Source organism: Artibeus jamaicensis, unplaced genomic scaffold (genome assembly GCF_021234435.1).
Source record: "Artibeus jamaicensis isolate MK-2021 breed Jamaican fruit bat unplaced genomic scaffold, CSHL_Jam_final contig_700, whole genome shotgun sequence".
NCBI classification, from domain to species: Eukaryota; Metazoa; Chordata; class Mammalia; order Chiroptera; family Phyllostomidae; genus Artibeus; species Artibeus jamaicensis.
Window position 1 is genome coordinate 5853580 of NW_026521930.1, and position 140312 is coordinate 5993891.

Sequence of the window (140312 nt, forward strand, 5' to 3'; positions counted from 1 at the left end):
TCTGGTACTGATTCCCGTGTGGGTGGGCTTGTGTGCATTCTATGTAGGATCCTGTGGGTCTTTCCAACTAATTCTCCTGTGAGGCTGGAAGTTTCTCTCTGCACCTCAACCCCACAAGTGTTTTCAATCGGTGTTTTGAGGCTTTATTTCCCGGCCCTAGGACCCTGTGTTTCGCCATCTGTCTCGCTCCCCAGTTATCTGCATGGGAATGTGTGACCACTGCACAGTCAGCCAGCCACCGCACGGTTCTCTGCTTCTCAATAGCTGCCTCGCTGGGTCTGCCCATTGCCACCCCACGCCCGGGGCCTGCCTGGTGCCATCTTGCAGGCCCAGGGTGCCTTGTGTGCCCGGTGTCACCACTTCCTGGGCCACGACCTCTCTCTGCTGGGCTGCTTGACTCTGCCCCGCCTACTGGTCTGGATGAATGTGTCTATTTTAACTCCTTGGTTGTCAGGCTTCCATACAGTTCTATTTTCTCTGTTTTTGGTTGTTATTTTGTTTCTAAATTATTGTCCTTATTTTGGTTGTTCGAGGAGTCACAGTGTGTCTGCCTGTCTCCATTTTGGCTGGAAGTCCTCCCATGGGAACCTTTATGTCCCCATGTGCATCCTCCCTCAGAGGGATTTGTAGTCATGACTAGTATGTAAAAGCCCAGTTCCTCCACCTGAAGTAAGACAAACTCCAGAGCTGCTCACACACTTGCTAGGCTTCTTTGCACACTTGCTAATGTGCCTATTTCACTCCCTTGTTGTTTGTATAGTATTAAAACTAAGTTGACAGTAACTACCTAAACTATATTTTTATAAGTTTAAGATGGTTATTGTAACCCCAAAGTAACTACTAAAAACAATAAAAAATACCTGGCTGGCGTAGCTCAGTGGATTGAGTGCAGGCCTGCGAACCAGAGTATCGCGGTTCGATTCCCAGTCAGGGCACATGCCTGGGTTGCAGGCCAGTTCCCAGCAGGGGACTCAAGAGAGGCAACCACACATTGATGTTTCTCTCCCACTCTTTCTCCTTCCCTTCCCCTCTCTCTAAAAATAAATAAATAAAATATTTTTTAAAAAATTAAAAAAAAACAATAAAAAATATATACATAAAGGGAATCAAAATAGTACACTATCAAAAAATCAACTAAATACCAAAAAAAGCAATAATGGAAGAATTAACAGAAAACATAAGCTACACATAAAACAAGTAGCTGAATAACAGAAGTAAATTATTTTCATCAACAATCACATTAAATGTAAACAGATTAAACTCTCCTATTAAAATATAGAAACTGGTAGATGAAATTTTTTTATAAATCAGCAGAATCCATCTATATGCTGTTCATGAGGTACTCACTTTAGATATAAGGACACAAAGAGATTGAAATTAAAAGAATGAGAAAAATTTTTCCATCCAAATAGTAACCAAAATAGAGCTGGTTTGGCTATATTGTTATCAGACAACATATGCTTTAAATAAAAAAGATAACAAGAGACAAAGGACATTATACATCAATAAAAGGTTTAATACAACAAGATATAATCACTATAAACATATACACACACCTAATAAAGGAGTCTCAAAATACATGAAGCAAACATTGACAAAATTGAAGGGAAAATAGATATTTCTACAATAATAGTTAAAGCTTCCATATCCCACTTTCAATAATGAATACAACAAGGAAGAGAACTAGAGAACAAAATAGAGAACTTGAACAACAATATTAACCAACTAAATCTCACAAAAATATATAGAACACTCTGCCCCAGCACACATTCTTCTCGGGAGCACTCTCCAGGGTAGATTATACATTAGGCCATAAAATAATTCAATAAACGGTGCAGCAGCTATGAAAAACAGTTTGGCAGTTCCTTAAAAAGCTAAACATAAAGTTACTGTATGATCCAATCAGTCCACTTTTTCAGAAGATTTTATTTATTTTTTTTAGAGAGGGGAAGGGAGGGAGTGGGGGTGGAGGGAGAAACATCAATGTGTGGTTGCCTCTCACATGCCCCCTACTGCGGACCTGGACGGCATCCCAGGCCCTACATTGGGGATCCAACCCGCCAGCCTTTGACTCAGGCCAGCACTGAATTCCCTGAGCCACACCAGCCAAGGCCAATCATCCCGCTTTAAATGAACTGAAATCAAGGGCCATGTGAATGTGTGACTGCCAGTTCCACTGGCCACAGCTGCCACTGCCTCACGGCAGCACACTGTGTCCTCGCCACCTCTCCTACCGGTCAGGAGGGATATTTCTTCTTTACATCCTTGGTTGTCAGATTTCCATAAAGTTCAATTTTCTGGCAGTTCTGGTTGTTTTTTGTTTTTAGATTGGTTGTTGTCCTTCTTATGGTTGTGGGAGAAGGCGAAGCAAGTTCACCTACGCCTCCATCTTGGCTAGAAGTGCCTGTTTTTCCATTCATATAGATCTTCATTGATCTCTTTCATCAGTGTTGTGTTTTCAGCATACAAGTCCTGTACACATTTAATTAGATTTACACCTAAGTATTTTTTGGTGTTTTGAGAGATTATAAATGATAATGTATTTTTAATTTTAGTATCCGCATGTTCATTGCTAGCATATAGAAGTACAACTGACTTATTAAATGTTGATCTTATATTCTGAGCCCCTGCTGGTCTTATTAGTTCTAGGAGGTTTTGGTAGATTCCTTGGTATTTTCTTCATAAAGAATCATGTTATCTGAACCAAAAGAATGTGGTTCGATTCCCAGTCGGAGCACATGCCTGGGTTGCAGGCCAGTTCCCAGCAGGGAACACATGAGAGGCAACCACACATTGATGTTTCTCTCCCTCTTTCCTTCCCTTCCCCTCTAAATATAAACAAATAAAATTTTTCTTAAATGTTATTCATCTCTTACCTGCTTTCATCTTTTGTCTAGTTCTCTATGTCTTTGTGTACTTACACCTTTAAAAATTCCCTTTACTCTCGCCCTGGCTGGTGTAGCTCAGTGGATTGAGCGTGGGCCTGCGAACCAGACAGTTGTAGTTCGATTCCCAGTCAGGGCACATGCCTGGGTTGCAGGCTGGTTCCCTGCAGGACAGTTCCCAGCAGGGGATGCATGAAAGGCAACCGTACATCGATGTTTCTCTCCCTCTCTCTGTCCCTTCCCCTCTAAAGATAAATAAATAAAATCTTTAAAAAAAAATTCCCTTTACTCTCATTTTATTTATTATTATCATCATTTTTTATCTTCATCCAAGGACATTTTTTCATTGCTTTTTTAAAAAAGATTTTATTTATTTATTTTTAGAGAGAGGGGAAGGGAGGAATAAAGAAAGGAAGAGAAACATCAATGTGAGAGAAAAACATCAATTGGTTTCCTCCTGTGGGCCACTGACAGGGGACTGAACCTGCAATCCAAGCATGTGAACCCACTAGGAATTGAAGCGACGACCCTTCGCTTTGCGAGACAACACCCAACCAACTAAGCCAAACCGATCAGGGCTTTATTGCATTTTAGGGAGAGAGGAAGGGCAAGAGAAAAACACTGACACCAGAGAGAAGCATTGATTGGTTGCTTCCACTACTGTGCACCAGGTCCTGGGATCCAACCCACAACCGAGGTATGTGCCCTGATGGGGAATCACACCCACAGACTTTCCATTATGGAATGACACCCCAACCGACTGAGCCACACCAGCTCTACTCTCATTTTAAAGAAATTTCAGGAAAAGTAAGAGATAAGCAAGTGTCTATGAATGTCTTTGTTATGTCATTTTTATAAATAAAAATGTGGTTAAAAGAATAAAAATCTAGGTGCTGATGATTCTCTCTGGTCCTGTTACTTGAGAACTGATTTCCAACTTGGGGAAAATAGTTGTTCCATAAGATGAGCCCTTTACTACATACCCTTCCCTCCTCCTCCTCCTCATCCTCGGTCCTCACTGCTGCACTGACTACACACACTGTGGCCGCCACTGCTCCCACCACCCCTTCTCCCAGCATTTTAGGGAGTACAGTGATCCCTTACCTATTTGGGGAGTTATGTTCCAGAGACCTCCTCGATAGGTGAAAATCTGCGAAGTAGTGGCGTTGTATTTATTATTTATATATATTTTAAGGCTTTATAAACCCTTCCCACACTCCTATAAACCTTTCCCACAATCTTATAATCACTTCATATGCTCTTAAACACTTTCTACACTCTTAAACCTACAAAATTTTAACAATATAAAATTCTGTATGCGTACTCACCGGTGAAATATACAGTCACCCCTTGCTATATGGTGGTTCACTTATTGTGGCTTCAGTTTCGCAGGGTCCCGAGATACAGTGAAGCCACAATAAGTGAACCGCAATATAGCGAGGGGCGACTGTAAAGATCGCCTCCGTGGTTTACTTATTTTTCCCAGGGGAGAGTGTGAACACAGTCCCCCACCACCACAAATCATGCAGTCAAGTTTCCCACATTTGGGGAAATTATAGGGGTCAGCACATCCAGAATGCAATGAATAAGGCTTGCACTGGGAAAAACCACCTTCTTGATCATGGTATCTCCCCTGCCAGGTAAGTATCAGTGGTGTAGATTGGAAAAACTTCACAAGTGATCTTGATATGAACCCACGTTATTCACTAGAGTCACTGGAGTAGCTCTTCGTCCTTATAGAAGTACCGCTGATGTTTTAAGTGTTGATCTTATATCCTGACTTCTGCACCCTGTTATGTGCTCCAGTCATATCTGTATTTCTCTCACTGAAAGACTGCACTTGTACATGTTGATACGCCTGAGACTCCCAAGCCTGCTCCACCCCCAGCCTTTTTTTCTACCTCAATTGATGGCAACTCCTCCTTCAGTTGCTCAGGTCAAAAACCTTAGTGATTCTTAACTCCTGTCTTTAAAGCATAGCCAATTTCTAATCTGAGAAATCCTGTAAGCTCTACCTTCGAAATAGATCCTGAATCTGCCCATTTTTCACCACTTCCATTACCACTACTTCTGTACAAATTACCATCTTCCATACACTGTGGCACGCATTACTACAATAACCTAGCGGGCCTCCCTACTTCTATCCTTGCCTCCTGGAAGCTTCACTTCCCTCTTCTGCACAGCAGGATAATACCTTCATACATAAGGATTCAGTGAGATAAAATATAAAAGCCTCTCAGTGCCTAGAGTCGTGAGTGTTTAGTCCACTGCTGCTTTCCTTCTGTGTCCTTTCTTTAGGAAGCTACTTCTCCCTCTTGTGACTTCCTCCTATGGGCACAAACTCATTATTCAAGAGTTTGAAGTTACATGTTGGTTTGATTTTTAAAAATCTGACGTCTTCTCCTTGGACTTTTTAAAAAGAGTTTATTGGTTATGAAGATATATATATATATTTTTTTTTAAGATTTTATTTATTTATCTTTTAGAGGGGAAGGGAAGGAGAGAGGGAGAGAAACATCAATGTATGGTTGCCTTTCATGCGTCCCCTGCTGGGAACTGGCCTGCAGGGAACCAGCCTGCAACCCCGGTATGTGCCCTGACTGGGCATCGAACCTCAACTGTCTGGTTCGCAGGCCCGCGCTCAATCCACTGAGCTACACCAGCCAGGGCTTGAAGATATATATTTTATTTTTTAAAAAGATTTTAGAACTTATTTTAGAGAGGGGAAGGGGGGGGGAGAGGCAGAGAAACATCAGTGTGTGTTTGCCTCTCGCGCGCCCCCTACTGGGGACCTGGCCCACAACCTAGGCCTGTGCCCTGACTCAGAAATGAACTGGCAACCCTTTGGTTGTCAGGCTGGCACTCAATCCACTGATCCATACCAGCCAGGATGAAGATTTACATTTGAAGTCCTTAGGTAGAAAGTTAAAGAAGGATATAAGAAAAATTAGCATAAAGGCATTGAGGGTTGGCATTTGCATTAGGTTTACCACTTGCCACATAACCTAGAACCCAAATTAGCTAACAGCTGAGTCTCTGGTCTTCCCCAACATCCCTCTTCAGCCTTGTATGTCCAGAAGGAACACAGTACTAAATTCAGGGGCCCTGGAATCATTTCACATTAATTTGAACTCTTGGTTCAGCCTGTTACTATTGGCCTTAGGCAAGCTACTCAGGCAGTGGAGACTCAGCCTTCTCATCTGCAAGGAGATAAAATACACATATTGATTCCAGGATAGTGGTGAGGCCGGATGGAGGCCATGGATATGAAGCATTTGGCAGTGCCTCACTACATGTGAACTACTGTTATTCTAGAGCTTGGAATTCAGAAACAGAATCAGGTTGGGCTTAAGCTCACAAGGTCACATGGATACAACTGGATCCTGAACAGGACCTCCAGGTCAAGGTGGCTGCAAAATGCTCCCCACTTTTAGGACTGAGTAAGGCCTGTGCTCTCTGGGGCTGCCACTCCCTTCCTCTGTACCATCCAAGCTTGGGGGATAAGAAGGGTGGATGATGCTTCTGGCTGTGGGATGCACATCTATTACTTGTCTGAGGCACCTCCTTATAGCACATATTTTCTCAGACTATTACCGAATTATCGGTAGCTATGTGCCAGGCACTGTGCTAGTTTGTTCTAGTTTGCAAAGATAGATACAATTTCGATGGCTGCTCTCAAAGATCTTAAAATCTAACTAGGGGGATAAGATGTGACTGTGCCACTTACCAAGTTGATAATTATTTATTGATCACCTACCATGCATAAGACGATGACTGATTCAGGCACAGCCTTAGAAATCCAGAGACGGGAGAGATGGTGGTGGCCTGGTCATACCCATCTAACCCAGTGCCTGACCTCCCAAAACGCTGATGAGATGGATGGATGGATGGAGCTGGTTGGATGGTTGCTTGTCAGGGAACGTTTCAAAGTAAAACTAGTCATGGCTCTTATTGAACAGAATTCACTCTGTAGAGAAGATGGTGCAATGATACAGTCCTTCAGTTCATTTGAGGCTGTCAGGCAATCTAGCCATATGTAAGGGTTTCGGTAGGGCCTGAGTGGAAAATTCAAATGGCTATGAGGTCCATAAAGAAAAGCAAGTAAGTCAAGGAGGCTGGGTGCTTATTCTCTGTTGTCTTTACACATGCATCCCTCTTGGTCTACTTTCCATTTCTGCACTTTTAAATTTTCCTTTTTTTTTTTTTTTTAATCTTCACCCAAGGACATTCTTACTGACTTTAGAGAGGGGAAGGGAGGGAGAAAGAGAGGGAAAGTAACATCGATGTGAGAGAGAAACATCAATTGGTTGCCTCTTGTACATGTCCCAACCGGGGACCTAACTTAAAACCTAGGCATGTGTCCTGACTGGGAATCAAACCTGTCACCCTTCAGTTTACAGGATGATGCTCCAACAAACTAAGCCACACCAGCCAGGGCCATTTGTGATGTTTGACAGAGTTACCAAAACCAAAAACCTATTTCTCTACTTCATGAAAAACATCTGTGCAAGCACAACACCTGATCCTCAGGCTTAGAGACAAGGAGTACCTGGGAGGGGGAGAGCGTATAGTGAACTGGGCACTCAGCCCTACGTGAGAGAGCAGCCACTTCTCAGTTTAAACCAGTTTCTGAGTGCGAGAACATGGGCCAACTGTTTCCAGCTCCACTGATGTTTCAAAAGAAGCTCGAAATATGGATTTTTAAATGAACTCTTCCGATTTTAAAATAAGTATTAATTCGAATTTTAAGAAGGCATTTGGTGGACCAGCTGAGACACAATTTCCAATGTAGTGACCAGTCTGTACCCTCTATTTAGGAAATCAAGAGAAATCAGGTTAGAAAACTGGGCTGAAGCCAAGTTTCACACAATCTTAAATGCCATGCTAAAAAATTGTCACTTAAGCTTACAGTTTTAAAAACTATATATGGTTTATCAAACAAGGGAGTGGCAGATGCAAAGGTAGTGTAGTGGCATATGAAATAAACAAGGAGACAGTTAGGACTGTAGGTTACTGCAATAACACCCGTTTGCTGACAATGAAGATGAAAGATGTGGCAGTAAGACTAGAAAGATGGACTGGGCAAAAAAAAAAGCCTAAAAACTTGGTAAGGATGATAAAATTAAAAAAGAGAGCAGGAGAAAAGATAACTGAGGTTCCAACTTGACTGAGAATGAGCCATCTCTCTTGCCAGAAAGGCCAGGCAGGTCACTGTTAGGCCTGCCAAGTTTAGAGGCGTTAGCCTGATGGTCAAGTCATCACCGCAACACGGGAAGAGGTCTGACCTGAGCAGCTGCAGTCCTGGCTCTGCTCCTAGAGCGCGGGCGTCTCGAGGAGCCTGGTTAAAATAGGCTTTATAAACAAGTAGCCTATAAAATGGGGATGATGCACTGACTTCTCAAGGAGATTGTGGGGAACAAGGAAGAAGCGAACCAGCCAGCACTAAGGAGGGGGAAGATGAGGGAATGCTTTCTTTCCTGGGGCTCTGGAAGGCTCAAGGCCTTAGGGAGGGGCCGGCAGAGGCCCACTTTCTGCAAAGGACCGGTCTGCCGGCGCTTCCTGGAGAATCGCCCGCGGCCACGTGCGGAGGTACGCTCCGCCGGCCGGTAGAAGACCAGAATGCACTGCGGCAACCAGGTTCAGGGACACCCCTCCGCTGCATTCCCCACGCGCTCCCGGTCTGCGGGGCCGGCCCTCCCCTCCCCAGTTCAGGATCCACCCTTTCTGGAACTCAGGAGGGCAGGGATGCCTTTATGGGGGTCCCTGCCCCTCGCCCCGCACCCTGCACTGGACGGGAACCTCTCGTGGGGAGGGCCAGGCCAGGTTCACCGCTGCGAGCCGGTCACTTTCCCTGAGTCCTCACACTCGCCGGAAGTGCATTTGCCTCCGCCCACTGCAGCGCCTCTCTAGGAGTCGGGGCGCTGGCATCTCAGTGGGAATAACCCCTTCGGCCCCAGTTGGCTATAGCTATTGCTGGAGGAATTCGTTCATTTTTCTCCCTGAGCCAGGTTGAGCTGTCTTGGGTTGATATAGAGGAGCGTTCTGATGAGTGAGTGTTGCACCTCTATCTAGTTGGCAGACACCTACCGCCTGGGTTTCCATCCCAGCTCGGTTGAGATGGACGAGTTATTTAGCGTCTCTGAGCCTCGGCTGTCCTGTCTGTAAATAATAACCTTATCAACCTCAAATCCTTGCTGTAAATACTCAGAGAATTAATACATGTAAAGCACTTAGAAGAGTGCCTCATAAGTGCTTAATGAATGCTAGTTATTATTTTTACTGCTACCTTTTAAAAAAGGACTACTGGTGGACCGTCAGTTTTGTGATATGAAAACAAGGAACTTGATAGAAATGATAGTAAACGCTACTATTATTGAGGACCTTCTTTGTGCCAGGTTCCTTACATGCCTTATTTCTATTTCCTTAGGGAAGTTCTATATTGTTACCCCCATTTTATGAAGAAAATGAGGTGAATTACTGAGTGCAGGTCAGAGTCTGATTTGAACATAAGGCTCTCTGATTCCAGGGTGCATGCCTTTCCCTCTCTTCCACAATAAATCTCTGATTTTGGAAATTTTTTTTTAATTTCTAACTAAAGCTTCAAAACCCATGACAATGTCATGGGCATGGCTGTCTAGTTAGTTAGTCCAGAGCTGAGGACACTGTGCAAAATCACCTAATTCCTACAACAGGATAAAAATCGACAATGAATAGTGCTGCCCGAGAATGAACAGCATCCTTGCTTAAAGAAGAGGATCGTGTGACCTAGTCGCAGACATCCAGAGACAAAGGCACTGAGTATATGTTTTAAGGATAAAATAAAGCTACATTTTTATGTACAAAAACTATTACCATCTAGCCCAAACTTTCACACAACCTGTGGCAGGAAACCTCAGAGGCCAGTCCAACTGGCCATTTCTTCCTAATTCTGTCCTCAGGGTCCCTCTGGGCAATTTCCACATGGCTCCAGCATTTAGTACTAAAGATCTTTGGTTTAGAATGTGGCCAGGGAGAGCAGCCCAGGAGAGTGTGGACATGGAGAGCATGAGAAAAAGGGGTGGGGGCAATGGGAAATGAGGAACTGGAGTTGGTGGACATGGACTTTCTCACCTCCATGCCCTTGGCCATGCTGCTCCCTCTGCCTGGTTTAAGCTTTGAGAGAGCAGGACGTTGTCCATCTTGTCATTTCTGCACCCTAACACCAAGAAAGGTGGGCCTTCCCAGGATCACTCCACCAGTTAGTGATTTAGTCAGGACTGTTGGGTCAGAAAGGGTCATTGAGTGACTCTTGTAATGTACCCACAGGCAGGAAGAGGAGTGTAGTGCCACTGCTTTTCAAAGACCATACACGCTTTCTCCAGCAAGGAAATAAAGCCCGTACAACACAGTGTAGATGCTTTCTTTTTTTTTTTTTTTTGGAGTTTATGATGGAACTTTATTGGCCAAAGTTTCAGAGTTTTACCTGCGCAGGGGCGAACTGTCGGGGTGTCTCCGGAGACACGGTGCCAAAATGGCTGCAGATGAGAGTCGCGCCTGGCGCTTACCAGATGTTTTCTAATAAGATTTGTTTTACGTTTTTCTTTTTCACTTCTTTTTATATTTTGAAAAAATTCCAACAGTATAAAGAGAGAACAGTGAAAAGCAAGCTGCCCTCCTGCCTCTGTTCAACCCCAGCCCCTATCATCACCTCCCAAGGTGAGCACTGTTGCCAGTTTCTTGTGGAGCCTTCTAGAAATAATCTATGCATGTGCATCTTGCGTCTTTCTACAAGAAAAACACAAGATGATAGCACACGCTAGTTACTTGCTTCCTCCTTGCTTTTTTCCCATAACATATTTTGGAGAATGTTTCATGTCAGTTTGTACATATCTGCTTTGTTTATTTTCACAGCTGCTGAGTGTTCCATTATATGGCAATGCCATAATTTTTTTTCTTTTCAATCCTCACCTGAGGACACATTCAGTGACTTGAGAGAAAGAGAGAGAAGCATCAGTTGGTCGACCCCCACTCCCTGCATGCACTCCAACCCGGCATCCAACCCACAACCTTCTTGGTCTATGGGATGATGCGCCAAGCAACTGAGCCGCCAGCCAGGGCAATATGCCACGCTTTATTTAATCAACTCCCCTACTGGTGGACACGTAGGTTATTTTCAGTCTTTCGCTACCAAAAGAATATGTCAATGCAATCACCATGCACGCATCTTTGGGTGCCTGTGCCACTGCGCCTGTGGGATCTGGAAGCAGACCTGTTGAATCAAAGGGTGTGGGCATTTTGAACTTTGACCAGCACAGCCAAATGTTCCTTCCTCCAAAGAGGCAGTGAGGATGCATACTCTTATGAATCATGTTTGAGAGCGCCTGTTTCTCTGTGTAGTATATATCTCTTTATATTTGATAACCTTAGATTAAAAATATTTCATGGGGTTTTTTTTTTTTGCATTATGAGACTTGTTTTATAACAAACACTGGTAGGAGGAAATTGAAATCTAACATTGGAGGTGTGTAATTTTAAGAAAGCATTGTGCTGCTTTGAATTAACTCACATATTCTGGCCTGACATGGACACATAAAATGAGAAAATGTCCCAATGAGCACTCCAAGCCACCTGACTCCTTGGAGAAGAGTTGCAGAAGGCTGGAGCTAGACAAGAGACATTCCAATTTTCAAAAAAAAAAAAAAAGTCAGGGGAGATACTAATAATACAAACTGAAGGGGACTTACAGGAGAACTTTCTCCCAAGCCTCATGTGAATTATGTAACAAATATTTGCTTGGGCCTCTGGAAATTTCAACAAATCTATAACCTACTTTCAGCAGTTGTGTAAGCAGAACTTTGTGCCTTGTGTTTGTGTACCAGCCTCAGATCCATGTTATCACTGCCTCCTATTTTCCTTCTACCATTTTATTCTTTTTTTAAATTTTATTTTATTTATTTGTCTTTAGAGGGGAAGGGAAGGAGAGAGGGAGAGAAACATCAATGTATGGTTGCCTTTCGTGTGTCCCCTGCTGGGAACTGGCCTGCAGGGAACTGGTTTGCAACCCAGGCATGTGCCCTGACTGGGAATCGAACCGCGATTGTCTGGTTCGCAGGCCCGCGCTCAATCCACTGAGCTACACCAGCCAGGGCCATTTTATTCTTTTTAGCTTGTTAATGATACTTTGTTCCTTTGGCTACTATCATCAATAATAGCCAACAGCTAGTGGCTATGAGTTTTACTGGATGCCAGGCACCTGTCGCAGAATATGTGGCCCTATAAGTGCCTCAAGTCCTTTTTGAGACCAAACAAAGTAGAAATAAAGAAGCAAACAACGCAACTGCCAGATTCCCTCACCTCCTTTCTGTTACCCACCTAAAGGTATCTTTTTTATATCCGAGGCTATATGTATTGGAGAAAGACTCCACATCGTTGACTACATAGTTCTCCTTATGAATCTGTATTTGAAAACAAACAAACCTACAAAATGATACAAGTAACACTTAGCAGTCAGAAGCCATTAGTCAAGTGATAATAACCTCACGAAACTTAACCTCTAAGTCCCCTGTAAGGAAGGTGTTGATCACCAGGAGCCCACGAAAAGCCACAGTACCAGACAACACTTGTGTCATTGATTCCATGAGAACAAGTACAGAGATTGACAGTGACTGAGTGCTCACTCATGCTAGACCCTGGTCTAAGCGATTTTGCATTAATATGTTTAATCCTCACATCTGCCCTATGAAGTGGGAAATATTTTCTTTTTTTTTGGTTCTTTTTAATTTTTTATTTCTATATTTATTTTTAATGGAATTTATTGGGAGTAACATTGGTTAATAAATTATATAGGTTTCAGGGGTACAATTCTCTAATACTCATCTGTGTATTGTATTGTGTGTTCACCACCCCAGTTGGGAAATATTTTCTACAGTTATAAGATTACGAGTTTCATAGACAAAGGAACCTAGATCTAGTTTAGATGGATTTCAGCAAGGCAGGTTCTAATATCTGTACTCCCATCCTTTAGATAAGATGAACAGATATCGGCTGTATATCCTGCATTTAGAGTTACAAGTAATTACAAGATTATGTACCACCAAATCCAGAGAAATGCTCACAGATTTGACCCAATAGTTCTATTTCTGGGACTGTATTTTAAGAAAACAATCAAACCGTGACTGGTGGGGCTCAGTTGGTTGGGTGTCTTGTCTCACAAAACAAAAGACCATTGGTTTGATTCCCAGTAAGGGTACATGCCTGGGTTTCAGGTTTGGTTCCCGGTCAGGGCTCATGAGAGAGGCAGCTGATTAATGTTTCCCTATCATATCAATGTTTCTCCCCCTCTGTTTCTCTCTCCCTTCCCTCCCTCTAAAAAAATTAATTTTTTTAAAAGAATAAAGAAATTGATAAAAATTTGGGAGACACATATGAGGTCTGTCCAAAAGGTATCCAGCCATGTTATATGAAAAATAGACATTTATTGAAGAAGATACAAGATACTTGTACATAGGACAATAACACCTCGGTTTCCTTCAAAGCAGGCACCTTGGGACTTCACACAGTTCTCGCAATCGCTATCAGTTGCCCTGTTGTATTTTCCTGAATCTCATAGATAGTCTGAACTCTCTTCCCTTTCAGAGATGATTTTAGTTTTGAGGAAAGCCAGAAGTCCCAGAGCACCAAATCTGGGCTGTAGGGGGGCTGAGTCACCTGCATGATTTGCTCTTTCACAAAAAAAACTCTGCACGAGACATGATGCAAGAGTGGGCATGTTGTCATGATGACGCTGTCAATCACCGGTTGTCCATAGCTTCAGCCTTCTGAATCATCCCAATAGTTTCCATGGAGGAATGGTCAAGTTTAATGCAAAATTTAATGCAGAATCATTGCTCTACTCAGTCATTTTTAATGCAATGCCACTCAGTACACATGCTCAACTCAATGGTGTCTACCACCCCCACTGACAGTAAAGTCATCATTGTTCACGCATGTGCATTCCAGCCCACTCTCCTTGGCTCCCAGGTTACACTGGTGTCATGCAAACTGTTCTCATTATATTAGCAATGGCTGTACTTTTTCTGGACAGACCTCATCATATTCTCAAAGATTTTCATCAAAGTTTTATGTATAAGAGCAAAATATGGTGGCTGTGTAAATATTTAACAAGAGGGGAAAGACTCAGCAATATATGGTAATTGTGAGCCCTGACTGGTGTGGTTCAGTGGCTTGAGCATGAGTCTGTGAACCAAAGGGTCGCCGGTTCGATTCCCAGTGAGGACACATGCCTGGGTTGCAGGCCAGGTGTTGGGGCACATGAGAGGCAACTGTACATTGATATTTCTCTCCCTCTCTTTCTCCCTCCCTTCCTCTTTCTCTAAAAATAAATAAGTAAAATCTTTTTTTTAAAATATGGTATTTGTGCCTGGCTGGTGTAGCTCAGTAGATTGAGCATGGGCTGCGAACCAAGGGGACGCCGGTTCAATTCCCAGTCTAGGGCATGTGCCTGGGTGGCTGGCCAGGTCCCCAGTATGGAGTGCATGAGAGGCAACCACACATGATATTTCTCTCCCTTTCTTCTCCTTCTCTTCCCCTATTCATTTTTATTCTAAAAATGAATAAATAAAATCTTTTTAAAAATATGGTATTTGTTGAAATTGTGTATTCAGCCATGAAAATTATGCCTGTGAAGACAATGAAGCAGCAAAAACCTACAACTGTGCTTCTTTAAAAGCTTAGAGAAACAACCAAGAATGCATAAATAAACAACAAATCAACGTTTCTCCTTTCCTTGCTGTCTTTAAACCCAATTTTTAAAAATTATAAAAGTTTTGAAAAAATATGGAAAGGAAATACAACAAAATGCAAAAATAGTTGAACTTGAGGTAGGTGAAAAAGGTGTTATTTAATTTTTTATCATATTTTCTTTTGTATAGTTATATTATATTTCTAGCAAAAAAAAAGGATTTAAGCCAAAATGAAAGCTGCGGTTAATTAGTGGGAAAAACAGCAGAAGAAGCAGTCAAAACTCATGATCAGTGTGTACACACACCTCTTATAATCTTTATACTCTTCTGAGATATTTTCCCCATTTTACAGATCAGCAAATAAAGATTTAGGGAAGGTCCAGTACTTAGAACAAGGTCTCACAGCTGGAATGTAATAGAAACAAGAATTGTGACAAAGCCTTATTTGTTTTCTAGTTCATACTGTTTTCTATACCAGGTTTCCCAAAATATAAAGAAGGGCTCAGAAAGGTGCTCCTCAGGCGGACAAATACAGGAAGACTCCGACTCCCTCCTCTGGGCAGAAGCAGGCCCTGCACCACAGCTTTCAGCTTAAGGATTAAGCTTCGGTTGAAATGCAACCATATCTGTCACCATAGCCAGCACCTTTTGCAGTATGTGAACTATACCAGTGCTCACACAGCGTGCACCCAAGGCACTGGTGGTACCTCGGGGGTCTTAGGTGGTCTCTGCCGGAGCGCTGAGACAGCCCCATGGGAAAAGTGGTGCCTCCGGTTCTCCTTTCAAGCCAATTGACTCTGCCCAGGAGAGAGTCTCAGGTTGGCGTTAGGCCTTTAGCACCTCCCACCTTTCTGCGTCTTGCCTCGGTCACTCTCTCTTTCTCACACATACACACGACAAGACCCTGAGACCCAGAGCCTCACCTTTTTTAAAAAAAAAATTTGTTTTTATTGACTTCAGGAAGAGAGAAAAAGAGGGAGAGAGGAACATTAGTTTGTTGTTCCACTTATTTACGCATTCACTGGGTGATTTAATATCTATCGTAGTTTTTATAGTGGTAATATTCATATAACATTCATAATTTCAACATTTTTTAAAGATTTCATTTATTTATTTTTAGACAGAGGGGAAGGGAGGGAGAAGGAGAGGGAGAGAAACATCAACCCATTGCCTCTCACACGCCCCCAACCAGGTACCTGGCTCCCAACCTAGGCGTGCCCTGACTGGGAATCAAACCTGCAACCTTTCAGTTCACAGGCTGGCACTCAATCTGCCAAGACACACCAGCCAGGGCTCAACATCTTTAAAGTAAATGATTCTGTGACATCTAGCACATTTATGATAATGTGCAAATCATCACCATTTTTTAGTTCCAAAATATTTCATCACACCCCCAAAAGATTTCCCAAAGGAAATCTTTTACCCATCATCAGTCACTCCCTATTCCTCCCTTCCCCTAGCCCCTGGCAACCATTTATCTGCTTTCTGCCTGTATGGATTCTCCTATTCTGGATATTTCATATAAACAGAATCATAAAATATGCAACATTTGGACCCGGTTACTTTCACTTAGTATGTTTGCAAGGTGCATCCATGTTTTAGCCTGTATCAGTGCTTCATTCCTTTTCATGGATGAATCGTATGGATACAAACTGCATTTATAAATTGATGGACATTTGGGTTGTCTCCACTTTTTATATATTAAGAATAGTGCAACTATGAACATTTGTGTACAAGTTTTAGTATGAACATTTGTTTTTACTTCTCTTGGTTGTATACCTGGAATTGCTGGTTTTATGCTAATTCTATGTTTAATTTTTCAAGGAATTGCTAAATTGTTTCCACAGTGGCAATTCCACTTTATATTCCCACCAGCAATGTACAAATGTCCTAATTTCTACACATCCTAACCAACACTGGTTCTTTTTGGGTTTAAAAAAATTATTTCTTAAAAAAATTTATTAATCTAGGCCCTGGCTGGGTAGCTCAGTTGGTTAGAGTATCACTCTGATACACCGAGGTTGTGGGTTTGATCCCCAGTCAGGACACATACAAGAATCATCCAGTGAGTGCAGAAATAGGTGGAACAACAAATTGATGTTTCTCTCTAAAAAATATTAATAAGTAAAAATATTTAATTATTATGATAACCATCCTAGTGAGTGTGAAATGGCATCTCATTGTGGTTTGAATTTGCATTTCCCTAATAACTAGTAATGATGAACATCTTTTCATGTGCTTTTGGCCATTCATATATCTTCTTTGGACAAGTGTGTATTCCAGTTGTTTGCCCATTTTTAATTCAGTTATCTGTCTTTACTGTTGAATTGTAATAGTTCTTTTTTTTTTCTTTAAATGATGGGTTCAGGAGGAGAAAGTGATGGATTGATTGAATTAGAGGGGAAAGGGGAAAGAGAGGGGGAAACATCCACGTGAGAGAGAAACACTGATAGGTTGCTTCTCACATACGTCCTGACTGGGGACCAGACCCACAGCCTAGGTATGTGCTGACTGGAATCAAACCCGTGATCTTTCGGCCCAAGGGATGACGCTCCAACCAACTGTGCCACACCAGCCAGGACTGTAATAGTTCTTTATATATTCTGAATCCAAGTCTCTTACCAGATATATGTTTTGCTAATGTTTTCTTCCATTCTGTGGGTTGTCGTTACTTTCTTGATAGTTTCCTTCAATATACAATTTTCTTTTTAATTTAAAGTCCAATTCACCTATTTTTTCTTTGGTTGCTTATATTTTTGGTATCATATCTAAGAAACCATTGCCAAATCCAAGGTCATGAAGATGTACCCCTATGTTTTCTTCTGAAAGTTTTATAGTTTTGGGTACTAAATTTAAGTCTTTGAACAATTTTGAGGTAACTTAGCATTGTATTTCTTTTTTTTTAATTTTATTTATTTTTAGAGAGAAGAAAGGGAGGGAGAAAGAGAGGGAGAGAAACATCAGTGTATGGTTGCCTCTCACATGGCCCCCACTGGGGACCTGACCCACAACCCAGGCATGTGCCCTAACTGGGAATCGAACTAACAACCCTTTGGTTAGCAGCCCACGCTCAACCCACTGAACTACACCAGCCAGGGCCCTTCTCCTCTACTCTTGTCCCTTCCTCTCTTCTTTTCTCTTTTTTTCTCTCTCCCTCATATCTATAGCATGGAAAGCAAAGCAAATTAATGAACCAGTAAATCACTAGGTTTTATTTAGATAGTCTATTCTCTTCTTCCCGTGAGGTATATATTTTCATTATTAGAAAAATTTCCAAGTAATGGGCAGGGGTTTTTCCTTTCTTCTATATGTAGTAGGGCATTTTCTGGACCATAAGATACACCTAGATTTTAGAGGAGGAAAATAGGAAAAAATTTTTGAAGCAAAAAATGTGGTATAATATTTAATAACATGAATAACATATGTTATTAATATTTAATAACATAAATAACATATGTTAATAACATAAATAACATAATATTTCATTTGCCCTGACTGGGGCGGCTCAGTTGGTTGGAGCATCATCCCACAAAGTGACATGACACTGGTTCGATTCCCGGTCAGGGCACATACCTAGGTTGCAGGTTTGGTGTCCAATTGTGGCATGTACGAGAGGCAACCAATTGGTGTTTCTCTCTTACGCTGGTGTTTATCTCTGTCCCTATCTCCCTCCTTTGCCCTCTCTCTAAAATTAGATAAATGATTTTTTATAATTATTTTAAAAAGTAATAATATTTCACCAATGTAAAGGTAAACAGATCTCAACAGCAGCATTAATAACCATTATTCCTCCTAAATTGGGGCAGGAGGGCATCTTATAGTCTGAAAAATACGGTACCTTTTTTTTCTGAGAAAAACATAAAGGTTCATTATAAGCAGTTTGCCAGTTGATGATTAAAATTCATTTAGAAAGTAAAAAAAAAATCAAATAAGTAAAAGTACAGAAGGTACCAGGTATGGCAAAGATGAGTAACACTTCGGAATCCCTGCAGCCGGCTCAGGCCAAGGCCAGGGCGGTGATCTAGGAGGCTCTGTAATCTGAGGAGGAACCAGGCGGGTGTAGCTGGATTCTGAGGAAGGAAAGCACTAGACCTGGAGTCAGAAAACCCAAGACCCCCAGGTCCCAAAACCTCACAGTTGCTCTGTGACAAGGAATATGTTACCTGACCTGTCTGAAGTCTGTTTCCTTGTGAGTAAAAAAGATGGTAATTCTTGCGTTTCGAGGGTGTCAGGAGAAACAAATGCCTTCATGTGCATGAAAGTAAAAATTGTAAAATGCTTAACCAATGTGAATTAATATCAGGGCCTAAACTCTCATAGGTTGGAATGTGAACAGGACCCTGAAGACAAATAAGTGTCTTGCCTAAGTGGAGAGGACAAAGGGAAGTATTCTAGAGGCGGTGTCGGGAGTCACAGCTTAGTGAAAGCCCCAGAAGCAGGACAGTCTTTACTGTGTTGCGGGAGGCCTGGGGTGGAGCCCTTGGTGGTGCATGAGAGTGGGAATCACCTAGGAGGGGACTGTGTACAGAGGCAGAAAGTTTGGTTTCAGATGCACAGGCCCTTTAGGAATTTGGACTTCATTATTCTGCAAACACAGTTCTAGTTTCCTTGGGATATGCCAATGGTGGAATCAGATTTCAAATGTCTTAAGAGCAGACTGATTTTTTTTAAGTATTTTTAAAGTAAATAAATAAACTTTTTTAAAAGTATTTTAATGTGTGTGACAACATAATATTTTCCTCCATCTATCTTCATTCTCCATGTCCAGGCCTATAAGCAACAGGAGAACATTTGTTCCTAGGGATGTCAGTCCCTGCTTTACCTTGGGTAGGAAATAGGTTAAATTTGATTTAACAAGACTCAGATCAGTGCAAACCTGAAAAGAAAATCAAACATTGTTTTAATCCTACAATCTCCCTCCCAACTTTATAACTAGTTATCTCATTTAACTGGAAATCATCAAACAGAACAAAAGTTTACAAAGTTAAATCTCCCTGTTACCCCAGATCTTCAGACTTACTCCCCAGAAGCATTTATGTGTCCGCCCCCAAATCATCAAATATATACAAGTTATTCATATGGAGTCAGACCCTAATGTAAGTGAAGATATCTGATCAGACCCTGTCATTTTGCAGATGAAGAAACTGAACCCCAGGGAGCTTGGCGACTTGGAATTATTGCCAATCACACCTTAACACAAATATTTGGTTACAATAGTATACATATATTTTATTTATATTTAATATACATCTCTGGCTGGTGTGGCTCACTGGATTGAGTGCTGGCCTGTGTACCAAAGGGTCACTGGTTTGATTCCCGGTCAGGGCACGTGCTTGGGTTGCAGGCCAGGTCCCTGGTTTGGGGCATGAGAGAGGCAACCAATTGATGCATCTCTCCCACACTGATGTTTTTCTCCCTCTCTTTTCTCCCCCCCTTCCCCTCTGTCTAAAAATAAATACATAAAATCTTTTTAAAAAGAAGAAGAAGAATGGGGGGGGGTACAGTGGCCTGGAGCAAGGGGACCTAAGAGGTAGGCAGACTCAGCAGGGTCAGAGTAGGCCTGAGGGTCTACTGGCTAAGGGGTTGTCAAGGACGCACCCAGCCCCAAGGCCTTGGGGAGCAAGACGACTAGGCATTGTGCAGGGAAATGAAGGTGGTGAATCTGGCATGATTTCGGATGGACGGTGTGTTAAGCAAATGAAGAGAAAGAACAAGGCCCCAAGGACAAGTGGATAGCTTATAACAAAGGGTTTGGGAATTGACCACATTGAGCAGAAGATATTTTTTGAAGATTTTAATTATTTATTTCTAGAGAGAGGGGACAGGAGGGAGAAAGAAAGGGAGAGAAACATCAGCGTGTGAGAATGTGAATTGATCGGTTGCCTCTCGAATGCCCCCATCCGTGGACCACTGGCCCACAACACAGGCATGTGCCCCGACTGGAAATTGAACCAGCGGCCTTTCAGTCCATAGGCCAGCACTCAGTCCACTGAACCATACCAGCCAGGACAACATTGAGCAGGAGATTTTTTAGAAGGAGAATGCAAAGAAAAGACTTGGTTCTGAGCCTTAGAGAACATGTTAGCTGAGAGGCACCAGAGAGGTAAAACTCCATCTGAGAAGCCTTGGGGAGCCACTCTAGGTTCTTGAGCAGAGAAGCGACTGACCCTGGAATATCAGACTCCAGAGGCAGAAGGGAACTCCCAGGTCCTCAGATCCAGCTCCTGTTCCACCTTTGAGGATTTCATTCCTGAAAAGAAGTCTCCAGTATACCTTGTGGGCATGGACATCTCCAGGAAAGAAGGTTCCGTTCTTTCCTGGTGGCAGTGTCTGAAAGCCTCCCCTGCCTGCCATTAGATAAGCTGATCTGGTGAGATGGCTGGTCGGCTTCACCTCTTGGCCTTTGCACCCTGCGCTGAAAGCGTCCTCATCTGTACAGCAAAGGATCAGAGCATCTGGTTGTGGCCTGAAGTTCCCCCAGTTTACTTGGGACATGGTTCCAGATTCCTGGCTCTCCTGCTTACTAGAGAAAGGGCTGTGTGCTCTGATGAAGAAGAGGCAGACCCAGCTAGACTTCGTCTGCTCATAATTCTTGCATCATCTCATTTAACCACCCTGTTTCTTGGAAACCAAGGTTTATCTTTCTTTCTTTCTTTTTAAGTACAAATTTTGATTATGCTATTATAGTTGTTCCATTTTTTTCTCTCCTTTATCCCACTCTGCCCTGTACCCCCTTCCCTCCATCATTCCCCCCACTGCTTAGTTCATGTCCACGGGTTGTACACAAAGTTCTTTGGCTTCTCCATTTTCTTTTTTTATTTTCTGTACTATTCTTAACCTCCCCCTGTCTGTTTTGTACCTACCAATTAGTCTTCCTATTCCCCGTACCTTTCCCCCATTCTCCCCCCTTCCCTTCCCCACCGATAACAATCCATGTGATCTACACTTCTGTGATTCTGATCCTGTTCTAGTTATTTGCTTAGTTTGTTTTTGGTTTTGTTTTTAAGCTCAGTTGTTGATAGTTGTGAGTTTGTTGTCATTTTAACTATATGTATTTTTATCATCTTTTTTCTTAAATAAGTCCCTTTAACATTTCATATAACAAGGGCTTGGTGTTGATAAACTCCTTTAACTTGACCTTATCTGGGAAGCACTTTATCTGCCCTTCCATTCTAAATGATAGCTTTGCTGGATAGAGCAATCTTGAATGTAGGTCCTTGCCTCTCATGACTTCGAATACTTCTTTCCAGCCTCTTCTTGCCTGCTAGGTTTCTTTTGAGAAATCAGCTGATACAGTCTTATGGGCACTCATTTGTAGGTGACTGTCCCCTTATATCCTGCTGCTTTTAAGAAGCTCTCTTTATCTTTAGCCCTGGCTCATGTGGCTCAGTGGATTGAGCACCAGCCTGCAAACCAAAGGGTAGCTGGTTCAGTTCCCAGTTAGAGCACATGCCTAGGTTGCAGACCAGGTCCCCAGTAGGGGGCATGTAAGAGGCAACCACACATTGATGTTTCTCTTCCTCTCTTTCTCCCTCCCTTCCCCTCTCTCTAAAAATAAACAAAATCTTTTTTTAAAAGATTCTCTTTATCTTTAATCTTGAGTAATTTAATTATGATGTATCTTGGTGTCCTCCCTGGGTCCAAATTATTTGGGATTCTCAGCGCTTCCTGGACTTCCATATCTATTTCCTTTGACAGACTGGGAAGTTTTCCTTTGTTATTTTTTCAAATAAGTTTTCAATTTCTTGCTCTTCCTCTTCTTCTGGCACCCCTATGATTCGGATGTTGGTATATTTAAAGTTATCCCAGATGTTCTTAAGTTTCTCCTTTTTTTTTGGGGGGGGGGTTCTTGTTTCTTCATTCTGTTGCAGTTGAATGTTTATTTTTTCCTATTGTTCCAAATCATTGGTTTGAGTCCTGGTTTCCTTCCCTTCACTGTTGGTTCCCTGTATATTTTTCTTTATTTCACTTTGTATAGCTTTCATTTCTTCTTCTATTTTTCATCTGTACTCAATCTTTTCTGTGAGCATCCTGATCACCAGTGTTTTGAACTCTGCATTTGACAGGTTCGCTATCTCCTTGTCACTTGGTTGTCTTTCTGGAGTTTTGATTTGTGCTTTCATTTAGGTCATATTTCTTTGTCTTGGAGCACCAGTCTAGATGAATGTTTCTTCTTTAACTCCTTGGTTGTCAGACTTTCATGCAATTCATTTTCTGGCAGATCTGCTTGTTTTTTTTTGTTGTTGTTTTTTTTAAGATTTCATTTACGTATTTGTTTTTAGAAGGAGGAGAAAGAAAGGGAGAGAAACACACACCCCCAACTGGGGGCGCAACCTGCAACTCAGTCATGTGCCCTGACAGGGAATCAAACCAACAACATTTTAGTTTACAGGGTGGCACTCAATCCACTGAGCCACACCAGCCAAGAGTGTTTTTTGTTTTTAAATTGCTTATTATCCTTCTTTTGGGAGTATGAGGAAGCAAAATGTATCTACCTATGCCTCCATCTTCGCTGGAAGTCAAGGCTTATCCTGTTTCGAAAGAGGAAACCAAATCTGCAAGAGGCAAAGTGAGTTGCCCAGGATCACACTGGTAGCGAGGATGGAGCAGGGTTTGAGCCAGGCTCCACCTCCAGGACCTCACTGCTCCTGTAGAAGCCTGGGCCTTGACACACAAAGGCCCATATGAAGGGGGCCATATTGGAGGCTGGTGAGATGTGACCAAGAAAGAGCATAGCGGTGGGTTTTACATGAAATACATGATGGTGGTGGGGAAGGGGTCATCCTCATCCTTCCAGGGGTTCCCCTGGCAGGAGAGCCTCCTTCATTGCCACTGTGCCAGCCGATTGCAAGCAACAGGACAAATGGCACACTGCTGCCTATAGTCAGAGTGCCCTTTGTCTCCCTCAGAGCAGGGCACACAAACTGTTTCTGGAGAATGCTTGGCCCAAACGGGAGTGTCCTGTCTTTCCAGAGCCCTCCGTCAAGTTCCCGGAGCAAGATGAGGGAGAGAATGTTGGGGCTGGGGGGCTTACCCTGTAATCCCAGACACACATGAGCCAATCAGAGAATTGTGGTTAGGAACCTTGGAAGCTCTGGAGTCGGCATGCTTGGGTTTGAATCCAGCTCTGTCACCAGTAAGCTGTTTACAAGTCACTTACTCTATCCTCAGGATTATAGTAACAGTATTGGTGTCACAAGCTATGAAGTTTCAAGGAATTACTACAGTCATTTGCAACTTAGCAACAGGGATACATTCTGAGACAGGCATTGTTAGACCGTTGTGGGAACATCATGGAGTGCACTTACACACACCTACATGGCATAGCCTACCACACACTGAGTCTGCATGGTGGAACCTACTGCTCCTGGGCTACAAGCCTGTAGAGCAAGTTATGGTATAAAACCAGATTAAATCAGGGCCAAGAAAAAATGATGCCATCAAGAGACATGGCATATACAAGATGTTCACCACGAGCTGTATGTAGTTGCTGCCAGCCTAACACAATACACTGTTTTACAGCAAACTTGTTTTTATAAGTAGAAAGAGTACACCTTAAAATCATGATAAAAATATAGTAAATACATGGACTTGCAATATAGTCATTTATTAGCATTCTTAAATATTACGCACTATACATAATCATATGACTGGCAGTCTTTGTTTATACCAGCATCACCACAAACACGTGAGTAATGCATTGTGCTATGATATTTTCATAGCAATTGGAATTTTTCAGCTTCCTTACAATGTTATGGGACCACCATCATAGATGCAGTCCATCCTCGACTCCAACATTGTTATGTGGAGCGTGACTGTAAACCCCTGGAATGGTGCCTGCTGCACAGTGGGGCTGTGTCAAAAGATATCACCCTCATTTCCTGCTCACTCTACACCCAGAGGGCACAGACAGTGGGGTGCAGAGGTAATACCTGTAGTTGAACAGGTGTAGGAGCACCAATGGTGAAAGACTTTGATATACTGAGACCACCTCTTGGCCTCACCTTGAGGACACAATCAGAGGGGTAGAGACTGTGATAAACTGGAAAGCCAGTTCTCTCTACAGAAGGAAGTTACTGTCCCACTAGTTGCCATGTGAAAGTGTGGGTCATGTTGCCACAGCTTTTGATTTTCCAAACAAGCAGGAAATGTGGATTTTTATATGGAATGTACTGATTTTTAAGTGTGGCGGTCAATTTTGTTTAAAACAAAATAAAACTCTGTAGGCCAAATTAAACTCACCTATGAGCCTCCAAGGCACAACTTTCCCACAGTCTCCCTGTCCCGGGGCCAGGCCAGGCTTCACAGCCCTTGAAGGGCCGGAGACATTAGCGAGGGCTGGATCTGCCTCCAAGTCCATCCTCTGATCCTAAGTTGTCCTGCTTCTCACTTGTCTCTCGGGGTGAGGGGTGAGAGGGTGAGGATGTCGGTGAATAAGTGGGATTGTGCAGCAGAACCCAGCGGTGGAGACTCTGGGCAAGTTGGCCTGGAGATTGCTCTGGAGGCAGATGGGACAGCACATGAAGACAATGCATCACTTCATTCCATGCACTGAGCACCTACGAACTACATGCCAGTCACTCCAGTCACTGTTCTAGGTGCTACTCTAGGAGACAACAGCAAGTACAAGAGGCCAAGCCCCTGCCCTGGTGGAGCCGACATTAATGTGAGTCCACTGGAGGGTTGGGCAGAGACTGGTGGCGAACACATGGATATTCTGTCAGGGTGGTACGTGCTGTGAGAGACACAGTAGGGTAAGAAAGACCAGGAGGGGCAAAGGTCCTGAAGCGACAGTGAGGTGTGGAAGGTGATGGAAGCCAGGATAAGAGGAGAAATGCCCAGATGAGAAGGAGAGTGAGGGAGATAGCGCTGGGACGTGAGCAGAGGCCACCCCGGCAGGGCCTTCTCCTCCCGGTGGCCTCACTCCCTGGATCCTGGGTGTAGGCCCAGAGGAGCGGCACCCTCTTTAGCAACGTCTGACATTTGTTTGTTCCTCTGGCTCCCTCTTGTCTCCGGACAGGTAGCCCTTTCCACATTCTCCTGTAATCCCTTTGTCTGTAACACACACAATTAAACTTCTCAAGGGTAGAAAGCCTGATTATTCTTCAACTATGAGAGCTTCCCATCTCTGTGATCCCTACCGTGCCAGGAATAATAGGACTCAATACACAAATGTGTTAAATTAAACTAATGACTTGGCTTGAGGCACCTTACCCCATTTTTTTACACCTTGGTTTCCTCTCCTGTAAAATGTGGATAATATGCTGTCCTGTCCCAGTGGACTGTGATGAGAAAATGAGGTGAAGGATATAAAAATTAGGATCCCAGATACTCTGGGCCTTGGAAGGCTGCCAGTGTTCCCAGGTTTTTAAAGGTTTCTTTCGTTATGAGCCGAGCGCCCCATGAGCTACTGGGAAAGGTTCTTGCCCTCTTTTTTGGTCGGGGAACTCCCACTGACTTCCCTCTTGCGGCCAGCCTCCTCCTCTGGGGGTAGCAAATGGGCCTCAGTTTCCTCCTCTGAGGGTGGCAAATGGCAGAAGAGGGGCCAGCACACACTTCCCAGTGAGGCTGGGCCAGGAGCATAGGCTGCCAGATTCCTCCCGGCCGTGCTTTTCCCCTCAACCCAAACTCCTGTTGCTGGGACTTACTATTTCATTTAAGTCATTTTTAGCCTGTAGGATATTCCCTCTCAAATCTGCCCTGCCAGCCCCTGCTCCCACCCCACAACCCAGGCAAGGGTGGGGGGGGACATCCCTGGGTCTGAGTCCCAACAAAGGTAGGCCCCAGGGGACCAGCAGCCACCAATCTGCTTCCCGGGAGCAGCTGGCAGAGCCCCTGCAAGATGCAGAGTGGCCAGAAATCCAGAGATCCTCACTGGCACTGGGTTTCACGGAGAATCTGCTCCTACTGGAGACAGAAAGCAGGTCATCGTCTCAGCCACCTCCCCGCTCCTCGTCCTCTATTTTTCCCAGGCTGTGGGAGGCAAAGGGTTAAATCCCATAGAGCTGATGCTCTGACTCCAGGCTAGAGGGACCCGGGAAGCTGGGGTCACTTCCTGCTCCGTCCCAGTCACCCTGAACTGGTCCCCGGGTCCTCAGCCTGGGATCACCCCTTGAGAAGGAACCCAGAGTCCTCGGCATCAAGCCCGCCACCCCCCCTCAGGCAGGGCATTTAAGGGGTTAAGTCCCCTGGGGCTGGATTCTGCCTTCCACCTTTCCCAGACCCCAGAGTCGTGAGTTGGGGACGCCTGGGCTCCCGAGGGGTGGTCCGAAGGGCCGAGACGGCCGCCCGGGAACAATGGGTCAGGGAGGCGGGTTGCTCCGGGCTTGAGACCCCTGCCCGGCCCCTGGTCGCAGGGGCAGGGCTGGGGCCGAGCAGGGGGGCAGAGGCCGAGGATTCTGGGAAGAGCGCGAGGGTCTGGCTGTGGGGGAGGGGAGGCATGAGCATTCTGGGAAGAGGGAATTCGACCGCCAGGCCAGGGCTTGGGGGCTGTGGGCCAGTGGGGAATCCTGGGGGCTCGGAGGCGGAGGATGCCCGGACCCGGGAGTTGGGGGCCGAAAGAGGGTGGAGGGCACCAGTCGGAGCAGGAGTCCAGGGTCTGGGCCGGTGCGGCGGTGGGGGGCCAGGGGCCAGGGCGGTTGCGAGCCCTTCGCTGCCTCCACTTCAGGGTCACCTGGGTCGATCTCCACACCTCTCCGCGAGGCAGTCTTTCTCCCCCTCCTCCCTCCGCAGTGGGACTGCTCCGAGGTCCAAGGACTGGGGCTGGGGCCTAGGTCTGCTCCGAGCACTTCTTGCCTCTTTGGGTCCTACCACTTTAGTACTCCCTGGTGGCCTTTTCATTAACCTCTTCCCTCTACTGTGGAACGCTGAGTTTGAATTTCTCGAAATAATCAAGGTACATAAGTTCTCACCTGTCCTCAGCAAACAGCAGGGCAACCTTCCAAGCTTCCTCAGAACAGGCAGCCTCAGCTTGGCGGAGGTGCCTGCTTCCACCTCCCCAAAGACACTTAGTAGGGGGAGGGGAAATTCTCATGCCTAAGGAGCTACAGAGATGAAGAAATTGTTACTTCCTAAAATCTCCTGTCTCCCCTGCTGCTATTTACCAGGCAGGGTTCAGCTAGCTCCTGCTTCATTTGGGTTACCTCCCAGCTGCCTCCACGAGAATCCTGAACATGTCTGCTTGTTTCCCCTGCCCCCATACACACAGTACCCATCCCAAACAGCCACCCAAACCCCAGGCTTTCCCCAGGGACTGTCTTGAGGGTCTCCACATTGTGGGAAGTTGTCCTAGCACTTTGCTCCTGTGGCCCTGTTCCCTCATGCTGAAATCATATCATCCTTTTTGGAATGAGCTGGCCATGTTTTACCAGGAGGCCGCTCTGAACTGTTTCTTTGCTGCCGTCCCCATACAAACTGACTTTTAAAGGCATCGTACAAACAGGTTTTCCAGGAACAAGGGGCATCTCATTCATTTTTCGTTCATTCAAGAAAATGTATGGAGCACCTGTTCTGTGTTAGTCTTCATCATCATCCTAGGCACAGCTTATAGCAGCAGCAAAGCAGAACAAACAGTATGGAAGAAGGGGCACCAGAATGGGGTTGATATGGAAGGCTTCACTGGGGAGGGCTGTTTGGAGTTTAGTGGTGCAAATGGTCAGGCCAGTCACTAGATCCAACCCCTGCTTTTATAGCCAAGGACCTTTTGGTCCCAGGAATTTCTGCATCCCACTCTCAAGGCAAGTAGGCTCTCTTGGAGCTTTCCTCATCACCCATCCCTGCCAAAAGCCCACTTTTAGGAGTTTCACAGGACTCCCAAGGTTATCTTCCTCTCTTAGAGACTGGGACAAGCTAGACACAGAACCTTGCATTTCTGGTCTCGACAACTTCCCGTCCTGTGACCTTGGAGAACTTTCCCTGAGGGTTGATTTCCTAATCTGTAAAGTGGAAAGTGTGATTCCTGGGTCTCCTGACAGGGACCATGGGGAAGATTAGGTGAGGTAAGGAGGACACCACCACAGGCACTGTGTCAGCTGCAGATGGTCTTCACACACTTCTTTCACCTCTCTTTTCCTTTCCACTTCTTCTCAAGGTCATTGTGGCACAGGCCCCTAGTGGCTTTAAAATACCCCTTCCCCCCCACCTCTGGCCCAGTCTTCTTTCTGTGCTTAGATGGCCCAGTCCTTTCAGAGGGTCCCTCTTGCCTCAGAAAAATCAGAGCGGTTTTTCCCTTTCTTCCTGTCTCTCTCTTTTAACTCTTTAAGTGTTCTAGGCAGGCTCAGTTCTCCGTGAGGCTCTCAAGGAAAGTTTATTGGTCCTAATTAGCAGTCTCATTAAGGAGGAAAATTAGAGTCTTAATGAGCTTCTTCTGATTAGTAAAATAACAAGTTTCCCAGCCTCTGGGCATCAGAGGAGTGGGGTGAGAGGCTTCCTCTTCTGTGGGTGTCAGACACCTCTCCGGCCCCCAGTCTGGGTTCAAAGGGTTATGACTGATGAGCTTTTAATGACTCTTAAATTCACCTACTTATTTAGTTGTGATTTTAAGGTCTGGAGTAAGGCCTGTGGGGGTGGGGTGGGTAGGGATGATGAGAACTAATGCCCAGAAACACGGGTTGATAGGAAACTGAAGTTTACATAAGGAGGAATGAGAGCTGTGGGGGGGGGGGGGCCCAGGTAGGGATTAAACAATAGTGAGATCAGCCCCCATTGTGCGCTCCTCTCTTCTCCCCCAGGCTCCCTGGAACACTGGGCAGTCCTGAGCTCCGGGATGGAGCCTGAAGCAGTGCTGTGGGGCCCGCATCCTCGGGGTCCTGTACAGAGCCCCAGCGATGCTCACAGAGGTGAGGGGCACAAGAAGGGACTGCAGTTCTGACAAGACAGTGGCGCTAGTTCAGGGAGGGGCCCAGACTCTAGGGGGAAACCCAGGGCAGGGAAGAAAGACCGACCCCATGTTCTGAAAGGAGATGGGGGCTGGAGACTCCCTTTTTCTCTATAGGTACCGAGAGTGGGAATGAAGAGGAGAGCCCTCAGCAGGAAAGTTCTGGGGAGGAGATCATCTTGGGAGATCCAGCTCAGAGTCCAGAACTCAAGGACCCACCAGAGATGCCCCTGGAGAGACCCTCCCAGGATCCCTCAGTCTCCCAGAACTCCCCAAGTCCACTGGGTCACCCCAATCCCTTGGATGACCAGACTCCTCTTGACCCTCCAGCCCCCGAGGTAGTTCCTACCCCGTCTGACTGGACCAAGGCCTGTGAGGCCAGTTGGCAGTGGGGGACTCTGACCACATGGAACAGTCCCCCAGTGGTCCCTCCCAATGAGTCCAGCCTGCGGGAGCTGGTGCAAGGCCGCCCCTCCGGGGCTGAGAAGCCCTACATCTGCAACGAGTGTGGCAAGAGCTTCAGCCAGTGGTCCAAGCTGCTGCGGCACCAGCGCATCCACACAGGTGAGAGGCCCAATACCTGCTCCGAGTGTGGCAAGAGCTTCACGCAGAGCTCACACCTGGTGCAGCACCAGCGCACGCACACTGGCGAGAAGCCCTACAAGTGCCCGGACTGCGGCAAATGCTTCAGCTGGAGCTCCAACCTGGTGCAGCACCAGCGTACTCACACGGGAGAGAAGCCCTACAAGTGCACTGAGTGCGAGAAGGCCTTCACCCAGAGCACGAACCTCATCAAACACCAGCGCTCACACACGGGCGAGAAGCCGTACAAGTGCGGCGAGTGCCGGCGCGCCTTCTACCGCAGCTCTGACCTCATCCAGCACCAGGCCACACACACTGGCGAGAAGCCCTATAAGTGCCCAGAGTGCGGCAAGCGCTTTGGCCAGAACCATAACCTCCTCAAGCACCAGAAGATCCACGCTGGTGAGAAGCCATACCGCTGCACTGAGTGTGGCAAGAGCTTCATCCAGAGCTCGGAGCTGACCCAACACCAGCGCACACACACTGGGGAGAAGCCCTACGAGTGCCTCGAGTGCGGCAAAAGCTTCGGCCACAGTTCCACCCTCATCAAACACCAGCGAACCCACCTGCGTGAGGACCCTTTCAAGTGCCCCGTTTGTGGCAAGACCTTCACACTGAGCGCCACGCTGCTGCGGCACCAGCGCACACACACGGGCGAGCGGCCCTACAAGTGCCCCGAGTGCGGTAAGAGCTTCAGTGTCAGTTCCAACCTCATCAACCACCAGCGCATCCACCGTGGTGAGCGGCCCTACATCTGTGCCGACTGTGGCAAGAGCTTCATCATGAGCTCCACGCTCATCCGCCACCAGCGCATCCACACAGGTGAGAAGCCCTACAAGTGCTCCGACTGCGGTAAGAGTTTTATCCGCAGCTCCCACCTCATCCAGCACCGTCGCACCCACACGGGTGAGAAGCCCTACAAGTGCCCTGAGTGCGGCAAGAGCTTCAGCCAGAGCTCGAACCTCATCACCCACGTGCGCACCCACATGGATGAGAACCTCTTTGTGTGCTCCGACTGCGGGAAGGCCTTCCTGGAGGCGCACGAGCTGGAGCAACATCGGGTGATCCACGAAAGAGGGAAGACCCCAGCCCGGAGAGCTCAGGGTGACACTATGCTGGGACTTGGGGATCCAGCCTTGCTAACCCCGCCCCCCGGAGCCAAACCACACAAGTGTCTTGTCTGCGGAAAGGGGTTCAATGACGAGGGCATTTTCATGCAGCATCAAAGGATCCACATTGGAGAAAACCCCTACAAAAATTCAGACGGCCTCATCACACACCCGTCCCCCAAGCCTCCGTTCCGACCTCCCAGGCTCCCTTTTGGAGGGAACTCCTATCCAGGTGCTTCAGAGGGCAGAGCTGACCCCCCAGGACAACCCTTTAAAATGCCTGAAGGGCAGGAGAGCTTCAGCCAAAGGCTGGGCCTGCTCTCCTCCAAGTCCTACATTTGTTCCCACTGTGGAGAAAACTTTCTGGATCGAGCTGTGCTCCTCCAACACCAGCTCACCCATGGCAACGAAAAGCCCTTTCTCTTTCCTGATTATAGGATTGGTTTAGCAGAAGGGGCAGGGCCTAGTCCCTTCCTAAGTGGAAAGCCCTTTAAATGCCCTGAATGCAAAAAAAGCTTTGGCCTCAGCTCTGAGCTGCTGCTGCACCAGAAAGTCCATGCAGGTGGAAAAAACCAGAAGAGTCCAGAGCTAGGGAAGAGCTCTTCTGTCCTCCTGGAGCACCTCAGGAGCCCCTTGGGAGCCAGACCTTACAGCTGTTCAGATTGTGGGGCCTCCTTCCTGGATCGCCTAGCCCTCATCCACCACCAGGAAACTCACACCCAAGAAAAGTCCCCCAGACCTGAAGACCCCCTTTCAGAGCCGGTCACCCTGTCCACAAGCCAGGAAGATGAAGGAGAGGCCCCCACCCCCGCAGAGAGCAGCATCCATGGGGACGGAGAAACGCCCAAAACCCTCTTGGAAGAAAAGCCCTATTTGTGCCCTGAGTGTGGAGATGGCTTCACAGAAGTTGCAGCCCTCCTCCTCCATAGGAGCTGCCACCCAGGTGTCACCCTGTGAAATGGGCCTGGAGACCAGGGGCCTTTCTTTCCTGAGAGGAACACTGGATCTCAAATGTTATGCGAGAAAAGGAAGAAAAACCCATCAGATTATAGAGATGCGAAGGAGAAAGGACCCTGGGTAAAAGTAGTGCTTTTACATCAGTGATGAGAAACCCTGTAAAATTGTTGGTGGGAACCACTTACAGTGCAGTAGACAAAAACTTTTGGGTTAGAAACCCTATAAATATGTAGGAAAAAAAAGCCTTTTAAGTCTATAGCAGAAAATCCCTATAAACCATAGTGGATAAAAGCCCTATTAATTGTAGGATGAGGTCCCAATATGTCTCTAGACAACCCTATAAAACTGTACCTAAATCCTTGTGAAACTATAGGGTTGGGGAAGTGCAGGGAATATAGCAATGGCATTGACTTGGGAGCAGTGACCCTCAGAAGGTGTAGAAGACCCTCCCATGGACTTGTTCCACAGTCTTCTTTCCTACTGGCGGTTGAGAGGGAGGCTCATTCCCAGAAGGCTTGGACAATTACACAGTAATTGCTCAGAGGGAAGCAGTTTTGGGAATTGGGTGGAACTGAAAAGGGAAACAAAGACAGGGGAAAAATAAGTGATGAGGAGCCCTCGGACCCACAGAAGAAACATAACCTGGTAACTAGGAAAAGTTCAACCTGTGGCACTGGGGGTTCCCTGGGGCACAGGGCAGATCTTAGGTGAATTATGTGTGTTGGAGAGGCCCATGGGACTCCTTATCAGAAAGAAGCCAAAAATGGGGAAGGAGTAAAATGATGTTGCGCCTTTTTAAAGGCTGAAGTTTGGGGTGCATAAAAACTTTAAGAACACTGGGAAACCACCACAAAAATTTAGGGGGGGGGTGGAGATTCTGTTAGAGCGCTTCGAGGGAAGGAAACCAAGTGGAGACTGTTCAGGTGGAACCCAGCAAACTCCAGGCTGTCTACCCCATTTCCGGGAGCTTGTTAAACTGCAAGTGCAAGCAGATCCCAGTCAGACTGCCAGGGTCCTTCCCTAGCCCGGCAGGACAACCCTTTCCTGGGGACTTCTGAGAGACCTCCAGGGATGGAGGGCCCCTCCTGCTGCATCTCAGGTCTCACTGTCAGGAGGTCTCTCCTGAAATCTAACTGCCACCAGTCTTGCTGCAGCAGCAGCAGCCTGTTTCCTCAAAATCTGTCCTCAGTGGAGAGGGAGAACTGCAGCTAATCGGCCTCCAAAGAATAAAGCCCTTCAGAGACTCAAGGCCTATGTGTGGTTAAATCCTCTTCTCCAAGTCAATGAGTGCCACAGGTAAGTTCTCTGTGGCAACAAGGGACAGCAAGTTGACAGAATAGAGAGCTCTGATTAGCCAGCAACCTACTTTTAAACCTCACTCTCTCTCTGAGCTGATAGCAAGGCTGCTGTCAGGATGAGCCAGCTGCACAGTGATGGGTGTCCAAACACCCGCAGAAGGGACCATGGGTCCTTGAAGAGTATATGGAAGCCTGACCACCTTCCTCACCCCGGCACCTGAATCCCTCTGAGGTTGTGACAACCCACCTCGATCATGGTCTTGGGAAAGTACAGATTCCATCCATTTGGCTCCTCTCCTCCTTAGTCAGAAGCCTTCAGAGGGAAATGGAAAGATGAGAACCACAGTACCCTGCCAGCCCCATCTCCTGTCCTCACACACCACACCACACACAGTTCCACACTTTCATAAACCCAGCCAAACCTGCTAATGTGACTGGGTGTGTGTGGCAGGGGAGACTGTTGCCATCTAAAATGATTGGAGAAAACTTTTGAGACATCTGTAACAAGAACCCCATCCCCTAACCCTGGAGATTCTGTCTGGTGCTGTGTCCAAAGGAAATGCCCCCTGGCCCCACGCTGGCACCAGTAACGCACTGTGGCCCTGGAGTAAGAGAACCAACATGCCAGGTGGGGTGGCCCCTTTCAGAGTCACAGCCCTGGAGAGGGTAACCTGGATTCCTACAGAGCTGTGGAAAAGACCTCTAATTTCATTACCTGAAGTTCAAAAGTCCTTCATCTACCCTGCCCCCAAAGGGATACCCTCAAATTCAAAGGATCAAAATCCAGAACATTGTAAGAGGAAAAAACCCAAGCCTGCTGGGAGGAAGGAAAAGGCAGGCATTGTTTGATTGTGGGGAGACCCTTTTTAACATCTGCATTACAGCCCCACCCGACCCAAGTGCCAGGTCGGAAAGCACTACTGAGGGGAGAAGGAGCCTGCCTGCAAATCTACTGACAGAAGCATCCACTAAGGGGGTGTCCCTATGAGACTGAGGAAGAGAAGACAGTCCTTCGAGTCAAAGCAGACCCCCCCATCAAGATGGTAACAGAAAAAAACTCCAATTGTAGATGAACCCCTTTTAAAGCTAGAAGCAGTTTCCCTTGGAACAGGTCTGAGAAATTTCTCCAGAAGAGTCCTGGGGAGCAGACTGAGGCTCGGGGACCAGTCCAGGAAGGGGTGGTCAGTGTGGTTAAAGGCCAACTGTGGGCCTATTGAGGACTTGGGTGTAGCATATGTAGTAGGTTGTTCGCATGTTAGAGGAACGGGTCAGGGCCAGGAGTTTAGGCTCCAGTACTTGAATGGATGATGTGGGCACAATGAGTTGCTGTCTGGGGTTTTGTAGCAGGAAAGGGGCAAAGTCAGAGACCTCTGGGGTATGACCTGTTCTCTCTTCCCCACCCCCCAAATTCCTTTAGCCAGGTACTTCCCTCCCAGAACAAGCTCCGTCTTGGGAGGAACTAAGCAGGCAGCTGGTTGAGGGAGGTGGTAGTGTCCAGAGACCCTCTGACCAGCTCTGGCAAAGGCACTACTCAATCTGGAAGGCCTCTTGTCCAGTCCCATGGAGGCCTAACTCTTCAGAAGTGTCCTGGTTGAGGAGCCCAACAGATAGGGTCACAGAGTTGTTGGTGAAAGCAAAGAAAGAGCAGAAACTGATCTGAGCTTAAGGTGAAACTTGAAACTGCTATAGATATGAAGGTCAGATGGGAACTCAAAAGAACTGGGCATGAATCCTGAGTGATGGGGAAACGTGAAACCACAACCAAGAGGTAGAATTCCATGGCAACTACCCCTGAAGTGAGCAGTCCCCAGACTCCTTTGCCCCCATTAGGGAAGCCCCACTCACCTAATTTGTCCCCCTGGAGTGAAGAAAGGCCCCACTTTTTGAGTGTTGTGTGTCAATAACAGTGTTGTGTCACCGGTGGTCACGTTGATTAGTTGAAGAGAATAAAGGGAATAAGATTTCCCAGGTGTTTTCTGTCTTCTCTTTCAATCCTAGAGCAAGCTGAAAGATCTTGCCCTCTCCCAGAGCCAGGGTCCATATATAATCTCAAAAGCTCAGCCCAGCTCCAGGCCGCGCTTGCATTCTTTTCCCAAAGGCCCTAAAGTCCCCACCCCGAGTGTGCTGGTGAAGGTTTATTGAATTTTAAAATCCATTCCCTTGGGAGAAAGGGGGAGAAATGTTCTGAGGTGGTGGCAGAGCCAAGCCGCTCTCACTGATGTCTAGCTTTGGCACCAGCACAGCCTGCTGACTACTCGGTGGCTGCCTGGTGAGTGCCTGGCTCAGGTCCAACTGTGCAGCTCCTGGGAGGCCTCTCTGGCCACAACACCCACACCCTCCCCAGACTGCCACATGGAAAGCCCTGAAAATCAAGTTCCAAAAACAAGTCCACCTTCTCTGGTTCACCTGGATCCCAGGTCCTGGACCTGGCCCAACCCTTTCTCTGGAACATGGCTGTGTAGATCCTAAAGAGAGGTGGGTAGAGGAGACCTGGCCTGTCATCTCACTCTCAGTATGTTGTCCACTTGCCCAAGATCCATAGCAAGACAGGGAGGGAAACTAGAATGGCCAGAAAGGCCCTATACCCAACCAAGCCTCTCTCCCCTCACTGGGCCTTCCTAGCCCTGTTCTGGGCTCCACACTGGGCCAGGCAGGGCTGTTGGGCTCTTGATGGTTCCTCAATGCCCAGCTTACACCTACACTATCCGCTGGGCCTAAACCTGGCCATGGCCCCTGAGACTGACTTCAATGTTTGTTCTACCTCTGGGGCCTACCTCTGCCCAGTCTGCCAGGAGCCTCCAGCCAGGAAGCTGTCTCCCCACCTTTCCTGTGCTCCCAGGGCAGGTTCACTGCTCCTTTCCTTTCTGGAAAGCAAGAGGTGGGGTAGGGTGAAGGAGGGACTTGATTTTCATGGGGAGGAAATGAAGGCTAACCTACATTCTCTGTGTTCCCAGCCCTGGGAACAATTGAGGTATATCAGAACCGGTCCCACCACAGGAGGATTCCTCAGTAATGTGAGAAGACTACAGGGAAAGAAAGATCAGTGATTTGTTCAGATTTAGGACTGTGGACCCAGACATGGTGCCTTCCACAGCATAGGATCAGGAAACTGGCTGGAGGAAATGACCCAAGAAACAGGAAATAGTATGTGTAGGGGCTGGAGGTGGGATGGGGATAGAAGGTACATAACAGTTGGGTGTGGGCTTAAAATATAGAGGGATGGGGATTGAAAGAAGGTAGAGAGCAGAGGCCAGAGTGAGGAGCATCTTGTTTAAGAAACTTAGAGATAGGGCACCACTGGGGAATTTTTAAGGATAGTGACATGATCTTACTCCCCAACCCCACCCCAAGGTTTGGAGTCAGGAAAGAGAACTGGGCTGGATGAGTTGGGCGTTAGCAGCTTAGCTGTAGCCATGGCCATGGATAAATATACTCAGGAAGAGTGGCAGAATAGAAGAAGAGCAGCAGAAAATCGTGTGATAAAAACGGAGTGTAGCACCACAAGGCCCAAGGGGAGTTTTGAAGAGTGGTCAATGTTAAATGTGCCACTGGACCCTGTGGCCAATCAGACAGTGGCCCTAATTCTAGCTAAAACAGGCACATTTGCCAGGAAGCCAACATCTGCTCAACCCAAGGAGTGAGTCAAGGTCAGTTTTGGCCTGCTCATCCCAAGGAACCCAGGATACCACTGCCACTGAAGCCACTGGGGTTGTTAGGTCAAAACTGGCTGGAGGGGCCTGACCAGCTTCTAAAGCAGATTCTCCCTGCACTGGGAAGGCTCATTGCAAACCAATGTTTGTGGAGTTTATTCTCTTCTTCCTGTGGCATCAGTGTTTACGCCTGTAACTAAAATTCTGGCATCTTTATCCCATTCATTTGGGCTTGAGCTTGAGAGAGTAGTGTGATGCCTACTTTATTAGGTGTGAGGACCCACAAGGAGTTTTCAGCTCCTCTGGATATGGAGACTGGCCTAGGGGAGATTCTTGGGGAGGTGATATATAGTAACTTCCATTTATTTAAGAAACCCACATGACGGTAACTCCTGTGAAAGAGGGTGGTGCTCATAGTATTGGCTGACCCCAAACCACTCTCCAGCGCCATGCTCCTCTCAGAGCCAAGCAGCCTCACTATGATGCAGTATGCTGCGTTTTCCCACACTTGCCATGGCTGTCCCCAGGCCACACACACTTCAACAGCTCGATGTCATCTGTAGCAGCGGCCGCACCTCAGTGAGAGTGCCCATCCCATCACCTCCAAGTTCAGCGCAGGCAGTCACCGTAGCCCGCAAGCATCTCCAGTCCAACCTGCTCCAGCAATTGCAGCCCCTGGGCGCAAGGTGGGGCCCACAGACAGGCAAGGTTGCAAGTCCCTGTGAAGGTACGACCGCCAAGCTGCAAGACAGCGTGGAAGTCGGGCCGTGGTCGCTGCTCTGGCCATGGCCCCGACCTCGGTCAGTACCAGCCTTACTGCGAACCCCAGTACAGCTTCAGTGATGGTTCCTAAGACGACTCCACAGACACACTTAATCCAGAAGTACCCCATGACACTCGAAATGGTTCCCGGAGGAATACGGCTAGAAGCAATGAAGAAAGTCACCCACTGAAGTGTCCGAATCTACTAGTCTGAGATGGGTCTGGTTAGGAGTTGGAGACGGAGGTGCACAGCCTGCAGGTCGGATACTGGTCCAACTTTGGCCAACCAGAAACTGGGTCTCCCCTCCAATGACCTGGTCTCCCGGGTACTTATAAGGAACTACATTTCCCAGGATGCAGCTCGAGGTTTCCCAGAATATCAGCGGCCAATGATACGCTCCAGGGCTGTAGCGAGCACACGCGGTAAGATCCAGTAGGGTCAGACCTTCCCAGTGGGAAAACAGACCATCTGGTTTCAAATAAGCGACCAAGATGCTTTCTCCTGAGGTAATGTTCCTCACACAAGTCCAATCCGGAATCTCTGGCAGCCATTCATCTCTTAGCGTCAGCTGGGTGTTGGAGTGGACAAGGCCGAGTTGGGACAGGGGTAGCAGCTTAAATGGGGGACCACGTTTGGGGCAGGACATCTGGCTATGCAGACCACACACTGAAGGCTGGACATTTATTCATAGCATACAGCCTATACATCTCTAGAGCGGGAGCTATGGGCCTGAATGGACCCTTGACACCTGTCAACTGCTCCATCTTCCAGACCCTGCCTACTGCCTTCATAGCCCAGTTTGCTTGGGCAGGCAGCAGACAAGCATTGCGGGTACAGGCTCAGTCAGAAGCTTTTTACCTGGAATGATTGGAAGTTGGCCCATTGTCTAGTCTGGCCCTTCCCCCCTGGGAAGTTCTGCCTCCACTGCAGTTAAGGCCACCAGGATGAAAACAGGATCAGGGCTTGAGAACTCACTGGAGCCTTGGGAAGCATGAGGCAGGGGTTAAGAGGGCTTGGGAGAGTATATACTGGGAGGGGCCTGATTAGAATAGAAACTGATGATCTTGGTTCAGCATTTCCAAAATAAGGGCAAGGTGACTGCAGCAACCATAGAGTTCTCCACTGGAGAAGGAAGGTTCCCCCCTCACCTCCCCAGCCTCAGTCCCCTAGGACATAAGCACAAGAGCCAGACCAAAGAGCCCAGGGAACTCCACAGAGGTGAAGCCCTGCCCAGGCCCAGAAGGCAGGGAGTGAAGAAGTCTCCAGGGCCCCATCTCAGAGCTGGAAGCTGGGGACCTGGCCCACCCCTGGTCCTCACTTGTGGTTGTGAGCCTCTTTCATGGGAGGTCACGGCTTAGGGAATTTCCCCTTTAGGGCCAAAATGGGCCTGTGGAGACAGAGAAGGCTTGAGGTCAGCTTCCAGGGAGCTCAGTGAGAGGCTCTGGGCTTCTTAGGTGTCTCATTGCAGATCTTTCCTACAGGCCAGGTGCCTCAGCTCTAACTGGGGAAAGGTGGAACTGAACTTGGCTGATCCCACTCCCACTAACATGCAATGGGGTCCCCAAATCAACTAGATGGGGAGGGACTGGGCCCACAGGGTCCAGAACAAAGGGTAGGGCCACTGGATGTGGGGTGGAGAGGGACTGGGGGCACAGCTCCCAGGGTCCATGGGTATTCCAAAGTCCCGAGTTATGGGTTCAGCTGATGTAGACACGGTGGAAGTCATGGGCACCAAAGGCTGCGTTGCACTTGGGGCACTTCCTCTGGCGGGCCTCATAGCGGCCCCGCACGCATTCAAAGCAGAAAACGTGGAAGCACTTGGTAAGAACTGCATCCTTCTTGCGGGTGTTACAGCAGGGACAGGTCAACCGCGCCTGGGGCAGGCAAAGGTATCAACTTGGGAACAATCCTTACAGTGCCCAGACCCCAAGCTGATAGCAGGAAGTGGTCCTGGCTATGCCTTCCTACAGCCAACTGCATCTAACTCTTCTCATAACCCTGGGAGGCGAGATGCACACTGTCCACATCAGGAAACAGACTCAGAAGCTGGTCTCAAAGTTTCAAAGTAGAGTCTGGATTCTAACCTGGGCAGTGATGTCTAGTTGTCATGTGTTGCCTCTCAAGGCCAGTGACCCACAAGGTTCAGCCTCTGCCCTTGGCCTTCATCTCTTTCCCCTTTGGCCTACTGTGAAAAATCCCCAATCCTGGCTTAAGCAAACCGTCTACTTCACCTATACCTGCTAGAGTCACAGCCACTAGAAATTTGCTGTCTCCACCCTCCACTGGGCTCACCCCTGGTGCTGTCCGGAGATCCTGGTGTAGATCCCTAGAGGTAATCTCCACTCTTATCCTGAAACCTGCCACCTGTCACCAGGCCCCTCCTCCAAATTCGGACAGGAATCCCCTCAACTCAGCATTCCCCAACAATCCTCTGCTCCGCCTGAAATCCCAGCCCAGCCCAGCCCATCACCTTCTTCACCAGCTCTCAGAACCCTACTCATCAGTATTTGACAGGATCCAAAGTCTGTCTCCCCTTGAGAAATTTTTCCCTTCTCCAACATGGCTGCCTGCAACTGTCCCTGACTTTTTAGGGCCAAACTGTTTCAAAGGTTTACTATTTACTGACCTACCCTCCACCTCTTCAGTTAGTGAGTGTGCAGATTTTCTGACCTCCACCTCTACCCCTGCCCAAGAACCATTCCCACCCAAACTGCATCTCTCATTGCTCACTTCATTTGCCTTCTTGGCATCTCTGATTCAGCTTACCCTTCCCTCCCTGAAATTCTTCCCACATCAACTCCCTCTACATCACTCTCCTTCCTCCCAATCCCCAGGCTTCTCTTCCTCTGCACATCATTTAAAGGTTTGAGGTTCCTAAGAGAGAATGACCCCCCCTGTCCGTTCTCTTGGCACAGGCCCTCATTTCCACTTCTGCCTCTGCAGACAACTCCCCAGGACTGTTCTCCAGACCTGTCCTTTTGCTGTGACTTCCTGGACAGCCTCCCAAGATGTCCTATAGGTGCCTTATTCTCAACATCCTTGAACATTGTCCACCAATCCCTACTCTTCCAAATTCTTCCTAATCCTACTAAATGCCACTTGTCACCCACCCTGTTTCTATGGATCTGACAACGCCCAATGCTCCCAGCTTGCCACTCACCACAAAACCCACATTCTGTCCTCCAACATCCATCTCTCCACTTAGGGCCTCACTTCTGCCTTCTCTTTTGCCAGAATCCTCTTGTTCCCAATTCCTCACAGCCAACTCTGACTCATTCTTCATGTTTCTTTTGGATACCATTCCTTCCAGGAAGCCTGCTGACCCCCAAGGCTGATTTCAGGGTGTCCCCTGAGTTCCCACTGCCCCTCTAGCTTCAGCCACCACATTGCTCTCACTCAGAATTACTTTGCTGCCTCTTCTAACACTGTCAATTTCAAGAAATCTGAGACTAGGTCTAGTTCAAAGCCCTCCCACACCTAGCCAGGCTCTCTTCCTGGCTTGCAGTATGTGTACAATTCTTGGTCAGCTGTTTGATTCTCTACAAGTTCTACCCACATCTTGCTGTCCTACCTTATTTCTGGGGTCCCAAGACTAAAGCTCTCACCAACCCCTACCCTCCAGATTCCTAAATTGATGGGGCACAACATAGCCCCAGAACCCCACCTTGTATTCCTTGATCTCCTCCTGGAGGATTTCATCAGCATCTGCATAAACCTCCACCTTCCTTTGCTTCTCCAGCTTGCGCCTCAGCCGTGAGATGTCCTCCTGAAGCAGGACAGGGGCCAGGCTAAGTGTAAGGGTCTGCATCCTGAACCACCTGCCCCCAGCCACACCATTAACCCTGGACCACCCTGCCCCCACCGTGCGCAAACCTGAGCCCTCTTGAGGTTGAAGCTCTCTTTCTCTCGAGCGGCCCGGCTCTCTGCCAAGCAAGGCTGGATCTCTCGCAGTCGCGTCTGCACATGCTCCAGCTGCACCTTCAGATCCTCTGCCAGCTGGGCTGCTTCCACAGCCTGAGGCGGGAGAGACAGGGAGGAGGAGCATCATTCTCCTGAGCCTAGGTAGGCAACATAGTCCACAGGTGCTTGTGTCAGATATTCCAGTGATTCTTGCTCTTGGGATCAAGTCCAGTATCTTCACTGGAGCTGGTCCTGCTCCCCAACTTCCACCTCCTCCTATTCTCCCTCTCTCCCAACACTTTCAGCTCCTTACCTACATGGTGCTCTCTCCTAACACTAAGCTTTCACAGGACTTGTCCCTCTGCTACCAACCCTCCCAACACACACTTTTCTTCTGCAACTCCCTCAGCTCAAATGTCACATGATGTTTATTTTCTTTACAATAGCACCTTAGTTTCCTTCATTATCTTTACTATGATCTGTAATAATACTACTTTTTAAATGTCTTTTTTATACTCTTTTAAAAAAGATTTTATTTATCTATCTTTAGAGGGGAAGGGGAGGATAGAGGGAGAGAAATATCAATGTATGGTTGCCTCTCATGCGTCCCCTGCTGGGAACTGGCCTGCAACCCAGGCATGTGTCCTGACTGGGAATTGAACCGCGATACTCTGGTTCGCAGGCCCACGCACAATCCACTGAGCTACACCAGCCAGGGCCTGTAATAATACTATTTTACCTGTGGGATTATTGGCTTGCTATCTGTCCCTCAAAACTGGAAGTTCCCACTTGCAATAAGACCCTCTTTTTCCCATGGTCTCCCTAGCACTCAGCACAGGGACTGGTAAATGGAGAAAGAACATGTAAAATATTGCTTGAATGAATGAATGAATGAATGAACGAATGAGGGAGAAAAAAAACCAGTGGGGAAAGAAAATGAAACTGAACATCAACCTTAAGCCTTTACCATGCACTAAACATGTCTTAGTTTTATACAACTATGTGACAGGAACCCCCACCCCCATTTTACAATACCCAATGAGTGGTAAGGATATGGGTCCTGGAGCCAAGGAGAGCTCTACTCTTTTGTGAGCAAGTCAGTTGACCTCCTGAGCCTTAGTTTTGTCACAGATAATAACAAAAACCCTCACAGGATTACAGTGAGACTGAAATTTGACAAAGTACAAAAAATTCCTCAGCACAGGGTCTGGCATGTAGCATTTAAGATGGGAGCCAGCATCCTACATTGCCTTCCCCTCAGGCCTGGCCTCACCTTCCTCTTATTGAGCTCCAGGGCCTGGCTGCGCAGTGTCAGCTCCTTCTCCACACCTCCAAGGCTGCCTTGCAGGGCCCGCTCTTTTTCCTCCAGTTTCTGCACAGTCAGCAGCTGGGCATCCACCTGAGAGGGGCGGAGATTCAATACCAGGACGCCCCTGCCTCTGCAGCTCCGCCCTATAAGCTCAGGGTGACCATACCTGAGACTTGAGGCCAAGAACCTGCTCGCCCAGCTCATCCTTCTCCTCCCGAAGCAGCTTGTGAATCTGGTTGGCCTTGATCCGCTCTGACATCAGCTTAAAGTTGGCATCGTCCTTTTCCCGCAACTGCTGCAGCAGTCGCCCATTTTGCTCCTGCATGTCCTCAAAAGCCTGACCTGTTACATCCATCTCTGACAGCAGAGCCTCCTCCTCCTGTAGTGAGTGAGGATGAGAAGGAATGTGGCAGATGGACTGGATAACCACAGGTAACCACAGGAAAACATGGCTGAGCCAAGAACTACAGAGTGGGACCAGGTCATCTGCTAGATGCCCCCAAAGGGGGTGAGATAAAGGGAATCCCAACATTCAGAAGAGGACCACACGGGTTCACACCTGCTTGGTAGCACCCAACTTGCGCTGCAGGTGTTCTATCTGTTCCTCTGCCTGCCGAATGCGCCGCAGGGCATCCTCATCTGCAATCTTCTTGCTCTCCCTTCGATCCCTCTCCTCCAATTCTCGGATACGACTCCGTAGCTCATCAACCTACAGCCACCAGAAGGATGGAATTCTGCTGTCACAGCTTCCTGCTGATGCAAGAAGGCTCTGCTTTGCTCAGAACCCCCTGGGGTAACCTCTCTGCATGTCCTACAGGCCCTACCTCACCTCACCTCGGCCTTGGCCTTGCGTTCAGCTGCCATGAGTTGCACCTTATCCCGCTGCTCCTTGGGTGCTGATTTGTACATGTCCAGCAGCAGCTTCATCTCCTTCTGGCTTTCCTGGGCCTTCCTGGGAGAGGAGCAGGAAGAGGATGTGATGAGTAGGGCTGGAGCCACTTGGCAGTGGTGGGAAGGAGATGGGAACAGGGCCTCACTTGAGTTCTGTTCGGAGACCTTTGAGGAGTTCTGACTCCTTCCTCTTGACCTCCTCCACCTTGGCCTTCTCCCGATCAGCTCTTGAGAGTGCTGAGGCAACAGACTGGGATCCCAAGCCAGGCCCTTCCCTCTCCCGAAGCTCCCGTTTGGGCCTGGCCTCAGGTTCTCGGCTGCGGGAGGAGGGGCCCTGGGACCCAGGGGTTAAGGCCTGGGCATCTTCCTCAGAGGGGACTAGTTCCTCCTTCTTTGCTGAGGAGGTAGTCACAGTGGCACCAGGCACTGAAGCCATCTCCTTTCTGCCGTCGTGGGCACCAAGAGGGCCTGGCCCAGCCTCTTCTTTCCCTGGGGCTGGGGCACTGAGGCCAGAGTCCTCCGAGTGGCCCAGGTTGGGGACTGAGTGTGTAGAGCCACTGGCCTGGGCCCGAAGCTGCAAAGAACAAGATATAACAGGGCTAAGGTAAGATGATACTCACTGGGATCTTGCCAAGGCTTCTCCCAGGTAGCCCCTCTTTACCTTGCCAATCTCAGCCTGCACTTCCCGCAGCTTCCGCTTGTATCGCTGGGCATCCCCCTTCAGCTGGTGGTTGTGGTTTTGGAGGCTACTTATCAGGTGACGCATCTCACGATTGATAGGCCCTAGGGGAGGGTCAGGAACTAAGGTCAGACTGCCTCCTGGGTTAGGGGCCAAACTCCTCAGTGGAAGAGGAGGAGCCACAGCCATCTCTTCCATTACAAAGAAAAGAAAAACTGAGGCCTTACCCAGTGTGATCTCGTCAAGGCAGATGTACACTTGAAGGAAATTCACCCCAAAGTAACTTGACACTGCTTTTGTGTTATTTCTGCTATTTTCTACTTTTTAATACTTCCAAATTTTCTTCAAAGAAATATGTTTAAGCGTAAATTCACAAGTCAGTCTACTTCTTAAATTTTAAACAAATGTCACCTCAGTTATACACTTCTCTGACTTTCCCATCCAAAATTGTAACACCCTTTCTCCTAACACTTCCTGTCTTCTCTCCCTGCTTTATTTTTCTTGGCATTTTTGTCACTATCTAAAGTACATTTTATTTTTTCTTCTCTACTGCCGGTCTTCCCCCATTGTAACACTGTGCTACACCACCAGGAATTCTTTGTTTTGTTCCCTGGTATTATCCCAAAGCATAGAACAGGGCCCAGCTCACAGGTGGTATGCAATAAATCTTTACAAAATTATGATTTATCCCAGAGAGATACCAGGACAGAACCACAGACGAGACTGACAGGTCATGTTCTAAGCCTGCTCTATCAGCCACCTCAGCTGGTTATGACCCTCACTGTGCCTTTTGAGACAGGTGGTGTGGTACCTATTTTCCATAGGGAGATGAGACTCTGTGAAAGGAAAGGTTAAACCTCCGGTATCTAGATAAGCAGTGGCCCCTCACCAGGGCTCACCAGTCACAGATAAGGCCCACCTCCAGCCTATCCTCACCACATACCTGCCTGCTCGTTGGCTGCCAGATTCTGTTCAAACTCGATGCGCAGCATCTCGTACTCCTTGCGTACCTGGGCCAGCGTGTCCTCTAGCTGTATAACCTCTGTGCGCAGCTTCTTCTGCAGCCCCAACTCATCACTCTGTGGGTTGAGGCATTAAGAATCCATACAACTCCTCTGCCCCCCGGCAAGCGTCCCCACCTGAGTCCTTACTGGCTTAAGAATTTATTCCCAAGAACCCCAGGCATGCATACAGGGGCTTGACCCAGGAACACCTTGACCCTCAAGGTCTGGCCCTACCCTCAACCCCCACCCATTCCAGGGCCATACCTCCATGTGCTCAATGTGTCTCAGGTGTGAATTTTTGGTGGCCAGCAGCAGTCCCCGGGCCTCATCCAGCTGGGTCTTTACTTGCAGAGATTCATTGTAAAGCAGTGAGAACTGGGCCTGCAGCATTCGGTACTCTCCTGTCTCCCGTACTACCTCCTCAGGAAGGCTCCGCAAGGCCACCTAAGGGCAGGGATACCCAAAAGCGATCAGCAAGAGAATTCAGGGCTCAGCCCCAACTTGCGGTCTCAGGCCCTCCCAGCCCTAAACACAGCCCACCTTGAGGCGCTCATTGGTCCGCACAGCCCCCTGAAGTTCAGCCTGTAGTTTCTCCAGCTCTGCCATGCGGCTGTTGGCCAATTCCTGGTTTTCCTCTAATTCTGCATTCAGCATCTCAAACTGTGGAGTAGAAAGGACTGTGGGAATCTGGGCCAAGCCAGCAGGCATGCTTCCTTCACACATCCCTCCCTATGTGTAGCAATGATGTATTCTGAAGCCTCGGGAACCAGACAGATCTAAACATTTTTCTAAGATATCCAAGGCAAGTGGAAAAAACTCAATACTGCATGGTCAATGCCAGAAATCAAGGCTGGTAACTGACAGGAGAGTGGTAGAAGTCTTCCTGGAAGCCCTGAAGAGCAAACTGAAGGAAAGGGAAACAGGGCAGTGTGATCCCCACAGCACCAAGAAAATGTGCAACAACCAAGAGATGAGACAGCAAAGGTAGGATGATGAGATAGTGTCTCAGCAAGGCTCTTCTTCAGCCACCCAACTAAGAATTCCAATCACCTCCAACACTTCCATTTATCTCTTTTCTATGATCTTTCTTTGTGGTACTTAAAACTAACTGATGTGTTATTATTTTTTTTTTTTGCTTGTTTCTTGTCAGTTTTCCCAACTAGAACCTAAGCTCCATGACAGCTTTGATTTTTGTCTATTTTGTTCTCCAATACACCTTCTTCCCAACACAGTGCTAGCACTCAGTGTTTAGGAACTACTTACTGAATATTTTTGTGTGTGAACACAACAAAGAGCAGTACAAGTGTCAGAGAAGGGTGTCAGAGAGACCATAACTGGATGTCTGTCCTTAATTTTGGGGGGAATTTCAAGGGTAAAGACAATGACAGGGACTGGGAAGGATGATGCCTGCTCACCTTCTGCATGCTGAGTGTGATCTGGCCCCCCTGAAAGCCTGAGGAGCTCCCAGACACATAGTAGCCAGAGTTCAGCTGTGGGGATAAGGGAGAGAAGCAGATGAGTTTGGAAGACAGAACCTTGGTCCCTAAGTACCCAGCCCTGGGCCCTGGGTCCATCTGACATCCCACCGTAGTCTCACCTGCTCCAAGGCCTCTGCCAAGTGCTTATTGAGCTTTTGCTCACGCTTGCGCAGCTTCTCAATGTCCCACTGCAGGTCCTCTACTGTTGTCTCCATCTCCAGCACTTTGGTCTCTGCTGATGTCACTTTATCCTGGAGCTCAGAATACTAAGAATAATGAAAAGGGCAGATGCTTAGATGAGACGTGGTTCCCTGAGACCCCTGGGTATCCACCTAACCTAAACCTAATCCCACCACCCAAATCCCAACTCCCACCTCCAATGAGATACGGTGGTGCTTCTCCTGTAGCTGGGTGGCCAAGTCCTGAAGTCGCCGGTTCTCGCGTCCCAGCTCCCGGGTACGTGCCCGAGCTGCCTCACTGGGGGGCTCACTGTCCCCTGGAAAGTGAGGGCTCGGGTCAGAGTCAGGTTCAGGGCAAAGGGAAAAAGTAGTAACTCATTCTGGAGTCTACTATGTGCCCACTGTGGTCCACCAGCTATCTTGCTAGTTTCTCACAACAAACCAGGAGTCTTTAGCCTCTATGTACAAAGAAGGAAAACCAGCTCAGAAAGGAGAGCCATCTGCCCAGAATGCCAAGGCTAGCATGACAGAACTACAGCTGGGAGAAGGCCTGTTTTCCTACGAAGCCTGGGAACTTACTATGTCTTGTGGATCAGTAACTCTCACCAAGATTTGTGCAAAGTGCTCCAAAAAAGATATCCAGCCCAAAGGGGGTGGCTTTACCAGAATCAACAACTCCTCTCACCCATCTTTTCAAAGCTCAACTCCAGAAATCAAAGCTAAAGCCCCCATCTACAACCTAACCCTTTCCCTGAGAACATGGCTGATTCATTCCTTGGGGGAACTGTGGCTACCTCTGGGCTAGAGGCATTGAGGAAGGGATATCATAAAGCTGCAAATTGGTATGGACACCTCTGAGGTGGGCGCACAAAGAACTAACCTCGGCTGTATACTCGCTGACAGAGTTCCTCCACCTGGTGCTGTAGGCGGTCTGAAGCCTCTACAACACGGGACACGGCTGCCTTGGAGAACTCCATACGGCCCTGCAGCTGCAGCTCCACCTCCTCACTACTGCTGGCACCCAGTGCCACCACAAAAGCCAAGGCTGGCTCACTGAGTGGGGGCCGCAGGTGCACTGGCAGGGTCTCTGGGAAGGATGAACAAAGCCTCATGAAGATAACAGCAGCAGTTACCACAACTCTGCGCCACATTCCAGACTGAGCCCTTCTGCACTATATAGCTCAATGAATCAACACAAGGAACACCTACAATCCAGTGTTATTCCTAACCTGAAAGCAAAACTGAGATTCAAGAGCATTTCCTCAGGGCCACAGAGCTCCCAATTACTTCCTTAGGAAAGCCTTCTCAAAGTAAATTAGAAACACATATGAGTTCACACATGAATTCCTGTTCAGGAGCCTCTATGCTTTTAACTTATGGTTTATAATCACTTCTTCCCTAATGGTAAGACGGTACTTCTTTTTGCTTATCTATGTTTCCTCTGAGTCTAGATCAATGCCAGGTATATAATCAACACTCGATATTAATACTTTTTTGAACTAAATGAATGCCAAAACATGAAATGAACTATGAATGAAGTCATTCAGATTCCAAAATCTGTGTTTTTGCCCATTGTACTATGGTACCCAAAAATAAAACCAATTTTGTGTGCATGTGTGGGAGGGGAGGCAGGGAATTCAGGAGCCTAATACCAAAGTCCCTTCCTCTTCAGAACCTTTCCCAGAACTTAATCTCTGGTCCTACCCCTTAGTTCCGATGTCCCTGGCTCTGTAAGAGGGATCTCATCACGTGTCAGTCCCCCCTGAGTCCCAGTCGCATCTGTCCCTGAAGACAACTCCCTCTGGTTCTCATGGTGTCGGAGAAGGGCTTCCACAGTTTCATCCAGCTGAAGGGAGAAAGCACCAAAAATGTTATGGATCCCTCAGGTGCTTCCCAGCATGATAATCCTTCCCAGCAGAGGAGGCTGAGGACCGGCAGCTGGATAGAGGCCAGGTCTTAGAAAGCAGAGGGGCATCCACCTGGGCCCAGTAGCGATTGACAATGAGGAGTGTGGCGTCATCCGTGGCCTGCCGCTTTTCCAGCTTCTCGATTCGTTCTCGGAGTTCATCTTCACAAGCCTGACGCTGTTCCAACCGCTCTGCTAGTTTCTTATTCTTGAACTGTAAAACCTTCAGGTCCATCTCCTCCTACCAAGGAAGCAAAGGACCAAGGAGAAAGTCAAACAGAGCCCAAGACACCAATCACAGAGAGAGCAGGGGAAAGCAAATGGAACGGGTGGGAGAGGGGAGTATCCCCAAACTAACTGCTAATAGGATTTAAAAGAGGCTCAAGACACCCACAGACAGCATCCTGGTTGTAAGGAGGGTCTACTTCTGTCTCTTCCTAACTCTGCAGTCTTTGAGGCACACGCCCTCGAGGAGCCTGCTTTCCTATGTGTAAAGGGAAAGTAGACGACGTGTTCTTCGTTTCTTTCAACAGAGTGCCGATCCTGCTAAACTTAGGGAACTGGTAATAAGGTTCCAGTCGATTTGAGTGGAGACCAGTTGGAAATCTGGCAAGTTATGAGGGCTGAGGCAAGAACCCACGAACCGTGGAAGAGATGCCCCCGAGACGAATGGGCTCTATAAGCGTGGTTGTGGTCTTCTCCTCCCGGCTCAACTTCTCTGGGGGTCCCGAGCCCCCGTCGCCGGCGACGCGTTTGTTGCCGGGCCCAGACATGGCCGTGGCGGCAAGGGGTGGCACAGGGTCTCCCCAAGGGACGTCAGGCAGGAGTCGGCGGTACTTCCGTCACCTGCAGAAGACAGAGAGCATAGACGTGGACGCGACCAGTACTCTGCAGTCCCAGCCCTCTCCCGCACACATCTACACCTGCTGCATCCCGCCCCGCTCAGCCCGGGCCCCTCACCAGCCGGAGCAGAATCAGCCCAGGACCGCCATCTTGAACTTCACCAGACGTCACCGGCCTCCCTACCACAGAGCGCAGGCGCTAGAGGCTGTGCGGGGGATGTAGTGGAACTGCAGTTCCTGTTTCTATTGGTCGCGGTCGGTCCCTCCTCTCCAGTCCCGTTCGTTACTTCTTGAGCACCTCCTCTTTCTCTCGGTGATTGGCCAGTAGACAGTGCCCATGGTAACCGACACCACACTGCCCCTCCCGAGTCCTGAGGACAACGCCCGCCCCCCTATTAGCAACTTTAGAGAAGCCGGGTGAGGCGCTTTGCAATTTATTACGCATGCGCATTCTCTTCTCACTGATTGGTGAGCGCATTACACTTTCTTTTCTCTTTCCCCGAGGCACTTCAGCAACAGACTAGGTGGAGACCCGCGGCCCCTGACAGCGTAGATTGGCTGAAGCTCGGTCAGGCCTTGGAAGGGCCTGCCGAAAATCCGTTGTCACAGAACACAGGCAGGATAGAGCCTGCGGTGACCGGTGACACTGAGTAGTAACGAGATGATCCATCAGAAGTCCAGCCAATTCCAAGGACTGAGAAGTCAGTCGGAGCTTGAACAACACTCCAAACTGCGGCAGGAACCCGAGAAGGACCTCAGCTCGGTGGACGAACCAGCCACGCGTGAGGGAACAGGTGTGCGGACCGAATCCGGAACCGCGGCATCGGAAGAGAATGAAGATCCTGCAGCCAGTTTGTTCCCGGTGAGGGCGGGAATGAGTAGGCCGCTCATGTATGTTTACAAAGGGCACCCCGCAGAGCGCTACTCATCTTTATGTTTACTGATGTTCAAGAAGTTTTCTGGGCTGCCTGGTGAAGAGGCGGGTGTGACCCCGAATGATAGTATGCTCATTAATGTTAGTATTTGGGGCCTGCTAAGCCCAGCCCACCCGCGTTGCTTGATCATTGTTAGTCCTTAAGGCCAGAAAGCAATTAAGAATTTCTCAGGTCCCCTGGAGATTCCCCACGGGCCAGGGACTAGGGCCCTGGTTCAGTCTGCTTTCTCTCCGCAGCCTCCACTGCCCCAGCCCCGGATCTGCATGTGGTGAGTGTGAAGAGCAATGGGAAACAGTTGTATTTCACCCTTGCATTATCACTTATGGGCCTCCCCAGCCATCCTGTCAAACAGCCAGGGCATCCCCATTTTACAGATGAGGAGACTGAGGCCCAGAGATACAATTACCCAAGGTGACTAGAAGCCTGCTCTCCTGCCTCCGCAGTGCAAAGAGCAAGTGTGGGAAGAAGGGAGCCAAAGACTGAGGATGTAAATGGAATAATACAGCTGCCATGGAGCATTATGCAAATGGAGACACTGAGGCCCACAGGGGAACTTGCCCAAGGTCATACAGCAAGTGAATGACAGTGCAGAGACAAGAACTCAAGTCTCCTAATCCTAGGCTTTATAATGAAGAGAATCATGAGTTCCTTTAGACCACACTGGTATTTACAGATGCAAAATAAGGCCCAGATAGGAAAGTGCGTTGCCTAAGGTTACACAGCAAGTTCATGGGAGGGCTGAACCTTGAGAGAATGTGTGTGGTACCACACACACAGAATTCGAGTCTCCTGGTTCCCAGTCCAGTGCTCTAGGCCTGCTATAAGATGAATGCACAAAGCTTGCCAACACCTCTTCTCTTTTCCTATGACAGGAAGTACTTGGACATCCATTCCATGCACAGGCTAGAGAAGACAGCCAACGTTGAGGAGATGAGGGAGTATGGGGGCAGGGAGAGAAACAGGGAAGGAAAGATGCATGAGAAAGGCTGAGGAGGGTGGACTGGGAAGGCGGACTGGGAAGGCATGAGGAATGCCTGGCTCCAAAGCATGTCATACAATAGTGTTAGGTAGTGACAGGGGGCTTCTATCATCACTCACTCCTTTCTCCCTCTCAAGGGTGCTGGCCAAGCTGCTGGGACTAGGGTGTCCTGAGCAGAGCCTGCAGGATGCCATCACCCTGGACCTGTTCTCCCACACACTCATCTTCTGCCGCCAGAAGGGGTTCTCACTGGAGCAGACATCAACAGCTTGTGCCCTGCTCCAAGATCTTCACAAGGCCTGTATTGGTAAGAGGAGGAGGCTACCAGGTTTGAGCTCAGGGAAGAGGAAGAGGCTGGATGGCACAAGTAACCATGGGAAGTAGGGAGATTACCGCTTGGGGACTGCCATTACTAGCAGTGTTACCACACACATTATTTCACCTTTGAAATCCTCCATTTTCTTATCTATAAAATAAGAACTCACTTTGAGACTTCTCTGAGATATATGTAAATATATGCACAGTGCTCAGTAAAGTAGCTCTTGCTTTTCTCCCTTTATTTCCAGAACTGGTTTTCTTTAAAGTGTTTAATAAGAGCTAAAATTATGTATTTTTTGGTTTACTGTATGTCACTTCCACTAACGTAGCCTCTAAGGGCAGGGGCCTTGTCTGTCTCGTTCAGTGCCAAGATGCATCATAACTCACTCAATATTTCAATATTTGAGTTAATAACAAGCCAGTACTCAAACCTAGGTCTGTCCACTTTTACAGTTCATGCTTAGTAAGTAGCTGTTGCATGAAATGAATGAGTGATTATGAGAGGTAACTCAGTGAAATATCTTGTTTTCCATCCCAGAAACCTCCTTGGGCAATGTGGAGGAATGTTACCGCTACTTCACCAGTCTTCTTTTTTGCCATGGAGTCAGGGTCAGTTCCCCTGAATGGGACCTTCACTCTTCCCCAGATAAACCCTAGCCCAATCTCCTGTTCTCTTATACTCATCTTTCTCTGAAGGCCACAGTAGGCTCTCCCTGCTTCTGGACTGCTGGGCACTAGGAGAAAAGCCCAGAGCTTCAAGAGGTAGTCAGTTCTATAATTCCCAATCACCCCCACAGCGGCCCCCCTTCAGTATCAACCTTTTTAAGGAGGAAGAGCTGCTGGCCCTGGCAGATTATGTGGTCAACACCTACTTCCGCCACTTCAAGCTCTACAAATATGCATTTACACCCCAGGTACTGGGCCATGGGCTGTAAGAGACCACCCTTCACCTCTCCCTTTCCATCAGTGCAGGTGCCCTCCTCTCAGCTGCCCTCTTCCTCTTCTCAGGTGCGGCTGGATCTGTCTTTGACTTATGTGGGGCTACAGCCACCTAAGCTCTGGCCAGAGGATGAGACAAGTAAGGGAGAATGCTGGGGCTAGGGCTGGGCTGGGGCTCAAGTCTCTTCCTTCCTGGGGCTCAAGTCTCCTGCTTCTGGCTTGCAGAGAAAGAAGGTGAAGAGGTGGAAGAACAGGCTGTCACCCTACAAGAAGAGGAGCCAGAAACAGTGGTCAAGCCAGAGCAAGAGTCAAGTAAGAACCTGGTAGGGTTAGGGCCCCCTGGGACTTTGGGCAGGTGTAAAATGAAGGCTTTAGACCACATCAAGACTTCAGAGTTTTTGTTTTAGTCATGGTGTCCTTTCTCTAAATGATTCCTTATGCAGAAGTCCCAGATGACAGATAAAACTATAGCTGCCTGGGGTGAAGCAGGAGCTCCAGAAAAGGGTTATAAAACCGATGACAATAATAGCCAGCACTTACGTGCTTGGCAAGCCCTCTTTAAAGCATTTTATTTTTACAAAGATTTTATTTATTTACTTATTATTTATTTTCAGAGAGGGGAAGGGAGTAAAAAAGGAGGAAACATTGATCGGTTGCCCTTCACATGCCCCCAACTAGGGACCTGGCCGGCATGTGCCCTGACTGGGAATTGAATTGGTGACTTTTTGGTTTGTGGGACTATGTCCAACCGACAGAGCTGCACCAGTCAGGGCTGTTTTAAGCATTTTACATATATTAAACCATTTAATCCTCCTTCAATCCTAGTTGCTAGGTGCTGTCACTATCCACATCTTACATAGGAGGAAACCTAAATTCACAAAGCTACTAAATAGCAATCCAGAAAGTCCCGTACAGCCTTTCTGTCCACCTCTCTCTCACAGAAAGGCTGGTTGACATTTTCTGAATTGAAGCAGCATTGCTACCTGTGTAGCCCCAGAGAGACCTTGGAAATTGTATTCCCAGCTTTGGGCAATCCTTCAGCCCCCGGAAGCATCTCTCCTGATCTGCCTCTCCCTACCTGCCCCCGCAGGCCAGGTCTCCATCCTTCGAGCCTACATCAAGAACCAGCTCAACAAGGAACTGGGGCAGCTCCAACAACTGGTGGAAGAACGGCTCAGAGCCAGTGAGGAAAGGCTCAGCAGCAAGTTGAACACACTAGAGCGGTCCTTCCAACCACTTCCAGGCAAAGGCAAGAATAAGACCAAGTGACCCCCCCCCCACATTTGCCCCAATAAAAACCTGGGCCAGACTGGGCCCCATCCCCCTCTGGGCTTGCCCACCAAAGCCAGACACCAGACACAGAGCACTGGCGCTCCCTGGTGTAGATTTTATTGTATATACAGCACAGGCAGTACTAACAAGGACAGGCACAACATTCTGAGTGGCTCCTTTCCACCGCAGCTCTGATCTCAAAAGGCTTGGCCAGTTGGGGTAGGTGTATAGGGCTGGTCTTTATGACAGTATGATCAGTGGTGGGTTTGGCCAGGCAGTAGGGCCTGAGGCCAGAGCTCAAAGGGGCTGGAATAATAAAAATCCTCCTGGAGAGTCCTGCTTTCTAGGATTACCCAGGGGCTAATGTGCTAACCCAATACCAGCATGGCCTCATCCTCCATGATAGCAGCTGAGTCCCCCTCCTCTTCAGGGCCCATGATGGGAAAAGGTCCAGGGGGCCGGTGCTGGAAGAGGGCTGCCCGGTTCTGCTGCTCGCCCTTCTTTACCCAGTGCCCATACAGCCGGAAGGCACAGCTGTCAATGAGGCGCCTCACTGGCCGCAGTGCGTAGGGATCCCTCAACAGTGCACCCTTGGTCAGCTGCCGTGCATTATGGATGCTTAAGGCCACTCGTCCAGCAGCCAACACTGTCCACACTGCCACCTGAGAACAGGGAGGAGAGTGAGCTCAATGTAGCATCCTCTGCATGGGACAGAGAAATAGCCCCAGACTTGACACTCTCAGGCTTACCCGAAACCGCTGTCGAGGGGTGAGGTTCCAGGCTTGGCTGCCTTCACATCGTTCAAAGAAGGGGTGCTGTAGCGCTTGCTCAGCTGTCAGGCGCTCCTCAGGATCCACCTGCAGCAGTCTCGAAATCTAGAGGAACTCCAGAGCATAAGGGGCAACTCTTAGACCTCCCGCCTTGCACCCTCATGGCCCCAGCTCACCAGGTCTTTTACTGTATTTGAACGGTCATCCCACTCGGGTGAACTGAACCGGTACTGGCCTTCCATGATCATGCGTAACATCAGGATCTGACGCCGGTGCCAGAATGGTGGTGAGCCAGCCAAAAGTGTGAACAAGATCACCCCACAGGCCCAGCTGGGAAAGAGACCAAAGTCAGGTAGGACTGGGTGCTGGGTAAATGTACTGAAGGACAGTACACAGGAATGGGGCAGGGGATACCAGAAACTCACAGGTCAACCTCCTTGCCATAGCCTGGGTGGGTTTCATCCATGGAGCATTTAAGGATCTCTGGTGCTAGATATCCTGGGGTCCCACACAACTCTGGAATGAGAGCAGAGATTGATGGGATGCCACCAGTTCCCTCAAGGGCCCTAACACCAGCCCTCTCCTGGAGCCTCAGAACTGCCAGGGCCTTCCTTATTGGTGTGGCTCAACTAGTTGGATGTTGTCCCACAAAGCAAGGGGTTGCAGGTTCAATTCCCGGTTAGGACATGTGCCTGGACTGCAGGTTTGGTCCCTGGTTGGGGTGTGCGTGAGAGGCAACCATTTGATGTTTCTCATATCAATGCTCTTCTCCCCCCCTCTCTCTCCCTTCTCCTTTCTCTACAAATAAATTTATACTGTTTTTTTAGTATAAATGAATTTATACTAAATTTATTTTTAGTATAAATTTATACTATTTTTTTAGTATAAATTTATACTAAATTTATTTTCTCTACAAATAAATTTATACTATTTATTTGTAGAGCAAGGGGAAGGGAAGGAGAAAGACAGGGAAACATCAGTGTATGCTTGCCTCTCATGAGCCCCATACTGGGTACCTGGCCTGCAACCTAGGCATGTGCCCTGACTGGGAATCGAACCAGTGACCCGCCCCCCCACCAGCTTGCAGGCCCACGCTCAATCCATTGAACCACACCAGCCGGGACTCTAAAAATTAATTTAAAACAAAAAAGGCCCTGCCAGGGCCATAAGTACTCCTGTTCTGCTCCCGACTGCCTCTGCTAAGTCTCAGTACTAGATCCTGACCCTGCTGAACAACTCAAATATCCACCAAGCCTCTGGTGGCCTTGGAAAAAATTAAGGAAAACCTGATTTTGGGTTTGACTTCCAGGTCCCACCCCATTGTATCACTTGCCTCCAGCCTTCTGGCCAAACCAACCTACCCACATGTTACCACATTTTTATATACCTAACACACATGGAAAACAACTTTTCTGCATTCTTTTCTGCCTAAATCTACTCTTCTTATAATCTCTACTCTGGTCAGTGGAACCACCACTCAAAACCAAAGGGGAATAAGCAGGAGTATGGGATTCCTTCAGGCACAAGCTGTGTCTCTTGTTTAAAGCCTTTCCCTAGGTCCCCATTATAGCCTCAGGATCAAGTCCACTCTTACAGTACAGAGCCCTCCATGACTTGATCAAAGACTATATTTTTAGTTTCCTCCACCATTTCAGGTACCAATTTCCTCTAGAAATTTCCAAACTGTATTCCATGGCATACTTCTAGGATATCTTTTTTTTTTATTTATTTTTTTATTTATTATGCTGTTACAGTTCTATTCCCCCCTTCATTCCCCTCCACCCTACCCCCTGTCCCCACCATTACCCCCCTTTAGTTTCTGACCATGTGACTCAAGTTCTTTAGATTCTATATTTCCCATGCTATTCTTGCCCCCCCATCTATTTTCTATCTACTGTCTATGCTACTTATTTTCTGTACCTTCTCCCTCCTTCTCCTCCCACTCCCCTGTTGCTAACCCTCCTTGAGATCTTCATTTCTATGTTTCCACTCCTGATCTAGCTGTCCTTTTAGTTTGCTTTTGTTTTAGGTGTGGTTGTTAATAACTGTGAGTTTGCTGTCCTTTCACTGTTCATGTTTTTTTTACCTTCTTTTTCTTAGATAAGTCCCTTTAGCATTTCATATAATAAGGGCTTGGTGATGATGAACTCCTTGAATTTGATCTTATCTGAGAAGCACTTTATCTGCCCTTCCATTCTAAATGAAAGTTTTGCTGGATAAAGCAATCTGGGTTGTAGGTCTTTGGATTTCATGACTTGGAATACCTCTTTCTAGCCCCTTCTTGCCTGTAAGGTCTCTTTTCAGAAATCTGCTGACAGTCTGATGGGGACTCCTTTGTAGGTGACTGTCCCCTTAGCTCTTGCTGCTTCTAGGATTGTCTCCATTTTAATCTTGGCTAATGTAATTATGATGTGCCTTGGTGTGTTTCTTCTTGGGTCCAACTTCTTTGGGACTCTCTGAGCTTCCTGGACTTCCTGGAAGTCTATTTCCTTTGCCAGATTGGGGAAATTCTCCTTTATTATTTGTTCAAATAAGTTTTCCACTGGTGGCTGTTCCTTTCCCCCTTCTGGTACCCCTATAATTTGGATGTTGGAGCGTTTAAAGATGTCCTGGAGGTTCCTAAGACTCTCCTCATTTTTTTGAATTCTTGCTTCTTCACTCTTTTCTGTTTGGCCATTATTTGCTTTCTTCTGGTCCACTCCATTGATATGAGTCCCAGTTTCCTTTTCATCGCTATTGGTTTCCTGTGCAATTCCCTTCATTTCAATTAGTTTCGCCTTCATGTGTTTGTCTAATTTGTGGCTATAATCAACCAGTTCTGTGAGGATCATGATTACCAGTGTTTTAAACTGTGCGTCTGAGAGTTTTGCTATTTCTTCATCGCTTAGATTTATAGGCTCTGGGGCTTTGAGATCTTCTTGAGCCATTTTTGGTCTGTTTGCGCCCATTAAGTATGAGGAGCGGAGCCTTGGACTCCCAGGTCGCTGGGTTGTGACTCTGTATGTGGAGGCAGGGTTAGAGCGGGGAAATGGCGGCGCCCTCTGCTGCCACTCGCCACTGGGGCCTGCTGGCTCTCGTCCAATCACCCACTCCCTCGCTTGTCTATCCACACACGAATGGGTGACCACAGTCAACCCGCAGCCCTGCTCCCTCGCTGTTTCCCCACGGTCGCTTGCTGAGTTGCCCACCAGGTCCAACCCTGAACCTGGATTCTGCGCGCCTGAGTCTGTCTGAACAAGTTTTCCTGTGTTACCCCGCTCTGCCAGCTGCTGGTTTCGCCCCTCTTACCGGTCAGGCTGAAGAATTTGTTGTTATCAGACTTCTGAAAAGTTCAATTTTCTGTGTGCTGGCTATGTTTTCTGTTGCTATTATTAAGTTGTCTCTAAACTTGGTTGTGTGAGGAAGCATGGCGTCTCCACCTATGCCTCCATCTTAGTGGAAGTCTCTAGGATATCTTGATAGGCCTAAACTAAAAATGACTTTCTTGGGAAATTCATTCCTAAACCAAGTATTTACTGCCTTCCATGTGCCGAACACCACACCAGACACACTGGTAAATTAGATGTGCTCTTACCAAATTCAGTGTCTACCAGAAAGCAAATGAAAGCTAACAAAGACAGGAGGTGCCATGAAGGAAGTAAAGAACAAAAAGCAAGGGATCTAACCTGACCTAGAGCTTTCAAGTGAAACCTGAATTACCCAAGCCAGGGGAGAGGGTGGAGTAAGGGCAAAGGTGATTCCAGAATGAAGAAAAGTGTATGTGGAAGTCCAAAGGAAAACAAAGCACAACATCCATAAGACATTAAGTCCAGGGGTGACGTGGTAGAGGTGAACAAAATGGAAAATAGGGGACATTAGTAATAAAAAGTAGCTCTGGCTGGTATGGCTGAGTGGATTGAGTGCCAGCCTGTGAACCAAAGGGTTGCCTGTTTGACTCCCAGTCAGCCCACTGCATGGGTTGCGGGCCAGGGTTCCAGTAGACAGCACATAAGAGGCAAACACACATTGAAGTTTCTCTCCGTCTTTAAGAATAAATTTTAAAAATCCTTAAGAAATAAAAAAGTATAACACACCCTGGCTGCTGTGGCTCGGGATTGAGCATGGGCCTGCAAACCAGTCGACTGCGGTTCGATTTCCCAGTCAGGGTACATGCCACATGCCTGGGTTGCAGGCCAGTTCCCAGTGGGGGACCCATGAGAGGCAACCATACATTGATATTTCTCTCCCTCTCTCCTTCCCTTCCCCTGTAAAGATAAATAAAATCTTTTTTTAAAAAGTATAACACATAACAGAAAAACTAGCATATTGTACCTCATCAAAAAAACCCAAACCCTCAAATCTCTTTAAAAAAAGAACAGTCCACAGAATAAGAGCGTGAGTCAGAGTCAGACTGCCCAAGTTCAAATTCTAGCTATAGGACCTTTGGAAAGTCAAAACACATCTATAAAATGGAGACACAAATTCTCAGAGTTGTTCAGAGGATCCAGAGAAATAAGCCATGTGGAGACTAAGCATGGTGCAAAGCTCAAAGTAAGCTCCCAGTGTTAGTATTAATTAACTCAGTGCAAAGCCACTGAGGGAGAGAAAGTAGCATATTAAAAGCTCTGAGGAGTCTCGCAGTTGAGCTTTGTTTAGTTTTCCATCTGTACCATAATTATTTCTGTCACAACAAATGTATTAGCACTGGGTGAGTCCCAGGGTTCCAGGTGAGAAGAGCTGTCTGGCCATACCAGATTCCTCATAGCACCTAAGCCACACACTGTAGCCCTTCCTATCTCTCCTAGTCCCCAAGTGTGCAGCAAAGTCCTGCTATCCTCGTCTTCCTCCTGGGAAAAGCCAGCCTCCCAAGGCCCAACTCCAAGCCTCTGCTCTGTATCCCTCCAGCTAAATCAGGTGCTTCTTTCTCCTGGCTTCCCCTACATGGCCTCTAGAACCTGCTGTGCACCACTTATCTGCTCACTTGCCTGCCTCCATCTTCCCCAGGTCAGGAAATCCATTCTGAGCAGCACATACGGCTTTGCACCTAAAGGCTACTTGGGAAGTACGTACTGACTTCCCTTTACTTGGTACCTGGGACTCAGTTCTCAGACCCAGCCAACCAGCCTCAGGTCTGGGCCCTTTCAAGCCTCTTAAGGCACCAGGTCCTCTCACCTCGAAGCTTCTCGCCAGGTTCCAAGTGGCAGGAGAACCCAAAATCTGAAAGTCGGATCTGCATATTGTCATCTAGGAGAATATTCTCAGGCTTCAGATCTCGGTGCACAATGTTGTTGGCATGGAGAAAGCTCACTGCTTCCAGCAGAGACCTCATGATGGACCTGGGGAAGGGGCAGTCTCCTCTACTTCTCCCTGCCCCACCCCACTCCCTGCTCACCCCAGGGGCTGCAGGTTTAGCCATTACCTTGTTTCCTTTTCTGAGAGGGCCACCTTCTCTGTGAGATAGTCAAACAGCTCTCCCTTCCGCATCCTAAGGGATAGGAGTGGTTGGGAGGTAGGTGCACCTCACAGTGAGGGCTGAGAAAATAAGCCAGTGCTCACAGAAAATGCTATGGAAGGGGCCAGTAAAGAGAGATTCCTCTGTAGACCAACTGAAGGGTCTTAAGACAGAGTACTCCAAGAGCAAAATGAATGCCAGGGGCAGTTTTTCCTAGTGGGTTGGTGGTTAAAATTTCTGCATTATACCTGAGGGGACTATTTTAGCATGAATGAATACCTTCTTGTGCCAATAATGTACAGCAGGTCCTTGTTATCTGATATCCAAAAAAGGCCCTTTACAGTGAATCTATACTGCCGACCAAAATTTCAATTCATAGTGGCAAAAAGTTGAATAGGACTTTATTTTGATTTTGCTTATTTTGCCTCCTTCTCTTTAAAGAGTGGCTATAATTGCAACTCTGCATCAACCATTGAAATATAAAGAATATATCAGGTATTATTTTGGGGAGTATCAATGTTGTACAAAGTTGCATAATAGCAAATAAAATGGACACTTTCTACCATCCCTCAAACTTCTGCAGAGGGTAATTTCTGTATGAAAACTTAATTTTTTCCAAGGGCCTCACTTAAATATTTGGTATTCAAATGCTATCTTTTGAAGTACCTTTACAACTGGTTTACTGTATATACTATATAACATGCGACATTCAGATTTCACAGTGACCAGAAAAAGAACTGATAAGGAGAGATAGAAACCAGTATAGGCTGTTAAACAAGAGACAACAGGTGAGCACTGTATAAGTGGTTGACTCCTGGACTCTCTCAAATCAGCCCTTTCTTCCCTAACTTTATAACCCTGGAGAACTGGGATAGTGGGGGACTTGGGTCATGAAGACCCTTTGTATTCATGGTATTCAGGTATTTGGTCATTATTACTCTTGAAGAACTTGCTCAGGACACCTAGGAAAGGGGCCAGCACCATGGACCACCAGGCAGGCCCCAGCTGAAACAGGAAGGTGTGAGCAGGGTGGCCTTCAGCCCACTGTGCTGTAAGGCTGAGGCCATGCATGGAAGTGAGGAGGCTTCTCAAATCTGGGCAGGGAGATACTCACAGGTCAAACACCAGGAACATGAAGCTAGAAGACTCGTAGGAATCGATGAGAGTGACTGGGGAAAGAGGTAGAAAGGCAGAGAGACAGAGATGGAAAGGAGTAGATGCATGTCAAAGGGGCTTTCCACCCTGAGGCAACAGTGGGCTCTTACTGGGAAGGAAGGAGAACCAAAAGAGGCAATAGGGACCCAAAGGCTAGCCACACTTTGAGGTGGAGCAGAGCCAGAAGGAAGGGAGCAGAGGGCTGGAGGCAGTGTTGGGGGGAGTGGGCTATGGGCAGGGCCAGCAGGTGGTGATTGTCAGCTAGCAGGAGCAGGGGATGCAGCCTCACTGATGTGGGGGTGGCCAGCGACCTGGCGAAGAATGTGTGTCTCTCGCCGTGTAGCTTCTCGCACCTCCTCCAACTGCTCAGGACTCAGTCGCTCAGCTGTCACCTCCATGATTTTCACAGCAAACTCATGGCCAGTAGCTCGATGAACACAACGGCGGACCACAGAGCTTACTCCTCTGCCAGAGTCAGACAACACAGGAGTCAGGACCTCCTGCTCTCTCGCTTCTAAGAAGGGTAGAGCCTCAGCACCCTCATACACATTGCACCAGACTGAAGACCCATCTAGACAAAGTAACCTCCCAAGAAGCTCATCCTGGCCTACAGTAACTTCACAGCAGCCTCGGCAAGCAATCTGGGTAACCAGCAAGGTGCACCACAAGGCTCACAGAGAAGGCAGGCAAGGGTGCTGGATGTAAAGCCAGCCTCTGCCATACCATCCATGGGTGAGCCTAGGCAAATCCTTTATACACCGAGCCCCAGAATCTGGCCCTTACCTTGAAACCCCACAGGGAGAAAGTGGGAAGAAGCGATCCAGGCTCCCTCCAAATTTTACCTACACTTGATGATTACCCCATCCAAATCCCAAAGTTTCCCTATATTACCTCAAGTATAGGAGGCTTCAAATAAATATTGGGCCATTGACTAGAAGACTAAAGTTGAGAATTAGGAGATCTTGGTTCGGGCCCCAGATTTGCCCAAACCAAGTTAATCTTCAAGGGACCCACCGACATAAAGTCTCTGGGCCTCTGCTTCTCCAGCTCTGAAATGTGGCCAACGATATCTTGAAGGAATGTTGAAAGACATTAATGAGGAAGAGCCCATTTGACATTGTAAAGATAAAGTAACTAGACAGAGATTTCCTTGCTCAGGTCTTATCACCAACTCCATTTGACCCTCCAAGTACCTCAGACTAAGGTCCATATCTCTCCAGGATCACACATGTCATATGCTAGTTCCCTGGCTGTCCTTCACAACCTTACTCACGTAAGCTGTGCTCTCAGGGCCTCCTTGACCTTACATAATTCCCTTTGCTTAGAATGCCTGTTATCCACATCTCTGGTTCAATCAAAGGATGCAAAGTACTGACCCTCTGGAAAACACAGCCCACAGCTGTGTTATGTCTGGTCAGGCAATGTTCTTTACAAATCTGAATTCACACACCTTACATGAGACAAGGACCCTCCAGCTATCACAATGCTCACCACCTCCCACTGTCTTACTCTTAGCCACCTCACAGTTTTATTTCATGCCCACCACTAAGTGCATCTGAGTCTGAGTCCTAATCTAATTAAAGTTTCAGGCCTTTATACATGAAGAAAATGGTACTCTGGGAAAATTAATTTAGTGATAGTGTATACATAATTTCCTGTGCAGAAAAAAACAAGAGAATGAGATGATGAGAACCCTACCCTCTGATCTTCCATAACTGGTTCCACCCCTTGGTAGTGGAACCACTGATCTTCCCTAAGGGTTTTTCCTGGCCTCCGTGAATCCTCCCTTACCTGGTCCTGAAATCCTGTGACTTATGACTTGAGTCTCAGCTCTCTTCTTTTGAGTACTCTCCCCTAGTGACCTCCACCCAGTCTCATGGGCTTTAAATACCAGCTATATGTAAATGATGCTTGCTACATTGCCTTGAGCCTTCATTTTTCTCCAAAATTCCTGATCCAAATCAACTTTTTGATATCTCCATGTGATTTCTCCAAGGACTATGAACAAATCTAATGAACGCATCCTCATCTGCTTTCCTGGCCTCAGCAGCATTCGTCACAGCAGACCATGCCAATGCCCAGAAGCACTTTCTTCCTATGTTGTTCTTTCTAACTCATAGACTCTCCTTAGTCTCCCTTTCTGGCTTCTTATTCTCTCACTCCTTCATGATATGCCTCAAGGTCTGAGCCTAGACCCCTTTCATTTCTCTGTCTATATTCTCTCACCAACTACCATCTATATACTTTTTGACTGTTTGCATGTCTCTCTCAGGCATTTCACTTGGAGTACCTCCACGGCATAAGCTTCTTTTCTTCCCTCCCCTGTTTAGCTTTGTGTCTTGCACACAGTAGATAACTCAGCTAAGTTTGAACACATAAATGAATGCATGTTTTTGAAAAAATGGGGATTAACCCAGAATAAGAGCCTAGTCACCCAAGTTTCTGGCCAAGATGGAGATGTGGTAGGTACACTTCACTTCTTCACGCAACAAAAAAGAGGATAACAACCAATTTAAAACAAAAAACAACCAGAAATGCCAGAATATTGAACTGTATGGAAGTCCTACAACCAGGGAGTTAAAGAAAAAACAATCATTCACACTGGTAGGAGGGGTGGAGATGGGCAGCAGGGTGGAGAGGACACTCGGCAAAGCAACAGGCTGGTGGACTGGGTGGTCCCACATTCCCAAGCAGATAAACCAGGAGGAACACCTGGGGAGTGAGACAGATGAGGCAATCCAGGACCCAGAGCAGGAAAAAAAAAACCCTCAAAATCTCTGGCTATAAACACCTGTGGGGTTGCAGTCAGGGGGTGGGGGTGGGGAGAAACTGCCAGTCTCACAGGAAAGTCCGTTGGAGGGGCTCATGGGGTCCTAGAACATACCCCAACCTACCCACACAGGAATCAGCACCAGATCAGCACCTGAAAGGACCCAATTCACTTGTGAGAAGCAGGGGAAGTGACTGAAAGCAGAGAAAGAGCCAAGCAAGTGGCATTGTTCCCTCTTGGACCCCTCTGCCACATACAGAGCCACCATGCAGCAACATGGGCTGCCCCGCCCTCGTGAATACCTGAGGCTCCTTCCCTGATAATGTAACAGGTGCGCAAAGACAAAGAATTATGGCCCAAATGAAAGAACAGATCAAAGCTCCAAAAATAGAACTAAGCAACAAAGAGATAGCCAACCTATCAGAGTTCAAGACACTGGTAATCAAGAAATTCACAAAATTGATTGAGTAGGGCCACAAAATAAAGCAAGAAGTTAAGGCTATACAAAATGCAATAAAGAAAAATATACAGGGAACCGACAGTGAAGTGAAGGAAACCAGAACTCAAATCAACAATTTGGAGAAGGAAGAAATAAACATTCCACTGGAACAGAATGAAGAAAAAAGAGGAGAGGTTTAAAAACCTCCAGGACAACTTTAAGTGCTCCAACACTTGAATCATAGGAGTACCAAAAGGAGAAGAACAAGAGAAAGAAATTTAAAACTTATTTGAAAAATAATGAAGCAAAATTTCCCCAATCTGGTGAAGAAAATAGACTTCCATGGAAGTCCATAAAGCCCAGAGTCCCAAAGAGGTTGGAACCAAGGAAGCATACACCCAGGCACATAATTACATTAGCCAAGATTAAAGATAAGGAGAGAACCTTAAAAGCAAAAAGAGAAACGGAGATAGTTACCTACAAAGGAGTTTCCATGATACTATCAGCTGATTTCTCAAAAGAGAACTTACAGGCAAGAAGGGGCTAGAAAGAAGTATTCCAAGTCATGAAAGGCAAGACCTACATCCAAGATTACTCTATCCAGCAAAGCTATCATTTAGATTGGAAGGGCAGATAAAGTGCTTCCCAGATAAGGTCAAGTTAAAGGAGTTCGTCATCACCAAGCCCTTGTTATATAAAATGTTAAAGGGACTTATCTAAGAAATAGGAGATCAAAACTATGAACAGTAAAATGACAACAAATTCACAACTGTCAACAATAGAAAATAAAAAACAAAAACTAAGCAAACGACTAGAACAGGAACAGAATCATAGAAATGGAGATCACATGGAGGGTTATCAGTGAAGAGGGGGAGGAGGAGAATGGAGGGAGGTAGAATGAATAAGGGACATAATTAGTAAGCATAAAATATAGATGGGGGACGGGGAGGATAAGAAGAGTATGGGAAATAGAGAAGCCAAAGAACTTTATGTACAAACCATGGACATGAACTAAGGGGGAAGGGGATGCTGGAGAATGGGAGGGGAATGCAGGGCAAAAGGGGGATAAAGGGGAGGAAAAAACTGGGACAACTGTAATAGCATAGTAAATAAAATATACTTTTAGAAAAAGAGCCTAGTCACCAAACTAACCATTGGCCTTTCTCATTTAGAACTGTGCAATCCTTAGATCGAACTGGGGATCCTAACTAGTACCCGACCTCTCTGGATCTTCGTTGTCCTGGTTATGGTCTCACCTGCCAATGATGTCCTTAGGGTCGTACTTCTGGTAAAACTCCTTGGCCGCGGCCCAGTCGGGCAGCTCATCCTCCGGTCCCACGTCCAGAGTCATTCTGACGGAGGTGGGGGCCTGTGTGGAGAAAACGGAAGGTAGTGATGGCAGGGAGGCCCAAAGGCTCTGAGAGGACGCACATTGCGGCTCGCGGAGGCACAGTCCTTGCGGCTGGGGCGCCAGGATCTTGGGGATTGGGGATTGGGGACGGGGCTGGGGAAGAATAGGGGCTGGGGAAGGACAGGGACTGGGGAGACCCCCGCCAAAGGGCCTAAGGGCGGGAAGGTTGGCGGGGGGGGGGGGGCGGGAAAGGAAAGGAAAAAGGCGTGGAGAAAAGGGACGGGGTAAAAGGGCAAGTGGCTGTTGCTGCGCAGGCGCACTTCTGCAAGCACTGCAAAGGGGCGCGGGATGTCGCGGAGAATCACCTGCGTTGGGGAAAGGAATGAAGCTGGGGACCACGCGAGGCCGCTCAGTCGCGGACTTTGCTTCTGTCTAGTTCCTTACCCTGGTCGCTGCCGGCAATAACCTCCGGCCCCGCCTCCACCTTGTCCGCCAATAGCCAGCGTTCCCTGAAGACTGAGCTTTAAAAACCCTTGCGATTGGAAACTGATTGTCCAATAGGAAGCCGAAAATACTGGGCCAGGAGCGGGCGTTGGAGCTAGTAGTTACCCTAAGGCAACGTCTGTAAGCCCGGCTAAGGCGGGGCTTCAAATATGACCAGTCAGTGCAGGGAATCTGCGGGGGACAGGAACTTGTTGACCAGTGGGATTGGAGGCCTGGTAAGCGACCCGGAAGCTAGGTTTTCTGGGAAGCTTGAGGTCTGGGTTACCGATGTGAACAGGCTGCGCCTGGATTCCCCGATTTAGGCGCTGTCCTCTCAGTCTCCTCCCAGCATCATTCTGTGAATTAGGCCCTATATTAGCAGCCCTGGCTTGAGGGGCAACTCTAGCCGTGAGAGCTCTAGGAACACACACAGCTTTTACATCAATTTGGCCACTTTGTGAGGACTTGAACATCCCACGTCGTCAGCCATAAGAGGTTGCGTCCTCTGGTGACTGCTCTCTTGAGTATATTTCTAAAGCCCCAGTGCTCACCAGCTAGGGCTGTACATTTTCCCAATCTTCCACCACCCCCTAAAAGCCTTGGGGGAGTATCACACTCTGTCCTAAGCCTACCAGGTTGTGAGATTCTGCCAGGAGCGACTTCTTTCATAAACCGTCTCAGTGCACAGCTTAATCTCAGCATTCACTTACTCATTCAACAGATATTTGTTAAACCCTGGCAGGGTGGCTGGCTCAGTTGGTTGGAGCGTTGTCCTGTATACCGAAAAAAGGTGGTTGTGGTTGGATCTTGAGTCAGGTCACATATCTAGGTTCTGGGTTCCATCCCTGATGGATGTCCCCCTTTCCCATCTCTCTCAAATCAATGAAACATCTTCAGTGAGATACAAGATAGATGTATTTGTTGAGCGTCTATGCGCTAGATAGACCAGTGATTTTCAACCTTTTCATCTCATGGCACATATACACTAATTCTGAAATTCTGTGGCACACAAAAAGTGTATGATTTTTACTGATCTGACAAAAACAGGTATAATTTTGATTCATTTACATTAGATGGCTGCTGTGTTGGCTGTTGTGATTTATTAAATTTGATCATCTAAGGGAACAGAGGTCAGTGCCCAACTAAATAGGTATTGTACGTTTTAAAAATTCTTGAGGCACACAGGTTGAAAGTGGCTAACAGCAAAGGGGACTTACAGCAATGGGGAAAAAAAATTCCTGCCCTTGTAGAAGTTGTGTTCCAGCAAAGGAGGTACAAAATGAATTTATCTAACCCAACAACAATCTTAGAAATGTCATTTTGCAATCACAACCATGTAAAAGTCCAAGTAACTTTTTAATGGAGTGCTTTGACTATACCATCAATCTAAACACAAAATAACTGCAAAAAATCTTTAACTTTACTTAGTAGGCTTGTTATTTGGTAGTATAATTATTCTGAAATTGAAAAAGTAAATAAACGTATTTATGTATTTGGCAGCCAAGGTTCTTACTGTGGGAATATGGAATTTAGAGTGGGAAAAGGAGAGAAAGAACCTTAAGATTGATTTAAATTGAACGTGATTTTAGAAAGATTTAAAATAGAAAAATTAATGTATTTTCTAGCTCTTACCCCTGAAAGAGCCTAGAAGAAATAACATCCCAGTAGAGTGCTCACTTTGGCACCACATACACTAAAATTGAAATGACCCAGAGATTAGGATGGCCCCTGCACAAGGATGACACACAAATTTGCAAAGTAACACCTCAGTAGAATGAGCACGGCTTGTGTCTAGACACTGACTTCAAAATAACAGTTCCCAATAAGAGGAACCAGGACTCGCTGAGAGAGATAGCCAATTCCCAGGCAGGCAGAGAGGAAGTGCAAGATGAAGCTAGAATAATTTGTGCCAGAAAGTGAAAAAAGGTGGGGACTCCTCAGGACACAAAAACCAGGTTAAAGGAGTTTCCACTGGCCAAAACCAGGGACAGAAATAATGAGGTGGTGAGGGCTATGAGGGACCCTTCTGATGTACCAGAAATGATCTATTCACCTAGATGGTGATTAAATAGGTGTGTTCATATCAAAACATTAACCAAACTGCACACTTAAGATCTCTGCACTTTACTGTAAGTAAATTATACCTCAACAAAACATTTCAAGAAGAATAATGACAGTAGTGGATGTAATAAATTGAACTAAAGAACAATCTGAGATCATACTGACACTAAAAACTGTAAATAATGAAGGAGAAAAGGACCTTCTTCATAACAGAATGCCAACTAAAATGTAGAATGATAAACATAAAACATCAGCATTTTATAAGCCTCATAATTGTCTTGGGCAAATTGGGCATTAAAATTATTGGCAAAAATTTGCTGGGGAACAGGATATTTATACAGACTTTTTAATCACAGAGAATAAAAGGTATCTTTACCTTGCAGAAATCTAACAGACATTCCCTTAACCCAGTTGTCAATGTTACTACCACCAGTAAGAGAGTAAACTGACATACATGCCTACTGATATGATGTACTGAGGACACACGGACATTATGTAGTATTATTTCTAACCTGAATCCAATCATAAGAACCCAAACTGAGAAAGAACATTTAATAAACTGCCCTACCCTCAAAAATGTCATGAAAGAAAGAAAGAAAGAAGAAAAAGAGATAAGGACCTACTAAATAAAAACTGAAGACCAAAAGATAAGAGACAATTGAATGTAATGAGTGTGTTCCCACAATGGACCTTAAAGCAGAAAATAAAGTGCTATAAAGGATGTTATTGAGACATCAAATTTGAATATGGACAATATATTAGAAGATATTGTATTGATGTTAACTTCTGTGGATTATATAACTGTTTCCTAGTTACACAAGAAAATATTTTTATTCTTAGAAAATAGATCATAAAATACTTAGGAATGATGAGCCTGCAACTTAACTTTGAATGGTTCAGTAGTAACAATGTGTATATTTAAAGATTTTATTTATTTTTTAGAGAAGGAGAAAGGGAGGGGAGAAAAGCATTGATGTGAGAGAGAAACATTGATTGGTTGGTTGCCTTTTGCACACACCCCGGCAAGGGACCAAACCAGCAACCCAGGCATATGCCCTGACCAGGAATCGAACTGGTGACTTTCTGCTTTGTGGGATGACACCCTACCAAATGAGCCACACCAGTCAGGCACAACATATATATTTAGAAAAATACACAGTAAATATGAGGAAATATTAAATATTTTAAGTCTAGCTGAACAGTACACATGAGTTCATTATGCTCTTCTTTTATTGTTCTGTAGGTTTGAAATTTTTTTCAAAGCAGTTAAAAATTAGCAAGACCTCAATCAGTTTGAGGAAATGAGATATTCTTTTCTAGCAAACTGAAGATGCTGATTAATCAAATATCAGCTTCTTAAAGTTTCTGTAAAAATCTCTCTAAAATGTATTATCCTGAGGACCATGCAGGATCTCACACCAATTACATCAGAATCTCTAAAGGTAAAGCCCAAACATAAGTACTTCTTAAAGTTCCCCACATGGTTCAGGGTTGAGAACTGCTGCCATAAGCCTGGCCTCTACCTATGGTGTCATTCTAAACTCTGAAACCAACAATGAATTCTCTTCACTTTTTCCTTCTTGGAGCACATTGAAACACTGAAGACAACCATCAGATGCTTCTCCTTCCCTTTTAATCTTCTGTCTTCAGTTTGCAGTATCTCTAAATCTTTTAGGTGCTCTGCTGGTCTCTGAATTATGATAAAATAACCCAAAAATTCCACTCCCAGGGCACACATACTTCAAGAGACATGTGCCAGAAAGAATATCCACAGCAGAATGATTCATGATATCCCCAAACTGCATCCCCCAAATCCACCAACATAAAATGGATATATATTCGTGTAATGGAATACTACATAGTAATGAAAAGTATAGTTACATCAAAGATTGATGACTATCACAAAGAACATTAAGAAGCCAGACATAAAAAGAATACATATTAATCCATGTATAAAACATTCAAATGCAGGCAAAACTAAACTACATTGTTTGAAGTCAGGATGATAGTTACCTGCTCAAACAAAGTAAATAGTGAGTAGGAGGCATATTAAGGAGGATTTGGAGTGCTGACAATGTTCAGTTTCTGAACTCAATGATGGCTTTTCAGATGTTTGCTCTGTGTTAACTTATTCAGCTGTGTACTTGTTTTGGATATTTTCCTGTATGTGTGATATATCTCATTTTTAAAATGTTTAAAATATTATCATTATGCCCAAGATAAAGGGTATGGAAATTCACTATAATCATAGACATCTCCATATAGAGGGTAATGGTTGCTATATCTAATCCTTTCACTCCTCTCTCAACTCTGGAACCAAACTGTCTGGGTTCAATCCCAGCTCTGCCTCTTGCTAGCTGTATGACCTTATAATCTGTGCCTGTTTCCTCAACTATAAAATGAGAACAGTGGCACTTATTACTTACTGAGTGACTGTGAGAACTGAAGGAATTAAAAAATATAAAGTATTTATTTATTTAATTTTATTTTTAGAGCACACCTATCCCAGGTGTTCAGAAAACCTGGGATATATCAAGCACTCAATAAATAGTAACTGGTGCTACTACTCTTGTTCTATGGTCTCAGGGTCTCTGTTCGGATGTAAGGGAGAAGCTGGAGTCTTTCTAAAAAGAGGTATTTCCAGAAGAAGGAAAAAAAATCTTTCCTTCTCAAGGAGCAACTGGGTAAGGAAAAAATGCAGACTTCTACTGTGAGTCAGATGTCCACTCTGGGTCTCACCAAGGTCCAGAGAAAAGTAAACAAAGAACAAGTAGACAGGAGCAGCAGTTCACCACTAAAAAAAGATTTTTATTACAAAACAAATTCTAATAAAATCAGGCCTGGTCTTCAACCCCACCTCTGGGTAGAGGCAGCTAGGATTAGGTAAGTTGAGGGAGAACAGGGAATGATGAACACTGAAAAAACAGAACAGGCTGACCTCCCCTCATCAGTCTCAGCTGCTGCCTCCTCTTATAAAGGGCTAGAAGAGCTCTTCCAAAAAGCCCTTTGAGAGAGGCACCATCCTCCAGCCAGGAAGGACCACTGCTGGCACTGGACTCCAGCAATGTCACATTGCAGGATCCGGGAGGTCCCGGCTGACTCTCAGCAGAGGCCACCCAGAGTCACTCAGCTTGAGCAATGGCGTAAGAGAGCAGCCACAGAAGCAGGGGGCCCATAATGAGGATGGCAAGCCAGACGGCAAAGCTGGCCAGGATGAACCTCCGGGCCCGGGCCCCCCAGTGCACGGCTTCCTCGGACTGGCCTGCCTTAAGCCGCTCTTCCGCCTGTGGGGGCAGGTTTTAATTAGGTTCTCCCCCTGCTTCTGTCCCAAAGTGCCCAGAGCCCCACTCCAATCTTCTACCCTTGTCACAGCTCAAAACCTCACACCCAAATCATCTACCTCCCTTTCCAGTTTCTATTTCTCATGCCTCATCTGCAAAATAAGTTATCCATTCTGCTCTGCTTGCTTTTCAGGGTGGCCATTGTTAGCTCACAAGATCACACATGGTAAAGTACTTTTCAATCCTTTAATTCCCTATTCTTTTCTACTCATTCCAAATTTGAAATTCTTGATAAGAAATAGTAAGCTAGGAGCATTTCACTCATGTCCAAAGAACATCCGATTCTCGTTAGTCCAATGGCTCTCCTCTTTTTCATTATTAAGAATTATTTTTATGATTTTGCCCTAATGGAGCCCAGAACTTCTTATGATGGCAGGAATACAGTTTCTGATTGTTAAAATATAACTAGCATTGGGAAAATTCCAGCATGTTTAAGTTAGCCTATGTGACCTTTCCAAAGATAAATGTGCAGTTTCTGTTAGGAATTTTGAAATGGTGAAGCCCTCTCAAAACCCCTATAGCTTCTCCTGGGCTCCTACAGATTGCTCTCATCACTGCTCAGCTGCCTCCAGTCTTGCCTCTTCCAATTCATTCTCCATGTTGGCCTTGAGAGTCGATCCTACTGAAACACAAATTTGACCATGTTCCTCTACTCTGCAAAAACCCTTGAATGGCTTCCCGGTATTTTCAAAATAAAGTTGAACTCCTAAACATTGGAGGCCGTTGGGAGTCTGGACCCTCTGGCTTCATCTCTTACTATTTCTCACTGATCCAGTCATGCTGAACTAATAATCCAGGCCATTGTACACACTGCTTCCTTTATCTGGAATGCCGTTTACCCTAATTCACTCATCCTATATGGTTATTTTCCTGCCACCTACCCTTATTTACACATAGGTAATCACACACATATATCCTCCCCAGTTCCCAGAATACTCTGTGGTTTTTCCACAGAGTACCAATGAGTTACATTCCATTAATATTCCACATAGTACCAATGAGTTACATTCCATTAATAATTATCCATTTTCACAGCTATCTCTTTCATTAGATTGTGGAAGCTTTGACAGCAGGAACCATGTCTTATTCTTAGTTCGGGCACGAAGCTCAACACTAAGCTTTGATAGGTACTTAGTAACTGTTTGATCAATGTAGCTTTACCAGATATATATACCAATTGCCTTGCTACACCCACCCTTCTGCTCCCATAGGTACTGCATTCCTCACCTTGATGGCAAACACAAGGGCCATGACTCCCAGGCAAGAGCAGCCACAGATAATGCTAGTAGCTGCCAAGTAGCGGAGGCGGAGCCAGCAGCAGCGAATGGGGGATGGAGAATGAGCAGCTTCCATGTTGCTCACCAAGATTTCCACTGCATTCTCCTCGTCCTCCATCACCTGTGGGTGATACAGTCAAGGTACTTTTAAACCCCAAAACTGAGCCCTTGGCCTGGCTTGCTCAGACTCTACCCCTCTCTGTTCCTGTTCTTGTGACCTAGCCCACCTCTCAGGAATGCTGCCCTACTGGGGAATTCCTCTAATGACTCATAGACCAACAGAGGACACGTGTGACTGAAATCCTTTTTTCTCAGCCTAAGACATGGAGTCTTTAAAGGCAGGCCATGTGAACATAGCATTATCTGTAATAGTGTTTTGACAAGCAGGGAAAAGCAATATGACTGGTACACACTGAGAAGCGGGAAATAGAATCTCAACACCTGCTAGGAATCTGAAACTATCAAAGTCTGATTTTTAAACTGTGTATCAAAGGGCACTAAAATGTCCCTAAGTTCCTCAGGAATATTAAGGCAGGATCTGAAAATGGCACCCTAGGCCCTGAACAGTCATTTCACACGAAAACACAATTTTCTGGATGGGAAAAAGTACCCATCTAAGCTGCCTTTATAGTTGAGCAAACAACATCAGAAAGACCTTACCTCCCCAAACTGGGGCCTCCTTTGCTATACTGACTCCCTACCATTTCCTCTCTCCATTTCAACCCAGGCCACACAATACAATTAGATTATCACCAAGTCAGGATGACTTCATAACCCACAAAGAAACCTGCATAATGATGCCCTACTTAATCATTTCTCATCTCTCTCTTTCTCAGGTCCTCTGAGCTCTGGTACCAAAACATCATCTCCAACCATTCCCCTACATCCTAGATAAAATTAAAGCATTTGCGGTTCTCTGAATACAACACAAGATACAAAGGGTGGAAGAGACAAGATAAGCAGAGAACAAAGGAACACATGCCACAAAGCTGTAGTAGGTATGAGGAAGGAATTCCCACGAGGTGAACTGATACAGACATGGTGGGGGAACACAAGGAGAGGGCCCAGGGAGCTGAGATCAGAGAAAATGTAAAAATGAACAGGGGCTCTTACCTGGCTATAGGCCTTGAGGTACTGTGAGTTTCAGCTTCTGCCTCAGGTTTGATTTGGCTCGGGTAGAGATGGAACTGACTCAGAGCTTCAAGCCAAGCCCAGGGGTGGGGTTGGGTGGCCAGCCACCACCTGAAGAGCCCCAGGAGCTCATATGGGGGTGTAGCTGACTCAAACCAGTTTGGCTAGATGGAGGAAACCAAAGGATGGAAAACAATGGAAGCAACTCAAGGTAGTGATGCCTGCCTTCTGGGAAAATAGTAAAAGCACCTGAGAAAGGGAAATAAAAGCAGGGAAAACTCTAAGGCATCAGAGAACTCTGAGGGAAAGTCCAGGAACTAAGAGAAGGGAGAGGAAAACCATGACTCTATGAGTGACTGTAAATTTTAGGGAAAAGCACCCAACCAAGAGACAACATTTACCGAATCTTCCCTCTTCTTAGGTGATCTCTATCTTAAAGATATATAAATATGGGTCAGAAATGATGTACTAAGATCTTGGCAGAAAAGATGCCCAAATTCCCACCCAACCCTCCACCAGACCAGAAAATCAGAAGCCTCCTTACACGGATGCTCATACAGAAACTAAGTTTATTATTTTTTTTTCTTCTTAAAAAAAAAAAAAAAAAAACTCATTGTAGATAAGCCCCTCCCCCTTCCCCTAAGGGTGGGGGGCTGTAAAAGGTTGCTTGGGAATCCAGGGGGTGGGGACAGAGACTATCTTGCCACCCTAACACTGCCCATCCATGTGGGGTGGAAGGGAAGGGAATATGTGAAGTGCCCCATTTCCATGACAACCAGCTGCCTACACCCTACTTTGGTGGAAAGAAGGGAGGAGGCCTCTATATCTCCCTGGAGGCTTTCCCCCTCGTAAGACTTCAAGTAGTGGTTAACAGAATCAGGCCTGGTTGTGGAGGGAGAGTGGCCATGGTGGAAAGCCTAGGTGGAAGGGCAGCCCATTCACGTCTTGGCCTTTCGGCCTCTGTGACTAACAGTAGGGCCAGCTGGGTGGGGAGGAGCACTGCTGCGCAGGATGCGCTGGTCCCCTTGATTGGTTGTCCCACCAAGCCGGTGGAGGCCAGGCCGGCGGCGTGGGGTCCCATCCCCTTCTTCTTCCTCACCTGAGGCTTCAGCCTCAGACTCCTCTACTGAACACTCAGGCCCCAAGGGACTTGGGGACTGTAGGCGGCCTCGCTTTGCAGGCCCAGGGCCTCTGCCAACTGGGACCCCTGGCCGTTTTCGAGGCACCTTCTCAGTCTCTAGTGGGGGAACTAGAGACCCTGGCCGCAGCCGGGTGGAGCGCAGCTTTGGAGCTAATGAGACCACAGGAGGCGTTGACTCTAACCCGCCTGGCCCACCATCTGCTAAATCCAAGTCATCCTGAATTAGAGCCACTACCATGGACCCTTCACTCTTTCTTCCCCGAATTCCCTCTGCTTCAAGGCGCAGGCGGGCCAGGCGGGTGAGGGGGCGGCTTCCATCCTCATCAGAGGAACTACCCTCACTCTCCCCTTGGCCCTGGGGTTGCAGCCGCCTCCCCAATCCACAGCTCTCAAGGACAGAGGAGGTGTCACGGTCCAAGACAGGGTGATGGCTGGGCCGAGGTGATGGTGGATTCTTGGGAGGTCGGCCCCGCTTCCGCTTGGGTGGGGATGTTGAAATGGTCAGAGTGGTGACAGTGTTGGCGACAGTAGCAATGGGACAGGATACAAGTGGTGTTGGGAGTGGTGGCACGGGTGGTGGTACTGGGACTGGCTGTGTCCGGCTCTCTAAGTTGCCATCCCCTGGAGAGGAAATGGTCCCAGAAATGGGTAAATCTCGTGCCTTAGGGGGCCGACCACGCCTTCTTTTCTCCACAGGTGACACGATGGGCTCGGGTTTATGAATTGGCTGGGGTCCAAGTATAGACTCTGCAACAGTAAGGGCCTCAGCCACAGGGACTGGGTCAGCCCCATTGGTTTTTCCCTTAGAGGTGGATGAAGGTGCCTCATCAGCCCCTCGCCCAGCATCTGCTGGAGACCTGTTCTTCTTGGGAGGCCTCCCCCTCCGACGTTTCACAGCAGGAGGGGTGATGGCAAGCAGAGACCCTTCTCCATTCTCTGGGTTGCCCTCTCCAGTCACCCCCAGCTCAATGCGACGGCGAGCTACAAAGGGCTGCTGGGTTGGGGTGGGCAGTGTGGATGGGGGAGCAGCTTCACAGGGCCCACTGGTGGGAGGTGAGGATTCTGGCCCCAACATACTATGGGTAGATGGGCTTCCTGGGCTGGCACCAGTCTCAGAGACCCCAGGCACTAGGGTACTGGCAGTTCCCCGCTGCTGTCGCCGTCGCCTCACCAGTTCCTTTTCCTCTACCACAGTCACTAGCCGTCCCGGCAACTTGCGAAGCACTTTAGGGCCTGGAGGCAGCCCTGGCCGACCAGCCCCCTGACCCCTAATTTCTACATCAGCACTGGTGCGACGCCGAGGGGGCCTGGCAGACGAAGAACCCTCAGGTGAGGAGGTGGCTGAAGATGAGGTTGATGGAGCTGTAACCTCAGCTGAAACAAGTTCCTGTGGCTTCTGTGGGCTGGATGTTGGGGTCCCGGCCTCCACCAGCTCTTCTGAGTTCTTGTCAGCTTCCAATGGCAAGTGAAATAGCTCATCAGATGCTGCTGAAGGTGGGAGCGTCAGCCCATTGTTCTCACTCAGACACATGGGCACCTCCTCACCATCAGGCAGTACTGTGAGGATGGTCCCCTCAGCAGGTTCAGGTACCTCCTGCTCTTGACCATTGGGAAAGCTGCCAGCCTCCAGAATTGGGCTAGGTGCAGAAGAAGTGAAAGAAAGGTTCTTCTCTGACATAGGCAGGATCTCAACAGCAACTGGCAACAGATCCTCAGGGGGCATACAAGGGGGCATAAGCAAGGAAGTCTCAGAACAGGCCTTATCAGCCTGCTCCAGGGACTCAGTAGATGCTAATGTTTGTGCACACAGCTCTGCCTCAGGTCCCAGGCCCAAGGGGAGGTTGGTGACTGTGGGGAAGATGGGCACAGAAGGTAGACCAAGCAAGAGAGGGGAGGTAGGAGTTAAGACAGAGGTTTGGGCTGGAGGTGGAGTATGAGCTGGTGGAGGGGTACAGGCAGGAGGAGGTGTACAGGCAGAAGAAGAGGGAGGAATCTGCAGAGGAAGTGGAGGAGAAGGTGAGATATGGACAGGAAGCATGGTTAATGGATTTGGAGCTGAAATGGGCATTGGGGCAGGGACTGGGACAGGAATTGCAGCAGGAGCTGAACCTGGAGTAAGTCGAGGCCTAGATGCTGGCTTAGGAACTCGCTCCCTGGCAGGGCTGCAGCGGGGGGTTGTGGAGGTACTGCGGGTATGATGGGTAGATACGACAGGAGTGTGGTTTGCTCCTTGAGTCTCAGCCCGGGCTCCACGAAGACGCTCACTGACTCGAGTCCCTGGCCTCTCAGGAGCCTTAACCTTCTTACTGCGCCGGTGACTGCCTCCACCAGTCCCACAGGAAACCTCATCCCCAGCCCTTGGCCCCTCTTCTTCCTCTTGAGGTAGGCGGAACACCTCCTCCTTGGCTTGGTCCAAGTCCTTCCGGGCAGCTTCCACTTGTTCCTACCAACAACAGAGCCCACAGGGTGGTCAGAAAGAGGCAAGCAGGGTGGTGAGTGGGTAAAAAGCAGTAGCTTCCCACTTGCAACACCAACCCCTAGAGCTACTTACTTCTGCCTGCTTGAGCTCCTCTCGGCTCACCTCCTCCAGTGAGGCTTCCAGGAATTTCATAGCATAGCGCTCAATAGGGGTCAGCTGTGGGGAGAAGCACTAGTGATAAACATAGGGACCTGGTGCCCAGGGCCCATCAGCTCTGATTATTTTTACCAGGTAAGACAGGAGGGTCACAGAGTCCAGAGGAAGGAATTGTAGAGGGTAAGGTTGAGAGCTAGTGGGTCCAACACTGACCTGTTCTACAAGGGCAGCAATTTCCTGCTCAGCCCGGGACATCTCCTCATCCTCAGCCCCAGGCCGACCGGCCTCCTCTCCCTCACCAGCAGGAAACCCATCATTCTCATTGAATTCTGCAAGCTCAGCCACCTGTTCAGCCTTGGCCTGGGTGGCTGCTTGGATGTCCTCTTCATCCTCTGCCCGACACAATGCCTGCAGGGGTATGTTGAAGAAAATTCCTGAGAATTAACCAACTTTATATCCTGTGATTTGATTCTGGCCAAAAAAATTTTTTTCCCTTTCAATTCTCACCCAAGGATATGTTTATTGATTTGAGACAGAGAGGAAGGAGAAGAGAGAGAGAGAAACATCAATCAGTTGCCTCCTATACATGCCCCAAACAGAGATTGAACCTGTTCAACACACCTTTGGTATATAAGACAACACTCCTACCACCTCAACTACCCAGCCAGGGCTGATTCTAGCCAAAATCTGAGGCCAAATTTACAGCAAAAAATAAAAGAAAAAAGCAATGGGCTCGAAAACTCTGGGTCCCAGTCCTTGTTCTACCCTTGTCTTTTCTCATGGACAAGACAGTTAATTTCTAAGGAACAGTTTTTTCATCTGTAAAATGACATCACAGCACTTTTCCTGCCTACCCTGAGGCATTTATTATATTAAAGCATACTGTATAATTTTTTTAAAAACTTTTATTTATTTTTGGAGGAAGAGAGGGAGAGAAACATCGATGTGTTAAAGATACATCAATCTGATGCCTCTTGCATGCCCCCAAACGAGGACCCGGCCCGCAACCCAAGCATGTACCCTGACTAGGAATCAAACCAGTGACCATTCAGTTCCCAGGCTGGCATTCAGTCCACTGAGCCATACCAGCCAGGGGGATGTCTGTTTATAATTTGTGAAGTACAATAAAGGTGATAGATTGTAGAATAAATCAAATATTGTCTGGGTCACCGCCCAGATTTTTAAAAAGTTAATACCAAACCACCAGATTTATAAGAGAACTCAACTCTCTTCTGGGCCCCCAAAGTTACCAAAGCAATGCAGTAGTCTACATAGGACAGAATGGATTTGACCAGGACTCCCTCCAGGATAAAATAACTTTTAGTGATCTCTTGCTCTATTTCCCTTCTGTTCAAGTCAACCTTTGATCTCTTTTAAAAAGCAGAAAGTTTTGAATACAAAATTCTATTTCATACTCCCATGCCTTATTACAACAGACTAACTGCATCTAACATTTCCCTTGAGATTTGCAGGGAGCCTACAAAGTCACTAGAGAATCTAGAGTGTGCTCAACAATGAGGGGAAGGTACTTGGTATAGAAAAACATCTCTGTAATACTCTACACCTGTAGTTCCTAAATATTTGTCTACTTCTGAAGAGCTCTGAAAAAATACATATGCCCAGACCTCACCTCCAAAAATGATTTAGTAGACTTCTGAATGGGGCCCAGGAATCAATCCTTTTAAAAGCTTTCCAATTGATTCTATTAGGCATCAATGTTTAGAAAACAAGAATTCTACACCATGGAGGAGCACCTCTTAATCCACTTAGCCACTTAACCTCAGTTACTTCCTTCTCATTAGCACTTCAGAAAAGCAAAAAGGCTCAAGAAATTAAAAAGACCTGTCTTAACAAATACAATTATTAAGAAGCACAGCTAGAATTCAGAATTAGAAATGAAAACTTTAAATATTGTCTTTTTTCTATGAAATCATGTGAACCAATAAGCAACCTATTCACAACTACCAAAAGCCAACTATAATATGGGAAGCAGCAGAAAGAATTCTTCCCTCCTAAACAAGCTCAATCGTCTGAGAGACAAAACACACTGTAACCATTAGCTCTCCAGTAGGTATTGACCACTTTTTTCACCTGCTCCAGGATGTGGGTCTGCTTGCTGGCCACAGTCTCTTCCTCATCTTCAGGGGCAGAGGGTACAGATGAGCCAGATGGCTCCTCCAGGGGCATATCAAACAGTTCTCGGATGGTCTGCTTTGGAAAGAAGAGAAGGAAAAACATCAGAGCCAAAGGAATCCTGGTCCCAGGTCTATAGCTATGAGGTTGATGGCTCTTAGAATAGTATCAGAGGTATCACTGGATGATGAAGGTGCCACTGTAGAAGTCAAAGCATCCTCTTTCATAGGCAGGACTAACTGTTACAGGCATAGCAGTTCTTTACCCTTCACAGACTGGAAAATAGTAGTACCTGTTTAAAATAGGCTGTGGTAAAGTTGCCTCCCTCAATGGCCATGTCTCCCAACATTCTCTTCTGATTTGCTTTTTTTAGGATGTTCTCCTCCACTGTCCGTTCACTGATAAGCCTAGCAGAGTGATGAAAACCATATGTAAACAGCCAAATACATCAATAAAACCATATCAGCAAAGGGGAAGCAAGTTAAAGGGAGACTAGGCAATACCTATAGATGTGAACATCTCGGGTCTGGCCAATTCGGTGACAGCGATCCTGGGCCTGAGCATCCATGGTGGGATTCCAGTCGCTGTCATAAAAAACAACGGTGTCTGCTCCTGTCAGGTTCACGCCCACACCCCCACTCCGAGTTGAAAGGATGAAGCAGAATATGCGTTTGTCTGCATTGAATCGTTCCATCAAGGCCTACAGGGAAAGGGGGGAAAAAAGATAGCATTGGAAGACATCCCCCAAAATAGACCCAAGGCTTAGAGCAACCCCTTCTGGGACCCCCAAGGCCTGGAAAAAGGAGAGAGAAGCTGAGGTGAGTCTCTAAGGGCTACAATGCCTAGATTACCTGTCGCTGTTCAACTCTAGTAGACCCATCCAGACGCAAATAGAGGTGGCCATGGTAGGTGAGAAACTGCTCCAGTACATCCAGCATTCGGGTCATCTGGGTGAATATGAGCACCCGGTGGCCCTCCACCTTGAGCTGTCGCAACAGCACTGCTAATGTCTGCAACTTTCCTGGAAAGATACAAAGGGGTACAAGGAACTAGATATAAACTGGAATGGGGAGAACACTTAGCGCTGGAAGGGTATAGTTGAAAGTCAATTAGCCTAGGACACAACAAGAATATCTGAATACATGTATTTTCTTCCCTTAAGGGCTCCCCTCTTCAGTTTGCTCCTGTCTTTGATCTAACTTCTCTGGTCTAATGAGGGATAGGGTAATACAGACCCACAAGGGGAAACAAGGAATCCACAATAGTGTTATGAGCAAGTGATCTTTAAGTACGACCAGTTATACCAGCTGAAACAAAGGACAGATTCACAGCATAAACATCAACAAACTCACTGATGTCATCATTTACAGATAGGGACTGAAGGTCACTAAGGTGAGAAATAGAGGCAGGATATTAGAATCCAGTTCAACCTCCCATCAAACATAGAATTAACTTCTATAACATTTCTGACAAATCAGTCTGAAACACTTTAACAAAGACTTTCAATCATCTACTCTGAATGATTTCAAATTTTGTAAAATTATTTTTTACTAAAATATGAAGAGCACATATCAATAAATATTTTGCTGATTTTCTTTCTTATATTCTAAGACATTTAGGAAATCTCCAAAAACATGTAACTATAGAAATATCTGCAGGGTTGTGGCAAAAAACAATTCACTACTGTCCAAAAGACATTCTTGGTTAACAGAACCTGCATAACACTGTGGACTCCTGGCAAAGATCCCTTGATCTGAGGAAAGGCAATCCCCAACTCAACCCCAAAAGATAAATTGTAATTGGTCCTAAATAAACCAGAGTTCCTCTTTGTCATTTCCCTCTGTCAGTGATGGCTCTAGAGATGGGCATATGACCCAATTTGAGCCAATGAACTATGAAGTAAAGTTCACTTTCCCAGAAAAGAAGACTTGCTAGGAGTACTTTGATACAACCCCTTGCTTCCTCCCTAGAGCATTTGGTGTGCTCCCTGCAGTTATGGCAGCCATCTTAAAACCATGAAGAAATAAGCACGAGAATAAAAAGATAAAAAGCTAAGGATGGTAGAAAGCAAGGCAGAAAGACAAGAAGGTCCTGAGTCTATGAAGACCACAAAACCAGCCATATACCACTATTCTCAGAATTTCTCATTAAGTAAATAAACACTCTGTTGGTTTAAGCCACTGTTGGTTTTGTTACTTGCAGCCAAATGCATTCTACCCAAAAGATAAGGATTCTGGTCTTTCCATAAGACAAAAATTTACTGTGAAGTCTTCTACCACCATACACCTTTACCCATAAGTCTTGTACCGCCACACACCTTTATCCATAAATCATTTGTATCCCAAATGATTAGCAAAACAGATGTCCACAAAATAACCACTGAATAAATGAGCACACATTTTCAACTTTCATCAAAACCAAATTCATGAATGCCAAGAATCCACCATGAGGTCTACAATTCTCCATCCTGCCCATAAGTGTAACCCTAAAAAACTGTCTAATGTTTAATGAAAATCTACAGAGATGTTACGTAGAGCACCCTTCTGATGTAACGGTCTTGCTACTAACACAGAGAAAGAGATCAAGGGACCCTCACTGATCAATGAACTCACCGCAATCATACTGGATGAGCCTCAAGTCAGGGAACTGGGTGCGCATGTTACACACAATACGGTGCAAAGGACGAGCCCGAGGCCAGAGCTCACAGGCCAATTGCTCCTGGAAGGCTGCCTGACGTGGGGCCAGCCAAGGAGGTGGGTGGCAGGCATGCAGGGAAGGGGGAGGTGCCTCCACAGGAGGCATGACAAAGATGAACCTGCAAAAGGAAGAAGGCAAGCAGTATAGAAGACGGAACTCTGAAGGGTCCCAGAAGTTAACACCTTCAGCAGCCCTAACCACTACATCCACTCAGAGGCCCCAAGACCCTCTTCCCATTAGCACTTAGCCCTGCCAACCTCTCAATGATTTCAGACAGCTGGTCTAGTCGTTGCTGAGGAAACAGTACAGCCCGGCGGGCAGCCTCAGTATAAGTCCAAAAGGTAGGGTGGCTGGGGCGAGGAGAACGAGGACCGATTGGGCTGGCAACAGGTTGGGGTAGGGTACAGAAATCCAGGACTTCAGTCCCATACATGGGTGCCAGGGCCCCATGAGCCTCACTAAGTTGGAAAATCCGTTCCAGACGCTCAGACCGCTGTCGTTTCCGCTTTTCCTCTAGAGACTCCTGAGGATGAGAAAAACAAAACAAAACACAAAAACACACAGAAAAAGTAATCAGTGTCCTCATAGAAAACCCAACAGTTCCACAATTAAACATAATCTAGTCTATGGAAACCATAAGATTTAAAAATACACTATGCTTTTAGTTTTCCAAGTCATCAAATTATTCCTTTCGCAAGTATTAAATGATGTCTATAACTTATCTGCAAGAGAAAACTGATCTTTCCTTGTATACTACCAAAGCAGAATACATGAATAGTCAAATTTAAGATCCACATCCCAACAATCTTACAGAACAAATGATTTGTTAGTATTTCCCTAGATAACTCTTAACTCCAGAACATCCGAGTTAATTTATCTTCTTGCAATAAACCCAAAACATGTATTAAAACCCTTCCTGATGTCTCTGACCAGGGTACCAAGAGGCTAAGCAAATTCACAGCAAGTTTCTGCTTAGGGCCAGACTGGAAGGCAGCAGAATGGAAACAGTAACCAGACATCAAGGTATCATCATCCAGAGAGAGAAAAGGGGAGTGCCCTGGCCGATAGTATATCTGCATGACTCTGACCTAAACCTTTCCCAACTCTGAGCTTCCAGTTTCATAGGCTATAAAAACCACTTTTTCTTTCTTTTTTTTTTAAAGCGTTATCATCCTTTAGTTTCATTTTGTATGTAGGGAAAGGGAATACTTTGATTAATATCTTTTACCCACTGAACTGTAAGCCCCATATAACATGGACTATAGCTGATCTTGTTCACTAAACGTACCCAGTATCTAGCTCAGTACCTGGCACAATGTAGGCTCTCGATAAATGTGTTAATAGAATGGATCCCAGAAAATGGTCCTAAAAAATGCAGTGTCCCAAATCTCCCTTCTTGATGACTATCTTAAACTTGACTTCTCAGCTCCTTGTAATCTAAGTGAGAAAGGAAAGCATCCTAATACAGGGAAAAATCAATAATATAGGCAAGCTCTCAAAAAGTATAGCAGCCCTGGCTGGCATGGGTCATTGGGTTGAGTGCAGGCCTGCAAACCAAAGGGTTTGATTCCCAGTTGGGGTACATGCCTGGGTTGCTGCAGGCCAGGTCCCCAGTGGGTAGGTATGTGAGAGGCCCCAACACCACACATTGATGTTTTTCTGCCTCTCTTTCTCCCTCCCTTCCCCTCTCTCTAAAAATAAATTAAAAAAAAAAATAAAGGAACAAAGAAGAAAATATCTGCAGATCAATTGTACCTAGAACATATAGAGGACTCTTATAACTCGGTAATACACATGGTTCCAAAGAGACATTTCTTCAAAGATACACAATGGCCAACAACCACTTAAAAGATAAAAGCTGCTCAACATCATTAGCTATCATGAAAATGCAAATCAAAGCCATACTTCATACACACTAGGATGTAATCAAAACCACAAATAACAACAACTGTTGGCAAAGATGTGCAGATGCTAGAACCACCGGTGCTGCTGTCAGGAATGTAAAATGGTACAGCTACAATGGGAAACAGTTTGGCAGTTCTTCAAACAGTTAATCATAGTTACCATATGGCCCAGCAATTCCATTCCTAGGTATATATCCAATATAACTGAAAACATGGAAAAAACACAAAATTTTATGTTCACAGCTGCATTATTCATAACAGCTAATAAACAGAAATAATTCAAATGTCCCCATCAACTGATGAGTGTAGAAAATGTGGTATATCCATAAAATGGGATATTTAACAAACAAACAAAAAAGAAGAGAGCCCTGGCTGGTGTGGTCAGTGAACTGAGTGCCAGCCTGAAAACCAAAGGGTCACCAGGTAGATTCCCAATCAGGGCATCTGGGTTGCAGGCCAGGCTACCAGTAATAGGCACATGAGGGGAATCCACACATTAATGTTTCTCTCCCTTTCTACTTCCCTTCTCCTCTCTATAAATAAATAAGTACATAGATAGATAGACAGATAAATAGAAAGAAATGAAGTACTGATGTGCTACAATGTAAATAAGCCTCAAAAAACATTACGCCAAGTGAAAAAAGCCAGTCACAAAAGACCGTATGTTATATGATTCCACAGGCAGAAATCCATTAAGACAGAAAATAGATTAGTAGTTGCCGAACACTAGGAGGGAGGGATGGATGGGTTAGGGGATGGTGACTAAGGGTATGACATTTCTCTTTAAGGCAATGAAAATGTTCTAAAGTATGGCTGTTAATGGTGGCTAACTCTGAATATAGTAAAAGCCACTGAATAGTATACTTCAAATGGGTTAATTGTATGGTATGTGACTTACATTTCAAATTATTTAAGGAAAAAAATAGTGTCAAAAACCTTATATCCCCTGGCTGGTGTGGCGGCTCAGTGGATTGAGCGCCAGCCTGCAAACCAAAGGGTCACCAGTTTGATTCCCAGTCAGGGCACATGCCTGGGTTGCAAGCTGAGCCTCCAGTACAGGGTGCGTGAGAGGCAACCACACACTGATGTTTCTCTCCCTCCCTTTCCCCCTCTAAAAATAAATCTTTTAAAAAACCTACCCTCACTATCTACTTGCAAAGCAACCAATATTTACCACACACCATGGGTTGCCACACTTGGGCTAGGATCTAGGCTCCCTTCTACTTCCAGTCAGCCAAACCAACCTAGCAGTATTAGGAAGACAAAAGGTGGAGTCAGTGTCAATGATGGAGGGCGGGAGACTGAGGGTGAGGCAAAGAATAAGAAACGGCTCTGTAACTGAGAAAAAGAGAAGAGGGCCTGCAGTGACTCACTAGATCTTTCTTCTAATTTGTTCCTAGGTTATTTACTTGAATCTGAGTTATAAATTTTAACTTAGCCAAACATATATAGAACAATTTATATGATTTAAAAAAAATAGCTACCAGAAAGCTAATGAAGGGACAGGGAACAGAGTTCTTTGGAGGTCAAACAAACAAACAAACAAACAAACTAGGAAATGGCCATCAAAATCAAATAATGATCTTTACAGAACTGCATTCCATGGTGTCATCCTTCCCTTAGAAGTTCAAATACTTAATGATAGTAATTGTTTCAGCAACTGAGACAAGTAAGTCTTCCTGTCTCTAAGGACTGCCTCTTGTGGGGAAGAGGAGAAAGCACATCTCTGTTATCACAAGTTGTGTAAGTAATATTTATGACATCACTTAATGCGCTAGTTTCTTCATCTGTAAAATGAAGCAATTAGATGCAAACACTACCTCAAAAGACTAAGCAAAAGGAAAGAGACCAATAATAACAAGGTAGCCTTCAACACGTCAATGAGTAATAGTTTTAAAAGCACGTTAGGTCCTCAATTACCCCTATGAGAAAAGTAGAACATGGATTATTATTCACACTTTACAGGTAAGAGCACAGGCACAGGTTAAAGAAAGGGCTTGTTCAATGGCACTAAAATACTGGCCCACAAAACTAGGATTTAAAATTTACCAAGATAAAAGTAACATTATTCTGTTCCATTCCACCAACAAACCAAAGAAACTCAATTTCCCATTCCCTCTTCTTTGAGGTAGTAAAACTTACCAGATAGAAAGGGGAACGTGGTGGTGGTGGGGGCTGACGTCGAGGCCGGGGACCACTGAACGAGGTAGCAGTGGAGGGAGGGCTGGGGGGACCAGAGCGCAATGTCAGTGTCTCAGGCTCTTCCTTAGAAACAGGCAGCCGGGATACCATGGTGACTGGCAAGGGAGTGCCACCAGATGCAGAAACCACAAGGGAGGATGCCTGGGAAGCTGGGGCCTGTGTTGAGGCTGGGGCCAGTGCCAAAGTCTGAGCTGTGGTTGGGCCCAAGGTGGGCACTGGAACTGGGGCAGGGCTCAAGGTCAGTGTCTGCACTGAAGCTGGGGCCAGGAGTGAAGCAGATGATGATACTGGAGCCAAAGTCAGAGTGTGAGCAGGGGTCAGACCCATTGAAGAAGCAGGAGCCAGAGAGGGTGCTGGAGCCAGAGACAGCGTCTGAGTTGGACCCAGTGGTGGTCCTGGTGTCAAAGACAGTGTCTGGGCTGGAGCTGGTACTAGGGACGATGCTGGAGTCAATGACAATGTCTGAGCTGGAAAGGGCCTCTGGGGTGTCCCTGTTCCCAAAGAGAGTGTCTGAGATGAAGATGAGCCGCCAAGAGTAGATGCTAAAGCTGGGGCTAAGGCCAATGCTTGTGTAGAAGCCGGGCTTGGGAGAGGTGACGGAATTGGGGCTGATACCATAGTTTGAGTTGATGATGGAGCCAACACAGAAGTTGCGACTGGCACCAGTGAAGAAGCTGAAGCTAAAGGAGTTCCTGGAGTAGATGATGAAGCCAGAACTGGAACTGGAGTCTGTGATGGAGCCAGGACTGGAAGAGGAGTCAGAGAAGGAGCTTGAGGCGCCAGAATTGCTGTCTGTGTAGCCAAAGAGGTGGCTAGAGCCTGAGATGCAGAAGGTGCTGGAGCCAGAAGGGAAGCCTGAGCTGGAGCTGGATTTGGTGCTGCCGGAAAAGAATTAGCCAGAGCAGAAGCTGGCACCAGAACAGGTGAACATGCTGGGGCCATGGCTGAGTTCAACCCTGGAACATGTGAAGAGGCTGGAGCCAACAACAAAGGGTGACCAGGTGCCTGAGATGGAGACAGGGATGAAGTTGTGGCCAGACCCACAGTCAAGGCTGATGCTGATGGTGAAGCCCCAGCTGGTGCCAAAGGAGGTCCAGGAGCCGCTGAGACAACAGGTGCAAGTGCTGGAGTCACACTGGTCAACACAGCTGGGCCTGAAGCCGAAATGGGTAAGGGGGCTGAGATGGGTATGGTAAGTGAAGCTGAGGCTGGGGCAGAAAGTGTGGTGGAGGCAGAGATGGGGAGTGAAGATGACACTGGAACAGAGACTGTAGGGGACACAGGACTAGCATGGGGAGAGGAGTTGGGAACTGGCATTGGAGAAGAGGCTGGCCCAGGGAGTGAGGATGGCACAGGAAGGGGAGAAGAGATGGTCAAGGGAGCAGGTCCTGGTGCTGAAGCTGTGGAGACAGAGGATGAGTTAGCCCCAGAATTCTTCTTGCTCCTTCTACTACCCTATCCCATCCCTTCCCTTAACCCCCAGCTTCATCTATTTCCCAGAAAACCTTCACTTCTATACTGTAAGGTTGAGAATTCAAGAAATCTGACATCTTAACCTCTCCTTTCCCTCCAAAGTTCCAATAAATGTTGTTCCAATAAATGTATCCTGGAATTAGGCAAGGGCTCAAGAGCCCAGTTCTGGGGCCCACTGCAGTCAGTATGCTGAATAGTGAAGGGATCTGTTGTGGCTTCAGAAACCCTCAGGGCCATTCTATCTACATTCCTGTCAAAATTTTTCTGGCCTCAGCCATCTGGACTCACCACTGACTTCAGGCGAAGAACTGTGGACCAGCTTGAGAAGGGGCCTCACCAGACTGGACGTGGGTACAGAGGCCCGGGCATTACTCAGAGTAGGTGTGGGTAGCCGGCCAGGGGTTACTGTGGGGCGTGGAGTCAACACAGCTGGAAGCCCAGAGCTTGGAGGCCGGGGTGCTGGGGCCAACGGAGGAACAGCAGTCAGTCCATCCCGTGGAGCCTGTCTCACTACAATCTTCACCACGCCTGTATTATTCACCATGGTTGGTGGCACTGCAAGAGGAAGCTACATTGAGAAAGTAGAAAAGAAACAAGAAACCCAAAGGATGGAAGAAGTCCAAGGGTAGAAGAGGGAAGCAGACCGATATTGGAGATACTGGCAAGGAAAAACAATACTGAGGGAAGGTCAGACAGACAGTAGGCCAGGGCATGACTGGAAGGACCAAGGCCTGCAAGAGCTAAGTAGGAAGGCCAGGAGCCTCACCCTGGTTAGCAGCAAGCGGAAGGCTGAGGCCAGTGGGGGCAGGGGTGGTGCTGGGGGTCGAAGAAGGCAGCACAGAAACAGGGGTGGGGCCAGGGGTCGGGGCCACGGCCTGGATGAGGGCCACATGGGCAGGCTGGCTGATGAGGTGGTGCTGCCCCCCTGCGGACACCAGATGCACCACATTCCCTGGGGTAAAGGAAGAGAAAGAGAAAGAGAAGCAGCTATCAGCCGGAGGGAGGCAGAGAAGCGGGACAAGAGGAGAAAGAACAGAGGAGATAACTTAATCTTTATCAAAATCTTCCTCCAAGGCATCCCCTTGGCCCCACCCACCAAACACTAGAGAAAGAAACACAGGCTGACATTTTAAGAGTCATGAAAAATAAGAACACAAGGAAGAAGAAAAAGGCAGGACAGGGGGTGGGTTTTACCTACTTTGCAGCGGGCGGGGCTGCCCCACGGCAAGCTGGCGCACCTGGGCACCAGTCAAAGTCAGCTTGTTGCCCTGGATTTGGAAGGTGAGAGGTTTGCTTCCCCCTGCACTAGCCACTGGACGTTGTGCCAGTGAGGCCAACTGGCTGATGCTGACCACTTCACCTGCTATGAATAAAGAAGGACTTCATGTATACAGGGCTCACTCTGCTCAATGCTGCTTTGCAGACTCTCATGAGGCAAAAGTCTCAGTTCCTCAAACCTTTCCCCTTAATTTACTTAATGATCCAACAAACTCAGCCTTCAACTAGTCTGAACTTTTCACATTTTCCTCCTTCCAAACCCACTTATTTGCTTAACAATTTCCTTTACATCATCTAATGGCCTTCTACCATACTGAGCTACCCCCTCCTCTATGTTGCCCTTTTAGTACGAATAATTTTCTACTACTAGGCTTATGTATATCTCCTCAACTAGATTGTGAACTCCTTGAGGGCTCTTACTTGATATGAGTTATCAATGTCTGATGAAATACCTAATATATGTTGGCTACCTATATACGATACTCTCTCATGTTCCTAAGCTTTTCTTCTCCAGCTCCAGGGCATACAAGCCTTCCTCCCACCTAAAGTCCCTCACCCTCAGAACCCTGGGAACTTACAGGGCAGGCGAGCTTGCATATCAGGAGATAGGATGAGGCGCTGTGGTGCTGGAGTAGCAGCTGGAACTGCAGTGGTGGGAACAGTGGCTGTTGTGGTAGAAGTGGTGGCAGAAGCAGAAGGGAAGGTGTAGCCCGGTGGCACTGTCAAGGGCTTCAACAGGCTGGATGAGCCTGGGGGTGGGGCAGGACTCAGGCGAACAGGGGCAGGTGGGGCCGGCTTCAGGGACAGGGTTGGTGTGGGAGGCCGTGAGGTCCCACTCAGGACCCCCAAAGGGGAAGGCAACACTGTAGACACAAAGAAAACATCTGTCAGATATACCTTGACCAGAGCCTTAGCCAGCTCCCAACAGCCTCCATATATACTCCTTTCCAGCCCAACAAACACCATACCCATCTCTAACCCAAGTTCTTAAACACTAATTTCATTTACTTCTCCCCTAATCTGACCAATCTATATGACGTACTCTCCAACCCAACATTTTGGCTCCCTTGCAACTTACCCTGGGGGAGAGGCCCACTATTTGGCTGCAGTGGGGGCAACAAAACAGGGCCAGGAGGCCGGGACACTGGAACAAGTGGGGGTCCAGCAGGCGAGGCTGACACCATCAGTGGTGCTGGCAGTACTGGAGGGACCGGGCCAGGAGTAGGCTGAGCTGAGAGCTCAGGGCCTGAGGGGGGTCGGACTGGGACAGGACCCAGGAGGGCCCGTGGGCTGTTCACTACCACCACTGTCCGGCCTTCATGCTTGGGCACTGGCTGCAGCATCCTATGAGGAAAAAACAGGGGGTAAATAGGTAAGGAGAGAGAATAAGGACTATGAAAAAAATGAACAAAGACAAGACCCAAAAGAGAAACGAAAAAAAATCTGAGATAACCAAAAAGCACTGAGCAGGTAAAGGGGGGAGAAATCAATGATAAACATGAGAGCTTCTAGTTATTTTCTTCTCTAATCCCAAGACCCTCTTCTAGTTATTTTCTCCCTTAACCCCTCCTCCACAGCATTTTGCATCCACCCCAAATAAACATTCTAGTCCTAGTCTCCAACTCTTTCTTTTCCATCCAAATCCCCCCAGCCACCCCTAGGAATCCATTCCCTTATTCTTTAGCTCTGGTACCTGTTGACCTTCATCTTGACTGGCTTGGGCCGGGGTGGGGGGTCAGGAGCAGTAGCCACCTCTAGCAGTACCCGACGAGACAGGCGGTGCCGGGGCAGAAACGTGTCAGCCTCATATCTAGAGACTCGACCCTCCAGGCCAATAAGATCAAAACGACCCATGTCTATCCGCTGGCACAAGAAGGAACACAAAAGCATGATGTCAAAGGGACCAATGTGACAGTAATTCCATCAAAGGACACTATCAACAGAGTGAAAAGGCAACCCTTAGATTTACAAATCATGTATCTCATGAGTGGTTATATCTAGGACATAAAAATTCCTACAACTCATTTACAAAAACACAAACAACCCAATTTAAAAATCAGCAAAAGCCTTTAACAGATACTCCTCCAAAGAGAATATATGACAAGCACCTGAAAAGATCCTCAGCATCATTATAGTTAGGGAAATATGAATGAAAATCACAAGATACTACCTCATACCTATTTAGATATTACTAAAAAACAAAACCAAAATACACGCACACACACAACAGGGTTGGCAGCTGCTATGGAAAACAGTATGGCAGTTCCTCAAAAAATTAAAAATAGAATTACTACTTACTATATATGATCCAACAATTCTGCTTCTGGGTATACAGTCATGCACTACGTAATGACATTTCAGTCTATGAAGGGCTGCATATACAATGGTGGTCCTTTAAAATTATACTAGTGCTGAAAAATGCCTACTGCCTGGTGACAGCTAGCCATCCTAATATTGCAGTGCAACTCATTACATGTTTGTGGTAATGCTGATGTAAACAAACCTGATGTGCTACCAGTCTGTACATGCTAAAGGTATATAGCACATATAACTACATATAGTACATAGTATTTAATAATGATAAAGTGTATTACAAGTTTATGTATCTACCATATTATATTTTGTTATTTTAGAGCGTACTTTTTCTTCTTATTAAGAAAAAAGTTTGCTGTAAAAACAGTATGTTGGGTTAGGCCACCAGCAGACTCATACATGTCTTGTTGTATCATTCTCTTGTGCTCCACTTTGTCTTGTGTTCTTTTGTAAATTTAATATGCACAGTAATGTCCTACACCTTCACATTCATTCACCACTCACAGCTTCCAGTCCTACAAGCTCCATTCATGGTAAGTACCCTATACAGGCAGTACCATTTTTTAACTTTTATACTGTATTTTTACTGTACATTTTCTATGTTTAGATAAATACTATTGTGTTACTATTGCCTACAGCATTCAGTCTAGTATGTTCTTCAGGCTTACAACCTAGAAGCAATATGCTATACCATACAGCCTAGCTGTGTAGTAGGTTAACACCATTAAAGTCTGGGTTAGTGTACACTATGATGTTTGCCACCATGATGAAATCACCTAAAGACACATTTATCTTAACATATCCCCACCATTAAGCACAGCATGAATGTACATCCAAAAGAGAACTGAAAGTCAAGGAATTACTGAGTTGACTAAAAAGTTCGTTTTGTCTTTTTCTGTACAATGGCTCTAGTAGTGCTTGTCTTTAACTTAATTCGAAACAATTTTATTAGATTTATTGTGACTGCTGTCATACCAGGGTGCGTTAAAAAAATATTTATCAAAATTGGTGAATTTTTGTGTAGCCATTTTAGTATTGAAAATGAAAGAAAATATGCAACATTTTTAGCATATCATGCTTTATTATTTCATGAAAGGTAAAAACGCAACTGAAATGCAACATAAGATCTGTGCAGTGTATGGAGAAGGTACTGTGCCTCACTGAATGTGTCAAAAGTGTTCTGCTAAGTTTCTTGGTACTACTGACATTTTGGCCAAAGAATTCTTTGCTGTAGGGATGTCTTACTCATTTTAAGAGGTTTAGCAGCACTCCTGGCCTCTCTGCAGGCACTAGAAGCCGATAGCAGGAAAGAGCCAACATACTCAAAATATCCAAGTGAATAAAGTTATTGGTGAAAATAAAAAATGTTTTTTATTTTACAGAAAAAAAACATATTATGGACTTTTTGGCCAACCCAATATATTTCATTCACACGTGGAACGTAAAACTGAAAGCAAGAAATGAGCAAAGACGACAAACAAAACCTGAGACATAGACAACAGTATGGTAATTAAAGGAGGGAAAGGTGGAGTGCATAGAAAAGGGTAAAGGGAGTCAAAAATATGGTAGCAGAACAAACCTCACTTTGGGTGGAGAACACACAATGCAATACATAGATGATGTATTATAGAATCGTACACTTAAAACCTATATAATTTTATTAACTAATATCACACCAATATGTTTATTATGCATTTTTTTAAAAGAGAGAACTGAAAGCAGGGACTTTGACAAATACTGTATGATTCCACTTATAGGAAGTACCTAGAGTACTCAAAATTTCTTTTAAATATTTTATTTATTCATTTTAATGAGGGGGGAAGGGAAGGAGAAACAGAGGAAGAGAAAAGTCAATGTGTGAGAGATATACCTATCAATCGACTCTCACATGCCCCCAACACCCAAACAGGGGACCCAGGCCCATAACCCAGGCAACTTGCCCTGACTGGGAAAATCAATCTCAGTGGCACTCTATCCACTGAGGCACACCAGCCAGGTCTAGAGTATTCAAATTTACAAACAAAAAGTAGAATGGTGGCTGCCAAGAGTGGGGGGACAGGGGAGAATGGGGAGTTAATAGTTAATGGGTAGAGAGTTTAGTTTGGGTAGGTAAGAAAAGTTCTGAAGATGAATGGTGGTAATGGTTGTACAACAATGTGAATGTATTTAATGCCACTGAATCATGTGCTTGAAAAGTAAAAATTTGTTATGTATTTTACCACAATAAAAACAAAAATGGGGATGGGGTAGGAAATAGCCCAAAAGAATGAAGGAGTAAAAAAATGAAATGATATTTAAGTATTATTAGCATGCCAGGCTCCTTCAAAAAGATTAACACAATTCTCACAAATTACTGCAGAACAGGACATATAATCCCCCTATGTTGAAGGGCAAGCAAACAGGGTTAGAGGTTAACAATTAGCTTGCCCCAAGTCACATGGCTAAAAAAAAACCAAGAAACTAGGGGAATAATGCTGAGATGACAGGAGAAGGAAGGATGCAAAAGATCAGACTCTAATCTAAAGATGTGAAGGTTTAGGGTAGGGCCAATAACCCTGGGAACTTACTACTTACCTGGAGGGGATGAATATCAGTGGCCCTTAGGACCAGAGAGGCAGTACTGAAGCAAATGCCTGGGGTGATGAAGGGGGAAGTCACAGGTCGAGGGTCAAACAGGTTTGGATGGTTGCAGACTTTTCGCAGCTGCATCAAAATGTTGATGACGCTCATGAAATGGCCAGTGGCTAGTGTCTCCTTAGTTCTGGGAGAAAAGAAAAATAAATGGGGTATCCTGACTGGCACCTCTGACCTCTACTTCAATCTAGAGTCCCAGGGCCCACCCTCAGTCCTCCCTTACGTGGTCTGTGCCATGAAGTCATCATAGAGGCAGCGCTGGCGCTTGGAGAGCCGGCAGCGGATAACATGCTCATACTTTTTAGGCATCTGCTTCTCAACATCCACCTTAACTCGGCGCAGCAAAAAAGGCCGCAAAACCTAAATGCAAATAATCAAGAGGCTGACGAGAACAACGGACAGTGAGCCATAGCCTAGCTCGTCTAGCTGGATGTTGACTTGATAACCAGCTGGGTGCTGCCTTAGTCCATCAGTAAACACTCGTGGACTATGCCGAGAACTGATCACACAAATATGACTCCGATGCAGGCCTTCCCCTCCTCTCAAGGAATTTCCTTTCTGCTACAGGAGACCCCCATAAAATTTATACCACAACCTAAGAAGTGAAAGAGAGCACTGAGAACAAGATGATGAAAGTAAGTCCAGGAGAGAAGATGAGAACAAAAAGTGGTACAATGACAGCAGCACAGAAAACAAAAGGCAAATCTGAGATCTCAGGAGGTAAAATATGATAGGACACAGTCATCAAGGTGACATGAAAGAAGTAGAGATAAAAAGGTATTGTTAAGGAAGACCTGTTGGTTTCTAGTTCGATTTAACAAAATGATGGTGATTTACCAAATGGAATAAAAATAATAGGCTACAAAGCTTGAGATATTTGGGTTAGAATATAGTGAGTTCAAAAACAACTTTAAACATATCGAGTCAAATTTAAATACAGGTTACATGGTCTACAGATTCGAGGGAATAAAAACACAAATTAGAGTCTTTAAAGCTTTATGAATGAATATGCTTGTGAGATACATATACTGGGAGGCAAAAAAGTAAAGATCAGAATGATGAGAAATATTATTTAAAAGGTGGACAAAGAAAGAGGAGCCAGAAAAAGAAAGGGAGGAAAACAGAGGGGTGAAGGGAGAGAAAAAGAGCGGGGGAGGAGCAACACAAAATACAAAGTTGAGGAAAGCCAGGAAAAGAGAAATCCAAGCAGGGACTGATGAACAATAATATCATTCTACTCAGAAAGTAAAGACAGAAATGTCACCATTAAAGAAAACAAGCAGAACAATGACTAACACAAGGTCACTCAGTTTGGCAACGGGTTAGTCCTGGAACACTGCAGCTTCACATCTGGGTGAATTCAATCTATCTCTGCCAAAATTCCCTTTCCCTAAGGGTTTCTGCCCTTAGACCCTCACCTTTCCCAATACCAGTGACAAACTGTTACAGGTCCTACCTTGTGGAGGCGTTTGACTAGACCTTCATTGTACTCTTGGCTGCCCTCAATCATGCCAGTTAGGGGGTTAGAAAACCATTCTTTGAACTCGCGATGAGACTGGAAGACATGGGGCATCAGAAAGTGCATCAACGACCACAGCTCCATAAGACTGTTCTGCAAGGGAGTTCCCGTCAGGAGCAGGCGTCTCTGGCTGCAAAGAGACAGGAAATTAGAGGGAGGATGGTCAGCCAGTTCTCAACTTTCTGAGCATCCTACCCTTCAGACCAAGTCAACCCCTCCATGAATCCCCACCTCCATTTCTACCTGTTGAAGTTGAGCAGTGACTGCCAACGCTGTGACTTGAAGTTCTTGATGTTCTGAGCCTCATCCAGAATGAGATAGCGCCAATTCTTACGACGAAAGGCCTGGTGGTCCTGCAGCACCAGCTTGTAAGATGTGATACACACATGGAAGGCATTGGGCTTGGTCCAGCCCTGAGGTATCAGAAGAAAGTAGCAGATAGTGGGGTGAAAAAAAAGGGGGGGGTAAGGTCCATACGGGACAGAAATCGGGTTAGGAGAAAACAAAGTCCCAGGAGGAGAATGGAGCAACAGAAAGGAGAGAAACTCATCTGAGGAAAGAGCCTAAAAGAAAATGAGGTGCTGGGCGGGGGAGGGAGGAGGTGTTCACATGGAGCTGCAAACCTGCCGCTTGAGCTTCCTCTCTTTCTGGGCTCCATAGTAAGTGAGGATTTTAAAGCTGGGGCACCAACGCTTCAGCTCCATCTCCCAGTTCAACATCACACTGGTGGGGACAATGATCAAATGGGGACCCCAGTTACCTGTTTAGCAAAAGAATGAGAGATGTGTAACATAGTAACTATAGTCAGTACTGTACTGCATATTTGCAATTTGCTTAAATCTTAAGTTCTCATTGTAAAAAAAATTTTTTTTGTAATGTGTATGGTAACAGATGTCAACCAGACTTATTGTGGAGATCATTTCTCAACAAATACAAATATCAAATCATTATGTTGATACACCTGGAACTAACATAGTGTGTCAATACACCTCAATCAAAATAAGATACAGAAATATTTTAAACACGGTGGGAAGAAAAGAACGAGAAATGAGCCCTGACTGGTATGGTTCAGTGGGTTGGATGTTGTCCTGCAAACCAAAAGGTCGTAGGTTCAATTCCTTGTCTGAGCACATGACTGCATTATGGACCAGGTCTCAGTTGAGGATGTGAGAGAAGTAACCAACTGATGTTTCTATTGTACATTGATGTCTTTCTTCCCCTCTTCCCCGAAATACATAAAATCTTCCAAAAAAGATAAATAAAAATAAAATATTGCCCTCACTGGTGTAACTCAGTGGATTGAGCGCGGGCTGCAAATCAAAGGCTTGCTGGTTCAATTCACAGTCAGGGCACATGTCTGGATTGCAGGCCAAGTCCCCAGTGGGGGTCACATGAGAGGCAACCACAATTGACGTTTCTCTCCCTCTCTTTCTCCCCTCTCTAAAAATAAATAAAATCTTTAAAGACAAATAAAGTCTTTAAGAAAAAAGTTTCTTTTTAAATGAGAAACGGTAGATATACAAGGAAACTTTAGGGTTCTTCATTCTTATGCCTCTCACCAGTCTGTCCTAATGGCCCTTCCTAAGAATCGTAGCACTTCTGTTGGCCTCTCTATACAAGGGGGGACGACCCAAAAAAAACCTTGAATTATCTTCTGGAAGATGGGCCTCTTGTAGTCCAAGCCCCCCCACTCCTTGCCAGGTGAGTATTCTAGGAACCCATCTGTATCAGTGTACCAGCTGGCATTGTTGTGAGAGGCTGTGTTTGGCTTCAGTGACTTTTTCTTGAAGACTTTCAACACGTTTGCCCATTTCATGATGGGTGACTTACGAGTGCACCTGCCTACACCATGCTGAGTGTTCAGCAGTTTTGGCATGAACCCCATGTCCCACCGTCTCTATTTACCCAGTCTTGCTCCAAGTGGATTTTTTTTGTTTCCCTAGGTGAAAAAGGCCGCAAAGGGAAATGTTTTGCCAACGTGAAAGAGGTGAAACAAAAAAACGCAGAAGCACTAAAAGGTATAAAAAAATCAACAGGTTCAAAAACTGTTTTGAGTTGTGGAAAAAATGTCTCCATAGGTGTACTGCATCAAATGGAGAGCACTTTGAAAGTGAATGAACTTTAAACACATAGTAATACAATTTTTTATAAATAAATTCTGGGTTTGGGGGGGTGAGTCTCCCACCCTTGTACAGTTACTGACCAAAGTCAATGCAGCTACTAATACCATCCTACAGCTGGAGTCATCATTAAACAAGCTCCCCAAGGAGGTGGCCAAGGAGACCAAGTGGAAGGACCCTGTCTAGTTACCTTTCTCACAGGCCAAGTGCGCAAGCAGGGAGATGGTCTGAATCGTCTTGCCTAGCCCCATCTCATCGGCAAGAATGCCATTAAGCTTCTTCTCATACATAGTAACCAGCCAGTCCAACCCAATGTGTTGGTACTCCCGGAGTTGGCCCCGCAGAAGCAAGGGGATAGGCGTCTTCACCTGGTAGGAAGAGAGATGTTAGGGTGAAACCAAGGCATTTATCACCCAGCAACAGGAAAATCAACATGAGGAAGCAGAAGCTGAGGTCTAGGAATACCTGGGTAGTGGCCAAGGTGTAACCCTTAGGCTGGAGACTTTCAGCTGCTGCAGCGATGTCAGTTATTTCTTTCTTAGGGCCGAGAGTAGTGGTAGGCCCTGGGGTGGGAGGTCCACTGCCCCCATCCGCCTCACTCTGCCCTTCATCCCGGGCAAGTAAGTACTCTACCCCAAAGTCATCCTCCTCCTCCTCCTCCTCATCTGCTTGGCTCTGTGATTGGGACTCCTCAGACGACTCGGACTCAGATTCCTCTGATTCTGAGCTACCACTTGTTTCTTCCTCCTCTGAATGCTCATCTTCCTCGTCCTCACTCTGCTCCTCAGCAGAGTCTAAAGCACAAGACCAAGGCTTAGCACTCACCATTTAAAAACACATTGAAAAGCACTACTTTTCAGAGCCAGCCCTCCCCAGCTCCTGCCTTATGACCACACATTTACCTGACTGACTGCTACTATTCTCTTGAGGAGCCTCTTCAGCTTCTGTGACCCCCTCTGGTTCACAATCAGAACTGTTAGTGTCTACCTCATCTTCATCTTCCTGTTCACTACTCCCAGAACCTGGGACAGAGGCATCAGAGGCATAAGCCCCTGCATACTGCTGTAGTAGCTCCTCCATAGACAGCTCGCCTGGAAAAGAAATAAAGGGTACGTTTTGGGTGCTTCGGGGAAAATGAGGAGATATTTGAGAGGTGCCAATTCATTTTACCTAGGTCTTTGTAGGCAATGCTAGGCTCAGGTCCAAGGGAAGACTAAAAAAAAGTTTACTTTCATTACCAGCTACCAAAACCAAGCCTTACAACATGGGCTAGAACCACGGATGGTGTCGCCCTCCACTAAAAATGACAGTATCAATCTGATGAACCTCCCTTTAAGGCACAGATAAAAACATAACCAATATCCTCTTGCAATGGCTCTTCCCTCCATGAGCTCTCAGGGCACTTTGTTCAAAATTCCATCATATTCTATTTGTAATTATTCATGTATAAATCTGTCTTTGACATTAGAACTAGAGTTCTTCCAGAGAGGGTAAATGTGCTGTACTCATTTCTTTATTCCTGCCACTCTGCAAAGGAGACACCAAAGAGTATACGCATTACAATGTCTAGTGAATGTCACCTTCTCGAGCCAACTCGCTCAGCTCCATGGCATGATCCACCTCCCCTTCCAACTGCTCCTCAGCTGCTATGGTATCCTCTTCATCCTCCGCTAGGAAAGAGAATAAAGCAAGATCAATGGGGACAGAGGCACAAGTGGAAGAGGTAAGGAAGCCTGAAACATTAGATCCAAACTATTCAAGGGTTATGGGGCAACAGGATAAAGAAAATAGGCCTGACCTTCATCCTCATTGGCAGTGAATTCTTCGTCATCCTCATCTGGATGCCAAGGCTGTTTGTTTCGCTGTGTAACAGAGGAAGGTGGGGGTTTTACCTGTATGTCACAGAATAAAAAGGTAGAGAGCCTAAGGTTAGAGCAACAGGAGAAAGGCACGATGCCACAAAATAAGTCTCTCTGTGCCACTGGCAGAGTCCCAGTGCAAGGATGCAATCAAGGGTTTTCTTATAGCACAAGCTACCAAATATTGGCCCAACTGCCTGGGAGAGGACCTGTGAGAGTGCTAGATAAGAAATACAGGCCCCCAACACCATTCCCATGCACTAAGACATATGGAGTCACAAAGACCTTGGTCTAAAAGATACTTCAAGTTTACCATCTCAGCTTCAAATCTACAAACCAGTAAGAATAATAGGGCCATTTCATTGCAGTAGCAAAGGCCAGAACATGTGTTTAAGCTCACACAACAATTTAAAAAGTAGAGTACAGCACTGACTAGTGTGGCTCAGTAAGTTGGGTGTCATCCTGCAAACTGAAAGGTCACCAGTTCAACTTCTGATCAGGACACACACCTAGGTTGCGGGCCAGCAACTGGGGAGTTGGGGCTGCAGGAGAAGAAACTGATCGACATTTCCCTCCCATATCAATGTTTTTATCTCCCTCTCTTTCTCTGTCCCTTCTCATCTGGCCAAAAATAAACAAATAAATAAAATCTTTTTACAAAAGCAGAGTACAGTACACTTTTCCACTACAGCATTAAAAACTGCCCAGACTGCAACTTGCCCCAAATGCAGATTCTTCCCTATCCATCCCCAAATGAGAACCCCAAAATTACCTTTAACCAAGGAGAACTCCTGAAAACAACACCTTATAGACCAGAATTCCATCTGAGAATCTCTCCCCCTGTCCCCCTCAGCCCTCCCTCTACCCCTTCTGCCCATACCTTCAGTGCTTGAGAGGGCTCTTCCTCACCACCATCTTCAGGCCCATCTCGGGTGTCACTATCATGAGATGATGGGGTTCCTGAAGGGCTGGAAGGCCCTCCTAGCAGCTGAGGGGGAAGGGAACGGAGCAGCTCTTCCAGTGGCAGTTCTCCCTCATGTCTAAGCAGCTCAATCTCACGCCTCTGGGTCTCTGCATCATTGCCTTCCTGTTGTTCTTCAACCTCAATCGTCTCCTCATCATCTTCTTCCTCCTCCTCTTGGGGCTGGAAGTCCCCATCTATAGCAGGAGAACAAGGTCACAAAGTCCACGGTCCCCTGCAAGCCACAGGGTGGGTTTTCAGCTCTTGAAAGGGTACATGAGGAAGAGTAGCAGAGCCAAAGAGGACACACACCTTCATCATCCAGCTGGGAAACTGGGGGTGGAGGACTAGAGGCAGCCGAGGAAGAGCCAAGGCAAGGGGAGGAGCCAGCTTTGCTGGAGGCTAGAGGTTGGTTGAGGCTCTGAGACAGAAGGTCTGAGTACTTTTCAGTTTGCCCCACAATGAAGTCCAGGTGTAGGTCCAGAGCTTTTTTGCGCTTTTCCTCCAGCCGGGACTGTTGCTTGAATTGCACCACCTGCCACAAGCATGCTATGAATGGTTTACCAAAATAATCTTATATTCATGCACTCTTTTACTCAACATTTAGGGAATACTTCTTTATTCTCGACCCTAGACTAGCTTTTTAGAAGGAAGAACTAAATAACCTTAAGGGTGCTTCTGAGGAAAACACAAAAGGGAGCAAAGGGAGAGAGGAGTCAACTTAGCTTCAGGCAACAGAGAAACATTTGCAAATGTATCTGGAACTGATCTGAAAGCCTAAATTGCTCTTCCCTAAGTGCAAATGAGGAGAAAGCCATTCCCAGCATTAGAAACCCAGGTATTAATGGATAGGGATGTGCAAAAGGAGAAACAGTTTGAAGCGCAGAGGAGAAGAAAAGGAATGGCAGAGCACAAAAGACCGAAAATATAGAAAGAAGCCAGGTAATTCTTGAGAAACAGCAGCAAGTTAGCATACATGAACAAATTAATTAATGAGAACTTTGATGGTACAAATAGGTATTGGAAAATGCATGTTGAATGCCCTATAAAGAACAGATGGCCTAGAGGAGCCAGTCAGTCCTACTAACAATCCCCTCCAAAAATGGTCAGGGAACCTGATAGACATTTCTTTAAAGAGGAAACACAGAAGGCCACTAATCATCAGACCAATGTAAATTAAAACCACAATGAGCTATCACCTCACACCTGTCGAGAATGGCCATGATCAACAAATCAACACAAAGTGTTAGTGAGGAAGTGAAGAAAAGGGAACACTTGTGCACTGCTGGGATTGCAAACTAGTGCAGCCACTATGGGAAAACAGTATGGCGGTTCCTTAAAAAATTAAAAATAAAACTACCAAGTGGGACCCAGTAATCCCACTTCTGGGAATTTATCCAAATAAACCTGGAACATTAATTCTAAAGAATATAAGCACCCGTATTCACTGTAGCATTATTTACAATACCCAAGATACAAAGCAACCCAAGTGTCCTTTGATAGACAAAGGGATAACAAAGATGTGGTATGTATTACTAAGGCATAAAATATTACTGAGGCATAAAAAAGAACAAAATCTTGCCATTTGTGACAACACAGACTGACAAAGAATATTATGCTGAGTGCGGTAGTCAGACAGAGAAAGACAAATACCACATGATCTAACTTACATGTGGAATAGAAAAAAATAAAATAGGCAAACAAAACAGAAGCAGCCCTGGCTGGTATGATTCAGTGGATTGACTGCCAGCCTGTGAACCAAAGGGTCTCTGGTTCAATCCCAAGTCAGGGCACATGCTTGGATTGTAGGCCAGGTCCCCAGGTGGGACGTGAGAAGCAACCACACATTGATGTTTTTCTCCCTCCCTTCCCCTACCTCTAAAAATAAATAAATAAAATCCTAAAGTAAAAAACAAAAAACCAGAAGCAGACTTATAGCTACAGAGAGCTGATACATGACAGAAAGGAGAGCTTTAGGGGGGCTGGGTGATAAAGATGAAAGGATTAAGAAGCACAAACTGCAATTATAAAATAATCATGGGTATGTAAAGTACAGCATGGAGAATATGGTTGATAACATTTTAATAACTATGTATGATGTCAAGGTGGTGTTGAACTTATTAAGAGATCACTTTATAAGTTATATAGATACCTGACCACTATGTTGTACACTTGAAACCAATGTAATATTGAATGCCAACTATAATTAAAAAATGAAAATTTAAAACTATCCCCAAAGACAGAGCCCACTTCCGCTGTACTTATTTTTTCTTCACAGCACTTAATGAAAAAAAGGTCCAAAGCACAATAGAAATGTCATTAGAGTTGCATGAAATTATAATATTCGTTTACTCACAAACTTTGATCATTCCTGCTTCCATGCTACCCGCTACCCATCAACCAAACCCAAGGGATCTACCTTCCCAATCCCTGCTCCCTACCTTCTCCACATTGCTCCAGAACTGCCTGACATCCTTGGCCATGGTGGAGGCGATTCGGCGCAGCTTGGCCTGCTCCTCCCTCCGGGCCCGTTCCTCTTTCTGCCGCTGCTCCTCGTGGTGCCGAATCACCATTCGCACAACCTATGGAAATTAGAAACCAGTATAAAAGCACTCCAAGGCCAGATCCCAAGTCAAAAGCAAAGAAAATAATTAATGCCAGAAAACCAGGGAAGCCAGCTTGCCTCTTGAGGGCACAAGCATTAATAAGCATCCTACACTGTTCTGTTTGGTTTCCTTTCAATCAACCCACCTATGAAAAAAAAAGCAAACCTGGAAAAGAAATGGAAAGTAGACCCCGTTGAAGACATACCTTACGGGCCACACCCCGTTTCCAGCGGCGCTCCTGCGCGAAGTCCGCAGAGAGCCACTGCATCTCCTCACATAGATAGTCCCAGTGGCCTTTGGGGCGGGGAGGTTCAGGAACTTTAGGCAGCCTCTTCAGTGACCAGAAACCCTCCTTCCGCAGCTCAGCAATCCGAGTCTCAATCTCAGCCTCCTATTGAGGAAGAACTAGGTCAGTCAAGGAATATACTGGACATATATTCCACCTCATGGCCATGGCTGAATTACTGAGCACTGACTATATACAAGAACTGGCTCCACTGAGTATTTTATACTTAAGTCCACATACCAATTCTACAAGTAGGTATTCTTTTTCAAATGAGTGAAAAAAAGATCAAGAGATTAGTGATTTACTTGAGATCACATAGCCAGGAAGTATTAACAAGCTGAGAATTAAAAGTATGTCTTTCTCCACTCTCCATGAATACAAATAAGACTTGGGCAAACATATCCTAAGGGAACTTCTCAGAGAAGCAAGGAGCACAAGTTTCTTTACTGCCTCTAGATGCAAGGATTCTTATCACCATAGAATTCTACTTACATAGGAATGTGTTCATGTTTAGAAGTATGATAAAGCCCAACCTACACAATCTCGTTTGCCTTCAAAAAGTTCTATTTTTAGAAAAATGTATTTTGTAAAAATACTAAAAAGTTATACACCAAAACATTAACAGTGATTACTATAACCAAAAAGTGACATTGTTTCTACATTGACTATACAGGGTGGAGCAAAAACAGGTTTATAGTTGTTAAGTATATGAAACAGTTTATTACTGTATTATTTTCCCTATGAACTGTAAACCCACTACTTACTTTTGCCCCACTCTGTATTTAGTAAGGAGGAAAAAAGGCATTTTAAATTTTTTTCATTTAACAGAGGTGACTTAAAAAATAAAACAACAGCCCTCATTATTCTTGTGTCCCTATAAAAACTAATCGAGAAAAAATAACAGCCAAAGGTTTGTCAGGGAACTAAATGGTCTGATGGTGAACAAAATATTTAAAAAATGGGCATATAGATCAATGGCTCTCAAATGTGAGCATTCATCAGAATCATCTGAGGTGCTTTTTAAGACAGATTGCTGGGCCCTACCCATTAGTTTTAAATGGGTAGGTGGAAATGAGGCATTAAGAATTTGCGTTTAAAAAAAAAAAATTGCATTTCTACCAAGTTTCTAGGTGATGCTGATGCTGTAGACCCATGGACCACACTTACCACTGGACAAATAAGCAGAAAGCAGTTAACCTTTTTTTCCCCTTTTTTCAAAAATTTGTTTTCTTTATTGACCCCAGAGAGGAGGGAAAGGAGAGGAGAAAAAGAGAGAGACAGAAACATCAATGTGAGAAACATCGATCAGTTGCCTCTTGCACATGCTCCAAGTGGGAACTAAACCCAACACCCAGGCATGTGTCTTGACCAGAAACTGAACCCTCAGCCTTTTGGTTTGCAGGATGATGTCCAACCAGCCATACCAGCCAGGGCAACCAGTAAATCTTAAGAGCCTCCCAGCTCACAAAGCACTTTTATGTCTTTGATTTAAACCAAACAGCCTATAGACAATTACATCATTCCTATCTTATGAAAAAAAAAAATGAAGCTCAGAGTTTAAACAACTTACTCAAGATCATGTACGTTAAGGCAGAACCCATACATGATGAGAAAAGAAATGTAAAATATCCATGGAGTTCAGGGAAGAAGACTCTCAAGAATCCTCACAAGCCTTTTCTATACTTACATGCTTGGCTTGCTCTGCAATCTCAGCATGGCTCTTTTCCCACTTTGGGCCCTTGCTAGCCAGGTCAGCAACCTGGAGTAAGTTGAGCCCCTCCAGGGATACTGAGGCACCATCTGGGGGTCCTGGAGGTCCATCCAGAGAGGAATCTTGAGCTATATGCTGGGGGGAGATGCCACCTGCCCCACTAGAGGCTGGGGAACTGGATGAGGCAGGGGAAACAGGATTGCTGCCTGTCATGCCGTCCGACACCATCTAGAAAAGAGGAAAAAGATAAAATAAATGCTTAGTATTGTACCTAAAGTTTAAAGTACATTATTTCACAAGAAGAGAATTCTGAAGTAAGGTATTAACCTCATTTTGTAAACACAAACCTTTGGGGTAAGGTTTTAATAAAGTGTTTTGAGAGGGCAGAACCAAGCTTATTACAGAAACTTGGCATGCAAGAATAGTTATAGTCTAATAGTATTACAGAATACTACAGCACAGTATTCTCTGACAGTGAGCATTCAACAATACTATAGTCTATGACTTCAAATTTTAATGAGCCTTTCAGAACCCAATGATCTCACTTACGTAAATAAATCCCTATTTTTCCCTCCTTTTCATGGCAAGTATGACAGTCACCCATGAAAATAAATTTGAGCTACCACCAAATTCAAAAGGTCTGAAAAATCAAAAATTACCTAACCCTTTTTATATTTATTACCAGTCTCGGTAGTTTCCTTTACTGGGGAGGTGTGAGGGGAAGCAGGGCAGGTGGAGGGGTGCTGTGCTCAAACACCCACCTATTATTTTACAAGGTGCTTCACAAGCAATAAGTAAAGGAAAATGTCTTACTTAAGTATGGATAGTGAGGGAACTCATAAAATTCACTCCAGCACGCAAGCTTCTATGTGCCCCTCGAGTTCCTACTCAGCTAAATAAGACTGTATGTCACAAAACTTCCCAACTGCTCAAGTTAATTATTTAAGTATCAAACCCATAACCATCAAAAGCCTACTGTATACAAACATAGGTCTGTTTAGTGTAAAAAGCCATGGTTTCCCCCCCTACTCCCTCCACCTTCTTGGTATGAAAAAAGAATGAACATTACACACAGACAAACCACCCAAAGAAACTGAGCTATTTTCAAATCACAGTTTTAGAAGTTGTCCCAACCCACCTTTCCAACCTGGCCTAAGTCAACCTTTTTCAGGTAATAAGAAGTTTCCATACTCTCAAAGAACAATATTACACTAATTCCAAGTACAATATAAGTATCCAACAGGCTTAACAATTCATATGAGATTCTCTAAACTCAGTACCCAGGTTGCTAGGATCATAAAAACATGGCTAAGACCTGTCATATTCTTTTTTTTTTAAAGATTTTATTTGTTTTTAGAGAGAGGGAAAGGGTAGGAGAAAAAGAGGGGAAGAAACATCAATGTGCAGTTGCCTCTTGTGCACCCCACACTGGAAACCTGGCCCAAAACCCAGGCCTGTGCCCTGACTGGAAATCGTACCAGGGACCCTTTGGTTTGTAGGCTGGCACTCAATCCACTGAGCCACACTGACCAGGGCAGACCTGTCATATTTCTTCTGCCTCAGAGCCAGCAGAGCATAAAGCAGAAGCAGAGAAGGAACTCTCCCCACTTTCAAACCTGTGTCTGCAGAATTGGAAGCTGGGGGTGAGGAGGGGAGGGGCTGCTCTGCATGGTCCCACTCCCAGGCTCCTCTTTGGATGCCTGAAGAACGACTGGGTCGTTGTCACCACTGCTGCTGGCCGAGGGGCTTGCGTCCGGCTGCAGGGCATGCTGGGAGCTGGCCTCATTCTGGGCCACAGGCCACCGGGACCCGCCTTCCAGGGCCCGGGGCCCACTAGGGCGTCCCAGCCTCCGCTCAGGTCCACTGGCCTCTGGAGCACCTAAAGAAGGGTAAAAAGAGTAGAAATGGGATTTAAATATATTAAAGGATCTTTTAAATTGCCAGAGATAACACTTGAAAAAGACAAATGAACAGTCTTTATAGTCTGCATTTCTTGAGCAACTACTATGGGTCAGACACTTTTCTTAGTACCTATTTGATGTATTCTATACCCTTACATCTACCTTATGAATGAGATACTTCTTATGGCATAATAAATGTTTACTCAGTTCCTTCTACATACTGAGGAGCCATGCAGAAATGATTCCTGACCTAAAGGGAGATTATATTCTAATACTTTCTATATTTTACAAGTTAGAAAGAAATCAGGAGAAAAAGAGACCAAATGATTTGCAAAAGTTCACAGTAAGAAGTGGTAGGAGGAAGACTTAAATCTAATACCAAAACCATGGAGGACAAGCTATTCCTTTGTAGAGCTAGTATGATAACATCTTTCTCTATCCACAGTCCCAGTTCTATCATTACAATGTTATCATCCATCCAGAAGTATTACTACACTTTCTCTCATTATATCTCAAACACCTCTCCATTAGCATCAGTCACATAATGATATCTGAACCCTCACCTGTGTGAGCTGAGACCACACCCCCTGTGAAAGTCTGTACTTCCACGGTGCCGCCGTACTGAGGGGAATCACAACTGAAACAATCGGGAGAAAAAAAACAGCGGTGAGGACTCAATCCACGTATATCTGCATCCATCAAAGCCTTTACACCAACTTTTGAGGCTTTTAAACATACCCAACCCAGTTCAAAGGCTGAAAAAACTATAGTATTAGGAAAGCTCTCATTTTAGAAAAATAAAAACAAATCAAGATTCTGGCTGGTGGTAAGAGCAGGGAAGCAAAAAAAAAAAAAAAGTTTAAAAAGCCTAAAAGGTTCCAACCTTTTGGAAAGTTGTAAAAGGTTCCAACTACTGAATGAAGGACAAATGACAAATAAAGAAGAAAGTCATATATAGAACCTCAAAAAGGTGCTGGCTGCTGGCAGCTTTCTCTCCTGCCAGTGAGGACAGAACACAGGCGAATCCACCCTTCCCCAGGGAAGGGCCCCCTGACTCTCTCATACCTGCACCACTAGCCACTTCCCCAAATACAAGAACTACAGCGGGAAACATGAGGGGAACAATCAAATGTGAGGAAGATCGCCTAGCGACGAACCATGGCCCGGAAAGAGGCAAGGTTATCCCTCACAAGGCCCGGAAGTGTTTCCCCAGTGTTTAAGGAAATTCCTTAACCACGGTGCTGCCTTTGATTCACTCCCTCCTCCTCAATATTCACAAAACACAAGCTAAGTGGAATCCAAAAAGCTTGTTTGAACTCTTAACCCTAGGCTTCATTACCGTCTCTCACCCTTCCCAACAGCCTGACCCAGCATGACCCCTGACCTCTGCCCCAAGTTGCCACTAGCCCTAAGATAGCCCCGCCTCCGCCTGGACTCCCACCCCACCCAACGTGCGCGACCAAGTGGGGGAGGGGCCGGCGCGTGCGCGGCTGGAGGCGGACTCAGTCGGCTGCGCGCATCGCCCAGGGGCTCCCGCTAGAACCCAAACCCACGCACACAAGGGTCACAGGGCTGGGAAGCCTGTTACCCCTGCCCGTGAGGGAGCAGCCCCCACTACCAAACCGCGAAAGGCTGAGCTAAGGAAGGGTTCGAGCCACCAGGTCCTGGTATCTGACTAGATACGGTGGGCACACGCCCCGACTACCTATCCCACGCCCCCCTTCTTCTTCCCGCGCTCCCCTGAGCGGGTCTGGGGTCGGTGGGCGGGCAGCAGCACACCTGTGTCCGTCCTCTCAGGGGTCGCTCGCTCGCTCAGGCACGCGTGCGCAGACGGGTGGGAAGGGAGAAAGACGCGCCCGGGCCTAGCACCGGCCGGCCTGGCCCCCCCCTTAACCTGTCTCTAAGGGCGCGCGCCGACTGCCTCGCGTACCGGCCCCGGGGCCCTGGCCGAAGGTGCGCGCGCAGCACCCCGGGAAGGAGGGAGGGAAGGCGGTGGCGGAATGATGCGCGCGCAGTCACCCGTCAAGGGAGGGGGAACTCAGGAGCGTCGGCCATCTTGTCTCCCTCTCCTTACCTGCGTCCTCGGGGGCGTACGCACCACCCCCTTCCCGCGGAAGAGGAGGGGGCAGGGCCCCCTCTTGGCAGCCACTTTGCGGCCTTTAAATTCCCCTGGGGCCCGCAGCTACAGCCACCGCCTTGCTTCCACTACCTCCTCTCACGCCACAGAGGTGCTGGCGGTCAGTGGGAAAAATGAGACAGCAGTCCCAGCGAGCCGCCGCCGCCGCTTCCGAGGCCTCACCAAAATGGCCGCCGCCGTCCCGGCCGCCACCAGCAGCACCAGCACAACCACCACGGCTATTGCTACCGCTGGCGCGGCCCGTCCTCTCGCGATAGACCGTAACTGGAGGTTGGGAAAGCGGAGAGGCTCGCGTGTTAGCGTAGGGCGCTATCCGAAGCGCAAGGAAGGCTGGGAGGTGTAGTCCTGGAGTCTTCGCGTTTGCCCCGCCTGCCCCCTACCACAGAAGCTATCGTGGGGGCTTCATTGCGGCTGTCAAGTGGGACCAGTTCCCCCATGTTTAACACATTACCTAGAAAACTGAAACGATTTGTCAGGAATTTTCAGGAAGTTAGCAGTGAAGCCTGGGTTTTAACAGAGAGCCGCTTCGATTTACGCATGGTATTCCCAATAGCTCCCAAGCACCTGTGCCATGTGTTCGCCAACTTCTAGGTTAAGAACCCCTTTGAGAATCCATACCCTAACCCCAGAATATAATAATAATGTTACATTCTCCTGAGGTCACTTTGTGCACTGATTGTCTTCTTTAATCTCACCAATATTCCATTTTACAAATGAACTGAGGCTCATAGATTAACAGTGACAGAGCCTAAAGCTTTAAGATTCATGCCAAACAGTCAAAGTCGTATACGAGTGCTCACACTCTCACAAAAGCCCACCGTAGGAGCCAGTTTAGGAAGCCCTGAAAAAGCTCTCATCTCTTCATCCACTCAAGTTAACTATTACGTCTTCTGCCCTGGCCGGTGTAGATCAGTGGATTGACAAAGGGTCATCAGTTCAATTCCCGGTGGGGGCACATGCCTGGGTTGTAGGCCAGGTTCCCAGTAGAGGGTGTGTGAGAGGCAACCACACACTGATATTTCTCTCCCTCCCCTCTCTAAAAATAAATAAATATATGCCTCTTACCTATTCTACTCAAAATGTTAATCATTTTCTCTTTGTGTCATTGACTTGAAGTCCTATTTTTCCTACAACAAAAAGCAGGGGTTGAGAACTCAAAAACCTAAAAGGACCAGGAAGAATTGTAAATAAAGTGAAGAGAAGCAAGTAAGGAATTTGAAAAACAGGAGACCATATGCTCCGTCCTGAAGAACAGCCACTATTCAAACCACTATTCCAGTCACCCATAGAAATGTGGGCCAAAATACATGTAAGGGTCACATTCAGCCCAAAGGCTGCCAGTTTGCTCCCTGTGACGTCTCGTGGAGCCTCAAGGCACATAGAAGCACCCAGGAGTGGTTTTCTTGATTGAATAAGTAGATGAATGCCCATCCATTGAGGACCAGTTCAAAGTCTTTTTTTTTTAAGCCCAGGTTTATACATTTGAGATTCCAAAATAGAACCTTCCCAAGCTTCCAAGAGATCTTACATCTCTTGGTCTTCCCATACATCTTTTCGTCTTTTTTTAACTATTCTTTAAAATTTAGCTCAAGGGCCACAACCCCCAAGTAATCTCTATTGAGCAACTGCAGGCTGCTGTAATACCCCTTCTGGCTCCCACAGCTTCCTAGGCTTCTTTTTTTTTTTAATCATAATAAAGAATTTATTTATTTTTCTGTGTGCAAAACACTTTATTTCTACTTCCTATATGCTCTTTCTTATTTTATTTTTTTTAATTTTATTTATTTTGCAAGTACAGTTTTTTGTCTATTTCTCCCATCCCAGCCCCCCCCCCCCCGTGCTCTCCACCTCCCTCCCATTTCCACCCCCCTTAGTTCTCGTCCCCGTGTCCTTCCTATTTGTTCCTCCAAATCCCTCTAGGCTTCTTAAAGCACTGATTGAATTGTGTCTGGATTCATGGTCTGCCCACACTACTCCAAAAAGGATTATTACTCCCTTGAGTGTAGGGACATAGATTATACATGAAAATTCACTATGCCAGCCTCAGATTATCCAGGAAATTTCTTATTGTGAGCTACTTGCCTTATAATACTTTAAAAAATAATTGGTATTAGATATATAATCTCAAACTCAAATCCAAATCTCTCTTCTATCTCCATGACTATCACCCTGGTCCACTCACCATCACCTCTTGATAGGGCTTCCCACTTCCACTCCCGTTTCCCTTTACTCCATTATTCATACAGCAACCAGTGTCCTTTTCATGTAAGTTAGATCAGGTTTCTCTGTAACTTAAAACCTCCAAATGGCATCTTAGTCCACTTAAATCATCACAGGACAGACATTAATTATGAGCTGAAGAAGCCAAACATAAGAGCATATGCATATGATATCCATTTGTTTAAAGTTCAGGAACAGGCAAAATTAATTGATGGTGATAACAATCATAGCAACAACTATAAGGGAAAGGGGGGATATAGAAAATGAATTATATCAAGAGTTGGTAAGCTATGGCCCAAAGGACAAGCAAGTCCTGTCCACTACCTGTTTTTGTACAGCCCCCAAGCTAAGAATGGTTTTTACATTTTCAAGTGATTGAGGAAAAATCAAAATATGACCAATATTTTGTGGTACATGAAAATTTTATCCAATTCAAATTTCAGTGTTTTTTTTTTAAGATTTTATTTATTTATCTTTAGAGTGTAAGGGAAGGAGAGAGGGAGAGAAACATCAGTGTGTGGTTGCCTTTCATGCGTCCCCTCCTGAGAACTGGCCTGCAACCCAGGCATGTGCCCTGAACTGGGAATTGAACCGCAATACTCTGGTTCGCAGGCCCGCGCTCAATCCACTGAGCTACACCAGCCAGGGCTAAATTTCAGTGTTCTTAACTAAAGGGTTATTGAAACCCAACCGTGTCCATCTACTTACATAGCGTCTATGGCTTCTTTCCTGCTTCAGTAACAAAGCTGAGTAGGTGTAACCAAAATTAAAGGCCTACAAAGCCTAAACTATCTTCTGTCTGACCCTTTACCAAAAAAGTTTCCTGACCTCTGTTCTATGTTGTAATCTGCATGAAGTTACTTACATCCATGGGTTTGTACAGATACAAGCATTCACTGAGCTGTGCACTTAAAATTTATACCCTTTCACCCTGGCTGATGTGGCTCAGGGGATTGAGTTGCTGGACTGTGAACCAAAGGATTGTCAGTTCAATTCCCAGTCGGAGCACAGGCCTGGGTTGCAGGCCAGGTCCCCAGTAGGGGGTGTGCAAGAGGTAATCACACATTGATGTCTCTTCCTCTTTCTCCCTCTCTTCCCTTCTCTCTAAAAATAAATAATTTTTAAAAATCTTATACACTTTATGTACCTTGCAGCATGTTTTTTATGCTTAAATCTTAAAAATAAAATAACTCACCCTGGCTGGTGCAGCTCAGTGGATTGAGTGTGGCCTTCGAACCAAAGGGTCGCTGGTTCAATTCCCAATCAGGCCACATGCCTGGGTTGCAGGCCAGCACCCCAGTGGAGGATGCATGACAGGCAACCACATATTGATGTTTCTCTCCCTCTCTTTCTCATTCCCTTCCCATCTGTCTAAAAATAAATTTAAAATAAAATCTTTTTTATTAAATAACTCTACAGGTTATATATAACCCCTGTCTACTTTTTTTACTTCACTTACCTCTTGCTCACTATACTATAGTCACCATGCCCTTCTACAAACCTTTCATCGAGTTCATTTCTGCTGCTTCCAGAGCTCTCATCTTTTTTGTATGAATTTTTTTTTCATGGCTAGCTCTCCCTTTTCATGAAAGTCATAGTTCAAACATTGCCTCCTTGGAAAGGTTTCCTGATACTTAGTAGCCGTTTCCCTGCCAGTCAGTCTATCACATGCTTTCTTCACTTACCTGAAATTATTAGCTTCTCTGTATGCTTGTTTATTGTCTATCCCCTTCTCCCCCCCAAAAAAGATATCCTCCTTGAGAATAGGAACATTATCACAGAGTTCTCAGTGCTTTCTAAATAATTACTGAATTAATGATGAACTTTTGAAACAATCTTGTGAGGAAGAGATTGTTGGTTCGATTTTACAAATAAAATTTTGGTTGAATGAGAAATGATGAAGACAAGGTCATCGAGATGTCAGTTCTTCTCTCCTACTTGGTCTATAGATTTAATGTAATGCAATCACAATAAAAATCTCAGCAAGTTGTTTTGTGGATATCAATGAACTGATTCTAAAGTTGGTACACAGGAGCAAAAGACCCAGAATAGCCAACACAGTATTGAAGGAGAGCAAAATTGAAACACTGACACAATCTGACATCAAAATGTACTATAGCTTTCCTAGGCAGCTGCCAAGGAGGATGGTGGAGGGGCAGGTGCTGATGCTTGGTGGCTGAGGCCCTCTCCTGGGCTGCCCAGCGGCCACTGTGGCCTAGCAGTACTGCTGGGGCTGGAAGGTAGTGGTTGTGCTCTGTGAGGGCATCATCATTTCCAGCAATTTCCACAAAGACAGGTTGAACTACCTGGCCTCCATGAACAGATGAACACCAACCCATCCCACAGCCTTTTTCACCTCCAAGCCCCCAGCTTCATCTTTTGGTGGACCCTGCAAGGAGGCGTGCTGCTCAACAAGCCTAGCTGAGGCCAGGCCACCTCCAACTGCCTCAAGGTGTTTGATGGGATACCACCACCCTATGTCAAGAAAAAGCGAATGGTGAAGTTTGCCTCCCTAGGGCGCCTGGCCCATGTGAAAGTACCAGGCAGTCATAGCCGCTCTGGAGAAGAGGAAGGAGAAGGCCAAGATCCATTACCAGAAGAAAAAGTAGTTCATGAGGCTACAGAATAGGCTGAAAAGAACACGGAGAACAAAACCGACGTACACAGAGGTCATTGAGACTTGTGGACTCTTGGTCTGAACCCAATAAAATTGATTGTTAATTCCTCCTGCTTGTCCTGGCATGCCCTTGCTCCGTGGCCACCCTAGGATGTAGGAGACTCCCAGAGGCTGTTGTACCCTGGGCCTTAGAAGCTGGGAACACAGAAGAGGCCTTAGTCACTGCTGTTTAAAAGTTTAAGTGGTACCCTGGTTGGTGTGGCTCAGTGGGATGAGTGCTGGCCTGTGAACCGAAAGGGCAATAGTTCAATTCTCAGTCAGGGCACGCTCCTGGGTTGCAGGCTAGGTCCCCGGTTGGAGGGCATGCAAGAGGCAACCAATTGTTGTTTCTTCCACACATCGATGTTTCTCTCCTTTTCTCCCTCTCTCCCTCTCTTTCTAAAAATAAACAAATAAAATCTTTTTTAAAAAAAGTTTAGCCCTGGCTGGTATGGCTCAGTGGATTAAGTGTCTACCTGTGAACCAAATGGTCACAGGTTCAATTCCCAATCAGGGCACATGCGTGGATTGCAGGCCAGGTCCCCAATAGGGGGTGCTCAAAAGGCAACCACACATTGATGTTTCTCTCTTTTTCTTCTCTCCAAAAATAAATAAAATCTTTTTTGAAAAAAAGTTTAAGTGGCTCTAAGAGCTGTATGGCATAATTTCCTATGACCTATTCATTCATGAGAGTTTTAGGAAATAAAAATTGGAAAAGCTAGTTCAGTTTCAGTATTTACAAGTAAGCTGGAAAACTCAAGTTTAAACTTCCCACATGATCAGGTACTATACTCTGCAGCTGTTTAGGATGTGAGTGAAAGCTTGGGGGCAGGACGAACCTGGTGTTGTAAAAGAATATTTACAAATGCATGGACTGGGATGGCCAGCCATGGAGTTACAGCCATGGAGTTACATGGAGTGGCTCTTTCACATTCCTGTACCTTGTGATCAGAAAAGAATAAATTATTTTAATAAATTATTTTTAAAGGAAAAGACTTATTATAAAGGTGCAGTAATCAAGACAGTGTGATATTGGTGGGAGACTAGACAGATCAAAGAAACACAGTAAAGAGCTTATAAGTAGATCCACATAAGCATAATCAACTGCGCTTCAACAAAAGAACAAAGACAATACAATAGAGCAAAGACAGTCTTCATAACAAACAATACTGCAACAACTGGACATCTACATGCAAAAAAAATTAATCTACACACGAACCTTACACTCATCACAAAAATTAACTCAAAATGGAGCAGAGACCTAAATGTGAAGCGCAAAGCTATAAAACTTTTATAAAATAACAGGAGAAAGTACAGGTCAGAAAAGAACCTAGCTAACCTTGGATATGATGACGATAACTTTTTAGATACAATATTAAAGGAATGGCCCATGAAAGAAGTAATTGACAAGGAGGACTTCATTAAAAATTAAAAATTTCTGGCCCTGGCTAGTGTGGTTCAGTGGATTGAATATTGGCCTGCAAACCAAATGGTTACTGGTTTGATTCCCAGTCAGGGCATGCACCTGGGTTGTGGGCCAGGTCCCCAGTTTGAAGCATGCAAGAGGCAACTAGTTGATGTTTCTCTTACACACCAGTGTTTCGTTCCCTCTCTTTCTCCCTCACTCCCCTCTCTCTAAAATAAATAAATACAATCTTTAAAAAACAAATTTTAAAACTTCTGCTCTGCCAAACATAATGTCAAGAAAATGAGAAGACAAGGCACAGACTATACTAGGAGACAATATTGGTAAACAATATATCTCATAAAGGACTTATCCAAAATACGCATATGAGGGATGGCCGAAAAAACCTTCAAAATTTATTTATAAAATAAATAAACTTATTCTTACATGTTTAAACATCAGTCACCTTCAAAGTATTCTCCATTTGATGCAATATACCTAGCGACACATTTTTTTCCACTGCTCAAAACAGTTTTGAATGTGTCGATTTTAATGCTTTTTAGTGCTTCTGCCAGTTTTTGGTTTCACCTCTATCACATCAGCAAAGTGTTTCCCTTTGAGGACTTTTTTCATCCAGGGAAACAAAAAAAAAATTGCTCAGAGTGAGATTGGGTGAATAGGGAGGGCGAGGCATAGAAGGTCATACTGGTTTTGGTCAAAAACTGCTGAACACCCAGTGAGATGTGGGCAGGTTTGCTTATATATCACGCATCACAAAATGGGCAAACGTGTTGAAAGAGTCTTCAAAAAAATTCACTGAAGCCAAAGGCAGCCTCTCACAACAACTCCAGCTAGTATGCCGACACAGATGGGTTCCCAGAATACTCAGCTATTGGGAGAAGCCTGTACTACAAGGGGCCCACCCTCCAGAAGATAATTTCAGTTTTGGCGGGGAGATCTCCCCTTGTACAAAGAACTCGTAAAAGTCAATAATAATGCCCTGGCTGGTGTGGCTTGGTTGAAGCATCATCCCATAACCAAAGAGTTGCCGGTTTGATTCCCAGTCAGGGCACATACCTAGCTTGCAGATCAGATCCCTTGTCCTAGCATGTAGGATCCCCAGTCCAGGCACGTGTGGGAGGTAACCAATCAATGAGTCCCTCACATCAATGTTTCTCCTTCCCTTCCTCTAAAAGCAATGAAAAAAAAAACAAAAAACACTTCAACAATAAGAAAACAAGCCAATTAAAAATGGGCCAAGAACCCTAACAGACAAGAGACATACAGATGGCAAATACACATATAAAAATATGCTCCGCATTATATGTTATCAGGAAAATGCAAATAAAAATAACAATGAGATACCACTACATATGTATTTGAATGGCCAAAATCCAGAATACTGATAGTACCAAATACTGACAAAGATGTGGAGCAATAAGATAGCAGTTTTATTCGTGATTGCCAAAACTTGTAAGCAACCAAGATGCCCTTCAGTATATGGATAAATAAAAAAGCTTTGGCATATACCTGATAAAGGCTTAATATCCAAAATACACAAAGGACTCATATAACTAAATAGCAAAAATAAGTAAATAAAAACCCGAATAACCCATTTTTAAAAATGGGCAAAGGACTTGAATAGACATTTTTTCAAAGAAGGAATATGAAAAGCTAACATGAAAATATGCTCAACATCATAGGTGATTAGGGAAATGCAAATTAAAACGAGAATGATGCCCCTGCCAGGTAGCTCAGTTGGTTAGAGTGTCATCCCTATACACCAAGGTTACAGGTTTGATCTAGGTCAGAGCACATACAGGAATCAACCCTTCCTCTCTCTCTAAAATCAATAAATAAGAAAATAAAACTTTACCAAAAAAAAGCTAGAATGAGATATCAACTCACACCGATTAAAACAACCATTATTACAAAGACAAGATTTTATACAGAGAGAATCCTAAAGAGCCACCAAAAACTATTATAATAAATGAACTTACTAAAGTAACAAAATACAAAATTAATATTCAGAAATCTGTTGCATTTTTATACACCAATAATTAACTGTTAAACAAATTAAGAAAACAATCTTATTTACAACTGCATGAAAAAGAATAAAATACTTAGAAATAAATTTAACTATGGAAGTAAAGACTTGAGGTCAGAAAACTATAAGACATTGAAGGAAAAAATTAAAGAAGATACAATAAACACAAAGCTATACTGCACTCATGCATAGGAAGAATTAACATCATTAAAATGTCCATACTGCCCTGGCTGGTATAACCCAGTGGACTGAGTACTAGTCTGTGGACCAAAATGTTGCTGGTTCAATTCCCAGTCAGAGCACATGTCTGGATTTTGGGCGAGGTTCCCAGGTGGGAGGATGCAAGAGGAAACAGATTGATGTATCTCTCACACATCATGTTTCTCTCCTTCTATTTCTCTCCCCTCTCTCATAAATAAATAAATATCTTTTCAAAAATGCCCATACTATGCAACACAATTTACAGACTCACTCCAATTCCTATCAAAATACCAGTGAAATTTTTCTTTTCTTTTAAGATTTTATTTATTTATTTTAGACAGAGGGGAAGGGAGGGAGAAAGAGAAGGAGAGAAACATCAGTATGTGGTTGCCTCTCACACACCCCCCACTAGTGACCTAACTTGGCCCTCAGCCCAGGCATGTGCCCTGACTAGGAACCCAACCTGTAACCCTTTGGTTTTCACACCAGCACTCAGTCCACTGAGCCACATCAGCCAGGGCACAATGACATTTTTCACAGAGCTAGAACAAATAATCCTCAAGTGTATATGGAACAAGAATAGACCCCCAAATAGCCACAGCAATCTTGAGAAAGAAGAACAAAGTTGGAGCTATCATGCTACTTCATGTCAAACTATTCTACAAGGCTATAGTAATCAAAATAGCACAGCACTAACCTGAAAACATACATAGTTCAATGGAACAAAATAACCAAGAAATAAATCCACACCTATGTGATCAATTAATCTATAACAAAGGAGGCAAGACTATACAATGGGGTAAAGACAATAACTTCAGTAAATGGTGTTTGGAAAACTGGACAGACACATGCAAAAAAATGAAACTAGACCACTTTCTTCTACCATATACAAGAATAAACACAAAATGTATTAAAGACATAAAGACTGAAATATGTGAAATCATAAAACTCTTAGAAAAAAATATGCACCGTAAGCTCCGTGACATTGCTCATAACATTTTTTTTTGTTTTTGGACATGTCTCCTCAGGCAAGGGTAACAAATGAAAAAATAAACAATTGGAACTACATTAAACTTAAAAGTTTTTGCACTGCAAAGGAAACCATCAACAAAACAAAAAGACAACCTACTGAGTGGGAGGATATATTCACCAACGATACATTGGCTAAGGGGTTAATATTCAAAATATGTAAGAACCCATACAACTTAACACACACACACACACACACATAAAAAGAAAAAACAATGGGCAGAGGACATGACCAGACCTTTCTCCAACAAAGACATACAGATGTCAAACAGATATATGAAAAGATGCTCGACTTCATTGATCATAAGAGAAATGCAAATTAAAACCACAACGAGATACTACTTCACACCTGTCAGAATGGCTATCATCAATAAATCACCAAACAACAAGTGTTGGTGAGGATGTGGAGAAAAGGAAGCCCTCTTGCACTGTTGGTGGGATTGTAAATTGATATAACCACTATGGAAAACAGTAGGGAGGTTCCTAGAAAAATTAAAAACAACCACCAAGGGGACTGAATAGTCATGGAAAAAACAATGAAGATTAAATCAAAAATAAAAATAAAATATAAACTTCCTTATGGGTACTTATCCAAAGGAATCCAAAACACTAATTTGAAAACATACCTGTATTCCTATGTTCACTGCAGCATTATTTACAATAGCCAAGATGTAAAGCAACCCAAGTGCCCATTAATAGACAAATGGATAAAGAATGTGGTACATATATACAGTGAAATATTGCCCGGCCATTAAAAAGAGTGAAATTTTGCCATTTGTAACTACCCTTTAGGATGGACCTAAAGGGTATTATGCTAAGTGAATTAAGTGAGACAGAGAAACACAAATATCATATGATTTCACTTATAAGTGGAATCTAAAAAACAAAAGAAATAAAACAAACAAGTACATGGATACTGGGAACATATTGATGGTTGCCAGATGGTAGGGAGGTCGGAGGATGGGTGAAAAGGCAAAGGGATTAACAAGTACAAATTAACAGTTATAAAAATAGTCACGAGGATGTAAAGTACAGCATAAAAAATATGGTCAATAATATTGTAATAATTATGTGTGGTGTCAGATAAGTACTGGACTTACTGGGATAATCACTTCATAAGTTCTATAAATGTCTAATCACTATGTTGTACACCTAATATAATACCGTATGTCAACTGCAATTGAAAAATTAAAAATCATTAAAAAAATAACCAGACCCCTGGCTGGTGTGGCTCAGTGGATTGAGTGCCAGCCTGTGAACCAAAGGGTCACTGGTTTGATTCCCAGTCAAGGCACATGCCTGGGTTGCAGGTCAGGTCCCCGGGTGGGGACATGCGAGAAGCAATCAATGTATCTCTCACGCATTGATGCTTCTTTCCCTCTTTCTCCCTCCCTTCCCCTCTCTCTAAAAATAAATAAATAAGACCTTAAAAAAAAAAAGAGACAAGAGATAATAAATGCTGACATGGATGTGGAAAAAAGTAGACCCCTCTACACTGTTGGTGGAACAGCCACCATGGAAAACAAATTTTTTTTTTTAAACCTACTATATGATCCAGTCATTCCACTTCTGGGAATAGATCCAAAGAAAATATAAACGCTAATTTGAAAAGATATCTGCAACCCCATGTTCAGTGAAGCACTATTTACAATGGCCAAGCATAGAAACAGCCTAAGTGTTAATTAGTGGATGAATAAATAAAAAAGTCATGGTACAAGATACGATGGAATGATATCCAACCATTAAAAAGAGGAAATTCTACCATTTGTGACAATGATGGACCTTGAAGGTATTATGTTAAATACAGTAAGTTAGACAGAGGAAAACAAATACTGTATGATCTCAGATATATGTAGACTCTAAGAACAAACAAACTCACAGAACCAGAGATAGGATCCTTGCTGGGTAGCTCAGTTGGTTAGAGCATTGCCCTGATACTCCAAGGTTGTGGGTTCAATCCCCCATTGTGGCACACACAAGAAGCAATCAGTGAATGCATAGATACGTGGAACAGCAGATCAATGTTTTTTCTTTATTTCTATCTCTCTCTCTCATAAATAAATAAAATACAAAAAATAATCAACCAATGAATGCAAAAATATGTGAAACAACAAATCAATGTTTTTCTTTCTCTCTCTTCCCTCTCCTCTCTCTCTAAAAAAAAAATCAATCAATAAAACAAAAATTTTAAGACTTTATTTTTAGAGAGAGGGGAAGGGAAGGAGAGAGAGAGGGAGAAAGAGAGGGAGATAAACATCAATGTGTGGTTGCCTCTTGCACCCCCAACTGGGGACATGGCCTGAAACCCAGGCATGTGCCCTGACTGGGAATTGAACGGGTGAGCCTTTGGTTTACAGGCCAGCACTTAATCCACTGAACCATACCAGCCCAGGCTAAAAAACATTTTTTTTTAAGAAAAAGAAATAGAAATAGGACAAGTGGTTACCAGAGCTGAGGGGTGGGGAGAGGGGATTAGAGGAAGGTGGTCAAAAGACACAAACTCCCTAGTTATAAGATAAGCAAGGATGTGATATACAATATGATGACTATACTTAACACTGCTGTATGATATCTAGGGAAGTTGTTAGGAGAATAAATCTTATAAGTTCACTTCACAATGAGAAAAAATTTTTCCTTTTTATTGTATTTATATGAGATAATGGATGTCAGCTGAACCTATCATGGTAATTGTTTCACAATATATGTAAATCAAACCATCATGCTGGACACCTTAAACTTATACAGTGATGTATGCCAATTATTTCTCAGTAAAACTTGAAGAAAATAAGCTGTGGTTCATTCATACAATAAAATATTATTCAGTGCTAAAGAGAAATGAGCTATAAAACCATAAAAAGACATGGAGGAACCCCAAATGCATATTCTAAGTGAAAGAAGCCAATCTGAAAAGGCTACATAAATATGATTCCAACTAGATTATGTTCTGAAAGAGGCAATAGTATGGAAAAAATGAAAAGATCAGTGGTTGCTAGGGAGGTGGGGGAGGAGGGATGAACAGGTAAAGTATGGGGGATTTTTAGGGCAGAAAATATTCTGTATGATACTATAATGGTGAATATTTGTCATTATACACTTGTTATTTATTTGTCATTATACGTAACCCATAAAATGTACAATAGTAAGAGTGGACTGTAACTATGGACTTTGGGTGATTATAATGTGTTAATGTGTGTTCATCAATTGTAATATATACACCACTCTCATGGATGTTGATAATAAAGGAGACTATCGATGTGTGGGGGCAGTAGGTATAAAAAACTTCTGTACCTTTCCCTCAATGCTGGGAACCTAGAACTGCTCTAAATAAAATAGTCTTAATTTTTTAGAAGGGGAATTGAGGGAGAAAGAAAAGGAGAGAAACATCAATGTGAGAGAGAAACATCAATTGGTTGCCTTTTGTACATGCCCTGAGTAGAGACCAAACCCACAACCCAGGCATGTGCCTTGACTGGAAATTGAATTGGAAACCTTTTGCTTTGCGAGATGACACCCAACCAAGTAAGCCACACAGGTCACGGCAATGCCCATCTTGTTAGACCTTCTTCCCATCACCCTCAGAAGACAGGAGGCCAGACTAGAATCTGAATGAGTTGGACCTAGCCTTGTGATGCTATTTCCTTGCTGTAACCTTGAGCAATTCACTTCACTTTTCTGAGCATCACTTTCTTCATCTGTAAAGTGGGGATAGAGTTGCTGGTATAAAATTGCTTGGAAAGCTCCAAGGAACCACCTAAATGCAAAGGTATATTGCACTTGGCAATTTCACACATTTGTTGTATCTGTGTAGATCCTGAAGCCAGCTGAATTTGCAGTGTCTTGTTCCAACAATCCTAGTGGGTGCACTCTCTTGACCAGCACTGTGCCTGCCCTGAGTGTCAGGCCCTGTGCTGGGTGAAGTGGGAGAGACGGTGGGGAAAGATGTTATAGTCCCAGTTCTCAAAATTTTAGTCTTATTGGGGAATGATCTGTGAGCCTGGTAAAAATCAGGGTGGAGTGTTTTAATGCTATGGGAGAAGGTGGTCAAGGGTGAGGTCAGGTGTCATCTAAACCTGGCCTTGAAAAATTTAGACATGAGGGCAGACACTTCAGCAAGATGACATAATCTCAGTAAGGTTGAGGGGTGGTAGGACAGTGAATAGATCACCTTAACTTTTTTGTGATGGTGCAGATTCAGATAGGTCACTTGGAGACAAGTGGCCAAAGGCCCAGCATGCCAGGCTAGGTAGTGGAGCATGGGTAGTGGAGCAAGTTGGAGATGACAGGGACCTATGTAAAGTTTCTGAGCAAGTAATGGCATGGTCCAAGTTTCACTTTCCAAGAATGATCTGACAGGATGCCTGGGATGGCTGCAAGGTCTCCAGTAAAGCCAGAGATAGGCTGGAGCAATTACCCAATTGTAATGGGGGCTACAGGTGGCAATGGAGGTTAAGGGAGAGACTGCTGATGAAGAATTGACCGACTTGCCAGACAGTTGATTGCTGGGGGTAACACGCCTCTAAACAGCCTACTTTTTACTTTCTATGAAGACAGCCTTTCCTCAGTCTTCTACTTCCTGGCGGCTCCTTCTCAGTCTCCTTTACAGGCCTCTTTTCCTGGACCCTTCCATCAGTTGTAGAGGTTCCTCGGGATTCTTCTCTCATCCAACATGTTCCTAAGGGCAGAGATGGATACCCTGAGGTAATGAAGCTTAAGCTTCAGAACCCTTCCCTTATAGGGACCCTTCCTTGCTGGAGGTATCTGGGGGGTTATATTAAGCAGGGAAGCCAGGTTGCAACCAGAGAACATTTGCTTTTTTGGTAATTTGCTTAAGAGATCTCAGAAGGAAAAAGCACTAATCCCAATAATTTGCCATGATTTCATTGTACATTCTGTCAACATAAGAAATGTTCAAACCACCTGGGCTGGTGAGGCTCAATGGAATGAGTGCCAGCCTGCAAACCAAAAGGTTGCTAGTTTGATTCCCATTCAGGGCATATGCCTGGGTTGCAGGCTAGGGTGTAAGAAAGGCAACCAATTGATGTATCTCTTGCACAGTGATGTTTTTCTCCCTCTCTTTCTCCCTTCCCCTCTAAAAATAAATGAATAAAATCTTAAAAAACAAAGAAAAGATGTCTATCTATGCATGAGGTCAAACAAAATAAGACAAAAATTCCAAACAGTGCACAAAGGTATACAGTAAAAATAATGTCTCCCTATTTGTGATGTCCCACGCCATCCAGCCTCCAGTTACCCTGTGAAAGACTGTTTTACAAATACAGAACTTTGTATATCTGGATAAGGTATATTTCTTCCACTAAATGATTTTTACACAAATGGTAACATATGGTACATGCTCTCTTTGTTAGGAAGGACTTCCAGTACAAAGAACTGGATAAATTAAAATCCTTAATCTGTGACATTGTTATTTTCTGTTCATGGCCCTCTTTTATTTGTTTACTTGTTGTTTTGTATTTTTTATATATCTACTTATTTGTATTATAATACAGTTGACAATAATTCACATCCTCTGTCCATTCAAGCTGCTTCCTCCTTCCCCAAGACAGGAAGCCACTATTATCAACTTTGTGTTTATTGTTTTTCTTGCCTTTAGTTTTTATCTTTTAAAGATTTTAGGTATTTATTTTTATTAAAGATTTTATTTATTGATTTTTAGAGAGAGGAGAATGGAGGGAGAAAGAGAGGGAGAGAAACATCAGTGTGTGGTTGACTCTCTTGAACTGCCCACTGGGGACCTGGCCCCAAATCCGGGCATTTGCCCCAGCCAGGAATCAAACCAGTGACCCTTTGGTTCACAGGCCAGCACTCAATCTATGGAGCCACACAAGCCAGGGCTACTTCGTTGTTTTTTTTTTAAGATTTTATTTTATATTTATCTTTAGAGAGAGGGAAAGGGAGGGAGAAAGAGAGGGAGAGAAACACTGATGTGAGGGAGAAATATGGCTGACTCTCCAATGCAAACCTGCAAACTAGGTGTGTGCCCCGACTGGGAATCCAACTGGTAACCTTTCAATTTGTGGAATGACACCCAACCAACTGAGCCACACTGGTCAGAACTCTTGCCTTTAGTTTTGTCATTTTATTTTCTATGTGATCATGATGAAATATATTTAGTTTTAGTTGTCTCTGAATTTTAGAAAAAGGTTATCATAATGTAGGTAGTCCTTGGGTTCTGGCTTTCTTTTTTTACACTCAATATTATATTAATAAAATTCACCCATTCTGTTAAGTGTGACTGTGGATCATGTGAATTTTACTCGTGTAATTTTTCATTTTGTCAGGGCACCCAAGTGTATTTATCTATCTTCCTGTTGAAGGGCATTCTGTGTTCTTTCTGGGTGTTTGCCATTTGTTCACTGCTGTTTTGAATACTCACGTCCATGTCTCCTGAAGCACTTGTGCAAGACTTGCTCCTGGATATTTGCCCAACAGTGGAACTGCTGGATTTTAACATCTGTAATGTTCAATTTTATAAGAAAGGAATAAAGCCCTGGCTGGTGTAGCTCAGTGGATTGAACGCGGGCCTGCGAACCAGACAATCGCCGTTCGATTTCCAGTCAGGGCACATGCCTGGGTTGCAGGCCAGTTCCCTGCAGGCCAGTTCCCAGCAGTGGACGCACAAAAGGCAACCATACATTGATGTTTCTCTCCCTCTCTTCTTCCCTTCCCCTCTAAAGATGAATAAATAAAAATTATTTTTAAAAAAAGGAATAAATTGTTTTCCAAAATGGCCATATGGATATATTATTTTCCAGCAGCAATGTATAGATTTTTGTTCTTCTTGAATACTTGATGTTATTCAATATCTTAATTTTTGCAATGGACTGGATATAAACTTGAATATATATTTTTTATATTTTATTTATTTATTTTTAGAGAGAGGGGAAGGGAAGGGAAGGGAAGGGAAGGAGAAAGAGCGGGAGAGAAACACCAGTGTGTGTTTGCCTCTCATGTGTCCCCTGCTGGGGACCTGGCCTGCAACCCAGGCATGTGCCCTGACTGGCAACCATCTGCTTCACAGGCTCGTGCTCAATCCACTGAGCTACACCAGCCAGGGCATAAACTTGAATCTTATATGATCTTAATTCCTTGGTTACTAATTACGTTGAGCACCTATCTCTTCATGAGCTTTTTAGCCATGTACCCTCTCCTTTGAAATGCATGTTCAAGTCTTTTAACCATTTTTCTAATGGTTTATTGTCCTTTATTGATTTGTAGAAGGTCTTTAGATTATCTTCATATATATTCTTGGTTACATGTGTTTGCACTTAACTTCAAATTTGTAGCTTATAATTTAATGTTCTTTGATTTCAATAGTTTCACTTATTCATATTTTCTTTTATAATTAACCTTTTGTGTTTTACAAGATTTTTTATTACCCCAAGTTCAGAAAGAAACTCCCCTATATTTTCTCCTGAAAGTTTTAAAGTTTTGCTTTTGATAATTAAGTCCTTATATATCTGGAGTTTGTGTGTATAATGTGAAGCAATGATCTAATTTCATTTTTTCCCATATGGATGATTTTTTCCCCAGTTCCATCTATTGAAGAGTCCACATTTTGATCTGCCATGCCATCTGTCACTTATCAAAGTTTCATATATTCATAAGCTAATCTCAGTGATGAAGCTCCAGTGGCGCAATCGGTTAGCATGCGGTACTTATAAACTAATCTCAGTGAGCTTTTATTGTTACCAACACCACTTTGTCTTTGTTACTCTAGCTTGTTAGCAATTATAGCAGAGCAAGTCCTCTCTCTGTTCTTAGCCCTTTCTTACTCTTTTTCTTCCTATTTATATAAAAAATTTTTATTTATACAATTTTTATTTGTATTTTATTGATCATGCTATTACAGTTGTCCCATTTCCCCCTTCATTCCCCTCCACCCTGCATACCCCCTCCCCCACCATTCCCCCCCTTTAGTTTATGTCCATGTGTCACAAGTTCTTTAGATTCTATATTTCCCATACTATTCTTGCCCTCCCACCTATTTTCTACCTACCATCTATGCCACTTAGTCTCTGTACCTTCTCCCCGCTTCTCCTTCTCCTCCTCCCACTCTCTTGTTGCTAACCCCCCATGTGATCTCCATTTGTATGGTTCTGCTCCTGATCTAGCTGTCCACTTAGTTTGCTTTTGTTTTAGGTGTGGTTCTTAATAACTGTGAGTTTGTTATCCGTTCACTGTTCATATTTTTTTCTTCTTTTTCTTAAATAAGTCCCTTTAGCATTTCATATAATAAGGGCTTGGTGATGATGAACTCCTTGAACTTGACCTTATTTAAAAAAGCACTTTATCTGCCCTTCCATTCTAAATGAAAGCTTTGCTAGATAGAGCAATCTTGGATGTAGGTCCTTGCCTTTCATGACTTGGAATACTTCTTTCCGGCCCCTTCTTGCCTGTAAGGTCTCTTTTGAGAAGAGACAGTCTGACAGTCTGATGGGAACTCCTTTGTAGGTGACAGTCCCCTTATCTCTTGCTGCTTCTAGAATTCTCTCCTTCATTTTAATCTTGGGTAATGTAATGATGATGTGCCTTGGTGTGTTCCTCCTTGGGTCCACCTTCTTTGGGACTCTCTGAGCTTCCTGGATTTCCTGGAAGTCTATTGCCTTTACCAGATTGGGGAAGTTCTTTTTTATTATTTGTTCAATAAAGTTTTCCACTTGTTGCTCTTCCTCTTCCCTTTCTGGTACCCCTATAATTCGGATGTTGGAACATTTAAAGATGTCCTGGAGGCTCCTAAGCCTCTTCTCATATTTTTGAATTCTTGTTCCTCATTCTTTTCCATTTGGTCATTTTTTTCTTCCTTCTGGTCCACTCAATTGATTTGAGTCCCAGTTTCCTTCCCACCACTATTGGTTCCCTGTGCATTTCCCTTCATTTCACTTACTTTAGCCTTCATTTGTTCATCTAATTTGTGACTAAAATCAACCAGTTCTGTGAGCATCCTGATCACCAGTGTTTTGAATTGTGCATCTGATAGGTTGGCTATCTCTTGGTCGCTTAGAAGTATTGGCTATGGGGCTTTGAGCTGTTCTTCTTCTTGAGCCATAATGTTTTGGTCTGTTTGCTCCTGTTACATATGAGGGGCAGAGCCTTAGGTGTTCACCAGGGTGGGGCGACCCAGTTGCTGGGTTGTGATGCTGTATGTGGGGGGCAGGGTCAGAGAGAAGCAGTGGCATTTGCTCTGCTCCTCTTGGACCTCCCTCCCCTCTGCTGCTTCCCACAAGCAAATTGGTCCCTTCTGGTGCTGGTTCCCGGGTGTGTGGGCTTGTGCACCCTCCAGGACCCAGTGGGTCTCTACAACGAACTCTCTGTGATCCTGGGAGCCTCTCCCAGCACCTCAACCCCCATAAGTTTTTCCAATTGGTACTTTTAAGCTTTAATTCCCATCACTTGGGCCCTGGGTTGCGCGGTCTGTCTGTCCATCTTTTCACCTGGTTTATCTGCACTCGAATGTGAACCTCGGTCAGCGAGCTGCCTTGTGCCTTTACTGGGTCTGCCCATTGTCACCCCACACCTGGGATCTGCCAACCACCATCTGCACGCCTGGGTAGGTTAGGCTGCTTTTTCCTGCGCGACCCCTCTCCACCAGCCACTGACTCTACCCCTCTTACCTGTCTGGATGAATGGTTTGTTGTTGTAGGACTTCTGTTTAGTTCAATTTTCTGCCTGTTTTGGTTGTGTTTTTGTTATTAATCTTTGTCATCTTTAAACTTGGTTGTGCGAAGAGGTACAGTGTTTCCACTTATGCCTCCATCTTGGCCAGAAGTCCTATCCTATAGTATTCTTAACCTCCCCCTGTCTATTTTCTACCTACCATTTATGCTTTTAGTCCCGGTACCTTTACCCTAATTATCTCCCCTCCCCCTCCCCATTAATAACCTTCCACATGATCTCCATTTCTGTGATTCTGTTCCTGTTCTAGTTGTTTCCTTTGTTTTTGTTTTCAGTTCAGTCATTGATAGTAATGAGTTTGTTGCCATTTTACTGTTCATATTTTTTATCACTTCTTTTTCTTAGATAAGTCCCTTTAACATTTCATATAATAAGGGCTTGGTGATGATGAACTCTTTTAACTTGACCTTATCTGGGAAGCACTTTATCTGCCCTTTCATTCTAAATGATAGCTTTGCTGGATAGAGTAATCTTGAATGTAGATCCTTGCTTTTCATGACTTCATATACTTCTTTCCAGCCCCTTCTTGCCTGCAAGGTTTCTTTTGAAAAATCAGGTGACAGTCTGATGGGAACTCCTTTGTAGGTAACTTTCTCCTTTCCTCTTGCTGCTTTTAAGATTCTCTGCTTATCTTTAATCTTGTACAAATTGATTATGTGTCTTGGTGTGTTCCTCCTTGGGTCCAATTTATGACTCTCTGAGCTTCCTGGACCTCCTGGAAGTCAATTTCTTTTGCCAAATTAGGGAAGTTCTTCTTCATTATTTTTTCAAGTAAGTTTTCAATTTCTTGGTCTTCCTCTTCTAGCACCCCTGTGATTCAAATATTGGAACATTTAAAGTTGTCCCAGAGGTTCCTAAGCCTCTTCTCATTTTTTTTGAATTCTTGTCTTTTCATTTGGTTCTGCTTGAATGTTTATTTCTTCCTGTTGTTCTAAATCGTTGATTTGAGTCCCAGTTTCCTTTCCTTCACTGTTGGTTCCCTGTACATTTCTCTTCATTTCACTTTGCATAGCCTTTACTTTTTCCTCCATTTTGCAACCATGCTCAACCATTTCTGTGGGCATCCTGATTCCCAGTGTTTTGAACTCTGCATCTGATAGGTTGGCTCTCTCTTCATCACTTAGTTCTGTTTTTGCAGTTTTGATCTGTTTTTTCATTAGGGCATTTCTTGGTCTCAGCACTGCTGTTATGATGTAAGAGGCAGAACCTTAGGTATTCCCCAGGGTGTGGCAACCCAGGTCACTGCACTGTGGTGCTGTCTGTGGGGGAAGAGTCACAGAAGGAACAATGCTGTTTGCTCAGCCCTCTGCTGGCTTTCAGTCACTTCCCCTGATACCCACAAGCAAATTGGGCCCTTCCTGTGCTAATTCCCAAGTGAGTGGGTTTGTGTACATTCTAGGACCCTGTGGGTCTCTTCAAGGAATTCTCCTGTGAGGCTGGAGTTCCTCCTACCACTGCAACCCCTACAGATTTTTACTGCTAGAGGTTTTGAGGTTTTATTTCCCTGCCCTGAAGCCCTGGGTAGCACGGTCTCTCTTGCGCCCCAATTATTCTTCCCGGTTATCTGCACCCAAATGTGGGTTGCCTAGTTCTCCAGCCTTGCTATGTGTCCTCTCTGCCCCAGCTGCCCATCTGTTTTTAAAATTGTTGACCTTCTTTTGGTTGTGTAAGGAGGCTGAGTGTATCTACCTATGCCTCCATCTTGGCTGGCAGTCAGCAATTGTTTCTAAAATATTTTATTTATTTACTTTTAGAGAGAGGGGAAAGGAGGAAGAGAGGGACATAAACATCAAAGTATGAGAATACATCTATCAGTTGCCTCTCACGCAACTCCAACTGAGAACCGGGCCCAAAACCCAGGCATGTGCCCTGATTGGGAATTGAACTTGTGACCTTTTGGTTTGCAATTCAGCACTCAATCCACTGACCCACAACAGCCAGAGCTCCTTTTTTAAAAAATATTTTATTTATCTTTAGAGGGGAAGGGAAGGAGAAAAATATCAATGTATGGTTGCCTCTCATGAGTCCCCTGCCAGGAACTGCCCTGCAACCCAGGCATGTGCCCTGACTGGGAACTGAACTGCAATCCTTTGGTTCGCAGGCCCACACTTGATCCACTGAGCTATACCAGCCAGGGCCAGCCAGGGCTCCTTCTACTTATTTAATTGGCTTGTTGAGTTTCATTAAACACACACACAAATACCGTTAGTAAGTTTTCTTAGCATTGCATTGACTCTGACAGATCCACATGGAGAGAATTCTTATCTTTACAATAATAAGTTATCCTATATCCATGAACATAAGATAGCTCCACTTACTTACTGCAGACAATCTTGAGGATCTGCACATTGGGATCTTCCTAATATTTTTAAAGGCCATATGTTAAACCCTCAATTTTGAACACTTGAATTGTTTCCATTCTTTTTTATTGAAGATTTAATTTATTTATTTTTAGAGAGTGGAGAAGGGAAGAAGAAAGAGGAAGAGAAACATCAATGTGCGGTTGCCTCTCATGTGCCCCCCTACTGGGAACCTGGCCTGCAACCCAGGAATGTGCACCTTCTGGGAATTGAATCAGTGACCTTTTGGTTTGCAGGCCAGCACTCAATCCACTGAGCCACACCAGCCAGGGAGAATTGTTTCCACTGTTTAGCTCTAGAAACAGTAGTTTAGTGGCTACACAAGCAGTGAATATGAAAAAGTATTGTCTTTTTTTTCCCCTTTTTTTAAGTATCTCTCTACTGCTTACTTAACTAGAACGTTCTGCACCCAGCACAATGGCCCTAGGTGTCTGGCAGTAGTTCTAATATCCAGTGTTGGGATCAGGGAACCCAATGGAGTCTACAGTCGCTTCTCCTGAAGTAGGCGTGGGGTGAGTTGGAGAAGTTTAGGATAAACTGATTTCCTTAGATGAGAAAAAATTGCTTTGTTTTTAAGGGGTGCCAAGCTCTTCAAACACATTTCATCAAAGTCTCCCACTAGCCCTGAGAGATTAGTGAACATCTTTACCTTCCTGCTGTTATTCCTCCTTTAGCTGGAGACACTGTGAGGCCCTAATTCACACAGCATTTGAGACCTCAAATGGATTCCTGAGGTTGTCTCCCAGCAGGGTTTAGGAAATGTTCATTGACAAGTAGAGCAAGGCGTGAGTATATCAACACACACTTGTTAACCAATTTTTCTCCTTTCAAAGTTCTAAACGGGGCCCATTATTTTGTTAATAAAAAATCAACACTATTTGCATCACTGAAGACCTCCCCTCCTCTTTCACAGTGGGGCTAGGGAGGGCAGAAAATTGGATTAGGGAAAGGAGAAAGCAACCACAAGACCCGATTCTTGCTCTTCTGATCTCCCCACCTAACAATAGGTCTTACCTTTAGTTTATAAATGTTATTATCTTCAGTACAATTACCCTAATAGGTGTTATTTCCTGGACATATGCCATGCTCCAAGCAGTGTGGAAGGCTTTTTTTCATTTGCAGCACTTTTAATCCTTAAAGTCCTGCAAAGTCTAAGGTCTTGTCCCTTTTCAACAGGGGTGATTAACTCTCAGACTCACACAGGTAACCAAATTAAAATCACAAAGCAGTTAGCTGGTAAAGCAGGGATTCAAATCCCTATTTGTCTCACCCTAAAATCAGCCCATCTTGAATGTTTCACTAAGTTTGGACTCTGAGCCCGTCCATCTTTGTGCCTTGGTGTACTTACGTATAAAATGGGGATAGTCCTACTAGTTTTGCCTGTCTTGCTGTAAAACTGTGAGCATTATATTTCTATTAGTAGTACTGGAGGCGGACTAATACTAGTAATAATTCTATCCATTTTTAGAACACCAATAATTCTCACAATAACTTCATTGAGATAAGCTTTGTTATTATGCCCATTTTGCAGACAGGAAAAGAAAGAGAGGTTCAGAAAAGTGAAGTCAGCCCTGGTTGGTGTGGCTCAGTGGTTGAGTGCCAGCCTCTGAACCACAGAGTTGCCAGTTCGATTTCCAGTCGATTTCCATGTGCCATAGCACATGCCTGGGTTGCACAAGATGCAACCACACATTGATACTTCTCTCCCTCTCTTTCTCCCTCCCTTCCCCTTTCTAAAAAAATTAATTTAAAAAAATCATTAAACAAAATGAAGAAAAGTGTCATTTGCTCTGCTCAAGGTTCACTGCCTACTCTGGATTTGATGGGTCCTCGGAGATAAGCTGGGAGTGGATGAAGGAGGGCAAGAGAAGACTCCCTCCAAGACCCAGGGCAGGGCCTCCCACCAACTCTGGGAGGAGTTGGGAGGAACTGGGAGCTTGGTAAAGGCATTCATCAGTCTTATCCACCACTGCCCACCTACCACCCCAGAACCTAACAAAATGCCTGGAATGTAGAAAGTGCTCCACAAACACTCTTTTTTTATTGCTTTTTAGAGACAGAGAAAGGGGAAGAAAGAAACATTGATCAGTTGTCTCCTGTATGCACACTGATGGGAAATTGAACCCACAACCTAGGTATGCCCTGACCAGGAATCAAAATTGCAACCTTTTGGTGCACAGGACAATATTCTAACCAAGTCACCTGTCAAGGGCTCCACAAACACTCTTCATAGTCTATTCTCCACACAGTAACCAGTAACAGCCACACTGACCTCCTGGTTGGTCCTCCTATTACTGCTCAGGGACTGCACTGCTGCTCCATCTGCCTAAAATATCCCTCTCCCCCGTTTTTAATTTTGGTATTTTAAATTTTTGTTGTAATAATTTAAACTTATATTTTAATAAAATTATGCATATAAATATTTGGGTTTTTTAATTTTTAAGAAGATTTTATTCATTTACCTTTAGAAGGGAAGGGAAGAGAGAGAGAAACATCAATGTATGGTTGCCTCTCATGCGCCCTCTGGTTTGCAGGCCTGCGCTCAATCCACTGAGCTACTCCAGCCAGAGCAATATTTGTTTTTTTTAATTATAGAGGGTATACCCTGAGTAGTATAGCTCAGTTGGTTGGAGTGTCATCCCATAACTGAAAGGTTGTGGGCTCAATTCCTAGTTGGGCACATACCTAGGTTGCAGGTTCTGTCCCTGGTCCAACCAACCAATACGGGAGGCAACCAACCAATACTTCTCTCTTCCATTAATGTTTCTCTCTCTCCCTTCCTCTCCCTCTAAAAGCAATGAAAAAATGTCCTTGGGTGAGGATAAAAAGTTTAAAAAAAGTAAAAAAGAAAAGCAGAGAGAGTAGAAACTATCTCTGCTTCCTATAAGTTCCTGTTACAAAATTCTCAGGTATCATCCTAGAAATATTCTATGTGCGTGTATATATGCTCTTCCAGTACAAATGTTAGCACATTATACACACACAGTTCTTCACCCTAAATTTTTTAACACTACATCACAGAGCTTTTTCTGTCTTCCACATCTGCAAACACAGACAGACACACTCCATTCTTTTTAACTGCTCCATGGTGTTTATGTATTTGATGTTTGTACAAGTTAATTTAATAGATCCCTATGAATAGACATTTGGCTTTTTTCCAGTTTTTGTGCAATGACAAACAGAGGTTCTGGAAACATTCATTATCATTATTGATTTATGATTCATATACCATAAATTCACCTTTTAAGAATTTGGGGTTTCTTAGTGTATTCACGAAGTTGTACAGTTATTACACTAATTCTGAGAACATTCTTTTTTTAAGATTTTATTTATTTACTTATTGGGAGAGGGGAAGAGAGGGAGAGAAATATCAATGTGTGGTTGTCTCTCATGTGCCCCCTCCTACTGGGGACCTGGCCCGCAACCCAGGCATATGCCCCGATTGGGAACCAAACCAGTGACCCTTTGGTTCACAGGCCAGTGCTCAATCCACTGAGCCACACCAGCCAGGGCCTGAGAACATTCTTAAACTCACATTTTATGGCCTTGTATGACTTTGTATGACAAGGAGGCACTTCTAGAAGTGTGACTGATAAGCTTTAGAGAAACGATTCTTTCCAACGGGAAATAAGGTGGGACTTGTTGATCACCCACAAGCAAAAGCCCTGGGCCTGCAGGGGCATCCAACCTGAGGCCTGTGGGCTGCATATAGTCCAGAATGGCTGTAAATGCAGTCCAACAACAAAAAAAATCATAAATTTACTTAATTTTTTTTCTTGCTCATCAGTTTTTGTTAATGTTTATGTATTTAATGTGCAGCCCAAGATAACTCTTCTTCCAGTATGGCCAGAGATGCCAAAAGTTTGGACAGCCCTGGCCTAAAGGCTTGGAGTCACCACATTACTCATGCCACATTGCACACATGCCCATGGCAATCACTGCCCAGTCCCTTAGAGAAGGTGAGGTCTACCCAGATTTTCACACGTTAGATTTACTTGAGCAGGGCAGACTGCTAGGTATTCTAGTTAGTACGTGCTGATGATGGGAACTGCACCAACGTGTGTAATGTAACGTCTCAATTCATAAACCGTGCTGTTGTACGGAAATGTCATTCTTCTGCTTCAGAACTCTCCCAAAAAAAAGTATAGCCCAGAGAAATAAACTCTGCAACAGCCAGAATCTCACTCATAGTAGAAGCCAAAGTCCTTAACAAAGGCCAGCAAGGTCCTACCTGATCTGGTCCCTGTTCACTTCTCCAAACTCATCTCCTATCTTTCTCCCTCTCTTACTCTGCTCCAGCCACACTGGCCTCCTGGCCGGTCCTCCAGCCCACCCAGCACATTCCCACCTCAGGGACTTCACAATGCTGCTCCCTCTGCCAAAAGCATTTCTCTTCCAGACAACTGAAGGGCTCCTTTCCTCACTTCATTCCCATCTCTGCTCCCTTGGCACCCCTAAAAGAACTCTGGTTTAATACCTCTACATAAAATAGCACCCTGGTACTTTCTAGCCCATACTCTTCTTCTTCTCCAATCAATGTATATTTATTTATTTATTTTAAATGTTTTTATTTATTTATCTTTAGAGGGGAAGGGAAGGAGAGAGGGAGAGAAACATCAACGTATGGTTGCCTCTCGTGCATCCCCTGCTGGGAACTGGCCTGCAACCCAGGCATGTGCCCTGACTGGGAATCGAACCTCGATCCTTTGGTTTGCAGGCCCGCGCTCAATCCACTGAGCTACACCAGCCAGGGCAATGTTTATTTATTTATTCACTTTCTGTCTAAATTTTAATTCCTAGAGAAGAAACTCTCTAGAAATTTAATCTCCTAGAGAAAAATACTTTTGTCCTTTTTGTTCACTGCCATGTTGTCAAAATAGTCTGGTACGCCATAGGTGTTCAATATTTGTTGATGGAATAAACAAATAAATAGCTTTCACTAAGGCACAAAACAAAGGTTATAAAAATCCTAGACACTTTCCACAGGGTGGGTCTTAGGTGGGGAAATAAAAGAAAAAAAAATCCAAAAGGTCAGGGGAGGGGAATGGACAAAGGACCTGAACAGACAAATCACAGAACACAAAAACACAAATGACTTGTAAACGTTAGGCAATATTTTTGGCTTCACTCATAATAATAAAAGAAGTGCAAGTTAAAACTTCTGTGAGTGAGCATCTTTCATCCACTGGATTGGCAAAGATCAAAAAGCTTGGCCCTTCTGCCTGTTAGCAAGGGTGTGGAGAAACGGGTCCTCTCAGACTGCTGGTGAGTGAAAATGGTGAAAGGTCTGCATAGGACAATTTAGCAGCACCTAAATTTTAAAAGTACACTCTGGCTCAGCAATTCCATGTGCATAAATTTATCCTGTAGGCTTATTTGCTCAAGTACATAAAGATGTGGGTATTCACTGCAGCACTTCTTGTTCTAGTAAGAGACTTGAAAGGATGTAAATATCTGCTGATGGAGATTGGTTTTAAATATATTCAGTATAATTTTATAATAGAATATTATGCAGAGGCTAAGAAGGAAGTAGATCTCTATTACTAAAAAGATATAACCCACAAGAGATAGTTACATTAAAAAGAAGTACAGTATCCAGAACTGTGTGTACCATATGTAAATATTTGTCTTAAAAAAAGGAACTGCTCTGGAGAAATAAACAAGAAATCAATATGGTGTCTGTGGAAGGGCAGAATATAGCAGGCGAGGAGTGATCAAAGGAATAGAGTTTTGACCTTTTTTTCATTTTACAAGATAGAAAAATTTTAAAAGATTTTTAGAGAAAGGGAGGGAGAAAGAGAGGGAGAGAAACATCAATGTGCGGTTGCCTCTTGTGCACCCCCAACTTGGGACCTGGCCCACAACCCAGGCGTATGCCCTGACTGGGACTCGAACCAGTGACCCTTTGGTTCACAGGCTGGCACTCAATCCACTGAGTCATACCGGCCAGGGTACAAGTTAGAAACTTAAAAAATATATATATATTCATTCATTCATTCATTTATTTATTTTTAGAGAGAGGGGAAAGGAGGGAGAAAGAGGAAGAGAAACAGCAGTTGGCTGCCTGTCTCATGCCTCCAAATGGGGACCTGGACTGAAACCCAGGCATATGCCCTGTCTGGGAATCTCGACCTTTTGGTCTGCTAGTGGGTGCTCAACCCAGAGCCAGGCTAGCTATGGCTAGAAACTTTTAATGTCAATTACATTAGCTGCTGTTTTTAACTTTTCAAAACAGGTAATACATGCACTTGAGCGAAAAACCCAGAGATACAAAAGGATAAACAGTAAAAAGTCTCTACTAAAAAACAAAGCAGGCCCTGGCTGGTGTAGCTCAGTGGATTGAGCGCGGGCCTGCGAACCACACGATCGCGGTTTGATTCCCAGTCAGGGCACATGCCTAGGTTGCAGGCCGGTTCCCTGCAGGGGACTCATGAGAGGCAACCACACATTGATATTTCTCTCCTTCTCTCCTTCCCTTTCTTCCCTTTCTCTCTAAAGATAAATAAATAAAATATTAAAAAAAAAGAAACAAAGCAGAAACCCCCACTATGACGGGGGTATGTCAAAGGGACACAGGAGCTAACTGAATACTGGAGAGTAATAAAGTAGTACTAGAGAATAACCTAAAGTATAAAATAAATGCTCATGAAACTGACATAAGCGATTGAATGAATGAATGAATAAATAAATAGGGAACAATTGCCTGCGCAAAAGAATTCAAAATAATTTATGTTGACCCTATGCTCTCAAGAAGGTGAAGCATGATTTCCCAACTCCTGTAGTATGGGTTGTGCATAGTGACTGCCTAAACAATAAAATATGGAGATAATGGGGAAGAGTAACTTTGCAACAGAATCTGACAAGCACTGCCTCAGCCAGGTGATTAAGGTCAACATCAATAGTGACCAATCATCTTGAAGGCATGTACCCTTGATATAATGTAATGAAAATGACACTGGGCACTTTACCTCTGCTCCCTCCTCAAACCTGTAAGTCGTCTAATCTTAAGAAAAACAATCTCCAAATCCCAAAGGCCCTGGCCAAGTAGCTCAGTTAGTTACAGCACTGACCCAACACACCAAGGTTGCAGGTTTGATCCCTCCCTGGTCAGGGTGCATACAAGAATCAATGAATGCACGGATAAGTGGAACAACAAATCTCTCTCCCTTCCTTACTAAAAATCAATTTTTTAAAAATCCCAATTAAGGGACATTTTATATAAAATACTTGACCAGTATTCCTCAAAACTGTCAAGATTATCAAAAACAAGTCAAACTCACAGTCAAGAGGAGCCTAAAGACACATGACGACTAAATATAATGTGGTGTCCTTACAGGATCCTGGAACAAAGGACATTAGGTAAAAACTAAGGAAACTGAAAAAAGTATGGACTTAAATTAATAGTAATCAATCAATACTGACTCACTAATTATAACATATGCAAGGTGTTAATAGAGGAAACTTAGTGTGGAACATATAAGAATTCTCTGTAATATTCTTGCAATATTTCTAGAAATCTAAAACTGTTCTAAGTGTTTATTTTTAAAATCTTCCCCAAATAAGTATGTTTCCTTTCTTCTCCGGACTCCTTAAACTTGCCTATTTTGATATAGGGAGATCATTTCTAATCTTTTCCACTACAATCAATAACGCCACTCTAATTTAGTGAATGTTTACTGCGTACTAAATTCTGTGCTAAGCACCCTTTACATGCATTATCCCATGTAACCATTACAATGAGGCAGCCTCTCTAGCTCATTTTAGGTGACTTATTATTTAATGATTACATCAAATAATGATGTTAAGGGTAAAAAGGTAGTACATTTCACAGGATAGCATTTTTCTACAATACTTTAGGCAATAGTCAAACTGAAAGAATATATCTCTGACAATTAACAGTGTTTTCTCTGAGGGGCGGGATTATAAGGGACTTTCCTGTTGTACTGTTGTGATTGAAGTGTTTTACAACAATCATGTATAGAAGAAAAACCAACAGATTTTTAAAACATAAGTCTTTTCTAACATAACCATGCATGTACATATATGTACAGGTAAAAACATAGCAAAGGAACCTAAAAAACATATACCAAATGGTTAACAGTGCTTACCACTGGGGATGAGTGTTGGCAGGTGAATGGGAAACTTAGTTTTACCTTTTTGTAATTTGAATCTTTCATATGTACTCCTGGGTTGTATGAAACTGTGAAAAACTCCAGTACGCAACACTCTAATCCATTCATCCTGAAATAGTAAAATATCTCCCCAGCTTGTGTGTGTGTGGGGGGAACCTTTGTCAGGACATGGACTGTGCTGTCTTTATCCCTCCCTGACCCCAGAACCCAGCCCCAATCCCCAAGCCCAGGTGACTCACACACACTGAAAGAGGAGCCAAGGGGCCTCATTGTAACACTCATTTTTATATAAATATCCGCAAGTCATGTTACAGAAGAAGCCCCACCTGGGAAAAAAGTCAACATTATTTTGTTAACCTGACCCCTGCCTTCTAGGCTGGGACCCAACCTGGGGGCACCTGCTGCTTTGGGAAGGCCAGGGCTGCTGCCAAGAGGCTGCT

At 45.2% G+C, this 140312-nt stretch overlaps 7 protein-coding genes, 2 non-coding genes and 1 pseudogene across 17 annotated transcripts in view; 4 read left to right on the forward strand and 6 right to left on the reverse strand.

The window, feature by feature from the left end:
* Positions 1 to 4368: 4368 nt before the first annotated feature.
* Positions 4369 to 4533, reverse strand: LOC119041173 (U1 spliceosomal RNA). The gene has a single exon (XR_005080979.2). It is a non-coding gene; the product is annotated as a U1 spliceosomal RNA (small nuclear RNA).
* A 22129-nt stretch (positions 4534 to 26662) lies between these two features.
* Positions 26663 to 35390, forward strand: ZNF629 (zinc finger protein 629). Its single transcript, XM_037134340.2, has 3 exons — positions 26663 to 26837; positions 29335 to 29442; positions 29598 to 35390. The coding sequence occupies exons 2-3, from the start codon at positions 29370 to 29372 to the stop codon at positions 32126 to 32128; spliced, it is 2604 nt and encodes an 867-aa protein (XP_036990235.2). The 5' UTR covers positions 26663 to 26837; positions 29335 to 29369; the 3' UTR covers positions 32129 to 35390.
* Positions 35391 to 38506: 3116 nt separating this feature from the next.
* On the reverse strand, positions 38507 to 50249 carry RNF40 (ring finger protein 40). Its single transcript, XM_037134344.2, has 20 exons — positions 50146 to 50249; positions 49830 to 50031; positions 49259 to 49426; positions 48984 to 49125; positions 48160 to 48366; positions 47475 to 47596; positions 47220 to 47366; positions 47038 to 47112; positions 46163 to 46282; positions 45887 to 46066; positions 45562 to 45697; positions 44601 to 44722; positions 44086 to 44513; positions 43883 to 44000; positions 43608 to 43757; positions 43215 to 43427; positions 43013 to 43138; positions 41713 to 41853; positions 41504 to 41605; positions 38507 to 39713 (listed from the first exon to the last, which is right to left on the reverse strand). Exons 2-20 carry the CDS (start codon positions 49956 to 49958, stop codon positions 39537 to 39539), a joined length of 3003 nt encoding a protein of 1000 aa, XP_036990239.2. The 5' UTR covers positions 49959 to 50031; positions 50146 to 50249; the 3' UTR covers positions 38507 to 39536.
* Positions 50250 to 50503: 254 nt separating this feature from the next.
* On the forward strand, positions 50504 to 54636 carry CFAP119 (cilia and flagella associated protein 119). 4 transcript variants are annotated; one of them, XM_037134334.2, is made up of 9 exons: positions 50504 to 50889; positions 51199 to 51230; positions 51835 to 51900; positions 52079 to 52248; positions 52798 to 52868; positions 53057 to 53173; positions 53268 to 53337; positions 53424 to 53510; positions 54289 to 54636. In XM_037134334.2, the coding sequence occupies exons 1-9, from the start codon at positions 50689 to 50691 to the stop codon at positions 54465 to 54467; spliced, it is 993 nt and encodes a 330-aa protein (XP_036990229.2). In that variant the 5' UTR covers positions 50504 to 50688; the 3' UTR covers positions 54468 to 54636. The 4 variants fall into 4 exon arrangements, with proteins under 4 accessions (XP_036990229.2, XP_036990230.2, XP_036990232.2 ...); XM_037134335.2 differs by having other exon boundaries at positions 53087 to 53173; XM_037134337.2 differs by lacking the exon at positions 53057 to 53173.
* PHKG2 (phosphorylase kinase catalytic subunit gamma 2) lies at positions 54566 to 66858 on the reverse strand. Of its 2 annotated transcripts, XM_037134331.2 has the most exons (10): positions 66752 to 66858; positions 66292 to 66404; positions 62116 to 62291; positions 61786 to 61840; positions 60639 to 60704; positions 60392 to 60555; positions 55666 to 55756; positions 55417 to 55570; positions 55220 to 55345; positions 54566 to 55132 (listed from the first exon to the last, which is right to left on the reverse strand). In XM_037134331.2, exons 2-10 carry the CDS (start codon positions 66384 to 66386, stop codon positions 54839 to 54841), a joined length of 1221 nt encoding a protein of 406 aa, XP_036990226.1. In that variant the 5' UTR covers positions 66387 to 66404; positions 66752 to 66858; the 3' UTR covers positions 54566 to 54838. The 2 variants fall into 2 exon arrangements, with proteins under 2 accessions (XP_036990226.1, XP_036990227.1); XM_037134332.2 differs by lacking the exons at positions 61786 to 61840; positions 62116 to 62291.
* A 1680-nt stretch (positions 66859 to 68538) lies between these two features.
* LOC119041174 (U6 spliceosomal RNA) lies at positions 68539 to 68642 on the forward strand. Its single transcript, XR_005080980.1, has one exon. It is a non-coding gene; the product is annotated as a U6 spliceosomal RNA (small nuclear RNA).
* Positions 68643 to 70125: 1483 nt separating this feature from the next.
* Positions 70126 to 75153, reverse strand: TMEM265 (transmembrane protein 265). The gene is made up of 3 exons (XM_037134296.2): positions 74662 to 75153; positions 73499 to 73669; positions 70126 to 72214 (listed from the first exon to the last, which is right to left on the reverse strand). Exons 2-3 carry the CDS (start codon positions 73664 to 73666, stop codon positions 72053 to 72055), a joined length of 330 nt encoding a protein of 109 aa, XP_036990191.2. The 5' UTR covers positions 73667 to 73669; positions 74662 to 75153; the 3' UTR covers positions 70126 to 72052.
* A 117-nt stretch (positions 75154 to 75270) lies between these two features.
* Positions 75271 to 110195, reverse strand: SRCAP (Snf2 related CREBBP activator protein). Of its 4 annotated transcripts, none has more exons than XM_037134289.2 (34): positions 110067 to 110195; positions 108556 to 108629; positions 107708 to 107970; positions 106068 to 106319; positions 104300 to 104485; positions 103930 to 104070; positions 101801 to 102023; positions 101408 to 101685; positions 100467 to 100560; positions 100249 to 100338; positions 99571 to 99759; positions 99134 to 99462; positions 98859 to 99036; positions 97172 to 97308; positions 96792 to 96961; positions 96486 to 96678; positions 95253 to 95389; positions 94970 to 95156; positions 91776 to 91945; positions 91161 to 91426; positions 90661 to 90945; positions 90003 to 90167; positions 89571 to 89756; positions 89093 to 89359; positions 87272 to 88731; positions 83483 to 83748; positions 83141 to 83343; positions 81380 to 81549; positions 81032 to 81228; positions 80821 to 80935; positions 80487 to 80606; positions 78609 to 78803; positions 78372 to 78455; positions 75271 to 78263 (listed from the first exon to the last, which is right to left on the reverse strand). In XM_037134289.2, the coding sequence occupies exons 3-34, from the start codon at positions 107759 to 107761 to the stop codon at positions 75618 to 75620; spliced, it is 9633 nt and encodes a 3210-aa protein (XP_036990184.2). In that variant the 5' UTR covers positions 107762 to 107970; positions 108556 to 108629; positions 110067 to 110195; the 3' UTR covers positions 75271 to 75617. The 4 variants fall into 4 exon arrangements, with proteins under 4 accessions (XP_036990184.2, XP_036990188.2, XP_036990189.2 ...); XM_037134293.2 differs by lacking the exon at positions 110067 to 110195 and adding an exon at positions 109923 to 109943; XM_037134294.2 differs by lacking the exons at positions 108556 to 108629; positions 110067 to 110195 and having other exon boundaries at positions 80487 to 80603; positions 107708 to 107848.
* A 4298-nt stretch (positions 110196 to 114493) lies between these two features.
* LOC119041130 (60S ribosomal protein L13a-like) lies at positions 114494 to 115048 on the forward strand (annotated as a pseudogene).
* Positions 115049 to 140137: 25089 nt separating this feature from the next.
* FBRS (fibrosin) overlaps positions 140138 to 140312 on the reverse strand; it is a 12251-nt gene continuing 12076 nt past the window's right edge. For both annotated transcript variants that reach the window (XM_037134339.2, XM_037134338.2), the window contains one exon: positions 140138 to 140312. This exon is cut by the window's right edge and continues 1607 nt beyond it. The gene's annotated coding sequence lies outside the window, so the exon portion shown is untranslated.

Bases quoted from the DNA above. Each gene is read 5' to 3' on its own strand.
- ZNF629 (XM_037134340.2), top strand. From the start codon at position 29,370: ATGGAGCCTGAAGCAGTGCTGTGGGGCCCGCATCCTCGGGGTCCTGTA. The intron at 29,443-29,597 runs GTGAGGGGCACA...TTTTCTCTATAG, and splicing joins CCCCAGCGATGCTCACAGAG to GTACCGAGAGTGGGAATGAA.
- RNF40 (XM_037134344.2), bottom strand. From the start codon at position 49,958: ATGTCTGGGCCCGGCAACAAACGCGTCGCCGGCGACGGGGGCTCGGGA. The intron at 47,113-47,219 runs GTGAGACTACGG...TTATCCCCACAG, and splicing joins TGGCAGAGGCCTTGGAGCAG to CTGAACTCTGGCTACTATGT. The intron at 39,714-41,503 runs GTGGGGTTCTGG...TGCCTGCCCCAG, and splicing joins AGGAGATCAAGGAATACAAG to GCGCGGTTGACCTGTCCCTG.
- CFAP119 (XM_037134334.2), top strand. From the start codon at position 50,689: ATGATCCATCAGAAGTCCAGCCAATTCCAAGGACTGAGAAGTCAGTCG. The intron at 51,231-51,834 runs GTGAGTGTGAAG...TTCCTATGACAG, and splicing joins CAGCCCCGGATCTGCATGTG to GAAGTACTTGGACATCCATT. The intron at 52,869-53,056 runs GTCAGTTCCCCT...TCACCCCCACAG, and splicing joins TTTTTTGCCATGGAGTCAGG to CGGCCCCCCTTCAGTATCAA.
- PHKG2 (XM_037134331.2), bottom strand. From the start codon at position 66,386: ATGACTCTGGACGTGGGACCGGAGGATGAGCTGCCCGACTGGGCCGCG. The intron at 60,705-61,785 runs GTGAGTATCTCC...CCTATCCCTTAG, and splicing joins ATGTTCCTGGTGTTTGACCT to GATGCGGAAGGGAGAGCTGT. The intron at 55,757-60,391 runs GTGAGAGGACCT...CTCTCATTCCAG, and splicing joins ACCTGGCGAGAAGCTTCGAG to AGTTGTGTGGGACCCCAGGA.
- TMEM265 (XM_037134296.2), bottom strand. From the start codon at position 73,666: ATGGAGGACGAGGAGAATGCAGTGGAAATCTTGGTGAGCAACATGGAA. The intron at 72,215-73,498 runs GTGAGGAATGCA...CTGCCCCCACAG, and splicing joins CCCTTGTGTTTGCCATCAAG to GCGGAAGAGCGGCTTAAGGC.
- SRCAP (XM_037134289.2), bottom strand. From the start codon at position 107,761: ATGCAGAGCAGCCCCTCCCCTCCTCACCCCCAGCTTCCAATTCTGCAG. The intron at 101,686-101,800 runs GTGTGTGTCCTC...CTCCTGCTATAG, and splicing joins TTCCCAGCTGGATGATGAAG to ATGGGGACTTCCAGCCCCAA. The intron at 91,946-94,969 runs GTAAGTAGTAAG...TTCTTGTGCCAG, and splicing joins CTGATATTCATCCCCTCCAG to CGGATAGACATGGGTCGTTT.